This window comes from Bubalus bubalis, chromosome 20 (genome assembly GCF_019923935.1).
Source record: "Bubalus bubalis isolate 160015118507 breed Murrah chromosome 20, NDDB_SH_1, whole genome shotgun sequence".
Classification (NCBI taxonomy): Eukaryota; Metazoa; Chordata; class Mammalia; order Artiodactyla; family Bovidae; genus Bubalus; species Bubalus bubalis.
This window is the reverse complement of record NC_059176.1, coordinates 47469701-47611785: the sequence shown is the minus strand read 5'-3', so window position 1 is coordinate 47611785 and position 142085 is coordinate 47469701. Positions and strand designations below refer to the sequence as shown.

Genomic DNA, 142085 nt, shown 5'->3' with positions numbered 1-142085 from the left:
TCCCTGTCCCCTTCCCAGGGAAGAAATCCAGACCCAGCAAAGGAGAAATCTCTCCATTCTAAGGAGAAAGGCAAAGGAAGTCCATCATAAGGAAAGGATGGAGTTGGCCAGTGCCTTGAAACCATGGGAGGTCTACCCTCACGGCCTCTGGAGGATTTTTAAAGCTCTGAATAAAGGCAGCTGCATTCTGGAGCAGCAGCTTCTCTGGGGGTAGGGCTCTTTGGGTCTGAAGGATGTACTTCCCCAGTGGTATCCATAAATCCAGGCGCACAGAAGTGGAAGCCATGTTTGGGGGCATAAGGTGAATTTGTTTTTGTTTTTTGTTATACAGATACAGGCTGTCAGTGGTTAGAGTTGCAGACTGACAGTTCTGTTGAGCAGATTGGGCTGTTGATAATGAAGGGAGAGCTGTTCTCACTGTGGGGCCAGCTGAAGGGAGTGAGTGTAGTTGGGAGGGGTGGGGACCTGAGATCTCCCAGAGAACTGTGTCCCTAGACCCCTCTGGAGATACTTGTGTTGGAAGGAATGGAGGCAGAGGTGAAAGTTGACTCATACCCACTGGATCTCCGAGGGGCAGCTCTGTGTGATCCTCACCCTGCAGTAGCCTACCCAGCCCCCAGCTGGTTTCAGCTCTCAGCTGTCCTGGGGCAGGAGGGGTGATCAGCGTCATGGGCCTTGTGCTGGTCTGACCCAACTGGGTGCCTCCTGGCTCCTGCTGAATTAACCGCTTTGTTTTCCTTCTCTTCTTGACTCTCCCAGCTGGTTTGCCTTGCGTGGCCTCTTTAACCGTACTTTAACATATTAATGGGTGTTCTCCAAGCCACCTGTCTCTTTCCCAGCCTCTGAGGGGATTTCCAGGAACTGGGGGCTCTTCTCCCCTAAAAGGCCAAGGGTTGAAGCAGGAGCTGCCCCACCCTGCCTTCCCCCTGACCCGCTGGTGTGCTGCAGAGGTGGGGAGATGTGCCAGGCAGCTATGAGTGACACAAGGACCCAGGACACACCTTTCTTAAAGCTCAGCCCCAAGGGGCCTCCCTCCTGCCTAACCATTTCTCTGGACCCTGCTACACTTAACAAGTTCTTGGTTTCAGATACATGGGTGTCCGGTGGTGAGGCCACTTGCTAACTGGAGCTGGCCAAGTAAGACAGCTGGTCCCTTTTAATAGAAAGGCCCTTGGGCCCCAGATGGTGGCCGATTAATACTTTGCCTACTGTTGTTGATTTCACCTCCTTCTCTCTTTGCTTTTTTGGCCTAATGATTCCGTTTGCTGTTTTTGCTTAGCTTATCAAGCAACCGGTTATCTCACCCCAGCTCTGGAAGGTAAACGCACCATTGCATTACATTTCTCTGACTGCTTTTTTTTTCCTTGGGTCTGGGCACTGAGGGGTCTCTGGGTGACTGCTTGTGCACTAATAACCAAGCTGCATGGGGTGAAGGGAGTGGAGAGGGTGGTTGGGGAGGGTGTGAGCGGGCACTCAGTGAGCATGGATCTCACGGGGGCCAGAGATGATGCTTGCATGGACCATTTGAAGGGGGTGCCGGGACCCAGAGATAGGCAGGGGTTCCCAAGATGCCTGCAACTCTATCTCTGTGCCCCTGGGATGGGCACCATGGGACCAGAGCAGAGAGCCTCCAGTCACGTGACCTGTTTCTCCCTCAACCTAGGTTTTCATGGTTTTTGTAACCACATATCTAGGTTTGACAGCTTATTGTCTGTCTTCTAACCATGGCTACTTCCTTAAAAAAAATTTTTTTTCCTCAGTCCCTTAAGTTCTCCTTCTGTTATCTCCTTCTCTGAATTTCCCTCTCCTTTGACTTCTCTCCACCCCTGCAGACTGTGAACTCTGTGAGGTCAGGGCTATCATGTGAATGTCTTTCTGTGTTAACTTGTTCTCTGAATCCGCTTCAGAGACAGAGCAGGGCCCCAGCAGGCCCGCAGTCAGAGTTTGCCTGTTGAACGGCTGTCCTCTTACCTCCTTAACTGGAGACAGCTCTCCACCCCTGGCTGAACTGACAATTGTGATCAAAATGGGAACATTTCCTGGCTACTTTTCACTGTTTGGGCCTCCTCCCAGACTCTGGTAGATCTAGGGAAGAGTTGGCCATAGTTTTCACACAGAGAAAGATTTCTGCATAGCTAACTGGTTTCTGAAAAGCTAATAACGTCTACAGGGATGGTCAGTAGCTACTATGTACGTTTCCTGTGACAGGGGTAGATACTGAAGGGGCAGAAGACAGGGTATCCAGCTCATTCAAAGCAGAGTGTGTTAAGTGTTAAAAGAGAGTTTGGAAGTTTATTTAAAGCAAGGTAAATACCAAACCTATGGGCAGGATTAGGTTCCTTTGAAGATGTTGAAAACCAGTGATGATTCTGGAGTTCTATAGAGACACATGGTTAGGCTGTGATATTCTTATGAATTCATGGAGTTGGAAGGACTTGGAGGTGTCAGGGTAGGACTAGACCACTTCCAGGTGCGTGGACTTCCTGGCTTCCCAGAAGACTGGAAGCAGCAGACTTGGATTCCATCTCACATCTGAGTGGTTTAGAAAATAGGAACAGAAAGCTGGTGACAGGTTATTAGAATATGATAGTATATGCAATGACTCTGTCCCAGCCAAATGCACCCTGGATCCACTTTCTTTTCCATTATAAGAATGTTATAATACAGTTAGGACTTAGTCTGGAAATTTGAAAAGATAAGTATTCTTTCTTATAAAACAAAAATAATGAAATAACTACCTTGTTGTTAAATATCTAGCATGAGCACTTGTCTCTGCAAATTTTCTTGAAGCCTGACTTCCCTGTTTTCCTCACTTACCCAGTTGCTTATTTTCTTAGACTTGTCCAAGCAGCTTCATCCCTAAGAGCCTAGACTGAGTATGAGAGCCAGGTTCACATTCATGAGTAGGTTAGGATTCAAATTAGGTCGGAGAAGGCAATGGCACCCCACTCCAGCACTCTTGCCTGGAAAATCCCATGGACGGAGAAGCCTGGTGGGCTGCGGTCCATGGGGTCGCGAAGAGTCAGACACGACTGAGTGACTTCACTTTCACTTTTCACTTTCCTGCATTGGAGAAGGAAATGGCAATCCACTCCAGTGTTCTTGCCTGGAGAATCCCAGGGACAGGGGAGCCTGGTGGGCTGCCATCTATGGGGTCGCACAGAGTCGGACACGACTGAAGCGACTTAGCAGCAGTAGCAGTAGCAGCAGGGAGGACATAATTAGGGATGTTTTGAATTAGTTGCAAAATCATAGAAGTACAATGACTTTTGGCAGGGCAGTTTCCTCTAGAAACTGCTGGTTGGGAGTTGGTATTCCCTGAAGTCAGGAATTGCTGGTAGTATGAGAGCAGTGAGAAATGTTTTCAGATTGTAACTCCCAAGTGTCAGAGCGTTGACAGTCTAGATCCTGAAGGACCCTCTATTTTCGACTGGATTAAAAGAAAAAGGAAAGGACAGTAGTTTCTTCCAACAGTAAGCTACAAGAAGACAGTTCTTACAACTGTCTAATAAGTTACTTAGGTTCCAGGTGGGAGCGTGGCAGGGAGTGTGATGGCAGCCTTCACCACAGTCCCCAGTTGGGATTCTCTTTCTGGGCAGTCCTTCTGGGCGAGGACTCCTGTCAGCTTCCCAGAGGCCCAAGCATCTGTGATCCTGTGTAGAGACGGTTGGACCCCTCTCAGTCCAGAAGTCTTACTTGATTCCAGGCCTTCCTCCTGGGATGCAAGCTTTCTCCTCAAACTCAAGTCCAGAATGACATCCACAGAGATGGTCAACTGAATGGGGATGCCCTCCCAACAAAGCAGGGCTGTAGCTCCTGTCTGCTTGTGTTCCCACAGACTCTTACCTGCCCCTGTGGAGACGTCACAGGCAGACACACACTGCCCATGGGCAACTGCCTCTTCTTCCGAGGCACAGAGCAAAGCAGCACTGATCTGTCTGCCCCCCAACAGTTCTTCCTGCTCCTCCTCACATCATCCCTCACAGTCCTCCCTGCTGCTCAGCAGAGGGTGTGTGGGTTGGGGGCGGGAAGAGGAGGGCTGGGCACGGCTTGTGCACCGCACAACCTGGCTATGTGGTTACACGTCACGCCTAGGGATGCATTGTGTCTCTGCTGGCCCATGAAGGGTTTGGCATGGTGGTTTGCTGCGTGAGGGCAGGTAGGAGAGGACTGTCAATGCTGAGCAGTGCTGGTGAGTCTGTGATCAACTCAGTGAGCCCACAAATGCCTCTGAGTTCTGGGAGATGGACTTTCACAAGGGAGCCAAAAGCCCTGACTCTCGCACGGGTGGATCTATTTGTGATTGGCAGTCCTGCTGGTAGGTCCTGGAGCTGCCAGTATTCACTTGAGCATGTGGTACCCACTGGAGAGCAAGGGAGCCATGGCTGGCTTTCCACTGGAGGTCCATGGCCCTGTGTAGGGTCAGGATTCATTTGAATCTTTCTTTTCTAATACTCCTAGGAACTAGAAGCTGCCATTGGGTCTAGACCCCTGGCATTGGCCAGCTTGTTCTTGGTCTGCTATGGGTCTATCCTCACAAAGGCAGGGGCTCTTCTTCTGATCCCTAAGCTCCTGGGACCTGTTACCCTTGGGCTTTCCCTCCATGGCATGAATGGAGGCTCTGCTGTGCTGGGACCTCCATCTCTGAAGCTGGGCCTGTCCATGTGTATGTCTCCCCCATGCACGAGCTTACCTGAAGATGAAAGGTGGAGTGTGAAGCAAAGCCCCCCAGTAAGGATGGAATGGGAATGCCAGGACTAGTGGTCTGGCATGCGCAGGAGCCTGGTCCCTGGTCAGAAGGGACCCATTTTAACAGGTCTGGGTCAGGATTCCATTCAGCCCCTGGTCACTTCCCTGCCCCCATCCTGGCCATGAGATCTAGCTCTCTTGAAGAAAGACTTTCCCAGGTGCTGGAGCCATGGCTACAGGATGCTGGATGGTCATGGTAAGATAGAAGCCACCTTGGACCACTCCAGGCCGTGGCATCATGCAGTGGAGATAGGAGAAACGCTGCTCTGAACAGTTCTTTGCCTTTCCTAGGAGCACCTTCTGCTCCATCATTGCTCAGCTAACAGAGGAGACCCAGCCGCTATTTGAGACCACACTCAAGTCCCGGGCTGTGTCCGAGGACAGCGACGTCAGATTCACCTGCATCGTCACAGGTAATGAGGCCGTCTGTATGATCCGTGCCAGAGCTGCTGCACAGGTCAGGGTCCAACGGGTCTGTGGGCACAGGCATGGAGAGGGGTTGGCTGTGCAAGTTGACATTGGTCTTCTTAGCTATCTCTCCAGTTTAACTTCTCTATGTGGGTGGGGGTCCCTTTCTCCTCCCACTCTGAAGCCACACATACACCCTGCTGTTCTTCAAAACCTGTCTTCCATATAGGTTCCTCACACTCAGACATGCATATGCGACTGATGAATCTTATTCCAAGGAAAGAAGCTCTCTATCTGAAAGAGGTTTTCAAGGCCATCTTCTCAAATATTCCCATTTTACAGCTGAGTAGTTTGAGACTTCAGAGTCTCAAGCCTGATAGTAATATATAGTGATTCTGAATGCAGACCTTGGCTGGAGTCAGGCTGCCTGGCTTAGGATGCTGGCTTGTCCCCTTTCCAGTTATATGATATTGAGTACTTCATCTGCAAAGTGGAGACTGTAATGGTAAGAATGCAAAGCATTTGGAATAATACCTGGCATACAGTAAGTACCATATAAGTGTTAGCAATTAGCTATCATTATGTTCATTTCACCAAATTCCATGGTGGAATTTGAAGCAACAGGTTGGCAGAATAGGAAGAGAGAGATACTCCTTGGAAGGGGAGGGTAAAGGGGCGAGGGCTGGGAAGCTGGCTCTGGGCACTGCCCCTCCCCCACACCTCCCAGCACTGGCTCCCATGGCACTAACGCCACCAGGGCTGTAGGACTCACCCACAGGCCCTACCTCTCCCAGCTCTGTAGCCATCAGGTCAAGGTTCTCTCCGAGAGCGCCTCCCCCCTTTTTTTTTCCAGTAAATCAAGAGCATTGATGCCCTTGATGACATGCCAGCAGTGACATGCCCTGATTCTAGGGAGCATGTCTGCCCCAGCCAGCTGAACAGCTTCTCTAGGATTGGGTTCCCTGGGCAGTTTTCACCTTGCCCAGAACCTTCTGAGTTCCCAACTGAGAACACTTCCCAGGGACACAGAGGTGCGCTTGCATCCCTCACCTTTGTACAACACAACACATTTTGCAAAATTTATCTGGTTCCATTGTTGTTGAATTCTTACAAAACCCAGTGAAGTCGGTGCTATTATTAGTCAGATTTTACAGAGAAGGATACTAGAATAGGTTAGGTGACTTGCCAAAGCCCACGAAGTTGGCAAAGAGGAGATGCTGCTGTTGCCCTCTGCAGCATGTGATGCTGCTTGCTTATGCCTGCATCTGCTGCATTACTCTGGCAGTAGCCATTTTCTAGGAAAACTCAGCTCTTTCACGACACCATGCTGTTGCATCTGTTATTTTCTCCATATAGAACGTCCTTAATCCTTTTTAATGAAACTTAATTTTTATTTCATCAAATTAATATATTACAAATAGTTTAAAATTTCAAATTGAACTAAAAATGCAGTTGTCAAAATACAGCCATTCACCCCTCTCATCAATTTGCCTTACCCAGAAGCAACTGTGTTCAGCCTTTAGCACTTTCTTATGGTGTGTACACATTTCTGTAATGCTGGTGTAGTATGTGAACTGCTAACTTTTGAGTCTTCCAGTTTAGATGCTACCCAGTATTCCTGTTATAGTAGAGAGGAAATTAGCTCTTTTTACAGTTATTTTCTCTGCTTCATCTCACTTACCTTCTAAAAATAGTTATATCATAATTTTGTTTAATCAATATTTACTGTTTACTTTATTATGCCTCTGCAATATTAGTCATAACTGAACATTGTAGCATACTATGATTATATTTCTTTCTTCTGTTTTTCATAAGGTTAATCCTTTCTTAATTTTTCTTTTAATTAGCTATTTGGTGTCTATGACTAATTTTTCTTATACTTTCTAAAAGCCTTTTAAAGCAACTTTCCACAAGATTGATACCATCAGTCCTCTGTCAGCTTCTTTCCTTAGAGACATCCCTATTCTATTTGAACTGGTGGCCTTTAGGCCTAATACACAGCTGTTATACTGGGTGTATATGTCATGTTTTATATGTCATATCTCATGTCTTCCTTTTTCTTGGTTTACTCTCTGGCTTTATTGAGCTACATCTAGTGGCTTCTTCAGGTCCCAAAGATGGTACAACAGTGGGAGGCATTATGATGACAAGCTCTCAGCCCTCTCTCTCCTTTGGGTCATCCTGTTCCAGTGTGACTTGGTTGCTCTGTGTGTCTGGTACACAGATGTCATCGTAGAATCTCCCCTCATCATCATCCTGCAGGCTCCCTTTACCTCTCCTGTAATGGACTTCCTGTTTATCTGTATTCTACATTTGTCTCTTTCTTGACTTACATTCTTATTTTGGTAGCTTCCTAGGAGGAGTATATAAATGTTAGACAAATATTAGGTAAATAAATGTTAGACAATTTATGTCTGAAAATGTCTTTATTTTATTTATTTGCTTTACTCTTGATGGAAAGTTTGGCTAGGTATAGAATTCTAAGTTGAAAATAATTTTCCTTCAGAATTTTGAAAACTTTGCTGTAGGTTGCTTTCTTGCTTCCAGTGTTACTACTGTTTAGAGCAAGAGGGCAATTTGATTCCTGATTCCATATAGGAGGCTGGTTTTCCTCTCTGGAATCTTTTAAGAGTGTTTTGATATTTCATAATGGTGTATCTTGATACGAGTGTCTTCATCCAGGGGCATGCTTGGATGCTTTCAGTATGGAAACTTGACAGCCTTTAGTTCTGAGAAATTTGAGATTATTTTGATCTTGATTTCTTCCTCCTGCTTTCTCTGTCCTTTCTTTCTGGAACACCTGTGCATATCTCCTCCCCAGACTCATTTTCTTACCCTTTCATCGCTTTCACCTATTTGTCTTTTTGTTCCTCCTGAGAGATTTCCTCAGTATTATCTTTCAACTCTTTTGTTGGGTTCTTAATTTCTAAGAGTTTTTTAAAAATTGTTTTCTAAAGCATCCTGTTCTTCTCACGAATGTAATATTTTCTCTAAACTCTCTGAGACTAGTAATGGTAGTTTTCTAAAAGTTTCCTATGTAGTTTGTTTCTTCCAGTTTGCTTTCTTTCTATTTAATTGTTTTGGTTCTTCATCTCCTATTTATAGGGTTTCCTCAGATATCTAGAAATCTTTGGTTGTCAGATAATGATTACAAATAGGAGACTAAAAAGCTGATTGGAAGTTCTGAGCAAGTAGGAGAAGCCTGAAACCTTGGGCCTTCACTCTAGGGTGACCTGGCCACCACTAGAGTTGGGAACTGACAAAATGAGTTTCTTTAGTTACTTTCTCTTGGACTAGCTAGATTCCATAATGAGTACTCTTCTTGTGTCTTGCTGAGTTTTCTGGAAGCTCTGCAGATTAGAGGGTTGGCTGGGCTTCCAGGATAGAGTATTTATTTCATAGATACGTCTTTCCATAGAAAATTCATGCCCTCAACAGTGCTGGCTTACTCTCAGGGCAAAGTTTTACTTTCCCAGATACTAAACCTTATCTTTGGACATATTGGGGAAGGAGCAGTTGGTTACCCAGTGGTATGGAGTGGGTGAGGAGATCCAGAGACCTAATTGTTTTCCACACCCTTTTTAACTTCTCCTTATTTCCCTTTATACCCAGTCCCAGAGGTATCTGGTGGCCAGTTCCTGTGCCCTTTGGGGATTTTCTGGTATTCAAAGGATAGTTCTCAGTTTCTCATCTTAGGGTTAAGCTGCCTTGAGTCTGTTAAGTCAGTTTCTACTTGTCCATCTGCTTTCCAGCTTTCAAAATATTGTTGTTCCTGTTGTTTTCATTTCTATTATCCAATTTATTTTGGTGGAGATTATATATATATGTATATATGTATATGTATATGTGTGTGTGTGTGTGTATATATGCATATATATATATATATGCATATATATATATATATATATATGCTTTCCTGGTGGCTCAAATGGTAAAGAGTCTGCCTTCAATGCAGGAGACATGGGTTCAAGTCCCTGGGTTGGGAGGATCCCCTGGAGAAGGGAATGACAACCCACCAAGGATTTTTGCCTGGAGAATTCCATGGACAGAGGAACCTGTCAGGGCTACAATCCATGGGGTTGCAAAGAGTCAGACATGGCTGAGCAACTAACACACATACACACATATATTTTTAATAAAAAACTCATTAATGTGGTTTAGTGGGTTTGGGTGAGAGAGTGAAAGTAGATGGTATGCTGATGCTGCTTTTTACCTAGAAGCCTGGCAAATTTCTTCTCATCTTTCAAGGCCCAGCTCAACCAACTTATCCTCTAGGAGGTCATCTCCAGCATTTCCACAGAGAGCTCTTGCTGTTCCTTTCACAGTGCAGCTTCTTGGTTCCTACTTCTCTCTCCCCATAAGACCGTGAGACAGAGCATACCCCTGACACCTCATGCAGCAGGCACGAAGAAGGAGCTCAATACATGTTTGCGAGTATGACCGCGGTGACCCTGACTCTGCTGACGGCACCTTCCACATTGCCTGTTCACTGCAGCTGCAGCCTCAGCGCCTTGACAACAGCAGCTGCTGCAGGAGCCTCCCTCCTCTCCTGCTTCCATTCTGTCCTTTGTAGCCACGGACTCTGAGGGCAACGTGCTGAAGCTGACCCGCGTCTCACTTACAGAGTCTTAGGGTATTTTACTGAATATCCCCAGTGTCATCATGGAAGTAAGCTTTTCCATGCCTCAAGCCCAACTCAAAGGAACAAGCTTTTCTCCCCTCAGTTGCCATAATCCCCTTGTCTCATGATGACCCACCAGGGCAGTGGGCTTCTGCTCAGGAGCACCTGGCATGATGGGATTTACAGCTGTACCAAGTAAGGCTGTGAGGTTCCCAGGCACTCGCTGTCTCTACCATCCATACCTTAGTCCACTGTTGTACCTAGTTCCTCCTTCCCACTCCTCACCCCCACCTGTGTCAGAGATCTTAGGTTGCCTGAATTTCATGTAGCAGATTAGCAACAAAGACTCTGTGATTACCATAGTGCACTATAAATAAGCCTTTCCCAATTATATTAACAGGGAGAAAAGGTAGACTGTAAGAAAGGGGCCAGGGAAAGGGAAAGGGCTATATAGAAAGATCAGAGAACAAAGAAGACAAGAGCTAGAAAGTGGGTCTCCCCTCCACCCTGCCCCACCCCCATCTGGAGTGGAGAATGGTGGGTGGCTGTAAACCTGACTGGCCTTCACATGAGACTGGCGTGGTGATCCTGGCTTCTTCCATGGAGATAGAGTGACCACATTTGACTCTCTTCCTTCCACCCTGCTGGTAGCATTCCCTAGATAAGTTTGTGATGAGTCAGGCTAAGCAGGGCCCTGCCAGGAGGAGGTGATGCTTTCATGGTGGGTGAAACCCTGGTTCAGGTGAGGAAGAATAGTCTGTGGCAGAACCCTTGCTGGCTGACTCTGCAGAAAGTCCTTTGGGACTTTAAGAAGTGGCATATGACCCTGGAGTTCTTCCCTCTCAGAGTGGGCATATGGGGGATAGTGGGCCTTGGCGGAGCCTTCTGGCTCCTGTCTCCCTCAGGGACCCCCTAGCCAGGGCTACTGTCCTTCTCGAGGTGCCCACCTCTGTCTAGCTTGATGATCCCCTTCCCCTACTCTCCTTACCTCTGTTGTCAGTTCTCTGTTAGCTTGTGCGTGTGTGCGGCCAGCTGGACAGAGGGAGTTAGCCTTTAGACTTAGACAGAATCAAGTTCCTGAAGATATTCTTTTTAGAGAAATAAGTCTAAGATGATGACTGCTGGGGGCAGAAACTTACATATTATCTCCAGAATTCCTAGTGAGAAGAACAGAGGAATAAGGGAAAGGAAGCCAGGGACTTTCTCATGTGCCAGCCATGTGACCCTGTGTAAGTTACTTGATTTCTCTGAGTCTCATGTTCCTTTTGTGTAAGACAGATTCAGAGACCCGTCTTGCCTATTTTGTAGAAGAGGGGGATTTGGATTTTGGTTCTTCCATGTACCAGCTGGACACCTTTGGACAGAAGCCTTAGTTTCCTCTCCTTTAAGTCGAGGATGTATAACAGCACCTTTATCATAGGACTCATGAGAGGAGCAGATGAGGTAATACAGGAAAAATGTCCAGCTCAGTATCTGGCTTATAGTAAGTCTTCAATAAATGTTCACTGTTGTCTTCACAGGGTTATTATGAGGACCAAATAAAATTCTATCTTTGAAAGCTCTTTGAAAACTCTAAATATATACATTCATCAGTATTATTCTCCTGAATCTGAGCTTTTCCAAACTGGGAGTGGTTAGGATGAAGCTGTAAGTCTCCAAGCTAGATTTCTTCTAGACTGAGGCATGCTGGCTGTGGAGCAGAGGTGTCAGGGTAGGAAGGGGAAGAGGGAAGGCCACAGGTCTGTACCACTGTGGGGTTTCCTGGCCAGGCCTGTGTGTGTGTGTGTGTGTGTGTGTATGCCGGCCTGTGGGCATACACATGGGCACATGTGTGTGTGCAGCTGGGAGTAATGGACCTCCCTTGCTTTTGTGTGTTTCAAAATACAGTTCATATTACCCAGGGGACAAAGAAATGTTTTCTGCTCAACTTAAGTTGTTACCAGAACCCATTGTTGCCAGAGAGCCCAAGCTTTCAGGTTGGCCCCCACCTAGTGAAGAGACACCAAAAGGTGGCATAGGGGCTGGAGCCCCCCAGCTTTGTGGCTGTGGGGCCCACTCAGCATCCCCTTCTTGCCCTGTCCCTGCCCTCTCGCTGCAGCCTGACTGGACTCAGATGCCCTGGAGGCTGAGGCCCAACTGGGCAGATCATGGGGCAAGGAGGCTCTGAGCTGGGCTCTTGGAGGGATGAGCTCACTGCTCGAGATGGTGAGGACACGCACGGTGATGTAACCAGGGCCTTTAGCTCACAGTGGAAACATGGGGCTCACCTTACAGTCAGGGCTGCCCGGAGTCTGTTCTGGCTGACGCAGCCACAGCCTCGCCTCCTTTGCTCCCTGTTCTTGTCACGGTTCCCCAGTGTGCCCTCTGCTTTCCACCCCACACCCTGGTGTCGTGGTTCTTCGTCAGCATGCCCTCCCCACCCACCTCTTGTTTGTTCACTCACTTTTCCCCTTACTCACTCATCCAGCAGATTTTTATTAAGTAGCTACTATGTGCCAGGCACTGTCTTAGGTGGTAGAAATACAGAAGTGAAGGAGAGATGATGACGCACATGGGGTATAAGTAGAGGAGAGGAGACAGAAGGGAATGGTTCCAGTATCGGGATTTGTGCTGTGGAAGGGAAGTGAAGACACTGAACCCACATTTTCTGAAGTTTCACCCCCCTCACAGCCATTTCAAATGCCTCTCATGCCATAAAGCCTTCCCTGAATCCTCAGCCGCAGGTGCCTGTTCCCTTCTCTGTACCCTGAGCCCTTAGTGCATTGCTTCATTCATTCACCTATAAATACTTAATGAGTGTTGACCCCATACCAGGCACTATTCTAGGAACTGGGGACATAGCAGTGAATAACACAGACAAGTCATGGAGCTGTTCTTTCCCCAGGGAGTTGGAGTAGATGGGTAGAAACTCATCAGGGTATAATCAGTCAGGTAGCAATGCATTGTTCAGTTGCTGACTCTCTGTGACCCTATGGACAGCAGCATGCCAGGCTTCCCTGTTCTTCACTATCTCCCAGAGTTTGCTCAGACTCTTAAGAGTCTTCTCCAGCACCACAATTCAAAAGCATCAGTTCTTTGGTGCTCAGCCTTCTTTATAGTTCAGCTCTCACACCATAAATGACTACTGGAAAAACCATAGCATTGACTATACGGACCTTTGTTGGCAAAGTGATGTCTCTGCTTTTTAATCTGCTGTTTATGTTTGTCGTAGCTTTTCTTCCAAGGAGCAAGCATCTTCAATTTTGTGGCTGCAGTCACCATCTGCAGTGATTTTGGAGCCCAAGAAAATAAAATCTGTCACTGTTTCCACCTTTCCTCCATCTATTTGCCATGAAGTGATGGGACCGGATGCCATGATCTTAGTTTTTTGAATGTTGAGTTTTAAGCCAACTTTTTCAGTCTCCTCTTTCTCCCTCATCAAGAGGCTCTTTAGTTCCTCTTTGCTTTCTGTCATTAGAGTGGTGTCATCTGCATATCTGAGGTTGTTCATATTTCTCCCTGCAATTCCAGCTTGTGATTCATTCAGCCCAGCATTTCACATGACACACTCTGCATGTAAGTTAAATAAGCAGAGTGGCAATATATAGCCTTGACATCCTTCTTTTCCAACTTTGAACCAGTCCATTGTTCCATGTCTGGTTCTAACTGTTGCTTCATGTCCTGCATACAGATTTCTCAGGAGACAAATAAGGTGGTCTGGTATTCCCATCTCTTTAAGAATTTTCCACTGTTGTGATCTACACAGCAGGCTTTAGTGTAGTCAGTGAAGCAGACATAGGGTTTTTTGGAATTCCCTTGCTTTTTCTATGATTCAGTGGATGTTGGCAATTTGATCTCTGGTTCCTCTGCCTTTTCTAAATCCAGCTTGAACATCTGGAAGTTCTTGGTTCCCATGCTGCTGAAGTCTAGTTTGAAGTATTTTGAGCATTACCTTACTAGCATGTGAAATGAGTGCAATTGTGCGGTAGTCTGAACATTCTTTGGCATTGCCTTTCTTTGGGATTGGAATGAAAACTGGCCTTTTCCAGTCCCGTGGCCACTATTCTATGAAGAATATAAAGAAAAAGAAACAGTAAGAGAGATAAGAATCACCAGAACGAGCGAGTGGTTATTGCATACAGGTGGTAGGGAAGGTCTCTCCATGGAGATCAAGTGCGGACAGAGGCCAGAGGAATCAAGATGTGATGCTCATGTGATGCTTGGGGCCAGCCAGCAGGGGCAAATGACTGGGGTACTGCAAGCAAGGTAGAGAGTGGGAGGAGGTGAGGCCAGTGGGCTGATATGGCCTAGATCATGAGGGCTTTCATGAGATGGGAGCTAGTGGAGTGTTTTGAGCAGAGAAGTGCTATTACCTGACCTTATTTACTTCCTCTGGCTGCTGTGCTGAGAATGGGCTGAAGAAAGGCCAGGCTGGAACTAGTGAGATAAGCAAGGAGGTTTTTGAGAAATTGAGGTGTGAGATGATGCTGATGGAGCAGTTTGGTGGCAAGGAGTGGCAGGAAGTGATCAGATTTTGAATATATTCTGGAGGGAGGGCCTGTGGAATCATCTGATGGAGTGGATGTGAGGAAAATAAAAGAATAAAGTATTACCTCCAGGTTTTTGGCTTGAGCCAAATTAGAAGGATAAAGTTGCCATTTACTGACGTAAGTGGGACTTGGCTTGGTGAGGGGAATAAGGAGCTTGGCTTGGGTAAGTCTGATACCCATGAGACCTCCAAGTGGAGATGTCAGGTTCGCAGTCAGAAATAAGAACCAGGAGTTCAGGGGAGGTCTGGGCTAGAGATACAAATTTGGGAGTTAGGAAGATATAGCTATTTAAAGGCTGCAGGACAGGATTAGATCCCCTAGGTTATATATAGAGAGAATGGAAAATGGTTCTGAGGCCTGAGCCCTGGCCCATCTAACACTTCTAGGTCTAGGTGGTGGGGAGAGGGCAGATGAAGAGATTAGAAAAAGTGGCAAGTAGAGTAGCACAGGCACTCAGAAGGAGGGGCATCCAGGAGCAAGCAAAGAAAAGGTTTCAGGAAGGGAAGGTCAATGCTGAGAGATTTGGTGATATGTGAGTCACGGGTGACCTTGATAGGAGCAATTCCTGTACAGCGGTAGGTTCAAAAGCCTGATCGGAGGAAACAGGGTAAAGACAATGAGTACAGAAAGCTCTTTCAAATAATTTCTCTGTAAAGGAGAAAAGAGAGAAATGGGGGCAGGAGCCAGGGAAGGATGTGAGGTCAAAGAAAAGAAGGAAGACAGTACAGAGGCTTGTATGCTGATGGGAATGATCTAAGAGAGGAAAAGCCTGAAAATGCAGGAAAGGAAGAACAAGCTGGAGAGATGTCCTCGATGAGGCAGGAAGAGATGGGATCCAGTGAGGGTGTCTTAGACAGGCACTTGGGCAGGTTATCGAGGCAGCAGGGAAGGCAGAGCACATGGCTGCCAGTTGCAGTTGCATCCCTGCTTTGTGTGGAGACCCGTCTTTTCTATTGTACAGTAGGTTCCCTGAGAGCAGAACTGTCAAGCTTCTGTATCTTCATAACCCTTGCTTGGCAGTCAGCACACACCTAATATATACATATATTTAAGGGACAAAGACCCTGATGCTGGAAAAGATTAAGGGCAGGAGGAGAAGGGGATGACAGAGGACGAGATGGTTGGATGCCATTACCGACTCAATGGACATGGGTTTGAGCAAGCTCCGGGAGATAATGAAGGACTGGAAAGCCTGGTGTCCTGCAATCTATGGGATTGCAAACAGTTGGACATAACTTAGTGACTGAACAGCAACAATGTTAGGAGTCTCTAATTTCTAGTAACTGTTGCAAATTAATTGAAGTCAGCTTAAGAAATGAAACAGAACTCCTTGGTAAGGCTTAGATGGACTTCTTATGGAATTCACAAGAGTGTGGCTGTGGCCAGGCAAAGAATGGAACCAGTATTTGGAAGGATATCAGGACTACCCTCTCTGTCTCCTTTTTTTCATTCTATCCTGAACATCAACTTCATTTCTATCTCACTGTAGCTTTGTCTGCTTCTCAGTCCATGTGGCAGAATATGGTTGCATCTCTTCCAAGTTATTTCCAGACCAAAGGATAGACTGTCTCTATGTTCCAATTCCCAAATACTAGGTCAAAGGATTGAATTAGATTAAGTGGTTATGTGTCCATTACTGGACCAATCAGCTAGGTGGCCAGGGAGGCAGGGACACGTGGCCCTCACAGCTAGAAGCTCTCTTTGTGAGTAGGGCTGAAAGTTGAGAAAGGATGGGCTGGAAAAATACCTCAGTCAGTTTCACAGCAGTGAATGGGTGAGAAGGTAGGTGTGGATGGGTGGATAGATGGATGACAAATGGATGGGTGGGTGGATGGATGGATGGATGTTTTAGCTGTGTCATCAAATAATACTAATAGCTCAGGAACCTGGAATGAAAGAAGGGTGCTTGGCATTGGTGCTGATGTTGGGTGTTGGGGAGAGACCTCTGAGAGTAGAGCTGTTATTACAGATGAGGATGTACAACAGGCCACTGAAGAGAGGAAGCTTATTACTACCAGCTAAAGCTTTCTGGAAACTCCTTGCTTCCCTTCTAATCAGCAGCCAGGAAATTTCTCCTCTATGTTTGCCTTCCAGTTGCTGAAGGGAAACAGTTTTTGGCCTTGATAGGGCCTAGCTTCTAAATATAAGCTGAGCCATAGGGTAGCCCTCTTCCTCCTGCCAACCCGGGGCACGTGGACCAGTCCAGTCTCTTCAGGTGGTCTGGAGAAGCCACAGGATCCTCTTGTCTCTGCCCACTATTTTGGAACTGGTTTCTCTGCAACCCAATCTGCTGCTTCCTTCTTAGGGTACCCAGAGCCAGAGGTGACCTGGTACAAGGATGACACAGAGCTGGACCGCTACTGTGGCTTGCCCAAATACGAGATCATGCATCAGGGCAACCGTCACACCCTGCAGCTCTACAGGTGAGGAGGCGGGGCCCGTTCTGCTCTGTTGCCCTCCTGCAGGTCCTGTGACCCAAGTCCGGGGTGGGGGCAGGGTTCTGCTGCAGAGTTGAACCACCTGGTGAAGCGTGTCTGGCTGCCAGTGTCTGGGATCTCCTAAGGCCAGGATGGGAGCATTTCTGACAGCCAGAGAGCTGAGCACAGCCAGAGGAGGTCCTGACCCATAGAAACATTTTCCATGAGGTCAGCTGCCAAAAAAAGCTCCCAAGTCATCCTTACCCGACACGGGCTGTGTGGGTCACCTGCTCATGAAGGGAGCCTCCTGGGCCCCAGGTCTAATCCCTCCTAGAACAGCGTGGCCTCAGGCAGCTCCTACCATCTTGCCAGCCTCAGTATCCTCAGCTGTGGTGAGGAGTGGGGGGTGGGGTGCACTTGAGGCAGGGCTGGCAGGGGCAGGACTCTGGCTGTGGGGATGAGGGGCTTTCACCTTCCACTTCATGCTCCTGCCTCTAGGTGTCGAGAGGAAGATGCTGCCATCTATCAGGCCTCTGCCCGGAATGCCAAGGGCATTGTGTCCTGCTCAGGGGTCTTAGAGGTGGGCACCATGACTGAATACAAGATCCACCAGCGCTGGTTTGCCAAGCTGAAGCGCAAGGCTGCAGCAAAGATGCGGGAAATCGAGCAGAGCTGGAAGCACGGGAAAGAGGCTGTGGGCGAGGCTGATGCCCTGCGCAAACTCAGCCCTGACCGCTTCCAGCGAAAGCGGCGGCTGAGCGGGGCTGAGGTGCCTGTCCCCTTGGCCCCTGCCCGGGAAGTCGAGGATGGACCCCTTGTGGCTTGGCAGGAGGGAGAGACCGAGCCTGGTCAGCACCCAGGTTTGGGCCTAATCAACAGTCTTGCTTCTGGAGAGGTGACCACCAATGGGGAGGCTGCCCCTGAGAACGGGGAGGATGGAGAGCGTGGCCTGTTGACCTACATCTGTGAGGCCATGGAGCTGGGGCCTCAGAGAGCTCCCAAAAAGGAGTCTGGGGCCAAGAAGAAGAAGAAAGACGTGGAACCTAAGCAAGGAGTGCGGAAACCAGAGGTGGAGAAGGCAGCTCAAAGCCATCGTGCCTCAGAAAACCGTTTCCCCAGTTCAGACAAGCCTGACTCCCGTGGGACACAGGGGCCCTTGGACGTGGAGCAGGTTCAGACCCGGCCCAGAGGCAGGGCTGCCCGGGGGCCTGGATCCCCTGGAGCAGATGGCACCAGGAAGCCAGCCACTGGTGCAGGTACTCCAGACCAGGCCCAGAAGACCCAGGCCCCGGCCCCTGTCCCAGGCCCAGAGCCGGAAGTGTATTTCTCCTTGAAGGACATGTACCTGGAGAGCACCCGAGCGGACCAGCCCCAGATGGAAGCAGAGGCCCAGACCCCTCGGGGCAGGACACCTGGAGAGAGGCCCTCACGTCGGGAATCCAGCGAAGCTGGAGGTGAGAGGGGGCCTGCTGCCCCCGGCCAGCCTGTGCCTTCAGCTCCCCAGCCAACCAGGCCCCTCAACAGGAAGAGGTTTGCCCCTCCGAAGCTCAAAGGAGAGCCCACTGCCAGCAGCAAGCCTGATTCCTCCCCGAGTCAAGATTCAGAACCTGGGGCTCAGAGCTCGAGGAAGACTCCATCCCAGACTTCTGCCCAAGTGCCCACACCCCCTGCGCGTCGGAGACACAGCACCCGGGACAGCCCCCTGCAGGGACGAGCAGGCCCCAGCGCTCCAGGCAAGGTACGTGTGGGTGTTGGGACCTGGAGGCCGCTTGGGGCACTGACCTCATGGAAACTGTTGCTGTAACAGCTTGGCAGCCAGTGAGCAGTGGGATATTTATAGAAGGGGGTGGGGTGGGGTGCTAGCCAGGAACAGGGACCACAGGCCTGGCCCCTGCCCCAGGCGGTCCCCAGCTACCAGGCATGTGGGCAGCACAGCCTGACTGTGACCATCTCCTCTGATAGCAGGGATGTTCACTGCCAAGCGACGATGTCCAGAACGAGGTGGAGGAGGAAGATGTCCTTTGGGGAGGAAAAGAAGGGGGAGACCGAGGAGTGGTCTGTGGTGGGCAGTGGGTCTTTACCTGGATGCTTATTAGAAGACTTAAAACATATCCAACGTCCAGAAAATTCTGGCTTAATCTGGGTTTTTATCTGAGATTTTGGAGTCAGGTGTTACCTGTGTGCAAATCTGACTATCATCAACGTTTTGTGATCTTCAGCAAGTCATAAAACTGTAATAAAAATAACGCCTACTTCATGGGGCTGTTGTGAGAATCAGAGTGCTTGGCACAGGGCTTGGTGCATATTAAGAACAAGACAAATGGCAATAGGTTTAAGACGTTCCAGTGGTGGGAGGTAGAGGCAAACTGTTTTACCTGAGAACAGGAGTGCTGGTGTTTTCCTGGGGATCTGGTAGCCAATTGAGGAAAGAGGTCTTGTGTGGAGATGGGGAAGGGACATACACTCTACGAAGAAAGAGGCTGGTGGGTGACAGGTTAAGGAGTTTGATAAGGGAGGGGAGGGTGAAGAGGGAGGGGAGGAGCAAGACTGAGGGGATTAACAGAAAAGAAACTGTTTGTCCCGTTTGGTCAGTGTTTCATGTTTCAGAGGGCAGAGGGCAGGCACTCTTTCCCAGGAGTTTGTAGAGAGAAAGGAGTGTTTTATAGAGGGGCAGAAAGAAGACAGTATTTCTTATGAGTGGCAGAAAGCAAAAGTGTTTCAAGACTGGAGATGAGGGACTTTCTCCCTCACCTAGTGGCTAAGACTTCCACTGTGGTCTAGTGGCTAAGACTTCCACTGCAGGGGTGCAGGTTTGGTCCCCAGTCAGGTTGGTTAGGGAACTAAGATCCCACATGCCATGTGGCCAAAAAAAGAAGAAAGAGAATTTCCTAAACTGAATAAAAATGAAAACACAACATATCAACGTGAAAAAAAAGATTGGAGGTGGGTTGTGTAAAATAGATGGAGTACACTTACACTAAGAAATTGTTGGTTGGTTGTCTGAAATTAAATGTAACTGGGCGTCCTATATTTCTCTTTGCTAAATCTGGCAACCCTAAGTAGAGACAGCATTTTGGGGGAGCTAAGATGAAATTGTTTCTTGGGTCACAGGAATCCAGGAGCATGGGTCTGGGGAAATGGGGAGCAGCTGAAAGCAGCATTTCACAGGGGTCGAGGCAGAAGATGGAAGGGTGAAGGGACAGACATGAGGTACACGCTGCTGCAGGACCTCCAAGGGTGCAGTGGGGAAGGTAAGGAGAACTGGGAGGAGCTGCCTCTCCCATTGAAAGGACTTTCAAAGAGGTAGGAGGGAGCGCCAGTTTCTAGGGTGATGAGGGGAGATGTTTTTATTTCAGTGGCTGCTGAGATTAGTCTGTGGGGACAGTAGTTCAGAGGTCTTTGGAGTGGAGTGAACCTCAAACCAGACTCTGGAATCTGTTCATGACTCTCAGACCCTCATGCCTGGTCTCATGAGATCTCAGTAGCTGGAGTGGTGAGCTCCTAGTGGCCAGATGGGGCCACTCCATGTGCCTGACAGCCCAGAGGCTGGACTGCAGGGCATACTGTAGGGATGGCCCTCATGGGCCCCTAGGGAGCACATTTGGGACGAGATCAGGCTGGTGGCCAAGTCTGTGAGTGAGTCTGGCTTCTCCACCCACAGCGGTGGGGAGTACCACAGCCAGACGGCTGCATCCTCCTGGCAAGGCCTTCTCCGAGGTGGGATGAATGGGCTAGGGCAGCACAGGGCAGGAGAGACTGTCTGCAGAGGTTCTGCTGTGGCCGCAAAGAGCTTGTGTGGCTTTTATTTTATTTTAATACTTTAAAAAATTGTGGAATGTATCATCATACATGTGAAAAATGCATATAATGGCCATATGTATTCTGAAGATGTTGCTTTTTAGTAGCTGAATTTGATTGGTTTCTCATATTCTCATTCTACCAAATCACTTTAGTTTTTGATAATGAAAGGAAAACATGGCCATAGTAAAATATGTGGGGGAAATTCTAAAAGGAAAAAGTAAAAACTCATCTATAAGTCTGCCATCCAGATATCTTGCTGTATCTACCAGTCTTTTTGCATATGTGTTTTATTATTTTTTAATTTAATTTACATTATTTTGATTAGTTTTATATTCTGCTTCTTTTACTTCTCATTATTTTATGAGCATTTTCTAATGGTTCCTTAAAGTTATCTGGAAAAGTTCACTTTTTGTGGTTATGTAAGATGCCACAATATACATATTTTAACCATTTCTTCAATAGTGTTTATGATTTTCTTCCTTATTCCAAGGTTAGTTAAGCATATATCTATATTTTTATAATTTTTATTGTTTGAATTCCTTTATTTGACTTTTAAATCAGTCTGGAATTGATTCAGGTATATAGCATAATATCAGTTTCTAGCTCAACAGTAAGTAATTTCCCCTCATATCTATCTTAAATAGTCAACCTTTTCCTATTAGTTTGTGATTCTTTCTTTATAAACTACCCTTATACCCACTAAAGTCTATTTTAGTTCCCATATATACATCTATCATAATCCATTAATCTATTTGTTGATTCTTACAACAGAATGATCTCATTTAATTATTGTAGCTTTAATTTCTGACAGAGCAACCCTCTTATACTTCTTTTAAACATTTTTGAAGTTATTCTCTCTTATTTATTTCTCTAGGAAAACTTAGAATCATTGTTTGAATTTTTCCAAACTCCCAGATATCATTGTTTTTTTTTTACCTTGTATCTTTATATTCACCATTAAAAAAAAAACCCACACATTTTCAAAACAGTGATGAATTATTTTTAACAAGATCAAAAATATATTAAATCCTTTTATGGAAGACTAGTCAGATTTGAATTTTGAATGGTCTTTTAGTAAAATTTGCTAGGCGTATATTTTTAAAGAGCTTGACTGAGGTATGATTTTATGCCAATAACAGTCATCTATTTAAAGTGTACAGGTCAGGGCCGCCCCTGATGGTCCAGTGGTTTGGACCTCCCCTTCCAGTGCAGAGGGTACAGGTTCATTTCCTGGTCAGGGAGTTAAGATCCCACATTCCTCTCGGCCAAAAGACCAAAACACAGAACAGAAACAATAAAGTGTACAGGTCAGTGCACACAATTCAGAGTTGTGCAGACACTCACATAATCCAGTTTTAAAACATTTCATCACCCTAAAAAGATTCTTGTTCCTTTTTGCAGTTAATCCTTGTTCCCACCCTGAAGTCCAGGCAACCACTAATTTGCTTTCTGTCTCTCTACCATTGGTATTCTGATTGAGATTGCATTAAATATAAAAATGAATTTGGAAAAATCAATATCTTAATATTTAGCTTTCTCATCTGGGAGCATGGTATTTCTTTCTGTCATTCAAGCCTTCTTTTTTAATTAAAAAAAATTTTTTTGGTGACCCTTCACAGCTTGTGGGATATTAGTTTCCCTTTTAAAAGTGCCCTAACCTGAGATCTTTTCTGAGCCTGGCTCAGAACTCTGGAGCTGAGGTATAGGAGTGTGGGGATATAGTCAATACCATCCTCTGAGGGGATGGTATTGACATGAGGAGGCTCTGCTGAACGCCTCAAGACCTCACAGTACCTTACGCCCCGCACATCCTGAGGATGATCATCTCAGTATGTGGAAACTCCGCTCCCACCATCAGGGCGCTTTGGTTTTCAGAGCCTACATGAATATACGTATTTTCTGAGAACTGTTGAAGGAAGGAGGGATTGGGGAGAGACATGATCATTGCTTAAGGAATTATCTAATAACTCAAGGGGATTAGACTTGCTCCAAACCATAAGCTCAAAGAGTTTGTGGTGAGTGTTACTACTGTAGGTTTCTAGGGACGAAGCGTGGGGCGGTATGTAGTCACAAGGGAAGGCATCTGGAAAGGGGCCAGACTGGTTGGCAGCATGTATAGGATTCATCACTAGAAATACCATAGTAGAAAAATATCCAATACAATTTTTTAATATAAAATAATGCCCATAATATCCTCAGATAAAAATAAAGTAATGGGTGAAAGAGAGGAAGGAACACATTCTGGGAAGGACACATAGCCTGAAACAAAGGGAAGGTGGTAGGCTAGGCAAGGAACTCACACCTGCTTGTCCTAATCTTAATGCCTTGGTGCATTTAAAGCCTCTCCACACTTTTTCTTTTCTGTGTCTTGTGTTCTGCTTTAGTTTGTTTAGCATTAACTGTAACATCCTTCAGGCTTGGGCGTGAGACAGAAAGGGGAGAGAACTAGCACTTACTGAATATTAGCTTCCAGTAATGCTGGGTTAGATAATTTAGACCAACTCTCCTACTGAGGGCAACTAGTAGAGCAAAATATAAAAATGTCTGCTTGAAGGCACTGGAGAGCTAACAAAGTGAAGAATCGCTTTGCAGGATCTGGGATAAGATGGGAATCCATAATGGTGAGCCCCAGCACTTGGTGTAGCTTTTGTCTTGGGGTTGTTTGTCACTCCAGAAGAGATGAATGAGACACTCAGCAGTGTTGCAGACAGCCTCAAGGGACTTGGGAGACCACAATTGGAGCCCACGGTCTCAAGAGTGGTAGCCCTGGTAAACCCTCTGGTCTTTGGGCGGGGAACCCTGAAGGTTTGTACCATAGGATTAAGGGAACCAGAAGCAAATTACCCTCACAGGGATTGAGGCTTAACTCTGAGTTACCTGGTGACCAAGAAATATCTCGGTCCCTGAAGTTAGGTTAAGGTGATTCAAGATACCTTGCCCCCCAGTGCCTGGGTGTGCATGCAGCACCTGGGAGAAACAAACAGAAATCACCTGGAGGATGATAGCATCATCTTAAGCCTCAAACCATTTCTGAAAAATGTTTCAAATGTAATATTCGGCACCTAAATGATAGACAGGCACACAAAGAGAAAAAAAAAACAAAACATGAAAATGGGGACTTCCCTGGCCAGTCCAATGGTTAGGACTTGGCGCTTTCACTGCCATGGCTCCAGGGGACTAATCCCTGGTCAGGAAACTAAGATCCTGCAAGTTCAGTGGCACAGCCGAAACAAAACCCAGATATAAAGCTTACCGGATCACCAGAGCCGAGGGGCAGATAGATGTTCTGATGGGAACAGCCTTAAGGTGACACAGAAGGAAGCTGGACAGGGCTGGCCAGAGGCCTTGAAGTTGCCTCCTGTGACACTTGAAGGTGTGAGGGGGCAGAAACTCAGCCTGGCTCAGCATTCTCTGGGGTGTGAGCTGCTCATAGTAGGATGCTTATTTACTGGGACGTTAAAGGCCTGCTACCTAGTTTATGTTACCAATTGCCTGTGGTGCCACTGAAATGATAGAAATCTGAAACAATCTCGATATGAATCATATACTTTTGCTTTTTTCCTGATAGTGTGCCAACAAGATACAGTTATCATTTTCCTGAAGAAAATGGCTTGATTTTCCCCTGATTCTTGTTAGGGAGGGCTGGGATGGAACTTCTACATTCCATTTGCCTGGGAGCAGCCAGACCTGGGTTCCCTCCTAGCTCAGGATCCAACACGGACAGGTCTAGAGAAAAGACTCTTCTCATAGAATCACTGAGAGCCAGGCCTGGGGAGGACCCAGCAGTCACCAGGTCCATTGGCCTTTCATGGAACTCTATTTTTGAATGAACTGCTTTGAAGGGGCCTGGAGTCACCTGCCTGGACTCTTGATGTATAAAAGTACTTTATTTTTTGGTTTAAGTAAGGTTAAGCAATGTGCCCAGGACCACATGACAAGGGATAGCAATACTGAATCCAGAACTCAGGGTGCCTGACTCTCAGTTGTGGAGTCCCTGTTCTGCTTCATAATGTCACTGCCTCTCACCTGCCTCCCAGCGGAGGAAAAAGAGCAGCATGAAGAGGCCAGAACCTCTGTGAAAACACAGAATGACAGTAAGGAAGGTACAAGGAACTCCTCCTGTGTCACGTTTGGAGATGAGGTGGTTCCCTCACACTGTCCCCAGCACACCAGGTACCACATTCTCTCTGAAAACTTCCTGGAGCATTTGGCTTACCTAATAGGACTGTGAAGGGTAAAACCCACCATTCAGTTTATCAGTCTGACCTTATAAGTCTTCTCTTCCTGGAAGATTTCCTTTTTTAGCCACTCTTTCCTGGCTAGATATTACTCATCTTTAGGTCTCTGTTCTCATTTCATTTCCTCATTCCCCAATTTGATTGATATTTCCCTGTTATAATTCCTAATTAACCCTTTATTTTCCTTCCTATGCAATTAGCAATTACATAAAAACTATTCAAATTATTTCTTCAATATCCATCTCTCCCATCAACAGTAAGTGCCATGAGGCCAGGACTGTGTCAATCATTGCAAGGTCAAGCACAGAGGTTGGCAAACTATAGCTTGGGGGCCAGATCTGGCTTGCCGCCTGTTTTTGTATGAACCAAGGGCTGAGAATACTTTTTACACTTTTAAATAGTTGGGGAAAATATCAAAAGAAGTATATTTTGTGATGTGAAAATTATATGAACTTCAAATTTCAACGTTCATAAATAAAGCTTTATTGGAACACACACACACACACACAAAGAGCAAACAAACAAACGAAAAAACAACATAAAAAAGAACCAGCAAAAACAGCCACACAATGTATTCCAACTTTTGGAATGATCAGACATGAACTAAAAAACTAAAAACTGTACATCCTATATTCTAAAAGATAAAAAGTTAAGACTGAAAATTTCAGCAGAGAACTAGAAACTATAAAAAGTAGCAAAGACTTTAAAATGATGCAAACTAGAATTCCAGAACTAGAAAATATAATAACTAATGTTAAGTTAGCTATTGTGCTTATGGTAGTTCCAGTTCTGGACGAGACAGAGTGAACACCATCCACCCTGTATCCCCCACTGATTGCAACTAAAAACTTGGGCAAGTCACCTGGTGCAGCTATTTGATGACTTTGATAAACACATAGTAGCAGACAGACTGAGGAAAAAGACCAGGAATACTGGTCAGTACTACTGATCAGTGCTACTGATTTGGCAATGTTGTTGTTCAGTCGCCAAGCCCCGTCCAACTTTTTGTGACTTCATAGACTGCACACACCACACTTCTCTGTCCTTCACTAGCTCTTGGAGTTTGCTCAGATTCATGTCCATTGAGTCAGTGATACTATCAAATCATCTCATCCTCTGCCTCCATCTTCTCCTTTTGCCTTCACTCTTTCCCAGCATCAGGGTTTTTTTTCCAGTTAGTCAACCTCTTCAGATCAGGTGGCCAAAGTATTGGAGCTTCAGCATCAATCCTTCCAATGAATATTCAGTGTTGATTTCCTTTAGGATTGACTGGTTTGATCCCCTTTCTGTCCAAGGGCTCTCAAGAGTCTTCTCCAACACCACAGTTTGAAAGCATCAGTTCTCTGGTGCTCAGCCTTCTTTATGGTCCAGCTCTCACACCCATACATGACTGCTGGAAAAACCATAGCTTTGACTGTGTAGACATTTGTTGGCAAAGTGATTTCTCTGCTTTTTAATACTGTTTCTAGGTTTATCATAGCTTTTCTCCCAAGGAGCAAGCGTTTTTTAATTTCATGGCTGTAGTCATTGTCTACAGTAATTTTGAAGCCCAAGAAGATAAAATCTGTCAAATCTCCTACTATTCCCTGGCCTGGTCTATGCAGTCAGAAACTCAGAAGTAAGCACCAGTATAGAGAGAGATTCAGGAAAAGCCCTTCAAGACAGGCCTGAGAAATAAGAGAGGTAAGAGAATGGTGGAGAATCTTTCTCTCTGTTTGGAGGAGCTGTGGTCCCAAGAGGGTGGGATCAATTTCTGTTGTTTTTTTTTTTCTCTTCTGGATGTCTTCCTTGGTCTAAGACAGGGACTCATGTGTGAAAGTATGTGACAGAGAAGGCTAAGTGAAGCCTAACTATCTGGACAGAGGAATGGAAAAGGTAATCCTAAAGACTCAGGAAGTAAAGGGTAGATCATGGGGAGGAAGTTTTGGGAAAGTGACTTCATAAGCTGTTTATAAATTCCTGGGCTTATTTCCAAGCTATTCATGCATGGATCTGATTCTGAACATTGTATCAAGAAGAACTAAGAGGGACTTTCCTCAAGGTTCAGTGGTTAAGACTTTGTACTTCCAATGGAGGTAACATGGGTTCAATCCCTGTTAGGGGAACTAAGATCCCACTTGCCTCTGGAAGCAACCAAAAAAACCCACTAAGAGACCATCATCCAAGTCCCAGACTGGCCACTGGGTGGCACACACACAGATCTGAATAACACTGTAAAGACTGAAAATGGAACTGAATTGAAACTACAATCACAGAAGGTTGAATGGAACTTGGAGCCTGACTACAACCAAGTAGATTGTCTGCTGAGACAAAAGTATTAACATCCTCTATAGGATTTATTCAAGAAACCAGAATCTCATAATATTCGAAATGTCCAGGATATAATGAATTTTACTTGGCATATGAGAAAATAAGGAAGATCTCAACATGCATGGGAAAAGGCAGTTAAAGGATGACAATGTCAAGATGGCAGATATGTTGGAATTATCTGACTTTAAAGCAATAACAAAAAGTAAGGGTGAGCACTCTGGAAATAAGTTGAAAGATAGAAAGTCTTGGCAAAGAAATACAAGATGTAAAGAACTAAATATTAATTTTAGAACTGAAAAAATAAAATAATTGAAATAAAATGACTTGCTGGTTAGGCACAACAGAAAAATGAGGATGATAAAAAATAATGTACTTTGAAAATAGTTGAAATTATTCAGTTTGAGTGAGAGAGAGAAAAAGACATGAATTTCCTCAGGCATCTGTGGTACAATAGCAAAATGTCTAAAATTCATGTCCTTGGATACCCAGAAAGAGAGAAGAGAGTGTGGTGCAGAAAAAATATATGAAGAAATAATGGCTGAAAACTTCCCAAATTTGGCAAAAAAATAAAAACAAAACCCCACAAACTTACAGATCAAGAAGTTCAGCAAACCCCAAATAAGAAACACCCACATAATTCCATGCCAAGGAACAGCATAGTCAAATTGCTGAGAACTAAGGACAAAAAAACAATAAAATCTTGAATGTAGAAAAAAATTATGCACTGTTTCTAGGGGAACAGTAACTCAAATGACTGCAATTTCTCATCAGAAACAGTGGAGGTTAAAAAGGAAGTGAAATAATATATTTTTTTAATTTTTTAAAATTTAAATTTATTTACTTTAATTGGAGGCTAATTACTTTACAATATTGTATTGGTTCTGCCACACATCAACATGAATCTGCCACGGGTGTACACGTGTTCCCCATCCTGAACCCCCCTCCCTGTACCATCCCTCCGGGTCATCCCAGTGCACCAGCCCCAAGGATCCTGTATCAAACCTGGCCTGGCAATCCATTTCTTATATGATATTATACATGTTTCCATGCCATTCCCCCAAATCATCCCACCCTCTCTCCCACAAAGTCCAAAAGACTGTTCTATACATCTGTGTCTCTTTTGGAAAGTTTCTTCTGGAGACCACATATTGTTGGATACTGTTTTGTTGTTGTTGTTGTTTTAGAAATAATATTTTTTAACTGCTGAAAGAAAAGACTTTTCAATCGATAATTCTATATTCAGCAAACATATCTTTAAGCATTGAAGGTGAAATAAAGACATTCCAAGATAAAGGGAAACTAAGGGACTATGTCACTAGCAGACCTGTTTTTAAAGAATTGCTAAAGTAAAATTTTCAGACAAAAGAGACATATACCGGAAGGAAACTTTTAAATATCTGGGTAAATATAATTATTTTTCTCCTCTTGAACTCTCTAAAATATGTTTGAAGGCAAAAAAAATATAACATTGATGGTTTTTAATGTATGTGAATGTAATATTAATATATAAAGAGGGAGAGGATAAAGGGACCTATGTGGTGGTAAGATTGCTTGATTTCACTTGCCATGGTAAAATGTTTACTTTGAGGAGACTGTGGGAAGTTAAGTGTATGTATTGTAAGCCCTACAGCAATAATTAAAATACTATACAAAGAAATATAGTAAATATCACAACATGTAAATTTAAGTGGAATACTAAGAATTGTCAAATAATCTACAAGAAACCTGGATGGGGAAACAAGAAGAAATAACTGAAGTAACAAATAATAAAATAATTGATATTTAAGTCCAAACATCTAAATAATTATATTAAACTTAAGTGATTTAAATACATGAAGTGAAAGACATAAATTTTGAGACTGGATCAAAAACACATTCCCAACTCTGTTTTTTACAAGAAATTGACTTCAATTCCAATGATACAAATAACAGGGCTTCCCTGGTGGCTCAGTGGTAAAGAATCTGTCATGCCAGTGCAGGGGATGGGTTCAGTCCCTGATCCAGGAAGATCCCACGTGCTGTGGAGCAACTAAGCCTGTGCACCGCAACTATTGTGTCTGCTCTAGAGCCCAGAAGCCACAACTACTGAGCCCATGCACGGCAATGACTAGAGCCTGTGCTCCGCAACAAGAGAAGACACCACGATGAGAAGCCTGCACACTGCAACTAGAGAGTAGCCTAGGGCAGCAGCGAAGACCCAGCATAGCCAAAATAAATAAATAAATAATTTTTTAAAAGTAGAGTAATTGAAAATATATATAATGCTAACACTAAGCAATGGAAATTTAGACTGGTTATGGCTCAGATGGTAAAGAATCTGCCTAAAATGTGGGAGACCCAGCTTGGATCCCTGGGTTGGGAAGATCCTCTGGAAAAGGGCGTGGCTACCCACTTCAGTATTCTTGCCTGGAGAATTCCATGAACAGAGGAGCCCGGTGGGGTACAGTCCATGGGATGGCAAAGAGTCAGACACGACTGAGCAGCTAGCTAGCACATTGACTTTCACATATTAATATCAGACAAAGCATGTGTGTGCCTGCTTGCCTGGAATTCTCCCGGCAAGAATACTAGAGTGGGTTGCCATGCCCTCCTCTAGGGGATCTTCCCAACCCAGGATTGAACCTGCATCTTTTGCCTCTCTTGCATTGGCAGGCAGCTGCTTCTTTACTGCTGTACCACTGGGAAGCCCCCAGACAAAGCCAACTTCAGAGCAAAGAGATTTACCAGGAAAAAATAATGAATTATGTAATGATAAAAGAGTCAATTCAAGAAAATGAAAATGAGTTTGCCCCTACAACAGAGCTTCAAAATACATGAAGAAAAGCTGGCAGAACTAAAGGGAGAAACAGACAAATTGACAGTTAATAGTTGGAGACTATATTTAAAAACTCCTCTCAATAACGAATTGAACTAGCAAACAGTAAGAATAGAAAAGAACCAGGGGACTTCCCTGGTGGTACAGTGGTTAAGAATCTACCCGCCAGTGCAGAGGGCACAGGTTCAATCCCTGGTCCGGGAAGATTTCACATGCCACGGAGCAACTAAGCCCGTCTACCACAACTACTGAAGCCCATGTGCCTAGAGCCTGTACTTCACAAGAGAAGACACCACAGTGAGAAGCCCATGCACCTCAATGAAAAGTAGCCCCCACTCTCCTAAACTAGAGAAAACCCAGGAGCAACAATGAAGACCCAGCAAAACATACATAATTTTTTTTTTTTAAAGAGTAGAGTTGAATAGCCTTATCAACCAACTGGATCTAATAGCCATATAGAATACTCTGTGTAACAACAGCAGAATACTTACTAGTTTCAGGTACATTAAGACCTTCACTATAATAGATCATATGATGGGTCATAAACGTTAACAAACGTAAAATGATTGAAATCATACAAAGCATGTTCTCTGACAAAAATGAAATAAAAGTAGAAATCAGTGATGGAAAGATAATAGGAAAGTCTCCAAACACTTTAAATATCACACTTTTATGGGTCAAATAGGAAGGCCTTTAAATCAATTGGGAAATATTTTGAACTGAATAAAAGTGAAAATACAACATCTCAAAATTTTGCTGCAGCTAAATTAGTGTACTGAGGAACATTTATAGCATTAAATATTTATTTTAGAAACATGAAAGGTCTGAGATCAAAACTCTGAGCTCTTGTATTGAGTAACTAGAAAAGAAAGAACAAAATTAACCCAAAGCAATCAGAAGGGAGGAAATAGTAATGAAAAGAGCAAAAAACAATGAAATTGAAAACTAAAACTATGGAATAATAAACCAGAATCTTATTTGAGAAGATCGATAATATTGATAAACCTCTAACAAGTCTCACAAGGAAAAAAAAAAGAGACAAATTACCTGTATTCAGAATGAAAGAGGAGCTTGATTGTGGTGATCATTTCACAGTATGTAGGTTAAGTCTTTCCCCTGAAATCTTTAGGGCTGCATGGTTTCACTGGAAATTATATCAAAGATTTAAAGATGACGAAGCCTTGATATGAGCCCTGGGTCTGGGTTTCATCAAGAAATAGATTCCAGGTCCTTGACACTGCCCAGCTCCATCCCTGTTAAGCCCTTGGCTTTGAATTCTGCTTCCCAAAACCAGCGCTCCAGGGCCATGCCTTCTCAGAAGGTGACAAGCCATAGTATTTGTCATTCAGTGGTTCATTTCTGTGAACCTCCTATGTGCCTTGGCCTATGAACATTGCAAAGGTAAATCAAACTGGTTCCTTAATCTCTGAGAATTTACAGGGAAGACAGAGAGACAAGATAGCAAATTAAAACTGCTAATGTTCTTCATGATGAAAAAGCTTCCAGAGAACCAGCTAGTTTCACCCCAGCTCACACAAGTTTTATTTTTAAGAAGTACATGGCATTCCTCCTCAGATCTCTACCCAGTTCCAGAGGCAGACACACACACACACACCCCATAGTGTATAGAGACATCAACCTTTATAGTTATCATGCACCAAGTCTAACCCTGGACCTGAGCTGGGCCCTCTTCGGAAGGGAAGAGTTCAAAGATTAGCAGATGAAACGTGTGCATGAAACAAATAACTGCCACAGAGAATGAGGGTACAGTGATGGAATTAGGTACATTTGCCATGGGTACATAGGACAGGAAGCCACTTAAATTTTTAGGGATGGAGAAGGGAGCGCAAGGGCTTCCCTGGTAGCTCAGCTGGTAAAGAATCCACCTACAATGCAGGAGACCCTGGTTTGATTCCTGGGTCAGGAAGGTCCCTGGAGAAGGGATAGGCTACCCTCTCCAGTATTCTTGGGTTTCCCTGGTAGCTCAGATGGTAAGAATCTGCCTGCACTGCGGGAGACCTGGGTTCAATCCCTGGGTTGGAAGATCCCCTGGAGGAGGGCATGGCAACCCACTCCAGTGTTCTTGCCTGGGGAATCCCCATGGACAGAGGAGCCTGGTGGGCTACAGTCCATGGGGTCACAGAGTCAGACACAACTGAGTGACTAAGCGCAGCACAGCACAAGGGAACTCAGAAGTCTTCAGAGAAGAGAAGAAGCTTGAGGGAAGTCTTCAGGGAAAAGGAGTCCTACCGGTGAGCAATGTCCAGCAAAGAAGAAACAAAGTGATTATAAAACAGCACAGTAGTCAGTATGGTGTCAATGCTATAGGATGGAGGAACCCAAGAGATAAGCCTGGAGATACAGACCTGGCGCTCCTGCTGAAAGGCCTCACTGATTACACAAAGGCCTGTTTACTTATTCATTTTCATTCTTCATTAGCTTTTGTGGAATATGTGTCATAGGCGCATGGTATAAAATTCGTAAAGTATGAGAAGTATTTAGAGAATATTAAACCTTCACCCTTTCTCTACTGCCCCCACCCCATTCCTCTTCCTGAAATCAGTTGCTGTAACTGGTATGTTGGGCATCCTTCTAGATCTGTTTTCTGTGCATTTACAAGTATATGTGTCTGTATTTCCCACACGCAGGTGGTGTATGATATTTTCTGTCCCAATACCTTGCTTTTTTATTTGAATATTTATTTTACTTATTTGGGATGTGGATGTACCAGAATTCATTGAGTTAATCCCATATGGAAGTAAGTTAGATCATTTCTTGCTGTTTTTGTAGTTGTTCAGTCGCTGTCATGTCTGACTCTTTTCGACCCCATGGACTGCAGCACGTCAGGCTTCCCTGTCCTTCACAATCTCCTGGAGCTTGCTGAAGCTCATGTCCATTGAATCAGTGATGCCATCCAACCATCTCATCCTCTCTTGTTGCCTTCTCCTCTTCCCTCAATCTTTCCCAGCATCATATCTAGTCTTTTGCTATTGTAAACTATACTGCAACAAATACCCCTGTATGTATGTTCATTTGAACATGGAAGTATTTCTACAAACTCCTAGGAATGGGATTTTGGGGTCAAAGAGTGTGAGTATTTTCAGTTTAAGTAGGTAAAGCCAGATTGCTATCTGTGGAGGCTGTGCTGATGCCTGTTTCCTCACACCCTGGCGGGCAGAGAGTATCCTTCAACTTCTTGCTGTATTAGGTTCGGGCTTTTAGGCTTTAACCTGTAAATGATGATAAGGAGGCTTTTAAGCAGGGGAGTGTCACAATCAGATTTATATTTCAGAAAGATCAGTTGGGCTGCAAATTTGTAGAGGCAAAGACTAGAGTCAGAGACACCGATTAGGAGGCTTAGGCAAGACAGAATTATTGGCAGCTTAGATTAGGCTCTTGGCTGTGGAGACAGAAGGGAATGGATATTGAGACAGTGAAGCTGTAGGTTCTATAGGACTGATCAGTTTAGGGGTGAGGGGGAGTGAAGATAGCTTTAATCAGTAGTTCCATTCATGGGACTTCCCTGGCGGTCCAGGGGTTAAGACACTGCTTCCACTGCAACAGGTGCAGGTTCGATTCCTAGTCCAGAAACTAAGATCTCACATGCTGCAAGGCAAGGCCAAAAAAATTAAAAAGTTCTGTTCACATGAGCCATGTGTGCAATGTCAGCATTTTCTTTGTAAATTTAGAGCTCTCATGTCCATATTAATATTTCATAATCCTAGAATATCAGAAGTAAAAAGATACTAACATTCTTCAGTTGGACTTAATATTTGATGGCTCCTAATATTCTCCAAACTCTGTTTTTTTTTTGTATTCATACTGTTCATTCAGCATCCCATGTGGAAGTGAAAGTGTTAGTTGATCACTTGAAAGTGTCCATCTCTTTGTGACTTCATGGATTGTAGCCTGCCAGGCTCCCCTGTCCATGGGCTTTCCCAGGCAAGAATACTGGAGTGGGTTGCCATTCCCTTCTCCAGGGGATCTTCCCAACCTAAGAATCGAACCCAGGTCTTCTGCATTGCAGACAGATTCTTTACTGTCTGAGCCACCAGGGACAGCATTCCATATGCAGTAAAGTAGCTTTAAATTCTAGACTTGAATATAGTTTATTTATAAAGTCTTTCATTATGTATTCCCTTTGCTCTTGTTTTTAATTGGAGGAATATAACTGCTTTACAATGTTGTGTTAATTTCTGCTATACAACACCGTGAGTCAGCTATAGTTATACATATGTCTCCTCCCTCTTGAGCCTCCCTCCCAACCTCCCCCCATCCCACCCTTCTAGGTCATCACGGAGCACCAAACTGAGCTCCCTGTGCTATATAGCAGGTTCCCTCTAGCTATGGTTTTGTGTGTGGTTCTTCTGATACTTAGAAATATTTGTATGTAATAATGTATAATTTAAATTCTATATAATATGGATGAAACTGGAGCCTATTATACAGAGTGAAGTAAGCCAGAAAGAAAAACACCAATACAGTATACTAACGCATATATATGGAATTTAGAAAGATGGTAACAATAACCCTGTGTACGAGACAGCAAAAGAGACACTGATGTATAGCACAGTCTTATGGACTCTGTGGGAGAGGGAGAGGGTGGGAAGATTTGGGAGAATTGCATTGAAACATGTAAAATATCATGTATGAAATGAGATGCCAGTCCAGGTTCGATGCACGATACTGGATGCTTGGGGCTGGTGCACTGGGACGACCCAGAGGGATGGAATGGGGAGGGAGGAGGGAGGAGGGTTCAGGATGGGGAACACATGTATACCTGTGGCGGATTCATTTTGATATTTGGCAAATCTAATACAGTTATGTAAAGTTTAAAAATAAAATAAAATTTAAAAAAAAAAATAAAAAAAAAATAAATTCTATATAATATGTCTATAATTTTATGTTTAATTAATGTCTTTTACTTTCTAATGAGTGGTGTTTCCACTTCCTCCCTATCTTTTTTCCTTTTCATTTTCTCTCTCCTATTAGCCCAAAGTTGTATTTCTAAGTGGCTATCTTTATATATATAAGTATCCAATATTTCTATTACCTGGGTTTTCAGCTTTGAATCATGCCTCTGATTCCTAGCTTGTATAAGTGATACAGTTAAGGCACCCACACTACTCATCTTCTTGCTCCTTCCCCTTCTATGCTAGTTGTATCATTTCTGCATCGTCAGGGCATAAGCATTGACATTCTGTTCTGCCACTCTAAACTTTTTTGTTTTAGTCTTGATTAACCAGAGGGTTAACTGCATATTCACTGTTCACCATCAGTTGTTTTGCTGTGGTTTCCCAATCATTTTTTGGTTGACCAAAGTTTCTTCTCCAGTAATTTCCTCCAGGGCCCTGGGAACACTTATCCTTAAGCCCTTGCATATTCAAAAACAATTTTCTTAGCAATTTTCAGGAGGTTTCTTCAGGAGTGTGTTTTTTGTTGATGTTTTTTGAGATCTGCCTCCGGTAGGCTGTTCCACTTTTCTTTCCCTGACTCCGTTGGACATCTCCCTCATATGTCTTCTGCTGGATTTCCACCCAGTCTTCCACAATCCTACAGTCTTACAGCCTCCCAGAGTTTCATCTGTCTGCTTTTGGCAGTCCTTACCTCCACATACTTTTTTGAGACTATAGGTTTTATCAACCTCCAGTTCCACTAACAATGGAATTTGCTTTATTTTTTCTTGTTTACTTAGTTAGTTTTGAGCATATCCAAGAGGAAAGAAGCAAATTTTTTTTTTTTTTTGGAAGAAGCAAATTACTGTTTAGGCCACTGTGTTTAAATAGGAGGTCCTTTAATTATATTTAAATGTGTGACATAATAGTATAAAAGCAAAGAACTTGTGATTTGAAGTTAGACACTCCTGGCTTCTAAACCCTACTGTTTACTGTCTGATAATGGACGAACCACATTTCTTCTTTGACCATCAGTGTTCTTATCTCTAAAATAGAGATAATTCTTATAACTATTTCATATTGTTGCGAGGAGTGAGGTAATACCTATATAATAAATGGGGGCCTAGCATAATGTTTTGCAAATAGTGGGTGTTCAGAAGGGTAACATTGTAACATTTCAGGATCTCCTGGCATACCTGTCATTCACAACGACTTTAATCTTCTATGACTGCTGCTGCTGCTGCTAAGTCGCTTCAGTCGTGTCCGACTCTGTGCGACCCCACAGATGGCAGCCCACCAGGCTCCCCTGTCCCTGGGATTCTCCAGGCAAGAACACTGGAGTGGGCTGCCATTTCCTTCTCCAGTGCATGCAAGTGAAAAGTGAAAGGGAAGTCACTCAGTTGTGTCTAACTCTTTGCGACCCCATGGACTGGAGCCCACCAGGCTCCTCCGTCCATGGGATTTTCCAGGCAAGAGTACTGGAGTGAGGTGCCAACGCCTTCTCCAACTAGCATTATGTAATTACTGCTCACTCAGCATTAATGGTGATGTTGCCCCCGAAGCTGTCAAGGAGACCCTTCAGTACTCTCCCACCTCACCCATCGTTCTATCCAGAGCAGTAGTGCCACAGGAGAGGGAAAGGTTAATTGCTCAGAAGCCCTGAGAGAACACACCCCTCCAAATGGTGGGGGTGAGAGGAGAGGTAGTACATGAGCAGAGTCCATCAGGAAAGGCAGGATTTCTTCAGGGAGAGGTGGGAAGGCCCAGAGCTAGACCTGGATTCTGGATATTACTTTATCTGGATTCTGGGTTCAGGGGTTTGGTGGGTGGGCGTGGGACTTTGTCACCCCTAACAGGCCTGAGAAACCAGGTGGCCGGATTCCCATCACGGCAGTTGTGGTTAAGGCCCGAGGAGACTGGGACATCAGATTGGAAAGAGAGCCTAAGGAGCTGTGGTTAAGTTCTTGCTCTTGTCCGTGTGTTCCCAGGTCCAGGAGTCCCAGGCAACCGTAGCTCCTGCACCGGCCGGCAGCAGCTCTGATCCAGTCTCTGCTGGTCACAGCACCTCTAGAAGTCAGGGCATCATTGAGCCCATGGATGCAGAAACCCAGGAGGACAGGAGAATGTCTGTTGACCAGAAAACAGGAGGTGAAAAGAATACAGAGGTGGACAGGAAGATGCAAGTGGACGGGAGGACGCAGGGAGATCAAACAGAAGCCTCCCAGTGGACTCAGGCAGATAGGATGACACAAGTGGATGTTGTGATGCAAGGAAGTAAGAGATCAGAGTCGGACAGGAATTCCCAGGAGGACGTGATGGCACAAGGAAGGGTGGGGACGCAGGCAGAAGAGAGGACCCAGGAAGATGAATGGGTGCAGCAAGATAAGGGGACACAGTCAGAGGGGAGCACTCCCTCAACCACGAAAGGTCATTCAGAGAAGGCGTCCATGACCAGTCTCAGACCACACTCCAGAGCCCCCAAACGCCCACCTTCGGAGGATCCTAGGTCTCCTCAGGTTATTGAAGGCTTTGGACAGAGCCAGGATGAGTTCTCTGTCCCAGACAAACCGGGTTGTATGCTCACATCTGACGAGACACCAGGACCAGCCTCTGGGAACCAGGAGGAAGCTGTGCTGGGTCCCCTGGCGGGGGGCCTCGCTCCCAGGGCACAACTGCCTCCTGAGGTCCGTTCGGAGCCGGTTGGAGGAGAGCGCTCTGGAGGGCTGGAGTGGTCCGCTCCGGGGAGGGACAGACCAAGGGAGGGCCTGTTCCAGGGTCCGAGGGAGGAAGAGCTGGGAAGAGTGCCACCTGCAGCTCTGGGTGGCCGCCCTCCAGGGGGCTTAGGCCCTGAGGAGCGCCCCCTGCCCTCTCCTCCTGAGGCTGGCCTGACTCGTCATTCCCAGGAGGGGCTGCCCAGCACCCCAGCTTCTCAACCCAGGAGTGCAGCTGCCTTCCCGCCCTCTGAGGACAAGACCTTGCTGAGCTCTGCTCCCTCACTGCACCTGGGGCCAGGGACAGCCAGCCAGAGTCACCCTCCAGAAACTGTGGCAGCAAACAGCGAGGGGCCCTGTGCCAAGGTGCCAGAGGCGGATGGGAGGACTTCAGGTCCCCGGACCTGTGACCCTGGCCTCATAGACTCCCTGAAGAACTACTTGCTTCTGCTGCTAAAGCTGTCCAGCTCAGAAGCAAGTGGAGGGGGCCCGGAGTCTCAGGGGGAAGCTGCCGCTGGGGGTCCGGCGCCCCTGCCCACCCTGGCCCCCACCATAGAAGTGGCTGGACTGAGTCCGCGAACGTCACGGCGCATCCTGGAGCGCGTGGAGAACAACCACTTGGTGCAGAGCGCACAGACCCTCCTGCTGAGCCCCAGCACCTCCCGCCGCCTCACCGGCCTCCTGGACCGCGAGGTGGAGGCTGGCCGGCAGGCCTTGGCTGCTGCCCGGCGCCCAGGCCCCAGCCCCCTCTCAGTCCCCGCCATTGTGGTCGGTGAGGCGGAGGGCCCTGGGCTGGCATCAGGAGGATCCAGTGAGGGTGAGGGACAGCTTCCCCTTGAGGGGCCTGGCCTCCTGGAGGTCTCTCGGGAAAGCAGCATGGGTGGGCTGCTTAGGGAGGAGGGTGGTGGGCAGGCAGCCCCTGGGCAGGGCCTGCTGTCAACCGAGAGCAGAGCCCAGGAGCCCTCCCCAGAGGTGGAGGCCCCCGGGGAGGCGCTCCCCGCGGCGACGCCCGAGGAGCTGGCTCTGGGGGCCCGGAGGAAGAGATTTCTCCCAAAGGTAAAAGCTGCGGGAGATGGAGAGGGCACCAAGCCTGAAGAAAGGGAGAGCCCCTCAGTCTCCCCCAGGGGGCCCAGGAAGGCCCTTGCACCTGGGTCTCCAGGGACTCCCGGGCGGGAGAGACGCTCCCCGACTCAAGGCAGAAAGGCAGGCATGCTGGAGGTGCCGCGGGCAGAGGAGGAGTTGGCAGCAGGAGACCCAGCCCCCAGCCCCAAAGCTGGCAGTCTAGACGCTGAGCTGGCCCTGGAGGAAGGCAATCAGGATGCTCTGGCCAAGTCCAGGAAGGCGAAAGACCTGCTGAAAGGTGAGTACTGGGTATGGCCTCCCAGGAGAGGACGCTGCTGGGTCACCTGCCTGCTGGAGACCTGGTGCACTTCTGTAAAGGTATTCCCATGTAATAATCCCACAGGCTGTAGAATCAGAAAGGCTTAGTTTTTGTCCTGGCTCTGTGGCTTGGAGCTGATAATAGGACCAACTTCATAACATTATGAGGTTAAATGGGATAGAATAAATCAAAGGCTCGGCCTGGGGCCCGGCTTCAATAGCATCCTTTAAACATCATCCGCTCTTTGCAGACTCGTCCCACGAGTACAGAGTGGTACAGACAGGACTCAAATGCAGGGTCCTAGGGTTAGGAGCCCAGGCTACAGGCTGAACGTCCTCTCTTGAGTGCTGTCTTTGGCCTCAGCTGTGAGGCTCTGCCTGGCCTGGAGTGGGGGCTCAAGGCTGGGTTCTTTCTAGCAAAGCTGTGTGCTCTGAAGTCAGAGCAAAGGCCTCAGAGACACAGACGAGGCAGGGGCGGGTGAAGTGATGGGTGTGTGAGGAGACTTGAATCCTGTTTTCTCTCAGCCTGTGCACCAATGACACCCAGGGAAGCGGGGGCAAGGCCAGAGAGGGCACAGGACGGCAGGGAGAGGGCTTACTCCTTCCCACTGTGCCCTTGCTCCCAGCTCCACAGGTGATTCGGAAGATTCGGGTGGAGCAGTTTCCTGACGCCTCGGGCAGCCTGAAGCTCTGGTGCCAATTCTTCAACATTCTCAGTGACTCGGTCCTGACGTGGGCCAAGGATCAGCGCCCAGTGGGCGAGGTGGGCAGGAGGTAAGCCAGCTGGGTGCCACCCCCACCTGGCCCCCTAAGACATGGCAGCAGTGATCACGTGGGGGCATCGTCCCAACTTTGGATCCACCTTCAGTTAATCCTCATAGTAACCCTGTAAGGGAGACTCTAGTACTCCCACCGTATAAAGGAGAACATTGAGGCTCAGAGATACTAAGTCATTTGCCCAGAGTCCCACAGCCAGTGAGAGTCAGGATTGCAAACCTGGCCTGTGTGATGCAGGCCTGGCTGCTCCTGGGGAGCTCTGCTCCCCAGAGCTCCTGGAGCCTGTGCCCACAGAAGCCTCTGACAGTGGGGTCTGAGGACCCTCAGGACACAGTCTGGCCTGGGCTGTGCCATGGTGATGGCCTCAGGGGGAGGGTCTCCTCTCTGCAGTGCCGGGGATGAGGGGCCCGCGGCCCTGGCCATCGTGCAGGCGTCCCCCGTGGACTGTGGCGTGTATCGATGCACCATCCACAACGAGCACGGCTCAGCCTCCACCGACTTCTGCCTCAGCCCCGAGGGTGAGTGTGATCCTGCCCCCTCCGCCTGGTCTCTGCTCCAAGGAGGACGGGGATAGTCATCTTTGCAGAGGTAGAACTCTCTGTGGGCATGCCCACCTGAGGACAGCGACTTCCTCTGCTTTTTCTCCACACAGTGCTGTCAGGATTCATCTCCAGAGAAGAAGGTCAAGGTATGGTGCCCCTCAGGGGGAGGAATGGATAGGCCTGTGTCCCTAGGCCTGCCTCTGCAGGGGTTCTTTAAAGACTTGGTGGTGGTGGTGTAGTCGCTCAGTCGTGTCCGACTCTTGGGACCCCATGGACTGTAGCCTCCCAGGCTCCTCTGTTCATGGGATTCTCAAGGCAGGAATACTGGAGTGGGTTGCCTTTTCTTTCTCCAGGGAATCTTCCCAACCCAGGAATCGAACCCGGGTCTCCTGCATTGCAGGCAGATTCTTTACCAACTGAGCTACAAGAAAAGCTTGGAATCTGCTCCAAATGCCACATTCATCTCCACATACAGCCACCCTTTCCTCCTAGTTTAGCATGTGGCTTGTGGAGGAGGTGGAGGGGGACAGCTGTTTCAGAAGTTAAGGGGGGAGGAAGGGCTAGAGGGCCATCCCACAAGGAGTTCACTCAGCCTGTGCCCTCTCCCCTCGTCAGAGCCCTTGATCGAGAGCAGGACTGGCTACCAGGGCACTTCTCCCTGCCGGCTTCCTCCCTGGAGTTTCTCACAGGAGTCTGAATTCCTGCATGAGACCCACATGGGGAGCCTGCTAAAAATGCAGTTACCTGAGCCCTGCTGCAGACACTCTTAATCACAGTCTGGGGAAGGACCTAACATGATTGCATGTCAGTAGACACCCTGGTGATTGTCATACACCCTGAAGTTTGACAAACAGTTTGAAGGCACAAATATTATAGGAAGAGTTTGTGTTGCTCCTGCAAAAGACACATTAAGGATTTAGGACTGCGAAGGCAGCTGGTGATGGAAAGATTTCTAGAGCTTCATGAATTCCTTCATTCATTCACTCCTTTACTCATTCATTCAATTAGTACTTTTTGTTTAGTTATCAAATCAGAGTTAATATCAAATATAACCTTATGCCTAAAAACAAATAATACTTTATTCTCATAAAATCAGATTTTCCTGTCTTGTAAGTGTTGGTTTATTTGAATTAGGAACCATTCAGTGCTTTTGGCTAACATATCTTCTTTTTTTCCCTATTTAATATTTATTTATTTATTTATTTGGCTGTACCAGGTCTTAGTTGTGGCTTGTGGGGTCTAGTTCCCTGACCAGGGATCGAACCTGGGCCCCTTGCACTGGGAGCATGGAGTCTTAGCCACTGGACTGCCAGGGAAGTCCCTGACATATCTCTTAAATCTGTCAAGTGTATAATAGTTCCTCATCCCTCACTTGTTTTCCCTCCTTACCATTTACTTCGTGAAGTCACTTGATGTGTAGAATGTCTTCCATTTTGGATTTTGTTGATTGTATCACCATTTAACATGTTGCTTCATTGATGGACTTCCTCTGAATTGGTGATTAGGTTGAGGTGGTCAGGTGCAAATTTGGGGGAACATTTCACAGGTGAGCTGTGTGTTTCCTTTTGCCTCCAATCTTCAGGCACATGATATCTGTTTGTTTTAGTAAAACTAAGAATGATCACTGAGTTTATTCACATGTTTTCTGCCTGATCTATCCCCTTTAAAGTTAAAAAAAAATAAACAGGAATTCTCTGGCAATCCAGTAGTTAGGACTTGACTCTTTCACTGCCAGGCCTGGCTTGAATCACTGTTAGGGGAACTAAGATTCCCACTTACTGCAAGGCACAGTTTAAAAAAAATTAAAACTGTATCTGATACAACCCCTGTCATTATCGAGGAGTTTTAGCAGTCACTGATTATTACCTCAATCCTTTATCTCCTTAAGGTTTAGAACATGGAGTATTTTAATTCTGTCATTTCTTCTTTATTCACTAGCTAAAATTTTTCAGTAAAGAGGAAATGTTTATTTGATAATCCTGATACATATAGGTCCAACAAAAAAATGAATGGAAATTACTTTCTTTTCCCTCTTGCTAAGCTTTCAGAGTAATGAATTAGAGCTGTAACATCTTCCACAGGTCACCAATAAGGGTTTTTTGTTTTTTTCCAGGAGGAAGGTTTTTTTTGTTTTTTATAATTATGAAAGTATGGATTTTAACACATTTGAATGTTCAATACTTTGCAGTTATTCTTTTTGTTGGTAAAATTGTCTCTCTCTCTTTTTTTTTTGGCCAATGGAATCCCCTTCAGGTTGGCTCTTGTGTTCTTGTGACAAGCAACCAGTTGTTTTTGATACTTCACTTACTTTCTGATCCATAGTTGTTTCTGGTCAATCCAAGACACTTCCTGCCATTTGTTCAGGGAATTCTGGTTCCTTTTAGTGGAAAATAGGCTTCCCTCAAAGTTCAGTTGGTAAAGAATCTGCCTGTAATACAGGAGACCCTGGTTTGATTACTAGGTTGGGAAGATTCCCTTGAGAAGGGAAAGGCTACCCACTTCAGTACTCTGGCTTGGAGAATTCCATATAGTCCATGGGGTTGCAGAGTCCGACACAGCTGAGTGACTTTCACTTTCACTTTAGTGGAAAATGGTATTTAGTGATCACAATTTGAGCACTAGGAGTACTCATTGCTATTGGATTGGTATCAAACTTTTTTTTTCAGTCAAACTTGTTAGTTGAGATGGAATCACTTATTCACTTGATCAAAACACCAAATTCTAAAACAGACTAATTCTGATAGTCTGTATTGATAGCTGCTTTCTCAGAAAACCCCTGCCTTCCACAGACACAGGGTGAGCCCTTATTTTCTCACACACAAGCACTGTTGAATGACCGAGGGTTGCATGACTACAGGGTCTGCCCTCAGGAGCTCACAGTCTACCACGGACCCCACAGTGCACCCCCAAAGAGCAGTAATGGACAGAGTGAGTGTATCAATTCCAGGCTTTTCCTGCCCTGTGGACTCTGCATCAGTCAGGGGGAGCTTCTATAATGTGTATTTATGTATTTGTTTGGCTGCTCCCTGCAGCATGTGGGATCTTAGTTCCCTGACCAGGGATTGAACCCACGTCCCCTGCATTGGAAGCATAATCTTAACCCCTGGACAGCCAGGGATGTCCTGAGGGGGAGTTTATAGTTTTTTCACACTTTTCCTGTTCCCTCCAGTTGGAGAAGAGATTGAGATGACCCCCATGGTGTTTGCTAAGGGTCTGGCTGACTCTGGCTGCTGGGGGGACAAGCTCTTTGGGCGCTTGGTGAGTGAGGAACTTCGAGGGGGTGGACACGGTTGCAGCCTGAGGAAGGCCTCGCAGGCCAAGGTCATCTACGGGCTGGAACCCATCTTCGAGTCAGGCCGTACGTGCATCATCAAGGTGTCCAGCCTGCTTGTGTTCGGGCCCAGCAGCGAGACTTCTCTCCTGGGCAGAAACTATGACGTCACCATCCAGGTACTGTCCCATGCCCCTGCCCCCGCTTCCACCCTCTCATCCCTCCCCTTCCCAGCCTGGTCCTGTTGGGAAGCCCCATATGGAGGCGGATGCCATCTCAGTCTCTGCTTTACCTTGAGGAGAGCCTGAGATGTAGTCCAGGTTACATCGTTGGGACCATAGTCTTCAAACTGTATTTTTCACCAGAAACCTTTTTCACTTCCCTCAACTGTATCTTGCACAGAGAAGCCTTATTTGTGAGGGGACAGGGGGTGACTGTGGGTGGGGCGGGTGCCCCACTTTCTGTAGCGTGGCCCCTGGGGCACAGCTACCTATCACTAGGGCTCTAGCAAACACAGTTTGTAAACCACTTTGAAAACATGTCCAAAGCCTCTTGTTTTACAAATGAGAAAATGGAGGTACAGATGAGGGAGGGGGGTAGGAGTGAACCCCACCTTCCCCAGGGCTGGGATCCTCCCTGCAGCCTCTAGCAGACAGCCTCCCACTTAGAGCGAGGCGTGACTGAGAGCAGGTACGCTTCCGTGCTGACCAAAGTTGGTTCTCTTCAACCCACAGGGGTGCAAGATCCAGAACATGAGCCGGGAGTACTGCAAAATCTTTGCGGCTGAAGCCCGGGCTGCTCCTGGCTTTGGAGAGGTGCCTGAGTAAGTGCACAGGGAGGGGGCCATGCAGTCTGACTTGAGCTCCTGCACAGAGACATGATTCACAGCCTCCTGGGTACCCCCTGAGTAATGGTCATGTGCAAATGGGCCCCCAGCTAGCCCCATGCTCAGCTCAATGGTTCTATAGAATCTAGAAACAAAGACCTCAAGATTCATGGCCCACTTTAGAAAAGCTTCTGTTCTGGTCTCCAGTCTCCTCTCACCCACTTGAATTCCCTACCCCTTCTCCCAGTTTTTGCTGATTGTGGGGTTTAGGCATGGCAGGCTCTGGGCCTCTCTGAAGGTGACAGGGAGGCTAAACCATCCAGGGTCTAGTGGGCGTGGACAGTCTGGCTGAATCCTCTCAGAGGTATTCCTTTCTGTTTGTCACTTATGGGTCCCAGCCCCTCACCCAGGCACAGAGGCCTCCTGAGGTCAGAGCAGGGTTCAGCTCTCATCCCACTGACCTCAGAGGATGGACAGGACCCTGAAGGCAGTGGGGAACTCCTGTTCTTGCTGCCCTTCAGGCTCAGAGCTGAGTTCCCTTTTTGGAAGGGTGTTCCTTTTGTGTGGAGTTGAGGTGGAGGGAGGCGCTCTTGGGGCACGGTCAGTCCTGCTCACCACGGGGTGGCACTGTGCTTAGGATCATCCCACTGTATCTGATCTACCGGCCTGCCAACAACATCCCCTATGCCACCCTGGAGGAGGACCTGGGCCAGCCCCTAGAGTCCTACTGCTCCCGGGACTGGGGCTGTGCTGCGGCTCCTGCAGCGCCTAGCAGCTCTGAGGCCGTGTGGAAATGCCAGACCTTCCAGCACTGGCTGTATCTGTGGACGAATGGCAGCTTCCTTGTCACAGACTTGGCAGGTATGAGGGTGTGAGGTGGGTGTGTGCCTGTGCAGGAGAGCATGCGGAGGGCAGGGCACTGGTGTGCAGCGCACTTCCGCATGTGTTCTCCTCTGCTTTCACAGTAACCTTTTAAAGTGCACTGGACAGAAACCACTTTCTGTGCAACCCTAGTACATACCAGACCCTCATGGAGCCTAGTCTCTTACTGAAATTGTGTTTAAAGGAGTATACTCCAGGCTCCACTTAAAAAATATATTATTTCAAAGACTATTTCATGGGATCTAATTCAAGCTGCATGACCACATTTTCAAAATCACCCTTCTTCCCTGTAGCTCTGCTCTGAACTTTCTTCCTCTCCAACTTCCTAAACTCTCTTCTACCCTTGCACACAGAGCTTTATTGTCTCTTCCTTCTCTGTTCCCCACTCAGTCTTTGGTGAGTGTGAAAGTGAAAGTCACTCAGTCGTATCTTACTCTTTGCAACCCCATGGACTATACAGCCCATGGAATTCTCTAGCCCAGAATACTGGCTTTCCCTTCTCCAGGGGATCTTCCCAACCCAGGGATCAAACCCAGGTCTCCCGCATTGCAGGCGGATTCTTTACCAACTGAGCAGTCTTTGGTAGTTTATTATTAATATTATGTAAGCAAACTTAGTCTCTCATACTTCTCTTTAGTCTATTTTTATTTTTCCCATTATTCAGGTTCTTCCCCAAAAAGGGAGGCCAGTAAGCGTGAATTCTCCTTCCTTCTTTGACGTCTCCTCTCCAGGCCTACACTTTTTAACCAGACCTGGCAAGAGAAAGGAAAAGATACAGTTCTGTCTACACACATTGGGGGGGTGCTGGGGATGTCACACATTATTGCATTTTATCCCTGATATAAATAAGTGAGAAAACCAGGGCCAGAGATAGAAAACTGACTGTAAGTGTGCTTAGCATTGGGGGTAAGCTGTACAATAAATATTTATATATAACTATAGATGTTGAAGGGCGAGCTAGTAACACATTAAACTGTTATTCACTCCATTTGTTAACTCATAAATTTTTCCTTCCCTTCTTCTTTCCTTCCTTTTTTCCATCTAACATTACTAAGTACTGAGAAGATAAAAATGTGAATTAGAAATACCCATTGTCCTCAAGAATTTATGATAAATATACCAATTTCTACAATGGGATAATAACATAATATAGTAGAAGGACTTGGAAATGAAAGAAAGTCAAGCCTTAAAAAAAGAAAAGAAAAAAAAATTCAACCCCAGGCCTCTTCATTTTCTAGCTGGGTCTCTGTTTTACAGAGAAGAAAAGAAGCTCAGACAGATTACGTCTTTCATCCCTCTGAGCTTCCATTTCCTTTCCCTCTCTAGGAATAATAGTATCCTTCCTGCCTCACTCTCAAACTTATTATGAAGATTCCATGAGACTGTATTTGGGAACGCCCTCAGCAAATCAGAGTTCTATGCAAGTGAGGGATCATGAGTATTATCATGCACAATGGAATGTGAAAAATGCTGAAAGAGAAAAGACAAAGAAATGAATATTTATTGCATTACCGCTGTGCTTCAGACACTAAGTTAGGGTCTGACACATACCGTGATCGTCTTAATTCCCTTACAAGATGGGCAGCATGATCACTGGGTTTACTGTCAAGGATTAGAGATAGGAAGTGACTGGCCAAGCACACACGGCTCCAAAGCGACAGAGCGAAAATGGAAGTCCAGATCTGCCTGGTTTCAAGCCCACATCTGTGCTGCTCTGTCATCTACTGGCACTCAGGCCTGTTAGTAAGAGCTTGGCTCCTGGAGGAAGGCAGCTGGACAGAGTGCAAACAGGGAAGGGCGGTCACAGGCCTGACACGCGATGTTAAGGTGCTGGGGTAGCCTGGCCAGGTGGGATGTGTTTCCTCCATCACTGTTTGCCCGACTCTGTCCTTCAAGGCTCTCTTAACCTTGGAGCCTGTCTGGCTGCTTGGAGTGCTTGCTTGCTGCCTTGATGAGTATGTGGAAGCTGGTCTTATCCATGCTACACTTCTGCCAGCCCAGCCCTGTTACACCTTTCCATTTCCACCTCGCTTTCTCTGTCCAGATGGGCTAATCTGTTAAGGAGGAGGCGAAAGTTTTAGCTCAAAGCCAGAGACTTGCCCAGTTTAGTATGACCTACTCTCACCCAGTAGAGACAGAATAGCTTAGTTGGAAGACTTGTGGGTCTAGGAATGATACTTTAATTCACAGTGGTCATTGTACACAGACCGTGCCCAGTTAGTAAATGAATGAATGACTGACTCTGCTGAAGTTACTTAATTTCCTCACCTGTGAAAATGGAACTACTATTAATACTCATAATACAAATATACCCGGGTAACTGGAAACGCAAGATGGCGGAGCTGGGTGAGGTGGGTGAAGCCGAGTTGCAACGCCTGGTGGCGGCCGAACAGCAGAAAGCGCAGTTCACTGCACAGGTGCATCACTTCATGGAGCTATGTTGGGATAAATGTGTGGAGAAGCCAGGGAATCGCTTAGACTCGCGCACTGAAAATTGTCTCTCTAGCTGTGTGGACCGCTTCATCGACACTACTCTTGCTATCACCAGTTGGTTTGCCCAGATTGTACAGAGAGGAGGGCAGTAAGCCACCCCTGGAAGAATGACAGCAGCAGCCAAGGACTGATTAAGTAGCCTGAAGGGCCAGCGGGGGAAGGCAGCCAGTCCTCTGTCGGGTTGGCTTCAGGCAGCTACCAAGCCTGTTGGTGCTAAAAAGGAACAGATCAGATGTTCAAAAAGTGAAATTTATTTATTGGGAATTAAGAAATTCCATCTTGTATCACAACAGTTTATTCAATAAATGTGAATTCTCAAAAAAAAAAAAAAAAAACAAAACAAAAAAAAACAAATATACCCACACTGCCCCTGAGACAGGCCAGGTGATGCCCAGTGAGAGGGAACCTGAAGATGTGCCTAGAGCTTGGCTTGTTCCCATCTAAAATGATACACATCTTGGAGACCTGGGGGCCCTAGAACTGCCCCAGGCTACCACCAATTCCCAATACTCTCTGTCTTTCTCTTTTCAGGGGTTAACTGGAAAATGACTGATGTGCAGATTGCTACCAAACTGCGAGGGTGAGTGCTTCTTTGCGACAGAATGTCCTCTGAGAGGCTGCTTGGGGTGTAAAATGTCAAAGTTCTTCTGGTTCTCCATCCCCAAGGTGCTGGACCTTGTGACTCAGTAGCCCTAGTTGTGCCCAAGGCCATGTCCTAATGTCTCAGGGACCTCTGCTCCCCATCTGCTACGGCCCTGACCCCAGATCTTGACCAGCAGCTCTTGCCACCCACACAGGACCACCTGGCGTTCTGGGGTTGCAGTGAACCCGCTCCTCTGCTTTCTCACAGAGAAACCTTGTGGAGGTTCATCGGGGGGCAGATAAACAGGGCCTGTGAGTGGAGTGGGGACCTGGAGTCTGCAGTAATTTATGTTGATAAAGCAGAGCCTCCTCATACCAAGCGACATCCCACGTGATGAATTCCGTGGGCCAGGGCCAAATGAGGCCTCAGATTAAAAGTGAGGTTTTGGGTGCTGCCAGTTGAGGTGACTCCTCAGCACCCCGAGGTAAGGTAAGAGGTACCTTGGGCATGACACCATACCATGGGCACCCCACGGTCTGCCCCGAGGACTGTCTCTCTGGGTGGGACCCCACTCAGCTCTTGTGTCCTGCCACAGGTACCAAGGCCTCAAGGAGAGCTGTTTCCCCGCCCTGCTGGACCAGTTTGCCTCCTCCCACCAGTGCAACACCTTCTGTGAGATGCTGGGGCTAAAACCCCTCAAGGGCCCAGAGGCCACCCACCCCCAAGCCAAGGCCAAGGGCTCCAAGAGTCCATCTGCTGGCAGGAAGGGCCCCCAGCTGAGTCCTCAGCCCCAGAAGAAAGGCCCCCCGAGTCCCCAGGGCACCCGGAAGAGTGCCTTGGGTTCCAAAGCCACCCCTCAGGCCTCAGAGGTGGTCGCCACCCAGTTATTGGGACAGTCTCCCATCCAAGAGGGAGCCTCCAAGGCCCAGGGTATGCGGTAGCCCCCACAGGAGGCTGGGGGCCTCCATCCAGCAGCAGACCAACAAGGAAGCAGCTCAAACCGCCAGAGATGTTACCAGTACAGAACCAACTGGAGCAGGTGTGCCCCAGGAGGCTCCACCCAGGGCCTTTCCAAGCAGCTGCTCCTCACTCAGCTCCTCATCAGACACTGGGCGTGTGGCACCCAGTCCCGTGGCCTCTCCTGGTGCCATTGTCACCAGGGCTCCCAGGCCCCACCTCCAAGTGCCTGGCAGCCTGGCCATCCTTGAAGTTTACACTGGCCACTGCTGGGGCTGCCCTGAGTCCTCTGCATGGTCTGCAGCCAATGTCCTGCCCAGACCCGTCTGCTAACGTCATGCTCTGGGGCATGTGGGACAGCATCTCCCTTCTCCCTTCACTTGGCTCTGATCTCTCCCTGCCCTCAGGGCTCCAGACTTCCTCTGCTCTGTCTGGCCTGGTGACTCTCAGGGTCTTTTCCTTTAGCCAGTTTGCCTCATTTATCCCAGCTTATCTTGCCACTAACCTGTCCCTGAGCCTAAATGGGTCTCAGGGCCCTTCCAGGGCCTTTCCCCTCCTTGTGCAGTGGTCTTTGGTGATGCGTGTTCATGCTCAGCCTTTCCCTGTTGCTCAGGCACTCACTCCCCTGCCTCCCCTGCCCCCTTGCTCCCCACCCCCCATCCCTGGCTTTGAGCCCGATTGCAGCCTGTGCCTGCCTTTCGCTGACTGTCCCCCTACCCGAGGGCTTCCTAGCTGACCCCCACCCTACCCACCACACCTCGGGAAGGAGCACATCCTCTGGCCTCACAGCCGCCACCCCCAGTACACCTGTCCCCTCCTCCCAGGCCCTCTGCCGTGAGGTGAGGGTTGCATCAGCAGCTGTGGCCAGAGGGAAGGCGTCGACTTTGTGAGACCTTGTGCTCCTTACTGAAAGGAGAGGGAGTCACAGTGAATTCCACACTGCCTCTTGACCGGGGACAAAGGGCTGGACTCTTCTCCAGAGGGAGTACATGTGGGAGTTCTGGGAAGAATGCAGCCCATCCCCATGTGGGGTGGACAAGCGTCTCTGTCTGGGGATTAGGACCCCTGCCTCCAACCTTCAGCTCTCAATCCTGGGCCTCCAGCTCTGGGCCTCAGTATGGAGGAGTTGTCCTCAGCCCAGCACCCTGGGTCCTTCCTGAGAGCCCTTCTTGAGGCCTGGGAGTGGGGAGTCTAGAGCTAGCCCAGTCCCCTTGGAATGCAATAAAGGCAGCCACTGTGCATCCAGCTCACCTCCTCTAGTGTGGTTGTAGGTGTACGGGGTTAGGGTCCCCTCTTCCCCAGGCAGGGTTTTCTGAGGACATCCTCCAGTCCCTGGACCCACTGGAAAGATAGATCCATGATTTGGCTCCTGGATTGACAGTCTCAGCCTTCCATGGCCACAGCCAGACAATCTGTGCTTGTACCGCTGGGAAGATGACTTGGGTCCCTGAGCATGAGGGTGCTTAGGCCTTTGGAACTGCTCCTTCATCTGGAAGAAGAACGCAAAGAAAGGAACCCAGGAAAGAAGAGTAGAGCTGGAGAGACGCTCAGTGTCTCCGACTGCCTCCACTGCAGCAAGACCAGCTGAAGGGATGACCAGTGCCGCCGTCCTCTCAGTTACTCACAGACTGTCTCCGGTTCCCAGCTGCAGAGGTTTCTCAGCCCTGGCCCCACCCGACTGCCCAGGCCTTTCTTTGCCCCATATTTCCCCCCTCCGCTAGACATTTCTGACTTCTCTACCTCCTCTTGTGCTCAGGTGACTCTCCACACTTTCTCCTCTTGCCCCAATGTGCCCCCCACTCTCCCAGCCTGCATATCCAGACTGCCTTGGTGAACTGAGAGCTGAATGTTGTTGATTTGTTTGTTCACCAACCTGTTCATTCAGACATACTGAGCAGACTTCCTTTATGCCAGACCCTGAGCTGACCACCGGTGGGAGGCAGAGATGTATGAGGTGGTCTCAAAAGAGACACTGGCCATTATGTTTCTCAGGTTTTAAGTAACAGAAATGGACGTCTCAAAAGAGACACTGGCCATTATGTTTCTCAGGTTTTAAGTAACAGAAATGGACTTGGACCAATCTAAGCAAGGAGCAGGGACTCATGGGAAGGGTGTGGGGTAGTTCACAGGACCTAGAAAGGCAGGAGCCATAGTAGCTCTGGAGCTTGCCTCCCAGGAGCTGCTGCCGTTGGCTCTAATGGGTCTCCTTCCACTCAAGATTCAAATTCCTGTCCTGGAACTCAGGGCAATGTGGAGTAGGGGAGAGGCAGTTTTCCAAAGAATGGGAATTCTCACCAGAAGAATGGTGGAGGGTAAGATGGGCTTGGTAGGCAATCACTGGAGAAACCCTGACACACAAAAACACACCCTTCTTCCCATATGACATGTTATGACTCTCACATGTGACCAAAAGCAAATTACTTTCTGCTTGGGGAGACCATTCAAGGTCAAAGCCAATGACCAAGTCCAGGGGTAGTGACCAGGGCTGCCATTCTCTGAAGTCCAGTGTCACAAATTGTACTCTTCCCTCTTTTATCATAATCTCATCTTGAAATTCTGCAACCTGTGGAAGGAATATAACCCAGCAAGAAGGGAGGTGTGAGTAAAGGCTACAGCACACTTCCATAACTGGTCATGAGAACTAGTATTTATGACTAGGGATTTTTTTGCCTGTTGGAGTGATCTTCAGTCCCAAAGTCCAGTTCCTTAGTGGTCCTGCCTGTGTGGCAAACATTAGCCACTGGATATGGAGAACCAGGAAGCACTTTAGAAAATGCCCTGCGTCCATCTGTACCCTGCCCCCTTTTAAAGAGCCAAGATCTTATTTTCCCTCGATAGGGTTAATCACCTAGCTACTCCTACATGTAGTCTTTATGTATACTCCTATTCTAGATACACTCCTATCTTAGCTATGTGTTGCTCAGAGGTACAAAAAACCTGAGATAGCCAGATGCCTAGGCTTTTAATTTAATTCACTTGAATCATTACTATGAATTTTTGAAGATGTTTCCTTGGGGACTAAAACCTCTACACCAGTCAAATCATAAACCTCAGGTATGAGAAGAGCTTTGAGATATAGTAATAACACCCCTCTTCACGCTTCAACCTGTGGGAGAAAGCACCATGAACTGGTTGTGGGTTTGGAGCTTATGCTCCATCTTGCAGGCCTTACCCAGTTTCGCAAGGTATTGTTTTCAGCTGGTGCCACACCTCAGTTTTCAGCAAACTATTTCACTGTATTTTCAAGCTAACTGCTTCTAGACTTCTGGGATCCTGACAAGATGAGCAGATGCCATAGGCATCAACCCATCACTTTGCTATGAAGTGCCTTCCCTAGTTGAAGATTTAGAACATTTGATAATCCTGTGGATTTTGATGAGAGAGGTGTCATAGGTCAGGAGAGCAAACCAAATCCACAAGGGCCCATAATGGTCAAGACGGGTTCCCAACTCATTAAAGCCATAGTGTAGGTGTAGACTGAGATGAATTCAGCCATAGGTCAGGAAGGAGGCGTCGTGGGGGTGAGTGAGTGAGCCACACGCCCCGACCCCCTCCCACACACACCTGCTTGCCTGTGCCTTGAGAACCCTATCCTGGCGTGTCTGCCTAGTGATAGTGGCCACACCTGTCTGTGGCTGGGTGGGTCTGACAGCCCCTTTTCCTGAAGGCCAGCATGGCCACCTAGTATGCTGTAGCCAAGCCCTAGACTGCCCCAGAGCCCAGTGACAAGTCAGAGGGCTGTGTCTCAACAGGCTAATAGTTATTTGTTGGCCAGAGTATCTCTCAGTTCCACACTCTGGGTTCTCCTGCCACGTTTTCCAAATCAAGACTTTCCAAAAGCTACATACAGCACTCTGCTCTGCCAAGGCTCCATGCAGCTCCCCAATATGCCACAGATAAATCCCTCAAGCACCTGGGTCTGCCATAGGCGGCCTGGTGGCAGAATCATTTGTGCTAACGGCTTGTCCTGCTCAAGAGCCTTCACTCACTCTGGGCCCAGCCCAAAGCTGGCAGTCTTCTGGGTCAGTCAGTATGTGGGTTGGAGCAAGAAGATGCTCCCACCTGACATTTTTGCCTGAAATTGGGCCTTAGTGGTAAGGAATTCACAATGTAGGGGTTTCTTCTACATTAACAAACTATTCTGACCTCAATGGATCACTTGATTCCCAGGAACTTTATCAGGGGAAAAGTTCACATTTCCACATGCTTTATCTCCCACCTCTGACTCACATATGTCTTAACAAAGTATCTAGGGAAACTGCTGATCTCCAGGCCCTATCAACATGATGGAACATTGAAGTGCTGAGGTCAAGGTCCCCATGAGGCAGGTTGTGGCACGGAGCTGTACAGCTAAGATATTACATATCTTTAATCAGGACAGCAATGGAGTCCTGGGGCCCTGCCACCTGAAGATGGATTGCTTCTGATGTTCTTTGCTCATCAAAATGGAGGGCAAAAAATGATTTTGCTAGATCAAAGAGCTCATACCAAATGTCAAGAGGTGGGTGAATTTCCTTTAGCAAGACGACCATTTCTGGGAGAGCACCTGCCATCAGAGTCACCATGTTTTAAAGTTTATAACGAGCCAAAGACCTGGTGTTTTGCACTGGCCAAGCTGCACTGTGGTAGGAGTCATTATGACTTCACCCGCCAATCTGATAGTAACACTGATATCTATAGTTCCTGTACAAAAATGGTATCACTTTCACCATTTCAGTAGTGAGGGGGTATTCCAATGGCTTGTGCTCATCCTATCCTACCGTAGTCACTCTCATCCCACTTGTCAGGGCCATTGTGGGGGTTATACCTGTTTCAGAGTATATCCATTTCAACTGTACGCTCAAAATAACTAACCCTTCATTGGCTTTGAGTTTCCACTGAGTCTACTATGGCACAAAATTTAGTCTATTGAATATCTCCTTGGATGGGCAGACCACATGCTTTTCTGTTGTCCCCAGACATTGGACTTAGCTTGAAGCCAGTGTTCTATAGAACCCCCTCCCCGGGTCTGAGTATTTTCTTTTCCTTTCCATTCCCAAATAATTGAACAGAGATCCCTTTGGGGGAAGACTGCAAGGAAGGTTCACAATATGCAAAATAAGGCTTTTATTCAAAGACATTTGACATTTGGAAATTAAGTGGGAGATTTTGACTCTACCTTGGCAGTTTGAGACAGGCCTCTTTGCCCGACCAGAAGTCTTTAGTTATGGTCACGACTGGGTGATATCTTAGGCACTGTCTGGTCTTTTTCATTCCTGGGACCCCATGATCGATTGACCATAGCTAGGGGTCTGGTGTCTATGCCCATGTCCATCATGCTGACTCCTCTACTGTGTTCCTTCTATTTATCTATCTCTGCTGCTGAGATCGGGAGTTCATTTTCACAGGACCTCTTCCAACCAGCATTCCAGGCCCAGAGAGGAATGCCAGCAGAGCCTCCCTCGCCAATTTCTCACGACAGAGTGAGACCATCTTGTGGGTCCTGTCAGAGAACAGTGAGAGCGTAGTTGGGCTGGATGCTTGCCAGGGACCCAATAAAGCCCTCTTGTTTCCTGAAATCTGTGAGTTCCTGCCTTTCTTGGCTTTTTGGTCTTCTGTTACAATTTAGCATGGGTCAGCATATCCACCCCACATGGTAAGAACTGTGGCTGTTTGAACTCCAGAATCTCTGGTGAGTGAGAACACATCAGTAAACAAAACCTGAATCAACAAACTATGTTGTACTATCTTGGTCAAACAGCCTTAAAGTTTCCATAAATTTCCCCTCTATTTTTTGACAAGGTATATTAGCTAACTCACAGGGCTTTCCTGGTGACTCAGTGGTAAAGAACCTGCCTGCAATGCAGGAGACGTGTATTCAATCCCTGGATTGGGAAGATTACCTGGAACAGGGCATGGCAACCCATTCCAGTATTCTTGCCAGGAGCATCCCATGGACAGAGGAGCCTAGTGGGCTACAGTCACAAAGAGTATGACACAACTGAAGCAACTCAGGATGCACATTAGCCAGCTCATACAGTTTCTTCTGAGAGTAACTCTTCTGTTTCCTGATCTGATTCTGTCTCTTGTCCCTTGGATTATGTTGAAAGTGGATTCTGGTTACTGGCAGATCAACAGTGTTGCATGGGGCAGAGTCTGGGTCCCAATTTTGTACCTTGATGTTGTCAGTACCCATGAGCTATTCACACTCAGAGAGGCTATCTCATTCTTTAAATTTATTTTTGGCTAAGCTGAGTCGTCATTGCTTTGTGTGATCTTTCTCTAGTTGCAGTGAGCAGGGACTACTCTTCGTTACAGTGCACAGACTTCTCATTGCAGTGGTTTTCCTTGTTGCAGAGCACGGGCTCTAGGGGCTCAGTAACTGTGGCTTCTGGGCTCTAGAGCACGGGTTCAGTAGTTGTGGCACACTGGCTTAGTTGCCCAACAGCATATGGGATCTTCTTGGACCAGGGATCAAACCGGTTTCCTTTGCATTGCAAGGCAGATTCTTAATCGGTAGATCATGAGGGAAGCCCCAAAGTGGAAGGTTTTTAAAGGCAGGAAGTAGGTGGGACAGTAAAGTCAGAGGGAAAAAAGGATTATTTCAGGCAAGGTCACCTTCCTTTGGGAGGAAAGGGGATTATGTCATGCAGGTGACCTCACTGTGCTGACCAGGTAATTCCAGATTGATTGGTTAAAGATTGAGTTCCTGGGAGTGACTGACTCTATAGTAGAGTCTTGGTTTGCTGTCCTAGGGATAATTGATTCCATTTTGGGTCTGATATGTCTTTTTTTTTTTTTTTTAAAGAGACATCCCCTACTGAGGGCTTCCCATGTGGCTCAGTGGTAAAGAATCCACCTGCCAATGCAGGACACCTGGGTTTAATCTCTGGGTTGGGAAGATCCCCGGAGAAGGCAATGGCAACCCACTCCAGTATTCTTGCCTGGGAAATCCCATGGACAGAGGAGTCTGGTGGGCTACAGTCCATGGGGTCTCAAAGAGTTGGACACAACTTAGTGACTAAACAACAATAACTCCTACTGACCTTAGAGGTCCTGGAACCCCTGAGGAACTGTCTTCTGACCTCAGAATTAGTGTGGTTCAGAGATGGCTCTTTCCTATTATTTCCAAAGGGCAGCTCAAGGTAGCTGCTACCACCTACTCAGCCTCGGGGATATACCCCACATGAAGATGAAAGACAGTTACCCTGGGACTTGCAGCACATGCCTACATGGTAGAGTAACAATAGGACATGATTATACAGATACCTGGGCTGTGCTGAGGTCTAGTCGGCTGCTCTGGCTGCTGGCCTTTTAATTATTTGAGTGGTACACCCAGACCCCAAATGGGACACATCCCTTTGGTTTAAACCAGCTGACATTTCTAACCAAATTAAACACCTTTATTTCACTAAACCACTTTGGTTCCACCAAACTCCCTTGAGAATTCTCACTACAGCCAAGTGGTAGACAAACCCAGGGTCCTCTCTGACACTCCTGATCACCTATGGGGAAACAACTCTGCTTGGTCATGGGTTGAGCTAATCCACAGTAGCCTGGGGTGAGGGGTGCCAATAAAACCAGCCAGTAGTGGGTGCCACTGGCACCCTGTGCAGATCCCCTTGCTGTGGGAATCACTTCCTGCTACCATTCCATGAGTCAAATGGAAGCCACCCAACCTGGGATGTGACACCCCCTCCCAAACCCTTTCCCAGTTCTTAGCCCCTGACTGATGGGTCTGGTCCTGCCTCAAAGTGGACTAACCTAGGGACATCCCAGAGTTTCATGGCAAGATCAGACTTTAGCCGAGACCACACCCTCCTTTCTTATCCCTGTCTTATTTTACATCCTGTACTCTGCCCTCACCCCCTTCACCTTGCCCCCCCACCGCCCCCTCATACACAGACACACAAGTAAATCACTAGAACAAGAATCCCCATCTCAGGCTAAGAAATCTGCTTAAGATGCATCAGGTGTCCTGCAGTGTAGACTGTCACTGGCATAGAAATTTTCATTAGGGCTTTTGTTTTCTCACAGAAAAAAAAAGGATATTCCTGGAGCAGTTGGTGTCAAGTGATTCAGGTTATGTGGCTGAGTGCCCAGGAAACCAGCCCCTGCAGAATGTGTGCTGGGTCTCTCTAATACTTCAGGAAGTTGTTTAGAGACACAGTATCCCTGACTTTGGGCCTCCCTGGTGGCTCAGTGGTAAAGAATCTGCTTGCCAAGCAGGAGACCCGGGTTCAATCCCTGGGTCAGGATCATCCCCATGGAAAAGGAAATGGCAACTCACTCCAGTATTCTTGCCTGGGAAATCCTGTGGACAGAGGCGCCTGGTAAAGAGTTGGACACAACTGAGCAACTGAACAACAAGCAACAATCCCTGACTTCATGGAGTCCTATCAGAGAATACAACTCACAGTCATTTGGTCAAAGTGTGAGCCCAGAGTCCATCCTGCTTATTGAGTTGCAGGTGAGGTAGAAACACATGGTGGACGCCTCAAACAACAGGTCAGATCTCCCTGATCCAGACTTGTGGCAGAGTGGCTTGTGGTTCTACCCCAGGCTGCTCAACTTCTCAATAGTCGCTCCGTTTACGGTGCTGGCTCCTCCATCATACCCTCCATGGAGGACAGATGGGAGGAAATGGTGACCAGTACCTACCTCATGGGTTATCTTGGGGGTTCACTGAGACGGAGAAGTGAAAGCTCTTAGCACATCTGGCACAGGCCAACCTCAGCTGGTATCATTGTTGTCATCGTCTCCGGGAATTTTGGGATCCATCTCAGGGCCCACTCACATGCTGCTGTTCTTCTCCAAGCTGGGAGACCCTAGTATTTCTTCCTTCCTTCAGGGTGGGGTGGCTAACAAATCCCTACCCCTACCCCTGAAAACTGTCTTTCCAACTCTCATCCTGTGTCCTGTGGGAAATAGCCAGCACTGCCTCCCGACCCACAACTGGTCAGTGCTTAGCTCCTGGGGCAGGTCAGGTTCTCCACAAACCCCTGTAGTCACAGACCTGAAGGGCATTGGACAAAATCTTTGGGAGAATGACTCTTGCTTTTAAGGCACACTGCAATGGAAAGGGTTTCAAACTGAGTTGTGATGTAGACTTGGCAAGTCCACACAGGAAGAACAGTCAGTGCTAGTTAGAGGAAAGTCAGTGGAGGCTGTGCCTTGCGGTCTATGGCACGATTGATATTATTGCTGGAATTCCACCCGGGTGGAGGGAAGCAAGATACAGGACCTGGAGAGTTTCAGTGTCTGGATGTGACACTCAGAGATGCCCATTTTTGTTCTTCTTAACAACTGTAGTTAACTGAGATGCCCCATCTGTCAGCATCTTCCCCATGACTCTGCTGGCCTTGAGATCTTCCCAGGAGGCCTACAGTCCTCTTCACGGAAACTTTTGTACAAATAGCTGGCTTTGCTGTAAAGCCCAGTGGGTGCCGCATCACGGTACTCCCCTGACAGAGGGAGAAGATGGAACAATCATGGGATGATCTTTGCCTGTACGATTGACCAGCTTATCAGCTGTCACTCAGTGTCACACTCTGGACCAACAAGGCTATGGAGGTCCAAATTAGTGCCCCCCCTCCCTCCATGGCTGGCAGAAAATAATGTGCCTTCCAAAAGAGGATGTAAGCTCTGGTATAAAACCAAAGCCAGGGGTAGCATCCCCAGGTCCAACAGGATAACCTGAATTAACACCCACCTTGGTGGAACACTTTAACCCAGTTCAAACTGAAAAAGGGGACATCTCAACCTCGCATATGAAAAGCTAATATGAGATGGAAAGGCAAGAGGGATAGAAGATAAAACAACAGCAACAGGGTCTTCCCTGGTGGTTCAGTGGATAAGAATCCACCTGCTAATGCAAGGGACACAGGTTCAGTCCCAGGTCCAGGAAGATCCCACATGCCATGGGGCAACTAAGCCCATGTGCCACAGCTACTGAGCCTGGCTCCACAGCAAGAGAAACCACTGCAACGAGAAACTGCACACTGCAACAAAGAGTACCCCCACTCTCCACAACTAGAGAGAAGCCCACGTAGCAATAAAGACCCAGCGCAGCCAAAAATGAATACATAATTTTTAAAAGATCACTATATATACAAACAACAGCAACAAGGGAAATATGCATCACAAAGTAGAAGTCAGTTAAACACTGGGTTGGCCAAGAAATTCATGCGGACTTTTCTATAAGATCTTATGGAAAGATCAAGCAAGGTGTGCTTACTTTACTGGCCCTCTACTGTTGCCGAGAGAGATGGGCCCCAGACCCATTCTTTCACCTTGTAGTGGATAATGGCCGTTTCTGCCCATCTGTTCCCAATGACTCGAAGGGGTCAAGGGGTGGACTATGTCAGGAGATGCTGGGATAGTCATGGCAAGTAAGTTGGGGGCAAGAGACTTTGGCCTTTTGGGTGTTTGGAGTATTTCCTTACCCTGTGAACACCCAGACTTGCTGTAGATGTGCTGAAAGGGCACTCCACCCTCAGTCGTGGGAGGGTCCCCTTCTAGGAAAAGTGGATAAGAGTTACAAGTAGAGGGTATCAACATCTAAGATATTTCTTCAGTTTTGGTATTTTGCTCTGTGTCATCAGAATTCATACATACTTTCTAATTTAGAATATTCCTACTAGGACTATGGGAACCCCAGTTTTCAATGCCCCAAATGAGAAAAGAAACATCACATTCAATGTCCCTTTTGCTAACTTCCCAGAGAGAGAGAGAAAGAGGCAGGTTTAGGAAAGAGGTATGACATGGTTCAGCTTATGAACTTAGCTAAGGAAAAGCCTCTGGTTTTTAGCTACCATTTGGACACATGAATCGATGTGATGAAAGAGACTTCATCGGCCAAGACCCAAGAAGTGTGGGCAAAACTGGAAGAAGAACGTAAGGGGGTTGTTGTACCCCTTCCGAAGACATCTGCATACAGTTCTGAATGTCTCACCCCTTATAAAAATATCCTCTGCATTATATCAGAGCCTGGAGAGGAGAAGGGATTCTCTACTACTTTGACCAAAAAACCCTCTGAAATAGGAGTGGCCCCAGAGAACTGAAGCTAGAAACAGGGAAGGGCTTGCCTCTGATGAAGGAACAGGGATGGGAGAGTCAGCGCAGCCTCATCATTATAAATCTTTCCAAGTGCTTCTGTTTTGTTTTGGTTGGAATAAAGAGCCTCTTGATGAAAGTGAAAGAGAAGAGTGAAAAAGTTGGCTTACAACTGAACATTCAGAAAACTAAGATCATGGCATCTGGTCCCACCACTTCATGGCAAATAGATGGGGAAATAATGGAAACAGTGAGAGACTTTATTTTGGGAGGCTCCAAAATCACTGTAGATGGTGACTGCAGCCATGAAATTAAAAGACACTTGCTCCTTGGAAGAAAAGCTATGACCAACCTAGACAGCATATTAAAAAGCAGAGACATTATTACTTTGCCAACAAAGGTCCATCTAGTTAAAGCTATGGTTTTTCCAGTAGTCATGTATGGATGTGAGAGTTGGACTATAAAGAAAGCTGAGCACCAAAGAATTGATGTTTTTGAACTGTGATGTTGGAGAAGACTCTTGAAAGTCCCTTGGACTGCAAGGAGATCAAACCAATCAATGCTAAAGAAATCAGTCCTGAATATTCACTGGAAGGAGTGAAGCTGAAGCTCCATTACTTTGGCCACCTGACGTGAAGAACTGACTCATTGGAAAAGACCCTGATGCTGGGAAAGATTGAAGGTGGGAAGAGAAGGGGACAACAGAGGATGAGATGGTTGGATGGCATCACCGACTCGATGGACATGAGTTTGAGTAAGCTCCGGGAGTTGGTGATGGACAGGGAGGCCTGGAGTGCTGCAGTCTATGGGGTTGCAAAGAGTCAGACACGACTGAGCGACTAACTGAACTGAACTGATATACACACACACGCACACACACATACACACACACATATATATGCGTGCATGTGTGCTCAGTCACTTCAGTTGTGTCCAATTCTTTGTGACCCTCTGGACCGTAGCCCACCAGGTTCCTCTGTCCCTGGGATTTTCCAGGCAAGAATAATGGAGTGGGCTGCCATGCCCTCCTCCAGGGGATCTTCCTGTCCCAGGGATCAAACTGCATCTCTTTTGCCTCCTGCATTGGCAGGTGGGTTCTTTATTGCTAGAAATACATATTCCTTGCCACCCCCTGCCCTGGACGCAGCACCCCAGCCCTGCTCAGTCGCTGGCCTCACTCTACCTCCCCAGTGAGATCATCTCCTCAGGAAGCAGGCCACAGAAGGTCAAGTGACACACAGAGGTCACACAGCTGGATGGGTGCAGCCAGGACCCAAAGGATCCTCCAGTTCTTGTTCTTTCCCTGGGGACTCATTTTGACCCACCTAGCCTCCCAGCTGCCCCGCCTGGGGCTCTCAGCCAAGTTCTACGTGGAAAGAGAATTGGGCTTCAGGGAGGCCAGGATCACTGTGCTGCCCCTCCTTCAGGGTAGGAGCAGGGGAGCAATACAGGGTCTCCTGGCCTGGAGGAGGAGAGCAGTGTGTCCAGACAGCTCTGAGATGGGACCTGTGGCAGTGACGACACCTGCCAGCTCAATGGTGCCAGCCTGTCTGCCAAACAGCTCACCTGCATCAACTCATTTAATCCCTGTCAATATTTTTTTATGAGAAAGGCATTCTTACCCACTCCCACTGTTTTACAAAAGAGCAAACAAGCTAACTTGCAGAGCCGGGACTGAATCTAGCTCTTTGGGCTCTAAGCTCCTGGTTCGTTAAATATAGGAGCCAGATGCCAGTTCCTTCCTCAGGGGATCTTCCCGACCCAGGGATCGAACCGGGGTCTCCTGCATTGCAGGAGGTCCAGGGAAGCCCCATTTCAAGAGGCACAGCCTATTAAGTCCTTGTTGGAGAAATCAGGCCACACAGAGATGTCAAGGTTCTAGGACACAGTGTAGGGAATGTTTTGAAACAATTTTGGTTACTCCTAGATGTGTCATGTCTCCTGGCTTCTCTCTGGGCACCAAGAGAAACCAAGCAAGGAAGAGAGGGGAGAAGATGAAGGAGGATGTGGGGAGGGGAGAGGTGAGGGGAGGGACAGAGAGGTTAGAAGAGGCAGAGGCAGAGACGCAGGTTCAGTCCAGTTTGCCCTTTGCTGGGGCTTGATGAGCCCCTGCCACCCCACAGGGCAGCTGCAAGCCCATCCCTGTGGAGGCTGCCCAGGGTGCCAACATACTTCAGGATAAACCAGAAGTATGCCACAAGCATTTAGTTTATGATCAAGGCAGCACATGAGCCCCCAACAGAGTGAGCAGCGCGCAGTGTGGATCTCCACCGAAAAGAACAAACTGCAAAAAAAGCTGGTAGAGTACGAGCCTCTTTTGTAAAATGAGTAACATAAAAGAGTATCCACTTGAGAAAAAAATCTGGAGAAAAACTCCATAAGCTCAGTGGTGGTCATCTCTGGAAGGCTCAGATTAGAGGGACTTTTAACTTTCTGCATTCTGTGTTTCTATAATGTTTAAATGTTCAATGATGCATGTGTAACTTTGGTAATCAAAGTGACCAAAAAAAGGTTGTTAAGAGAAGAGGTACCCCTGCCCTTCATCCATCATGGTCCCCAGATTTCTAAAACAACCAGCCTGTGCTGGTAATTTGCTCTCTGTGTTACCAGGAACTGTTTATGCATCACAAAGGATTCTGTCACGTGTGTGTGTGTGTGATTAATTATTAAAAAGGTGTTGTCAGTCCTGTTTAATATTTAGTTCCAGGATTGAAACATTAAAGGGTTTGTCCATTGACTGCATGCTGTTGCTTAGGTATCAGTTAAAAAGCAGTGAAACAAAGAGGCAAACTGTGTGATTTTGTTTTGTTTTCAAGACCTCTTAGACCTGAAACACTTTTACTGTTTGTGGTACTACACTGCTTTCCTTATCTGCAAGCTCAGGAAAATAGGTTGCTGTTATAATTACTGATGCAGTGAGGAAAGGGAGACTGGGAAAAATACAGAATGAAAGATAAAATACATGATCCAGAAAACTGAGAAGCCCTGATGACAGGTGGAAAAGGAAGCCCCAGGAGGGGACATGGGAGAGTGATAGTAATAAAGGTGGGCTTCCTGGAAGAGGTGGGCCTGTTTGGGAGAAGTAAAGAGTGGAGAGGAGGGCGTCATAGATGAGGAAGGCAGATTTAGTCATTAGGCTCCAAGGGCCAGGTCCAGAATGGGGCCCACTTGCCCCATATCCTCTTTTCCCTGAGAGAGGGTCGAGTCCCTGCCCCAGCCGTGGCCCAGGGCTCTGGAGTTGGTGCTGGACAGAGCCAGGTGGGAGGCCCAGCCTCCTTCAACTCTGGACTCTGCCCAGGGATTTCCAGTGAAATGAGAAGACCGGCCAAAGCCCAAGCAGGTTGGATCCACCCCATCCCCGTGGAAACACGCACTTCCGTCTGTCCCCCAGAGAGACTTGTTGACCACAAATATGTGAGTAGGGAGCAGAGCTTGCCCCCCTCTGTGCAGCTGTGTGTCTGTGTTTGCGTGTGTGCGTGGGTGGCTGGGCTTTCCCAGGCTCTGCCTGTGTGTGCACTTCCCTACATGTCCCCGGGGCTCCTGTGCGCACCTGCGTGTGGCCCTGTGTGCTTGCCGCTGGGTATGTGAGATTAGTCAGGCTGGCGATTGGACAGGGTAGGGCACTACCCAAAAGGGAGAAAAAGAGGGCAGGAGTGGAGAGAGATAGGGTGTTAGTTAAGGCTCTTATTTATAGATGAATTTAGGCCTACAAACTGAACTTCAGCATCCCCTAAAAAAAGAAAGAAAGAAAGAAAAAAAGGATTATATTGGCTCTTGTAATTGAAAAGTCCAGGGGGGAGCACTGATTTCAGATACAGTTGGATTCAGGGACTAGAATGATGTCTTCAGGATATTTCTGTCTTTCAGAGATGGGAGCACATGATACAATGAAAATATCACATAATAGCAATGAAAATATCACTTGATAGCAATGAAAATATCACTTGATAGCAATGGTTTTAACCTGTTGTAGGGAGTTATGAAAGCTAGGGCCCGTCTTCAGAAAAATGCCTCTGTATCAGACACATACACATGCTATACAGAATTCCTCCCTTTCCTTCTCTGTGAAGTGGGTGGAATTTGCCCCATTTCTGCCTGACTTCCCAGATTTACAAGGAGTTGCCCCTCACAGGTTCAGGAGAGCAGGAAGGGGCCCTTCCTCTGTCCCTGGGAACCCTGACATAATGAGGGCTGAGCTCTGGGATGGGACAGGCTGTGCCAGGTCCTGCCTGGCCTCTCCTTTCAGCTCTGGGCCCTGACTTTGTCTTTCAGCTGCAAGGTCTGGCACATGGAGGACAACACACCAAGAGGAAGAGAGTCCATCTCTCTCGCCTCAGTGGCCAACGGTTTGGACAACAGAGGGGCTGAGCTGTTGGAAAGTCTGGTCTGTCGCCTCCCCCATCCTGGTTTGCTCCCCACCCCCACTTGGTGGGAGGGTCCTTTGTTCAGTATCTTCCTCCCACCCCTATCTCCTCCTCAGCTCTTTGCTTCAACACTTGGGAACTGCCCCTCCCCAACCCCCCCAGGGTTTTGACCTCCCCTCTCCACCCCCTGCGCAGAGCAGTCTCTATCATCTCTCAGGAAACATCCCTGCACACCCACCGTGAGCCAGTGCCGCCTGTCCTTGTCGGAAAGGTCAGGGAATGGCTCCACCAGGAAGTGACATTTGAGCTGTGATCTAAAACATGAAGAGAAGCCTCACGAAGAGGGCGTGGGGGAATCTCTGGGGAAGCCCCAGCCTCTGAGGAGCCAGCAATCTTGTTCTGGCTCTGGAATGGCCAGGTTGAAGGTCCACCGCCTAGTACTTTGGAGCCTAGCGTGACGCCCTCTTCCTTCCCAACCTCCTGTTGAAAGTGAAAATGTTAATCACTCACTCTTGTCTGACTCTGTGACCCCATGGACTGTAGCCAGCCAGGTTCTTCTGTCCATAGAATCCGCCAGGCAAGAATAGTGGAGTGGGTAGCCATTCCCTTCTCCAGGGGATCTTCCCAATCTAGGGATCGAACCCTAGTCTCTTGCATTGCAGGGAAATTCTTTATCGCCGGAGCCTACCTTCTGTTACCAAGTCCAAGCTTGCTCTGCTCGCTGCACACAGGCTAATGAATCCGAGAGACAAAGGGTTGAGGCACGGGAAAGACTTTATTCAGGGAGCTGAGAAAATGGTGGGCTAGCACCTCAAAATAACCATCTTCTTGGGGTCTGGATGCCAGGTTCTTTTATAGGTCAGAGATGTGAGGAAACCAAGAAAAAAGACATTAATCTTGCAAACATTTCCTAGAATGGCAAGCCTCAGGCAGGGGTGTGTTAATTTCTTCCTTCCTGCCATCTCCAGGTGAACAGGGACCTGAACAAAGGCACTTCAGTTTGCCAGTCAAGCAGAGGGGCAGGCTCCCCTGAGGCGGGCCATTGTATAAGATTATAATAAAAAAAAGCAATGGAAAGCGAGTCAAAGAAATAGTTCCGTCATAGGGTCAGAACTGGCTTCTTCTCTCCCCCCATCCCCCACCCTCCAACACAGACCGTGAGCTCCCTGAGGGCAGAATGAGTCTTGCACAGAGCACGGGACACAGTAGGTACTCCGGGCACACTCTTTGGAATTTACTTACGTTCCCTCTGGTTGTTCCCTGTGCCTAGCCCCCACCCCAGCGCACTCCTGAGGTGCCCTTGGGCATGCTGGTGGCAGCCTGGGTCTCTCCGCACTCCAGGCTTTCTTCCATAGTTCTCCCTTGAGGTGGGAGGCACACTCTGCTCCTTCTCTGGTGGCTTTAGGAGGAAGGCCGAGACCCTGCTGGCAACTCAAGCCCTTCGGAAGTTGGGGACAGCTGGAGCAAGGCTGGCCCGGAGCCCTCCTCGGGATGGTAGGTGGTCTCCAGGAGGGACATGGGCTGGCTGCTTGGGGAGGAGGCCCCTGTGGGGAGCAGAGGTGGGGAATCTGGCCCCCTGATGGGGAGGGGGCTCCCTGAACCTTTGTTGAAGGAAGGAGTAAACGTGTTTTAGAAACAAGTGAGTTCTGCTGGCCTCTGCCTCAGAGGTGAGCCAGGCCAGAGTTTCCCAACCTGCTTTGAAGCAGGTTCCCATTGGGAACCTCAGTTTATACTGGGGTGCTGCTCTGGTTGAAGCTGGATGGGGGCCCTGAACCAACCTGGCCCCCTGTCAACTCCCCAGCTGCCTTCTACCCCATCCGACTCAGGGGCACCTCAGGGAATCCTGAGGCCTAGTTTGAAACCTCCTAGAATGGCCCAGGCCCCTTGTTTCACATGGGGAGGCTGAAGCCCAGGGAGGGAGAGAAACAGGTCCAGGTCACACAGGCAGTAAATGGAGCCTAGGGCTCGGCCTGCTGACACCCAGGCCTACTGCAAGGTCCTCACTGGCCAGATCCTGAGCTGATGAGCACATGATGCCAAAGACACGGCCTCTGTGCACTGGTTCCACATCGAATCTCAGAGACAGCGTTTTGAGTGAAGCAGAAAAGGGGACACAGCGGGCTCATGCCCTCAAAACTATGTCCCCACCCAGGTAGTTTTGGTGAGGAGTTTTATAGCAATGGTTCAAGGGTTGGGTGCTGACAAGATTAGGGTGGGTGCGGGGCTGAGACTCCTTTAATGGAGTCTCAGGTGATCTCTTGATGAACTTCTCTGGTTTCTTTAATCTGGCCTCAGGTGGTCTTTTCTGGAATGAAGATTGCTGACATTTTTCATTTGTTGGGTTTTAGTTAGGTAAAAAGCTCAAAAATATCCTTACATGTGTTCCTTGAGGCTGAACCAGGACCTAACCCAAGGCTGCATTATTGGTTCTTGCCTGCTCCTCCCTTGGCTCTGCCTCCACTCCCTTTCCTGAGTAGCAGCTGCTTGAATCTGCCCTTTGGGACTCAAGGAAGGTCATGGATGCTGGAAGGTTTCTGAGCCCAGGAGTCCCATAGAGCCCTGCCGTTTTCAAGCATGAAACGGGGGCAGAGTCTGTCTGCCTTGGGGTGAGACTGAAGAAAAATGCCTCACTTAGGAGGTGGGGAGATAGTGAAGGACAGGGAAGCCTGGTGTGCTGCAGTCCACGGGGTTGCAAAGAGGCGAACATGACTAAGTAACTGAATAGCAATAGGAGGTGAGAGGTGGGGACAGAGAGAGGAGAGTTTCCTTTAAAAAGTGGTGACTGAATGAGTGTGAGTGAGCATCTCCTATATGCTCAAGCTGGGGGACCTCAGAGGTTATTCAGGTCCCCAGGGACCTATTCAGTCTTTCCTTTGGGGACAGTAAAGTGACCAAGTGACCAGAGAAGAACTGGCATTTGCTCCAGGTGCAGAAGGCAGTGGGGGTGCCAAATGGCTTCGAGTGGGCTGTAGATACCTCCCTCTTTGTGGGAGGAGCTGTTACTCAGAGGATAAGTTTCCACAGGCATAATAAGTGCAGAGCTGGGTGCCTCCGAAGGCTCCTTCTTGCTCCTCAGACAGGTGGAAGTGGGACAGGGCAGGCGAGGCAGCCATCGTGGTTGGTGTGTTTCTATACATGGGTGAGGGTCTTCCTTATTGTCTCAGATCATTCTTTCCCAAGCCCTGGAGCCTGGAGCATCGCTGTGGTAGTTAGTGGTGCTGCTTCAGGCCGAGGAACAGCTGGTACGGACAGACAGAGGCCAGAAGCAGGGAAGGGCTGAGTCATGACCGACTCTGCGACCCCATGGACTGCAGCATGCCAGGCTTCCCTGTCCTTCACCATCTCCCAGAGTTTGTTCAAACTCATGTCCATTGCGTCGGTGATGCCATCCAGCCATCTCATCCTGTCGTCCCCTTCTCCTCCTGCCTTCAATCTTTCCCAGCATCAGGGTCTTTTCCAATGAGTCACTCTTCGAATCAGGTGGCCAAAGTAATGGAGCTTCAGCTTCAGCATCAGTCCTTCCAATGAATATTCAGGATTGATTTCCTTTAGGATTGACTGGTTTGATCTCCTTGCAGTCTAAGTGACTCTCAAGAGTTTTTTCCAGCACCACAATTCGAAAACATCAATTCTGCAGTGCTCAACCTTCATTATGGTCCAATTCTCACATCCATACATGACTATTGGAAAAAACCATAGCTTTGGCTATCTGGACCTTTCTCGGCAAAGTGATGTTTCTGCTTTTTAATACACTATCTAGGTTTGTCATCGGAGAAGGCAATGGCACCCCACTCCAGTACTCTTGCCTGGAAAATCCCATGGACGGAGGAGCCTAATAGGCTGCAGTCCTTGGTGTCGCTGGCTAAGAGTCGGAGACGACTGAGCGACTTCATTTTCACTTTTCACTTTCATGCATTGGAGAAGGAAATGGCAACCCACTCCAGTATTCTTGCCTGGAGAATCCCAGGGACAGAGGAGACTGGTGGGCTGCCGTCTATGGAGTCACACAGAGTCGGACACAACTGAAGTGACTTAGCAGCAGGTTTGTCATAGCTTTTCTTCCAAGGAGCAAGCGTCTTTCAATTTCATGGCTGCAGTCAAGTCATTCTAAGTTCCCTGTGGGCTGGGGTTGACCTTTGGCCCTGTGGGATGTCAAAGCCAGTGTTGCCATTTTACTGGGGATGAAGCTGAGTGGCTTCTGCCTGGAAGTGTTGAGGATTCTGGTGGGGGAGCCTCTCTTAGACCCTGCTGGTCTTCTCCCCAGGAGAAGGAGGCTGCAACCAGCCCTGAGAGTGAGACACTTCTGCAGGGAGCACGCACAGCTGTTCCGATGGATCTGCATAGGCCTGCTCTGTACTGGTGAGCTCTGGGCCCAGCCCCTTCCAAGGAGACAGTCACTGCTGCCTAGCCCCCTGCCCTCACCACCCAGGTTTCAGCCACCTCCAACCCAGCTATCCATGTCTCAGGGCAGGGTAATTCACTTACCCAACAACTTGACAAAGATTTTGAGCACCGACTCAGGGCCAGCTCTTGTTCCAGAAGCTGGGATATATGAATTAAGCCAGACCAAATCTTATTCTCAAGGTAACTCTCTGATCAGTTAGGGAGAGGGGAACATATATTTTCACATAATTCAGAGGGCCATCTGGGAGCACCAGGGAAGGATCATGGGGGTGGTTGGGGGGTCTTCCAGGAGGAGGTAACATTCTGGTCTCATAGGGTGAACAGCAATTAGCCAGGTAAAAGGGGAAGGAAGAGGAGTGAGGAGATAGAGGGACACATGAGAAAAGGTGGAAACCTGCAGCATGTGGGCAGGCAGCTGATAAAGAGTCTAGTGGCTGGAGGATAAACTTCTAGACCAGGAGTGTCAGAGGAGGAGGCTGGAGAGATGAGAAGGGGCCAGGTACTGGGAAGTGGGGTTGGAGAGACTTGGATTTTACTCCCAAGGCCAGAGGGAGCCATCGAAGGATTTAAACAGGGAAGTGGCAAGCTTGGATTCACATTGTGGAAACCCAGAGGAGGCAGGCAGTAAAGAAGGGGAAAGGAGACAACTGAGAGCCACTATACACATGGGAGAAGATGAAGGGGTGGAGGATGGAGGGGGTGGATCTGAGAAATCCTCAGGAAGCCACACCAGTCAGACCTGGGATCTGATCTCCGTGCAGGACGAAGGGGGCCCTGGAATCCAGGAGTTCTGCTTGGGCCACGGGGTGGGCGATGCTGCTCACCAGAGCCAGGGACCACAGGGGGAGGAGGGGGTCTCTGCTGGAAGGGCAATGGCAAGTTGTTTTGGACAATGTGTGGAAGGAACTGCTGCCAGGCCCTCCAGGAGGAGAAGAGGCTTCCCAGTGGTGCTTGGAGAATGAATTGAGAGGTGGCTAATGGATGGAAACGTGGAGACTGGTCACACAGAAGGAGGTAGAGAAGACGAGGGGCCCTGAGACAGCCTGAGAAGGCGTGCAGGTGGGGGCAGCAAGCACGGGACCAGGAGAAAAGGGTTGCTAGAGGGAGGGAAAGATGGCCAGCATCTCTGCAGTGAGGAGACCAGTAGGACAAGGATGGAGCAGTGTCTGTGGACTTTAGGGACAAAGTGACTTAGGGCAGAGGTGCAGTAGCTGGATTGGAGAACAGGAGGAGAGGCAATGTAGACAGTAAGTCTACACAGCTCTTCTGAGAAATTTTTTTATGAGAACTGGGTGGGAATATGCATTTATTTATTTATTCATTTTTGGCTGTGATAGATTTTCATTGCTGCGCATAGGCGTTTTCTAGTTGCAGTGAGTAGGGGCTACTCTTCATTGCCATGCGGGAGCTTCTTATTGTGGTGCCTTCTCTTCTTGTGAAGCACAGGCTTGAGGTGTGTGGGCTTCAGTAGTTGTGGCCCAAGGGCTCATTAGTTCTGGCTCAACTGCCCTAGAGTGAAGGTTCTGTAGTTTCCATGCACAGGATTAGTTGCTCCGCGGCATGTAGAATATTCCCAGATCATTGGCAGGCAGATTCTTGTCCACTGTGCCACCAGGGAAATCCTGGACAGGAATATTAATAGAAGGGTTGGCGGTTTCAAGGAAGAGGGTGTGTTTGTGAAGGGAGACACTTTGACCGGCTTTCTGAACTGAGGCAGGGAGTTTGGGGAAAGAAGGGCAGAAGCGAGGTGGCAGAGGTGACCAGAGGAGCAAGGTTCCCTGGGAACAGGGAAGCAGGTTTCGGGGCCCAGGCAAGGGCACGTCTTCACAGCTGCAGGCTTGCCTCAGCGTGGAAGATGGAAAATAAAAGGGGGAGGTAGTGTGGTTGCCCAGACCTTCGTGGGGGCTACATAGGGGGGAGGACAGGGAGGCATGACAGCAGTGGCCCCAGTCTTTGTAATTAAATCAAAGTGGGGCCCCTGCTGAGATGGGGCTGGTCCGTGGCCCTGGCAGCTTCCTCCTATGGGTGTCAGATGCGGTGAAGGCTTCCTGTGGCAGAAGCTGAGCAGGGCTTTCTGGTTGCCCTTGTGTCCACCTGCACTCAGACTTGGATTTGCTTTCGAAGAAATGGCTGAATTCCATCTAACAGGTCGTGGAAATGACCCTCCCCGTCCTACTTCCCCTTCTGTCTTGGCTGTCAGGAAGGAGCTCCCTTCCTTTCTCCATGTTTGGGCGGTTTCCTCCAGCTCTCTGCTGTCTTTATTGTATCATGTCTTCTATGATAAGGCTCATCATGGACTTTCTGAAGCAGGCACAGTACAAGCTCATGTTCTCAGCACTTGCTTTGATTCCGAGCAGTGGCCTCCTCGCCTCAGGCGGGCTTTCTCCACAGATGCCAAGATAACATTGGCGGCTGACTGACATGGAGGGCTTTGGTGTCCCGGGTCTCAGAAGAGTGTGCCTGTTGCCCGTATTTCTGTAGGTCTATGATGGGCATACCTCAGGTCATGTGCTCCTCCCTGGGTCCTCCTCCTGTGAAGAAGGTCAGGCTCTGCTGGACCACATGGGTAAAGAGTGTGTAGGGGTGCCCAAAAGGAACAAAGTCCTGTCACCAGAGATTACAGGGATCTTAGAAGGATGAAAATACTTCTTAAGACGCTTTTCTGCCCTGTCCTGCCTGGAGGACCTGTCTACACAGCCCCGTCTCCTACATGCTGTGCCAGTCCCTGCTGGCCGCAGACAGACCTGGATTGGTATCCCAGCCTGATTTCCTCCCTGCGTGAATCAGTTTGCTTCTCATCTCTGGACAGGGATCACATAGTACCGACCCGGGGCTTGGTTGTGAGGAGTAATCCTGGCAGTGGTATAGAGTGCCTAGCTTGGTGCCTCTCTCCCGCCAGCTCCCCCTCCTCTGACCTCCCACAGCCCTGCGCCTGCATCCCTCCCCTGCCCTGCAGAGCCTTACCTGTGTGCTTCTAGCTGACACCCATACAGGTGTCCCTGTCTTTCTGTGTGAGAGAAAGGTAACTTCATTTTCCATAACTCAACTTATTTTCTATTTCAATTTCCTTGTTCCAAGTGAGGGGAGGAACTGAATTATCTGTCAGTTTGAAACATCCTTTATCCCTTTCCGCAGGAGTCCCCACTGGGTACTTGGGTGTGTGCTGAGTTGCTCAGTTGTGTCCAACTCTTTGCAACTCCATGGACCGCAGCCTGCCAGGCTCCTCTGTCCATGGGATTCTCCAGGCAAGAATGCTGGAGTGGGTTGCCATTTCCTCCTCCAGGGGATCTTCCTGACTCAGGGATCGAACCCATGTCTCCTGCGTCTCCTGCATTGGCAGGCAGATTCTTTACCACTGGGCCATCTGGGGGTGCTTATCTACTATCAGTTTTCAAGTATCCACTAGCCTGTCCATTTCCCCAACTGGTCCTCCATTCTCTGCCGCTGCAGGTAGCCATGGAGACCCTCCCAGGAAGTGGGCCTTCCTCTCTGAGCCTCTCATAGAGATGACTTCTGTGCCCGCTTCCATGCCTGCTGAGGTGTGCATACCCTCAGAAGCCTTCTCTGGCTCTGCACATCCACACTCCCATGGCATTCCTCTCTTTGAAATGTTGCTGCCTCCCTGGGGCAGGGCTCTTTTACTCGCAATGCCACAAACACATCCAGGCCTTTGCTACCTCCCCAGGCTCAGAGCCCATTTCTCTGGGACCCAGCAGTATCATCTAACTAGTCTAGCAGCAGAGTATGTAGGGATGACACTCAAAATTTTTTATCTGCTGGAAAGGCTATAAGTCTTTTCTGTTCTTCAAGGGCCCTGATTCTGTTTTTTTAATCACTAGGTCTTTATTTTATTTTTATTAATTAATTTTGATTACAATATAGCTGCTTCACAATGTTGCTACGCTTCTTGTGCATGAGTGCTATGTTTGCTTCAGTTGTGTCTGATTCTTTGTGATGCTACGGACTGTGTAGCCTGCCAGGCTCCTCTGTCCATGGGATTCTCCAGGCAAGAATACTGGAGTGGGTTGCCATGCCCTTTGACCCAGGGATCAAACCCACATCTCCTACAGCTCCTGCATTGCAAGCAGATTACTTACTGCTGAGGCACCGGGGAAGCCCTGCTACGCTTCTACTGCATAGCAAAATGAATCACCCATACCTGTACCTATATTCCCTCCCCTTTGAATTTCCCTCCCATTCAGGTCACCAGTGCATTCAGTAGAGTTTCCTGTGCCGTACAGTATGTTCCCACTGGTTGTCTATTTTATACACATTATCAATACTGCATATGTGTCAACCCCAATCTCCCAATTCCATCCCACCTCTTTCCCCTCAAGGGCCCTGGCTCTTGAAATCCATAAGCCAGGGGAAGATATTTCTCCTCTGCTCTCCACTATCATATTCCTTTCTTGAAGCAGAGCACAGATGAGCCTAGCTGCTCAAATGCGGAGAAGGGCAAAGGGGGAAAAGGAAATTCCAGGAAGAAAAATGATCATTGATTAACATTTAGAACGGGATCCTGGCACATAGAATTCAATGCCTTTCTGGAGTAGATGACTTATCTGTCTGTCCTCCTCGGAACCTACCAAGGCTCTAGAATATGGCAGGCATTCCATTGATTCTCAGAGATTCATGCTGTCTTGTGTGCGTGTGTGAGCGCGCATGCTGTCGCCCACTCGTGTCCAACTCTTTGTGACCCTAGCCCACCAGGATCCTCTGTCCATGTGATTATCCCAGCAAGAATACTGGAGTGGGTTGCCATTTCCTACTCCAGGGGATCTTCCTGACCCAGGGATCAAACCCAAGTCTCCTGCATCTCCTGCACTGGCAGGTAGAATTCTTTACCACAGAGCCACCTGGGAAGCCTCATGCTCTCTTACCTTCTCCTTAAACACCTCCCTCACATTTGGTCAGCACTTGAGAGTTGGCAAAGCCTTTTCACACACATTCTAAGCCGAAACAATTGTGCTCATTACCAGAGAAGAAACTAAGGCTCTGGGAGCTCTGGCTGGAGTAGGCGGAGCTGGGGCTAGGGCAGCAGGGTCCCGTAGAGGCCAGTGTCATTATCCACAATCCCTTCTCTGTTTCATCCTCCACCTACTCCCAGCATACACTGCCTTCCTGCTGGCCGCCTGCATCCTGAATTTCCAGAGGGCCCTGGCACTGTTCGTCCTCACCTGTGTGGTCCTCGTCTTCCTGGCCCACAGCCTGCTCAAGAGGCTGCTGGGGCCAAAGCTGCTGAGGTGTGTCAAACCTCTAGGGCATCCCTGCCTGAAACTCTGGTTTAAGAGGTAAGTGAGTCCCCAGTGGGTATGGGGGTGGGTGGGCACATGGGCGGAGGGCCTCTGAGTCAGCTCCTGTGTCACGGCCAGGGCTGGGTGAGGAGGACTTTGGTCTTTGTCCCAACTGAGGCTCCTGGGTTGTGGGGAGCCCACACACTTGCTTTTGCTTGCCTCTTGGGAGCCCTGGGGCAGGTCTTGCTGGGTAGCTTCAGAGGCAGCTTTGTGGTGTCTTTGTGGTATTTTGCCACTTCCCATCTGATTCTCTGCTCCAGTTACAGTAGGTGGCTCTCACACCTGAGGACAGGAATCAACAGTTTCCTAAATTCAGAGATCCCAGCCCATTCAAGCTGGGAGGGCCCATATCAGCGCTATGATCAGATCACCCGGAGCCTTAGTGAGACATCCAGCTGCTGGGGACCACCCCTGGAGTCTGATTCAGCAATCTGAATTGGAGTTCAGAAGTCAATATATTTTTTTCAACTTTTTTTTTTTTTTCAACTTTTTATATTATATTGGAGTATAGTTGATAAACAATGTTGTGATAGTTTCGAGTGTACAGCAAAGTGATTCAGTTTTATATAAGTGAAAGTGAAAGTGGCAGTCACTCAGTCTGACTCTTGGCAGCTCCATGGACTGTAGCCCGTCAGGCAAGAATACTGGAGTGGGTTGCCATTTCCTTCTCCAGGGGATCTTCCCAACCTAGGGATCGAACCCAGGTCTCCTGTATTGTAGGCAAATTCTTTACCATTTCAATATGTATCTATTCTTTTTCAAATTCTTGTCCTATTAGTTAATATTTTTAGTTAGCCACAAGTGATTCTGATGCAGCCAGCCACTTTCCTGAGCAACAGTTTGAGATCCTTTTGTTCTTTGTTTTGTTTTAAATATTTATTTATTTAGGCTGTGCCCGGTCCTAGTTATGACATGTGGGATCTAGTTCCTTGATCAGGAATTGAACCTGGGGCCCCTGCATTGGGAGAAAGGAGCTTTAGTCACTGGACCACCAGGGCAAGCCCTTGGGTTACCGAAAGGTGTGGGGTCTGGCTGTTCGCTGCCCCAAAGCCAGTAAATAGGCCAGGTTGGTGAAAAGGAAAGTTTGCTTTATTTCAAATGCCAGCAACTTGAGGGCAGGACAAGGTGTTCAGGGACATCTGTCCAAAGGCCGACTTCCCCCCATGACAAGCAGTGGGTGAGAGCTTTTATAGGCCGAGGGAGGGGGCTACATGCTGAAACAGCACAGTCATCTTGGACAGTCATCTTCAAATTGGTCATTGGTGGTCTGACCAGCGTCATCTTGTTTTAGGTATAGTTAATATTCAGTTCCAGGGTCGGTTTGCTTCCATCTGAAGCCAGTTCTCAGAACTGTGGCAGCTTATGTCATATAGTCTCGTCATCATGTAGTTAACTTCTTCCACCTGATGGGGGCGTAGTTTCAGTATCTGTAAGATACAGTTCACAGGAGATGGTTCAGAATATTATCTGTAGCCCTTGAGAAGGAGCTAAAGGTCCTTGACTCTGCTTAATGACTACATTATTGTTATTTGGTCTCCTTTGACTGTTTTCCTTTGTTTCTGCATTTCTCATTTCTCTGATTATTCTTTGACTAAAGTTTTACACAGACAAAAGGCAGGCAAAGGACCTGGGGGTCGGGGATTAAGGGCCATAGGGTCCCACTCTGTCTTACCAGGATCCCCTGGTTTTTAAACTGGGTTCCTTAGAGCTCTGGAAACTGTGGAGGTGCCAGAGGGCAGGTGAGGGAGATTGGAGAGGGGAACATCAGACACCCCTCCTCCCAATTTCCATTTCCACCAGGCAACTATTTTATAAACAGGCTTGCATAAAACATTTTAGCTGGGGAAAAAAATGTTTCTATGGTTTAAAAGAGGTACTCTTTTTGTTGATGAAGAAAACTGATGCCCAAAGATACCCAGTGACTAAGCCAGGCAGGTACAAAGCACAAGGGTGTTTCCCAAAGTAAGATCTACATGCCACAGCCAAATGCTTTAAGTCAGCCTGTACACAAATGTTTCATTTTCTTTATAAATAGATTTGTTTTTACATTTGCCTTCTATTTATTAAATAGATTTATAAGAGGATTTATTTTTATAGTCATCTTCTGTTTATGACAAATCACTGATACTGGTTTTCCACTTAAGGTATTGTTATCAAGTTTCCTTAAAAAAAAACAAACATGCAGATAAGGCAGTTCCCTGGTGGTTAGGATCTGATGCTTTTCTTGTAATGGCTGTGGGCTCAATCTCTGGTCAGGGAACTAAGATCCTACAGGCCATACAGCATAGCCAAAAAAAAAAAGCAATCACAAGATACCATTTCCCATCTATTAGGATGGCTATAATGAAATAAGAGAGATTATAGCAAGTGATGACAAAGATGTGGAGAAATTTGAGACCCTCATATACTCCTGATAGAAATATAATATGATACGATGCAACTGCAATAGAAAACAATTAGTCAGTTCCTCAAAATATTATCCATAGAGTTGCCATACCCATCAATTCTACTTCTAGGTTATATCTGAGAGAAATTAAAACATATACCCAGACTTCCCTGGTGGTACAGTGGATAAGAAATTCCAAATTTGATGAAAATTATAAACCCAAGCATCAAGAAACTCTACAAACCAACAGCATAAGAAACAAGAAAACCACACCAAAGCATATCGTAATCAAATTGCTTAAAAACATCAATAAAGAGAAAAATCTTAAAAACAGCTAGAGGAAAAAAAACATATGTTCAGAGGAACAAGATATGGATGATGCCAGAGTTCTTCTCAAAAACAATACAAATGAGAAAACAGTGAAACTGCAAAAAACAGAAATGAAAACAAAAGTATGTCAATCAGAATTCTTCACCAGTGAAATATCCTTCAAGAAACAAGTAGGACTTTGACAGACATACAAAAGCTGAAATAATCAGACATTAAAAACCAGAGATGCACTACAAGAAATGTTAAAGAACAGTCTTCAAACAGAAGGAAAATGATGCCAGATGAAAAGTTAGATCTAGACGAGGGAATCAAGAGTGTGGGAAGGGTAACTATGTGGGTGGATAAAATGACTTATTTTTCTTATTATTTAAATCTCTCTAAAATCAACGTATAAAGCAAGAATAGAACAATGTATGATGGAGTTTATATTATATGTAGAAGTAAACAACTGTCGGAGAAGGCAATGGCAACCCACTCCAGTACTCTTGCCTGGAAAATCCCATGGACAGAGGGGCCTGGTGGGCTGCAGTCCATGGTGTTGCTAGGAGTTGGACACGACTGGGCGACTTCACTTTCACTTTTCACTTTCATGCATTGGAGAAGGAAATGGCAACCCACTCCAGTGTTCTTGCCTGGAGAATCCCGGGGACGGGGGAGCCTGGTGGGCTGCCGTCTATGGGGTCGCACGGAGTCGGACACGACTGAAGTGACTTAGCAGCAGCAGCAGCAAACAACCGTATCACAAAGGCTAGGAGAAAAGAAATGAAATTAGACTTCTGTAAGATTTTTATACTGCATTTAAAGTGATATAATATCACTTCAAAGTAGATTGTGATAAACTAAAGATATATACTATAAATGCTAAAGCTCCCACTAAAATAACACAACAAAGAATTATAGCTAACAAGTAAAAAAAGAGATAAAGAATAATTTTTAAACAGTTAATCTGAAAGAAGATAGAGCAATAGGAAAAGAGGAACAAAGAACAAAGATGGGACAAATAGAAAGTAAATAGCAAGATGGTAGATCTAACCCTTTCGCATACCAATACTCACATTAAAGGTGCAGACCAATAACCCTCATGAGCAAAGATGTAAAAATTATTTTAAAAATTTTAGAAAACCAAATACAATAATACACAAAGGGATAATATGTCATTAACAAGAAGGATTTATCCCAAAGGGATAATATGTCATTAACAAGAAGGATTTATCCCAGGAGTCCAAAGTTGGGTTTACATTAAAAAAATCAATGTCATTGTATTAACAGACTATAAGAAGAAAAACAATATGATGATGCCTATAGATAAGAGAAAGCTTTGACAAAATTCAATATCCATTTCTGAAAAACAATTCTGAGCCAACTAGGAATAGAAGGGAACTTCCTCAATCTGATAAAGACCACCTACCAAAAATCTATGGTTAATCTCATACTTAATTGTGAAAGACTGAGTACTTATCCACTGAAATCAAGAACAATATAGGAATGTTCACTCTCACCATCTTTTCTTTCTTTCTTTTTTAATTTAGCTGTGCTGGGTCTTAGTTTTGGCACATGGAATCTTTAGTTGCAGTATGAGAGATTTAGTTCCCCAACCAGGGATTGAACCCTGGGCCCCTGCAGTGGGAGCATGAAGTCTTAGCCACTGGACCACCAGGGAAACCCCTATTCTCACTAATTTTTTTGAACATTGTACTGGAGTTTCTAGCTTGTGCAATTGGGTAAGAAAAAGAAATAAAAGGCATGGAGATTAGAAAGGAAGTAAAGAAGGTTTTTTTCACAGACAAGATTATCTACATAGAAAATCCTATGTGCTTACGTGCTAAGTCACATTAGTTGTGTCTCACTCTTTGCAAGGCCATGGACTGTAGCCCACAAGGCTCCTCTGTCCATGAGATTCTCCAGGCAAGAATCCTGGAGTGGGTTGCCATGCCCTCCTCCAGGGGATCTTTGCAACCCAGGGATTGAACCCTCATCTCTTTTCCGGTATTGGCAGGCAGGTTCTTTACCACTAGCACCACCTGGGAAGCTTGAAAATTCTATGTTATCTACAAAAAGCTAGTATAACCATTAAGTGAGTTTAGCAAGATTGAAGGGTACAAGCTTAACATGCAAAATGCAATAGTATTTCCATATACTAACAATAAACAATCATAAATTAAAATCATAAATGTCATTTAGAATAGCATAAAACATATGAAATACTTAAGGATAAATCTGACAAAAGACCTCCAAATCTGTACATGGAAAACTAGGAAACAGTGCTGAGAGATATATGTGATAAGACTTAAATAAACGGAGCAACATATCAAGTTCATGGATTAAGTGAATCAATATTATTAATATATCAATTCTCCTCAAGTTAATCTATAGATTCTAATAGTATCTCAATCAAAATTCTAGCAGACTTTTGGGGTAGAAATAATAAGATGATCCTAGAATTCATATGCAAATGCCAAGAGCCTAGAATAGCCTAGACAATTTTGAAAAAGATGAACAAAGCTGATGCATTTCACTAAGTGTCCTTAAGACTTATTATAAAGATCCAGTAATTAAGACAATGTGTTGTTGCCATCAAGACAGACAAATAGATCAATGAACAGAACAGAGTACAGAAATAGACCTACATATATAAAACCAGTTGATTTTTTTGACAAGAGTGCTAAGGCAATTCAGTGAAGAAATAATAATCAGCTTAACAAATTCTGCCAGAACAATGGGATATCCATATGTAGAAGAAAGAAGAGGAGGAGGAGAGAGAAACAAAGGAACTCGATCCATGCCTCACATTATATTAAAAAATTAACTGAAAATAGATGATAAACCTAAATGTAAAGCCTGAAACTATATAACTACTATAAGAAAACATAGCATAAAAGTCTTTGTGACCTTCAGACTTAGAGAATGAACTTAGGATTGCCAGGGGGAAGAGATAGTTAGGGAGTTTGGGATGGACATGTACACATTGCTATATTTAAAATGGATAACCACCAATACAATATTGTAAAGTAATTAGCCTCCAATTAAAGTAAATAAATTTATATTAAAAAAATAAAATGGATAACCAACAAAGAACTAGTGTACAGCACAGAGAATGCTGCTCAATGTTACATGTCAGCCTGGGTGGGAGGAGTCTGGGGGAGAATGGATGCGTGTATGTATATGTATACATTGCTGAGTTGCTCCACTATGCTCCTGAAACTATCATAACATTGTTAACCAGCTATATTCCTACATAAAATAAAAAGTTTTTTTTTTTAAATGTTTAAAAATAAGAAACATCCAATTAAAATCTACAGTTGTAAGAATAAAAGAAAAAACCTTCCCCCCTCCAAAAAAAATAAACCTCCAAACATGCATTTAAGTTTTTATAATACCAGTTAACCTCAAGGATAGCAGTAAGTAAAGAGGCATACAGGTGGCTCAGAGACAAGGCAGAAATTAGGCCAATGGAACTGGCATAATAGGAGTTTGGAAAACACACCAGAAATAAACAGTGAACTCTGGGGTGAGCTTGCCTGAGTTCCAGTCCTGGATCCTTCTCTTACCGGTTGGTGACTATGCATAGAACTAGTTAAGAGAACAGACTTGCTGTTGGAGTGCCTGGCTTGAATCTCAGCTTTGCTGCTTTCTAGACGGGTGGCCATGGGCGATTTAATTTTTACATCTCTAGGATGAGGACACAGAGAAGGCAATGGCACCCCACTCCAGTACTCTTGCCTGGAAAATACCATGGGCGGAGGAGCCTGGTAGGCTGCAGTCCATGGGGTCACAAAGAGTCAGATACAACTGAGCGACTTCCCTTTCACTTTTCACTTTCATGCATTGGAGAAGGAAATGGCAACCCACTCCAGTGTTCTTGCCTGGAGAATCTCAGGGACAGGGGAGCCTGATGGGCTGCCGTCTATGGAGTCACACACAGTCGAACACGACTGAAGCGACTTAGCAGCAGCAGGATGAGGACAATAGTGTCTCTCAGCACTCAGCATGGTTCCTGGCACATAGTAGGAGCTCAGTGAACTTCAGCTGTGATTAGTGGTACCCAGGGAGTTGAAGACTGGGTCAGGGTTAGACCCTGAACCTGGGCTCTTAAATTGTTAGGCTGCCTCCTGGACATTCAGGGCTTCCCTGGTGGCTCAGATGGTAAAGAATCCACCTGTAATGTGGGAGACCCAGGTTCTATCACTGGGTCGGGAAGACTCCCTGGAGAAGGGAATAGGTACCCAGTCCAATATTCTTGCCTGGAGAATCCCATGGACAGAGGAGCCTGGTGGGCTATAGTTCATAGGATTGCAAAGAGTTGGACATGACTGAGCTACTAATACAGGATGACAGACATAATTGCTGGACAAGCAGATCCCAGCCCCAGGGAGGGAGACATGGCTATAAAAGTCACTTTCGGTCATTGGTCTCAGGTACTCAGCTCTGTATCCCTGATTGACACCACCACTTCTGGGCTTTAGGGGAGCAGAGCCTATGGCCCATGGTGCTGAGTTCCAGCCCACACAGACCCCACCTCACCCTGCAAAGCCAGAGGCTGGCTGGGCTGAGCATCACTGCAGCTATGAGAATTCCTGCTGTGTGCTTGGCACCATGCTAAACTGAGTACCCACATCCTCTGATGTACTTCTCTCAGCAATCTTGAGAATTGGGGGTGGGAGGGGGTCTTTGGCTTCATTTACTCGATGAGGAAACTAGACTCAGAGAGGCTAGGTGGTCTGCCCGAGGTCACACAGCCGTCTCCCCCTTCTCCTCCACCAGCCCTGAGTACCCTTTCCTGGGGCCCCGGGTGCTATTGTGTGGGGTGGGGAGAGGCTGACAGTAATGGCTCTCCGCCCCTCCCCTGCAGGGGTCTAGCCCTTGCTGCTTTCCTGGGCCTGGTTTTGTGGCTGGCTCTGGACACCTCTCAGCGGCCTGAGCAGCTGGTGTCCTTTGGCGGAATCTGCGTGTTCGTTGGCTTCCTCTTTGCCGTCTCGAAGCATCACCGCGCAGTGAGTGCTTAGTTGTCAGGCCAAGAGGAGGCTGCAGCCCCTTCTCTCTCCAGCGTCAGGTTCCCTCCCTGTTTTCACAGTGGTTAACCCCTCCCCCCAGACTCCAGAGCCACACCTGGGCAAAGGGATCACTGCTAAGAAGTCATTCAATGCCGAGAGGTTATCCAGCATTAGGTGTCCAGCTCCCTTCTGCTGGGGAGGAGGAAGTGCTTGGAGGGAGTGGGGTCAGAGTGGCTGGGAGCCCTGACTATGTGGAAGAGATGGGGAAGGCCCAGACCGACAAAGGTTATGCTGAGGCCAGGCTCTGAGGCCAGGGTTCCGCCCACCCAGCCAATGCCCCAGGACCAAGTGCCATGGCTCCCGGCTGGTCCTCGGTTAGATCTGGCCCTGCCCCTGCGCACTGCACAGGCCCATTGCTGCCTTGTGGCCTGTTCTGCACTCCATGGGGGATGTAACCATCAGCAACAGGCCCATAGCTCCGGCTGGGTCCAGGCCTCATCCTACAGGCTGACCGAAGCTCCCAGAGCCCCTCAGCAGTGCTGTGCCCTTTGCCCTCACCCACGTGCTCCCTGTAGACCTCCCCAGGTGCCGAGCTCACCTGGACCTTTCTCTCGGGTGGCAGGTGTCCTGGCGGGCTGTGTTCTGGGGTCTTGGACTGCAATTTGTACTCGGACTCGTCGTCATCAGAACAGAACCGGGGTTTATTGCATTTCAGTGGCTGGGCGACCAGATCCAGGTGTGTACATGGGGTGTAGCTGCCCGGGCGTCTTGGGTTGCCAGAGATGGAAGATAAGCCTCTGCACTGGAGGGAGGTGGCCTGGACTGTGACCAGGTGGTGGGTGTGTGTGGGGCCCCAGACCCCTGGGCAGTGGGAGGCTGGGCAGCACAGCCACTGCTTCCCTCAGGCCTGGTCCCACCTGCCCAAACAAGCAGTCCTTTCGGAGGGTGGCCTGATGTGGAAGAGAATCTCAAAACAGGAAGGTTCCTAGGATACCTGGGCCCAAGGCTTGTTGCCTTCGGTCCTCATCAGGGAAGGAATTTACAATAGTTAAAAGTGCTTTAAAAATTGAAAGTGATTTAGTTTATATATGTGTTGTTGTTCAGTTACTCAGTCATGTTCGACTCTTTGCAACCCATGGACTGCAGAACACCAGACTTCCTTGTCCTTCACTATCTCCCAGAGTTTGCTCAAACTCATATCCATTGAGTCCGTGGTGCCTTCCAACCATCTCATCCTCTGGCGCCCCCTTCTCTTCCTTCACTCATCTTTCCCAGCATTGGGGTCTTTTCCAACGAGTCAGCTCTTTGCATCAGGTGGCCAAAATATTGGTGTGTATGTGTGTTTAAAAATAATATTCAGTTTATTGAAGTTACACTTTTTAAATTTCATTTATTTGATGAAATCACATAACACAAAATTTATCATTTTAACCTTGTTTTTTTTTTTCATTTTAACCATTTTTGAGTATCATTAAGTTCCTTCTCATCATTGGGCAGTCATGATTTACTTCTTAAAATGTAAGTTATGGAGGATGCAAGGTTGATCCTATACTCATCCTTCTCTCACTATCTCGAATTTCCATGCGCTCTCTATAGGGAGGGCTTCTGGTGGGCCAGGGAGGACCCACACGTCCAGGCTCTGCCCATGCCCTCCCGCTGGCCACACCAAGGATACTGCATGGGTGTCGTGATGGAAAAAGACACTTGCTGCTCTGGGCGTGCATGCTCAGTTACTTAGTCGTGTCCAACTCTTTGCAACCCAGTGGACTGTAGCCCTCCAGGCTCCTCTGTCCATGGGGATTCTCCAGGCAAGAATACTGGAGTGGGTTTCCATGCCCTCCTCCAGGGGATCTTCCCTACCTTGGATAGAACTGACATCTCTCTGGCTCCTGCATTGACACGTGGGTTCTTTACCACTAGCGGCACAATTGCTGCTTTGGGCACACCCCTCATTTTATAAACAGGAGCATTGAGGCCCAGGCAACAGAAGTGACTTGGCCTGCGGTCACAGTGCATGTTCTGGTCCTAAATACAGGGGCTCTTATAGAAGTGTGGCCAGATTGCAACACCAAGGCCAGGAGCCTGGGGTGGGACAGGCTGGGGCTGTGCCCTCGGTGAGGAGGCACAGGGGCACCACCTTTGACTGCCTTCTCCAGGCAGTTCACTGTTTGCTTCCTCCTCTGTCTCTTCTTCATTGTTCTTGTCCCAACAACTCTCATCTCAGAATATTTCTTTACAATTTGGTGTCTCTTCTGGAAGATGTACTCAGAAGGAGCAAGTGTGGCTTTAACGACACACATGGTGCCCCCGCTGTAAGGCCACAGCCTGGGGGCTCATCCTGCAGCCTCCAAGTCCTTCTCTTCTCCTGGGCTGCTGGGAAGGCATGAGGAGCAGGTGAGGCCTCCCCAGGTCGCCCCAACCTGGTTCCCTTGCTGCTGCTTCCTCCTCCCGCCCTTCTTGGCCTCACTCCCGGGTTTGGTTTTGTTTGTTTTCTCCTTTCAGATCTTCCTGAGCTACACTGAGTCCGGCTCCAGCTTCGTGTTTGGGGAGGCTCTGGTCAAGGATGTCTTTGCCTTTCAGGTCAGATTGACTCTTGGCTCACAAAGCATTTAGCAGCCTTTGCCGGGTGCCTCCAGCTAGTGGGGCGTCCAAGCCCGGCCCAGTGGAGGGGGAGGGCTCCTGCTGGTGGAGCCTAGCTACTGGAAGCTAATGAGGCTTAAACCTTGGGGTCCGGGGAGGCGCCTGGCAATGTGCTCACATGGGGGTATGTTTTCAGTATATTTTTGGAAAACTTGCAAAAGTAAGATATATCTGTATTATTTTCATAAAAAATGAATCCCCCAATAGTAGAATTGCTGGGAGGTTGAGGATGAGAAAAGTAGGTGGAAACATGTAGATGGCATCTGCTGTGACCTTAGCCCCTGACATGCTACAGGGACATACGATCCTCTCACGTGCTCCTTCTTCAAGGCCCCTCCCTTCAAGCCACCTCTGCCAGGAAACCTGCCCTGATAAGTTGCAAGCTCTAAGTCCTTCCTCTGGATTCCCCTAGACCTACAGTCCCTCCCTCCCTCCTTTCAGCAAATGTGTATTATGTGCCTTCTGCAGTGCAAAATATGTTTTTAAAAAATTTTTACTAGAGTATAGTTGCTTTACAGTATTATGTTAGTTTCTACTGTATAGCAAAGTGCATCAGCTATATGTATACATATATCCCCTCTTCTGTGTATTTCCTTCCCATTTAGGCCACAACAGAGCGCTCAGTAGAGTTCCCTGTGTTATACAGTATGTTCTCATTAGTTATCTAGTTCATCCATAGTAGTGTATACGTGGCAATCCCAATCTCCCCAATCACCCCCACCCCTCCTTTGCCTCCTCGGTATCCATACATTTGTTTTTCTCTATGTCTCCATCTCTCTTTCTACCTTGCAAATAGTTTCATCTGTACCATTTTTCTAGATTCCACATATATGCATTAATATGTGATACTTGTTTTTCTCTTTCTGACTTACTACAATGCAAAATATTATAGAGGAAATTGAGATAAAGACTCAAAGACTATTGTGTAATTGTAGAGCTCCAACCCTATTAATTTATTTTTGGTCACGCTGGGTCTTTCTTGCTGTGTGAGGGCTTCAGTAGCTGCAGCATGTGGGTTCAGTAGTTGTGGCTCCCAGGCTCTAGAACTCAGGCTCAGTAGCCGTGGCACACCAACTTAGTTGTCCATGGCATGTGGAATCTTCCCAAACCAGGGATCAAACCCATGTTCCCTGCATTGGCAGGTGTGTTCTTAACCACTGGACCACCAGGATGTTCCCAGCCCTAATTTAAAACAGGGAAGCCTGTGCTGAGCATTCGATGGTGGGACTGCGTCACTGTTTCTGGGTGGAACTGTGGTTATATTTCTTCTTTGTCCAGTTGACTGCCCAGGCACCTACGTGTCTCTAGTAGGATCTCAAGTGTAGCTTCTCCACCTGCCTCACACCCAAATTGTCTCAGGACCCTGAGGCTGCTTCAGGCTTGAGTTTGACTTCCAAATGCCAGGTGGAGAGAGAGAGAGAGCCCTGGGCCCCACTTCCCCACTAGCTGGCCCCAGTTTCTGCCCTGTTTCCATAGCAGCACAGATGGGAATTGGTGCCGCCCACTCCAGCATGTCCTGGACCACTGTCACCGTGGGGCTACCATGCAGGATCAGTTCCAGGGATTTTTGCTTTTTGCCATCACTCAGCCGTTGTTCCCAGAGCCTCCCCATCCTGCTGGGGGTGTTGGGTCTCAGAAGCTTCCAGCCCAAGTCACGGACTTGGCATAGACTTCTGAGCTGGTGTCAAGCCAGTTTGTGAGTCCAGACACCTCCAGCCCGCCCCCAGCCCTGACTCAGGGTGAGGTCCTCTGGGAGCTTTGGTGTCTGTTGGCCCCAGCAGCTCTCTGGGAAACGTCCACTCCATCCAAGGGTTCTAGTAATGTCATCCTTGGGAGGAAAGCAAGAGGGACCAGGTTCCTGTCCTCTCAGGACAAATTTGTCCATCATGTTTTTCTGAGATCACTTCTGTGCAGGGAGATGATCGGGGGGTCAGCCTCTGTCAGCCCCTCCAAAGGTCCCCTAACACCATCCTCCTAGGGCTGAGGCTGGGAGGGACAGCTCCCTTCACATCTGCATCTCCAAGTAGGGGTCACTCAAGGTTTCAGGGAGGAGCAGTGAAGTCCTGCTCCGGGGTGACTTGTCACGTCCACCGGACAGAGAATGGCAGCTGGTGGCTTCTCACACTTTCCAAGGCAAACATACAACACTGCAATTCGACCTCCCCAGGCAGTCAGGTTCAAGTGCAACTGCCACAGAGGAAAGTGCCTGGGCAGTCCATTTAGGGAGAGAGTTTTAAAAATAAGGACAGTGAGAATGCCTCCTGAAGGAGGTGATATTTGAATTGGAGCCTCAGGGCAGGAAAAATATTGGACACACAGAGATAAGCGGGAAGAAGCAATGCCTGGGCAATGGCATGGAGGTGAGGAAGTGCTGGGCCATGTAATGTAACAGGACATAATTCAGTTCAGTGGGTGTGTAAGCTATTTGAAGGAAAGGATTGATTAGGGGATAAACTGCAAGTGTGGTGGGGCCGTGTCTTTTTAAATTTTTATTTATTTGTCTATTGGTTGTGCTGGGTCTTCACTGCCACAAGCAGGCTTTCTCTGCCGGAGAGTGAGAGCTTCTCTCTTGTTGCAGTGCACAAGCTTCTCATTGAGGTGGCTTCTCTGGTTGCAGAGGATGGGCTCTAGGCACACGGGCTTCAGCAGTTGCAGCATGCGGGCTCGGTAGTTGCGATGCACAGGATTAGTTGCTCTGCTGCGTGTAGAACCTTCCCAGGCTGGGGATCGAACCTGTGTCCCATGCATTGGCAGGCAGATTCTCATCCATTTGGCTGAGGCACCTGGATTTTGTCCCCCAGGAGATGAGGAGTTACTGAAGATTTTTGAGCATGGAAGGACTTGACTAGAGCTTTGGGATGGTTGTGATTTCAATAGTAGGGAGGAAGGGTTGTAGCTGGGATGCTTGGAATAGGGGACCAGCGAGGAGGCTGCCTCACAACCAAGTGACGACTCAGGGACCACAGACTGCCACCGTCCAGAAGAGAGGTCACCGTGGGGAACAGAGGCGGGCGGGCCGGGGGGAGGATACGGCTGAGAGACCAGCTGTATGAAGCTCATCACTTAAGCTCCACATGCTGCAGCTGTGTTTGCTCTTGTCTGCTTAGTCACTCAGTCATATCCAACTCTTTGTAACCCCATGGACTGTAGCCCAACAGGCTCCTCTGTCCATGGGATTTTTCAGACAAGAATACTGGAGTGGGTTGCCATTTCCTTCTCCAGGGGATCTTCCTGACCCAGGGATCAAACCCATGTCTCTTGCATCTCCTGCATTGTCACTCAGATTCTTCACCAATAGTGCCACCTGTGCTCTACATTTAGCTATTTGAGGACAAAGCCTGCTTCTTACCCTTGTTGTTGTTCTGTCACTAAGTCTTATCTGACTCTTTGCAACCCCATGGAGTGCAGCACACTAGGCTTCCCTGTCCTTCACTATCTCCTGGAGTTTGCTCAGACTCAAGTCCATTGAGCTTGGGGATGCCATCCAACCATCTCATCCTCTGTTGCCCCCTTCTCCTGCCCTCCATCTTTTCCAGCATCAGGGTCTTCACCAAGGAGTCAGTTCTTTGCCTTCAGCTGGCCGAAGTACTGGAGCTTCAGCTTCAGCATCAGTCCTTCCAATGAATACTCAGGGTTGATTTCCTTTAAGATTGACTGGTTTGATCTCCGTGCTGTTCAAGAGACTCTCAAGAGTCTTTCTCCAGCACCACAAATCAAAAGCATCAATTCTTTGACTCTCAGCCTGGTTCTTATGCTAGTGTTGGTTAACTCACCTCAAGCCCTGAAAAAACCCTGCCCAGTGCCTGGGACACTGCTTTTTGCTGAATGATGAGATGAATAAATGATGATTCTTCTGTGCACGTGGGAAGTCTCTCTGCCTGGTAGGAATGACTGGCTCTGTGAGCCCTTGGCGAAGAGTTGGGCTCCCACACAGCCAGTCTTCCTCTGGCTTGGCCACCATTCCCATGATTGTGTGTTCCTGAGCAGCATGTCCTTTGGCCCAAGACCAGGGCTGAGCTCTTCTTTCCTCAAACCTCCCCAGCAGAGGCCAGAGCTTCCCAAATCCCTGGAACTAATAACTACACACAGGCTTTGCAGCAAGCTCCAGGGCCCCTAGAAATCCGAGATGTACTACTCTGACCTGAGATTCTGGTGGAACAGAGGAGAAAAGCTTAGGGAAAGGAAGTCATAAGAACAGCTACTAGTTATGGAGTAAGCACTACGTGTCAGGCACTCACTTCAAAACAGCTGAAGAAGATTCTTGAGAATCCCTTAGATTGCAAGGAGATCAAACCAGTCAACCCTAAAGGAAATCAACCTTGAATATTCTTTGGAAGTAATACTTTGGCCACTTGATGTGAAGAGCCGACTCATTGGAAAAGACCCTGATGCTGGGAAAGATTGAGGGCAGGAGGAAAAGGGGGCAACAGTGGATGAGATGGTTGGATGGCATCATCAACTCAATGGACATGAGTCTGAGCAAACTCCAAGAGATAGTGATGGACAGGGAAGCCCAGTATGCTGCAGTCCATGGGGTCGAAAAGAGTTGGACCTGACTTAGTGACTGAACAGCAACAATGGGGGAAATAATATCATTATCCTTTTTTTACAGATGATGATACTGAGGTTCAGAGAGGTTTTTGCTTGTGCAAGTTCATAAAGCTAGTGAGTATTGGAATCAAGATTGGAACAGGTGTGATGCTCTTGCTTATTAGCTCCTGTGCCTTGATATCAGGGCCCTTTCTTTGATAGACAGTGGAAATGAAGGGGCCCCACATCTTGGGTCTTTGTTTTTTCCTTGGTTTAGAAGAAAACAGTATTTCTCAGGCCTATTTTGTTGCAAGTGGCAGAAACTCACTTGAAATTTGCTTTAAATGGAGGAGAAAGCGAAGACTGTTTCTTGGCTCACTAACTGGAGCAAGATAGAGCTGGTGCCAGCTGAAACCAGGGCCCTGGAGTGGCCAGGCTCACAGCCCTCAGCTTCCAATCTCTGCTCATCCTGGAGTGTCAGCTTCTCTCTTTCATACCAGATCTCCTCCTGGCTCCCAGCAACACCAGATACTCATGCTTATAGCATGTCACCCAGAACTAGGCCAGTTCTTCTCTGCCTGCTCTAGTTAAAAAATTGCAGGGTAGGTTTCAGACTGATCTGCCTTGGGTCATGTGACTGTTTTGGGCCCAATCACTAAGGCCAGGGCATGGGAAACTGGAATTGGAAGGGCAGGAATCTCCTGTTCCCACCCAAAGCTGGGGAGTCTGGTGCTCTGACTGAGTGAAAGCCACCCTCCAAAACTCATCATTTGAAGGATTATTGCCTAGGACAAGCAGGGACTATTAACTTCCTCCTTGTAGAAACAAGGCAGATAGCTTCCTGTAGGACCTGCAGCAGTTCCATTTACAGGGTGCCCTTATATTCCAAGTGTGTGTCTCTTCTCTAGGATAGAAGGGTGCAGATGGCAGATACCATACTTGCCTGGGAGGAACAGCAAAGACACGGACCCTTTGATCTGTAGTCCCTCCCAGCTGTAAGGTGGGGCCACATTTGGGAGTCTAGGCCGTACTTCCTGAGTGGGATGCTCAGGTCCTGATTGTATCAGTTGTAAATAACAGAAATACAACTCAAATCAATTGATTAAACAAAGCAAAAACAAACAACAAAAAAGCAAGGTTAATTCTGATAATTGAGAAGTCCAGAGACTTCATGTCCTGTTGGATCCAAGTATCCAACATCATCTGGGATTTGCCTTGCTTATATCCTGGTTCTGTGTTCGTCTTTTCTTTTTTTTTTAATAGAAAATCTCTCTCTCTCTCTTTTTTAATTATTCATTTATTTTTGAAACTGCGCTGGGTCTTTGTTGCTGTGCATGGGCTTTGTCTAGTTGCAGAGAGCAGTACTCTTTGTTGAGGTTCACCGAATTAGAGAGGCGCAGGCTATAGGCTCTCAGGCTTCAGTAGTTGCAACTCCTGCTCTGGAGCACAGGCTCAATAGTTGTGGGGCTTCCCTCATAGCTCAGTGGGTAAAGAGTCTGCTTGCAGTGCAGGAGAGCTGGGTTCAATTCCTGGGTCGGGAAGATCCCCTGGAGAAGGAAATGGCAACCTACTCCAGTATTCTTGCCTGGAGAATTCCATGGACTGTGGAGCCTGGCAGGCAACAGTCCATGGGGTTGCAAGAAGTCAGACAAAGCAGAGTGAGTAAGCACAGCACAGCACGGGCTTAGTTGCTCTTGGGCATGTGGGATCTTCCTGTACTAGAAATCGAATCCATGTCCCCTGACTTGCAGGCGGGTTCTTAACCACTGGACTGCCAGAGAAGTCCCCAGGTTCTATGTTCTTAGCACTGGCTTTAGATTTAGTCTTGGAGAAGCACTCTTGAGATTGCAGCAAAGAGATACCAGGCTTATATCCAACCAGCTTAGCAACCTTAGCAGAGAGAGAGCGAGCTTGTTTTCCATTAGCCCAGCAGGAAATCTAAGAGTGGGATCTTTTTAGGCTGGCTTGCAGGTGTATGCCATCCTTGAACTGTAGCCAGGGAAGATACCTGTCTGATGTGACAAACCTGGAAACGGGGCTGACAGTGGAGTCAGAGTGGTTTACCAAAGGAAAGTAACTTTGTTGCCAAAAGAAGTGAGGGAGGAGGCCTTGGGTTATCAGAGCAGCAGCTGTCCTCCAGAGCCCCCACCCTAGTTCTCTCCCATTCAGCACTGAAGGTGTCATCTTTCCAGTCTTCTGCTGCATCCAACCCCTCCCCAGGGTTCAGTTCAGTTCAGCTCAGTCTCTCAGTCGTGTCCGACTCTTTGCGACCCCATGAATCGCAGCACGCCAGGCCTCCCTGTCCATCACCAACTCCCAGAGTTTACCCATACTCATGTCCATCGTGTCGGTGATGCCATCCAGCCATCTCATCCTCTGTCGTCCCCTTCTCCTCCTGCCCCCAATCCCTCCTAGCATCAGGGTCATTTCCAATGAGTCAAGTCCTTACATCAGGTGGCCAAAGTATTGGAGTTTCAGCTTCAGCATCATACCTTCCAATGAACAAATAGGACTGATCTCCTTTAGGAAGGACTGGTTGGATGTCCTTGCAGTCCAAGGGACTCTCAAGAGTCTTCTCCAACACCACAGTTCAAAAGCATCAGTTCTTTGATGCTCATTTTTCTTCACAGTCCAACTCTCACATCCGTACATGACCACAGGAAAAACCATAGCCTTGACTAGACGGACCTTTGTTGGCAAAGTAATGTCTCTGGTTTTAAATATGCTGTAAAAGTTGGTCATAACTTTCCTTCCAAAGAGCAAGAGTCTTTTAATTTCATGGCTGCAGTCACCATCAGCAGTGATTTTGGAGCCCAAAAAAATCAAGTTTGACAGTTTCTACTGTTCCCCATCTATTTCCCATGAAGTGATGGGACCAGATGCCATGATCTTAGTTTTCTGAATGTTGAGCTGTAAGCCAACTTTTTCACTCTCCTCTTTCACTTTCATCAAGAGGCATTTGAGTTCCTCTTCACTTTCTGCCATAAGGGTGGTGTCATCTGCATGTCTGAGGTTATTGATATTTCTCCCGGCAATCTTGATTACAGCTTGTGCTTCTTCCAGCCCAGCGTTTCTCATGATGTACTCTGCATATAAGTTAAATAAGCAAGGTGACAATATACAGCCTTGACGTACTCCTTTTCCTATTTGGAACCAGTCTGTTGTTCCATGTCCAGTACTAACTGTTGCTTCCTGACCTGCATGTAGGTTTCTCAAGAGGCAGGTCAGGTGGTCTGGTATGCCCATCTCTTTCAGAATTTTCCAGTTTCTTGTGATCCACACAGTCAAAGGCTTTGGCATAGTCAATAAAGCAGAAATAGATGTTTTTCTGGAACTCACTTGCTTTTTCCATGATCCAGCAGATGTTGGCAGTTTGATCTCTGGTTCCTCTGCCTTTTCTAAAACCACCTTGAACATCTGGAAGTTCACGGTTCACGTATTGCTGAAGCCTGGCTTGGAGAATTTTGAGCATTACTTTACTAGCGTGTGAGATGAGTGCAATTGTGTGGTAGTTTGAGCATTCTTTGGCATTGCCTTTCTTTGGGATTGGAATGAAAACTGACCTTTTCCAGTCCTGTGGCCACTGCTGAGTTTTCCAAATTTGCTGTCATATTGACTGCAGCACTTTCACAGCATCATCTTTCAGGATTTGAAATAGCTCCACTGGAATTCCATCACCTCCACTAGCTTTGTTCGTAGTGATGCTTTCTAAGGCCTCCTTGATTTCACATTCCAGGATGTCTGGCTCTAGGTCAGAGATCACACCATTGTGATTATCCAGGTTGTGAAGATCTTTTTTGTACAGTTCTGTGTATTCTTGCCACCTCTTCTTAATATCTTCTGCTTGTCTTTCCTCCCTTTCTGGGGCTTCCCTGGTGGCTCAGATGGTAAAGAATTCACCTGCAATGCAGGAAACTTGGGTTTGATCCCTGGGTTGGGAAGATCCCCTGGAGAAGGGAATGGCAACCCACTCCAGTAGTTTTGCCTGGAGAATCTCATGGACAGAGAAGCCTAACAGGTTACAGTTCATGGGATCGCAAAGAGCCAGACAGGACTGAGTGACTAACACTTTGACTGTTACTTTCCTCCCTTTCTAGAAGAATTTGCACATACCTGCTACTTGCATCTCTCCCTGAATTACACTTTAGAATCAGGGGTTCATAGACCACTGGGCTAAGAGGGAGTGCTGTGGACTTCAGGCCTCCCTTTTATATCACAGATGGTCAGACCACACTACAGAGAAGGGCAGTGACCTGGGCACAACTACCTCGTGGGTTAAGAGGGAGACCCGGCTAGAACCGGGTGGTGGATTTCTAATTAAGTGCTGTTTTCTTCCTCACACTAAGTAAAAGTCAGTGACATCAGGTCTCCCTTTTAAATACAAAAAGCATCCTTAACAACAAGAGTGATAAAGTTAAAAACCTATTCACAGTTGCTAAAGACTTTGAGATTGGATGTTCAGTCAAGAGAGAGAAAACAAATAGGTGGGTTTATCATTAACAAGGCTCAGCACTCGCTCGTCAAACACTAACTGTTCCCTGGCCCCCAGGGTGCCCTGTCCTCCGTCCAAACTCCTGGCCAGTGTATTAGCCAGTGGCCTCCTTAGTGAATTCAAGGGACGAATTCAGACAGATGCTTCATGGCCACAGGACTCCCTTTCTCAACCAGATTTCCTAATCACAGAATCTCACTCACACCCTGTACTCCTGCATCTCTCTCTCTCTCTCTCTCTCTCTCTCTCTCTCACACACACACACACACACACTTGCTGAGTATGGGGCTTGTTCTCCAGCTGGGAGGTGGCTTTGTTAGTGCTGAGTCGAATGGAAGACTCAAGAGCTTTCTTTCCATTCTTCCCATGAATCATGTGGCCCTAGTCCAGGGCTATTGGCCCGTGTCAGCCTGGGGAAGTCTCCAAGCTAACTCAGATTTTCAGACTCCAAGCTGCTTCCTGCTGGGCTGGGGTTCAGCTTGTCACTTCTCCAGGAAGCCGGGTCTGCCCGGGACTCCTTCAACCCTCCATCTCCCCTGGCCCAGTTGACGTGGCAGCCACCTCCTGGCAGTAGCATCTTGATTAGTCATTCCTCCTTGGCTCCATCTCCCTTCCAGTAACTTTCCACACACATGATCACCTCTCCCCGCCAGACTCCCTCACCCTTCCTGGGCCTGGCTGGTCAGGAGCACTCGCTCACTCCTTCCTTTACCGTCACTCCAGCCTCTGGAACATGCGCACACTCACTAAGCTCAGCGGTGCTGCTGAAATGTTCTCCCCGAGGAACCCCTGGGGAGAAAGAAAACATTTTCATCTCCCCAGGGTTTTGGGGTGTCTGCCTGATGCAGCCTCTGAAGTCCCCAGTAGTCATCAATACCAAATCTGACCCAAAAAGTCAAGTAAGATAAGACCTGGGCTACCCTGGTGGCTCAAACGGTAAAGAATCTGCCTACAATGCAAGAGTTCTGGGTTTGATCCCTGGAGAAGGAGATGGCAGCCCACTCCAGTATTCTTGCCTGGAGAATCCTATGGAGAGAGGAGCCTCACGGGCTATAGTCCATAGGGTCTCAAAGAGTCGGACATGACTAAGACACACACACACACACACACATGAACTGAAACGTGCCGATGGATTGAGTCATTAAAGGTCCACTGGTAACCATAGTGAGCACGATTTCCAGAGGAGGGAATGGAAAGGAAGTGTGGTGGTGGTGGTGTCTGCGTGAGCAGGAAATCAGGAGGCCTGCCCTGATTTTCTGGCCTTGGAGCAGGTCCCTTGTGCCTTTCTGTAATGTTGGTGGTGAGGTGGACATACCAGCAGTCTCCCCAGAGGAATTTTCAAGCTTTGGGCTTTTGTGGTTTGTCATGGCCTGGGGCTGGTGACTGGGCTCTGTCCATAGGCTTAGGCTTTGGGGGCTGGGTGTGGGGGGGCTGTGGGGACAGCCTCAGGAAGTCGGAAGCCTTGGCTCAGCTCCTTTCAGGGAGAGAAAGCAGCAGGGCCAGGTCCCCAGTGGGGTTAGTCCTGCCTTCAGAGCCTGTTTCCAGGGAAGGAGGTGGCATCTGCTTAGAGGGTCTAGTCTAGACTCTAGAGCAGTGGTTCTTAGACTGTGGCATCCAGACCAGCAGCATCTGGAAAGGCCAGACTCTCAGGGCCACCCCAGACTGACTGACTCTGAAACTCTGGGGCTGGGGCTCAAAAATCTGCATTTCTGACAAATTCTCAGCTGATGATGCTGGTCCCTGGACCACACCTTGGGAACCACTGGCTTGGAGATGCTGTAACTTCCTTCTCCCTTGAGTAAGGGTGAGCGTTGGTACTAGTGGGCCCACGAAGCAGTGATCAGGACTGACTCGAGGCCACTACAGACTTGGGCTCTCCCTTGGAGAGAATGCCACTCCTTAAGACACAGAAATGAGGCTCCAGGACTGGCCCCAGGGAATAGCTCCTTAGGATCCTGGGAAGGTCCTTGGTAATCTGTTTAGTGGCCAGGAGGTACCTGTCTCTCTGCAGCTATGTAACCTTGGATAGGTAACCAATACCTCACAGCCTCACTGTCTCCGCTGTGAAGTGAATTTATGTCAAACTTAGTTGTTTTGGGGTTTCCCTGGTGGCTCAGATGGTTCAGAATCTGCCTGTTATGCAGGAGACACAGGTTCGATCCCTGGGTTGGGAAGATCCCCCAGAGAAGGGAATGGCAACCCACTCCAGTATTCTTGGCTGGAGAATCCCATGGACAGAGGAGCCTGACAGGTGATGGTCCATGGGATCACAAAGACTCAGACACAACACAGAGACTAAGCTTTCACTTTTCAGTTGCTTTGAGGATCGAGTCACCACACCTTGGGGACATGGCTCATGGCAGGACTGCACAGTTCACGAGTAGCAGGGCTTCAAGGCACTTTCCTCCTCCTTCACACAGCAGCCCTGCCCAGCTGCCTGCACTGTCTTCAGCGATCTCACATACTACAGGGCCCAGGTCTATTTCCTGGACTGGGCGATTATATTGGACTCAGGGACCTTATTAATTATTAGCTTATTTTTGGCTGCACTGGGTGTTTGTTGCTGCATGCTGTCTTTCTCTAGTTGCAGTAAGCAGGGGCTACTCTCTAGTTGCAGTGCTCAGGCTTCTCACTGCAGTGGCTTCTCTTGTTGGGGAGCACGTGTTCTAGAGCACGGGTTCAGTAGCTGTGGCTCACGGGCTTAGTTGCCCCTTGGCATGAGGGATCTTAGTTCTCTGTCCAGGGATTGAACGTGTATTCCACTGCATTGGAAGGCAGATTCTTAACCACTGGACCACAAGGGAAGTCCCCAGGGACCTTATTTAGTATTGAATGTCCCACCTTAGAAATCATCTCTCTCCTTCACACATCGTCCCTCCCCAGCCAGTCACAGCTGCCTTTCCACCAAAAAGCCCCATATCAGAGAGAGAAAATGTCTCTAGGTCGATGCCTGGAGAAATCTCAGTTCTGCAGTTGGGTCCCACTGCACCCGGGGGCCTCTTCTTCCTGACCTGGGCCATCCACACAAACCCGCCAGGCTGCCTAGCGGTCGCTCGCATGATGTATTGCAGTGGTGGCCCTAGACAGTACGTGATCCTCCCTGCGTTTCACTCCAGGGGAGAGGAGAACGCCGTCACCGCCCTTGGTGTTAGGGGCGTGTCCAGCAGCAGGCGGCCAGGGGAGTCACGGGGCAGGAAGAGGGTTTCGCCACCCAGTGCCTGCGTCTCCTGTCAGGTGACATCTCCCAGGCAGCGAGCTGGTGACAGAGATGTGAGGGGAGCAGGTCCAGATAAAACCCGTGGCATTCATTTGGGAAGGGAGAGGGAAAACTGCCTTGGCCAGGCTTGTTTCTCTTCTCCAGGAGAGCTGCTGGGGCAAAGGCTCTGCTCTCATCAGAGACCGTGCTGTAGTCCCAGTTCATTTTGAACTGGAGCTTGAACTTGATTGCTCAACATTCTCCCTTCTGAAAAATGAAAATGATTCTTCCTCCACTCCTCACCCCTTTCTACAGCCCTCTGTAAAAAAAAAAAAAAAAAAAGTTATTTATTTATTTGGCCATCCGGGTCTTAGTTTTGATGCATGGAATCTTCTCTCTTCACTGCAGCATGCTGCATGCATGATCTTCAGCTGTGGCATGTGAACCCTTGGTTGCAGCATGTGGGATCTAGTTCCCCGACCAGGGATTCACCCCACACCTCCTGCACTGGGGGTGCGGAGGCTTAGCCACTGGACCACCAGGGAAGTCTGCTCAGCCCTTCTTCCTTCCCTCATAGTTAAGCTTCTCAAAAGAGTTGCTTGTCCCGTGGTCTCTACCTCCTCGTGGTCTCTACCTCCTCGTGTCCTCCTCCCGCCTGGGCTCACTGATACCCAGCTTCTGTGCCCATCCCCCTGACACTGCTCTCACCTAAGTCACCAGGGACCCTGGAATCGCCAGGTGCCAAGCGTCCTTCCCAGTCCTTACCTTTTCCAGAGTTCTCAGATGCATGCGTCTGGCACTGCTGATGGACTGTCTCTTCTAGGAAAGCTGCCCTCAATTTCCATCGCACCCTGTCTTGGAAGTCCTCGGACCTCTCTGTTTCTTCTCTGTCTCCACCACGCACCCCTCCTTCTCCCCTCACCCTCCAGGGACGCTGACCCCAGGCCCCTGTCCTCGGTCACTATTCTTGTCATCCAGGGAAGTTTCCTCAGTGAATTCCATCTGCCCCGTGGCCTCAACATGCACTCAGCCAAGGCCTGGCCTGGACCCTTCTCTGAGCTCCTGGCCCTTGCACCCCTCCTTCCACTTGCATATTCCCCAGGGATCTGGAACCCAGTGAGTGCAAATGGACCTCCCCCAAAGCCCTCCTCTGCCTGTGCTGCCCTCCAGAAAGGAGGGTCTGCCTCTTATCAGAAATTATAGGAGCAGGTGAGAAACTGGAAATGGAGAAAGAAGAAAACAAAATGTCCACAGTCCTAGCACATGGGAGCAACTACTTTGACTATTTGGGTGTGTGCCTCCCAGCCTTCTTTCTATGCTTTTATTTTTTAAAATTATTTTAAAATATTTGTTTATTATTTTTGGCTGTGCTGGGTCTTAGTTGCGGCGCGTGGGATCTTTCGTCTTGGCACCCCCCCTCGTCATTGCAGCACTAGGGCTTCTCTCTAGTTGTAGCTTGGGTTCCAGAGTGCATGGGCTCAGTAGTTGCAACTTGCTAGCTTAGTTGCCCCGAGGTAGGTGGGATCTAAGTTCCCCAGCCAGGGATCGAACCCCCATCCTCTGCATTGGAAGGTGGATTCTTAACCACTGGACCACCAGTACTTTTAATTTTCCACTTTCCCCACTTTACATTTTAGCTTACCACATTATTGGCTTTCCCTGTTGGCTCAGATGGTAAAGAATCTGCATGCAATGCGGGAGACACAGGTTCGATCCCTGGGTTGGGAAGATCCCTTGGAGAAGGAAATGGCAACCCACTCCAGATTCTTGCCTGAAGAATTCCATGGACAGATGAACCTAGTGGGCTACTAGTTCTGTATAACATTATTTTAAAGCTGTTTGGAACAAATAGCACATTCCAACTGTACAAACGGGGATTTGGTAAAAAGTAAGTCTCCCTCCCAGGTGTCCCCAGTGACCCAGTAGTAAAGGATCCACCTGTCAATGCAGGATAGTCAGGAGGTTTGATCCCTGGGTTGGGAAGATCCCCTGGAGGAGGTAATGGCAACTCACTCCAGTATTCTTGACTGGGAAATCCCATGGACAGAGGAGCCCAGCTGGCTACAGTCCATGGGGTCACAAAGAGTCAGACACGACTGAAGTGACTGAGCATGCACGGAAGTATCCCTCCCACCCTGATCCCCAAGTCACCCACTTCCATCCCCAAGGTAGCTGCCATTCCTGATCATTTGCATATTCATCTAATGATATCTGTGCTTACAAGAGCACCCGCCATGCCACCCCCAATTTCTTACTCATAAAGTAGCATACCATGCTTCCTGTTTTACACCTCCCCTTTTTTCCTTTCACAACCTATCTTGAAAATCATCCCATGCTGCTCAGATTGGGCTTCCTCCTTCTCAATTCCTGACGAGTGCATGGCCACACCATAGGTCATCACACTTCTCTTCACTGAAGGATGTTTGCATTGTTGCCAGTCCTTGCTGTTGTCAGTCAGTCTGCAGTGAGGAAGCACTGGGGTGGGGAACACATGGCTCTGGGGAGGAGGGGATGGATGTGAGGAAGCTTTGAAGGGAGAACTGTAGAGGCTTGGAGTCAGTGAAGAGCAGCGGCAAGCCTGGAAATAGGAAATGGGGTGACAGGAGGAAATGCGGGTGTCTGGTCCACAATAAGAGTCATCTGGAGCTCGCCGGCACCAGGCAGAAGTAGAACACTAGAGAGAGGAGGGCCTCTGGAGCCCGAAGCACAGGAAGAGGTTAAGGCCAGTGTCACGGGCCAGGGATTGAACCCTGGGTGGAGGACAGACCCTGTGTAAAGTGCTGGGCCCTGAGCCGGCTCCTTAAATCCTTACAACAACCTGCGAGGTCGTCACTTCTTCCCCATCATTTTACAGATGAAGAAGCAGGTGATAAAAAGTGGTGGGCTTGGAAATTCCCTGGTGGTCCAGTGGCTAAGACTCCCTACTCCCAATGCAGGGGGCCTGGGTTCCATCCCTGGTCAGGGCACTAGATCCCACGTGCCACAGCTGAAGACTCTGCATGCCACAACTAAGACTCAGCACAGTCAAATAAATAAATCTATATATATCTTAAAAAGTGGTGAACTCAAGTCCTCCCCCTTTACCACAGAGACAGCTGCATAGATGGCTAATGTTCAGAGAGGAGCAGAGAGGACAGCTGCCTCCAGAGTGGTCCCATATGGAATTCCATGCACTGGATTCAGAGCTGCTCCCCTGACCCTGTCCGTTCTCTGAGTGGCAGGCTCTTGGAGGAAGCAGGCTGACTGTGGTCTCCGACTGGGGTCCTGTGTGGTATCCTGCCGCCTGTCTGCTTTAACCCGGAGATCTGTGCTCTTTCCTGGCAGGTTTTGCCCATCATTGTTTTCTTCAGCTGTGCCATGTCAGTTCTCTACTACGTGGGTCTCATGCAGTGGGTGATCATGAAGGTGAGTTCCCAAGGTCCTGGTCCAGGCCCACACTCTCCCAGAATGCCTTGCTTTCCCAAGCCCAAACTCTCCCCAGACCCCCTGCTCTGAGAGACTGGACCTCCCGGCATCCCCTGCTCCTAGGGTCAACACCCTCTCAGAGTTTGCTGCTGCTGCTGCTGCTAAGTTGCTTCTGCTACTGCTAAGTCGCTTCAGTCGTGTCCAACTCTGTGCGACCCCAGAGACAGCAGCCCACAAGGCTCCCCCATCCCTGGGATTCTCCAGGCAAGAACAGTGGAGTGGGTTGCCATTTCCTTCTCCAATTCATGAAAGTGAAAAGTGAAAGTGAAGTCACGCAGTCGTGTCCGACTGCACGACCCCACGGACTGCAGTCTACCAGGCTCCTCCGTCCATGGGATTTTCTAGGCAAGAGTACTGGAGTGGGGTGCCATCGCCTTCTCCTCTCAGAGTCTACTACTAACCAATCACAGAGTCTCTTGTCATGCTATTAAGGAGACTTGGTGCCACAATCCAATGGGGTCTTTGGAGGAGCTAGTTTATAGAGTTGAGGCTGCATTAGAAGAGTTAGGGGAGCCTGGCAGGCTACAGTCTATAGGGTCGTAAGGAGTTAGACATGACTGGAATGACTTAGCATGCCCGCATGCGGGGGAAAAAATAATTTATACCAAAAAGATCTTGAGAGCAGTGGGCCACATGGGCCAGACTCAGCTGATATAAATGTCAGATCCTGTGCATATGTTCATAAAATCTGCCACACGAAACCAGGATGCAGGAGACAGCATTGGACAGCATTGGACCTGGCAAGAGATGCTGAGGGTTTTAGCTGATTGAGCTCAGAATAAACCAGTACATTAGGCAGCTGCCAGAAATGGAGCCTGGGATTATGTTATGAGTGCATGGCAAGCATGAGGGTGGCATGTGTGCTAAATTGTTTCAATTGTGTCCAACTTTTTGCGACCCTTTGGATCATAGCCCACCAGGCTCCTCTATTTATGGGATTATCCAAGCAAGAATACTGGAGTGGGTTGCCGTGCCCTCCTCCAGAAAATCTTCCTGACCCAGGGATTGAACCTGCATTTCTTACATCTCCTACATTGTCAGGCAGGTTCTTTACCACTAGCCCACCTGGGAAGCCCATGAGGGTGGCAGTTACCCCCAAATCTGGAGAATGTGTTCAACCAAGGGGCTCTGACAAACTCGGTGTGAGAGAGAGCCTGAGATCACACCTTCCATAGAATGGCTGAAGGAAGTGGGGATGAAGGGTCAGAAAGAGAAGGCCAGGGTGAAGGAGGTTAGGGGTAGGATTCTAAACACTTACAGATGAAAGATTAGGGAAAAGTGAGCCTGAGAGGTACTTGCAGTGGAGAGAAATTTCAGGGAAGCAGACTTGATGTTGATTAAAAGAAAGGACTTTTTTTTTTCTTTTGGCATACTACACAGCATGCAGGATCTCAGTTCCCCAACCAGGGATTGAACCTGGGCCCTCAGCAGTGAGAACAGAGTCCTAACCACTGGACCCTATGGCCCTATATTTGACCAGGGAATTCCCAAGAAAGAACTTTTTAATAGTGTTTCCCAAAGCCTTTCTACAAAAACTCTAGTTTCACAGCTGATTAGTAAATGCTACTAGGTAAAGGGATCCCATAGTCAAATAATTAATTTTTAAAAACATTTTTGGCCACACTGCATGGCATGTGGGCTCTTAGTTCCCTGACCAGGAATCAAACCCATATCCCCTGAAGTGGAAGAGCAGAGCTTTAACAACTGGACCACCAGGGAAGTCCCATGGTCAAATAATTTTGTCAAGCTAATCTAGACTCTGGACTAAAAAAATTTAAACAAGTTTCATGCAGGAGTTCTCAGAGCCTTTGCTAAGCTAACAAGTGTTGGCCATCTCCAAGGCATGTGTGTGTACAGCAGTTCTCAAATATATTTGACCAATGTGTGTGTTTAGTCACTGAGTTGTGTCCGACTCTTTGTGACCCCATGGACTGTAGCCCTCCAGGATCCTCCATCCATGGGATTCTCCAGGCAAGAATACTGGAGTGGACTGCCATTCCCTTCTCCAGGGGGTCTTCCTGACCCAGGGATGGAACCTGAATCCCCTGCGTTGCGGGTAGATTCTTTACTGTATGAACCACCAGGGAAGCCCTATATTTGACCAGGGAATCCTTTTTTCACGGACGGTAAGCCCTCATCAATGGATGTATGGAAGGAGAAGATGAATGGATCTTTGGGGAAATGTAGATGAGGAGGTCCTAACGGGGTTAGAAGGAAGGCTTTTATGGCACTTCCACCCCGACTGTCTCTGCCTCTGAGGCTTGCTGATGCCAATCCACAAAAAGCACCCTGCTTCCTTCCAGATCTCCTGGCTGATGCAGATCACCATGGGCACCACGGCCACAGAGACCCTGAGTGTGGCTGGGAACATCTTTGTGAGCCAGGTGGGTACTGCAGCCTCCTGTCCCCAAGGCGGGGGCCCTGCATCCCCAGAGCCCTGCTTCCATCAGAAGAGCCGATCAAACCTCCTGCCAGGGTCACCAGGGTCCTGGAGACGCTCCTTTGGGAAATACACTCTGTGCCTGGGTCAAGCCAAAGAGGATGATGTCTGCCTGGTACCTCCCACCACCTTTTATCCTAGGTGAAGGCTGTCTTCAGCTTAGAGGCTCACGAATCCTATAGATGGAGCCCAAAGTTCTCCTTTTATACATGCGGAAGCTGGGGTCCAGGGGTGAGGATGCCTTGCCAAGATCCCACAATATAAGCCAGGACTTAGAATCCACGTGTTCTTCCTGGTTGGGGTTCCTTCCACATCATCAGTTTGTCCCTTTTCCCCCTGTCTCTTTCTGAAAGGATATTTTCCAATATAACTTTGACTCTGAAGGGACTATCAGTCCTGAGTCCCTTTCAGAAGGCCTGGCCTTCCTAGGGGTGTGACATGGTGACCATTGTAGAATCCTGGCCTACCTGCCCAATATGTAAGTCACCAAAAAGACATACTTGCCAAAGTATGGCAACTATGGGCAGTTTAGGAAACTTCGGAGAATATCTACAATTTTTTTTTTTGCTTCGATCCAAGTGTATTGATTTGAAGGGTTTTTTGTGTTTTTTTCTTTAAAAGGCAGATGTGCTCTTGGATAAATTGTCCAATGTCCCTTAGATGTTCAAAATGAGGCAAAGAGGAAAATGTACTTCAGTATTTTATATGAGATTTTATTTTATATGAGATGTTGCAAATGTAATCAGTGGTTTTTGTTGAGAAATACAAATTTTAGATTGTAAAGAGTTCCGAAGGTGAATTAACTTGGGTGGGGGTAGGGAGCCTTCAAGAATTAGCAGTATCATTTCAAGCTCAGTGTTGATGGGCCTGGGCCCTCTTCTCTGTCTGCTCATGTCCCTAGAGGATTCCCGCCCCTCCACCCATGGCTTAAATACTTCTTCTCCCTTAACTCCAGTCTGGTATACATCCCACTGCTCCCTTCACCTTCCACTTGGATATCCTTAGATAATTCACTAGAGCTTAGTTGCTAAGTCATGTACGAATCTGTGCCACACTGTGGACTGTAGCCCACCAGGCTCCTCTGTCCACTGGATTCTCCAGGCAAGAATACTGGAGTGGGTTGCCATTTCCTTCTCCAAGGGATCTTCCCGACCCAGGGATTGAACCTGTGTCCCCTGCATTACAGGTGGATTCTTTACCGATGAGCCACCTGGGAAGCCCAGATAATTCACTAGGTTAAGGCTAAACAAGAGGAACCCTTGAGTTCCTCTCTCAACACGTGTGTGTGTGTGTGTCTTTCAAACAAAAATCTGGGCGCCATCCTTCCTCCCTCTGCTTCCCTTTCTCCCAGCTGCTCCCAGTCCATCAGCAAGTCCTGCCAGCTCTGTCCCACACCACATCCAGACCTGCCCCGCTGCCCTTCTCCTCTGCTACGAGCCACCCTTGTCTCTCACCTGGATACTGCAGTCGCCTCCTCTCTGCTCTTCCTGCCATGACCACTGCCCCTACTGTCCATCCTTTACACACACATTGGAGTGGCCCTTTAAAAACACAAGTCAGGACTTCCCTGGTGGTCCAGTGGTTAAGACTCTGCACTTCCAATGCAGGGGGTGCAGGTTTGATCCCTGGTCAGGGAACTAAGATTCCACATGCTGTGGTATGTAGCAAAAAGAAAAAAAAAAAAACAAAACTCACAAGTCAGATCATGCCACTCCTTACTGAGGTCCACTGCTTACCCCAGCTTGTCCACCTGCCCTCCTCCTCCCCTCATCTCTCTCCCTCTTCCATAGCACAGTCTAGAACACAGTGTGTGCTGGAATTATTTATTGAATGAGTAAATGAATGGCTCTGGGCTTCCCCATGTGCTCTTTCTTTCTGGCAACCCCCTCATCTTTATTGGAAGTTCAGGCTTGGAGTTAAATCTGCTTCTGGTCTTTTGCATGAACAGAGGCAATTCTTTGAACCTCTCTGATCTTCTGCTCTCCGGGAACATGGGGATGACCATTTCCTTCTCAGAAGGGTGGAAGTGATGAGTGTCAGGTGCTTAGCTGAGTGCCCGTACGTGGGAGGCACTGGACGCAGGGGAGCATTATCAGGTCAGAAGGAAGGACTGGGGGTCCTTTGACAGAGCTTGGCTTTTGCCAAGGTTCTGAGAACTTCAGCCAAGTACAGATGCTGGTCCTTACCCCTCCCTGCTGTCTCTTCCCCTGGGGTCCCCCAGTCATCACTGTGACCCACTCACTCCCAGGGGGTGAGGACATCTCTACTGCCCCCGTGCTAGCCTGGCCAGCTCTGCTTGTCTGACGTCCTTCCCTTTTGCAGACCGAGGCTCCTCTACTCATCCGACCCTACTTGGCAGACATGACACTCTCTGAAATCCACGTTGTCATGACTGGAGGCTACGCCACCATTGCCGGCAGCCTGCTGGGTGCTTATATCTCCTTTGGGGTACGTACAGCCCCCTTCTGCTTGCTGAAAACCAAGAACCTGAAACCTACCTTTGTGGGAGCCCCACACAGCTCCTGGCCAGAGCGTTCTGGGGTCTTCTCTCATGGGCTGCCTCCTGAACCAGGGCTGCTGTGATGGTGGGGGTAGAGGCTTCACCTGAGTAAGGCGGGCCAGGTGGGCTGGGCCATTTGGGCTCCTCACATGGCCAAAGCATCCCAGTGTTCTGTTTACTGAGCACCAACTGCATGCTAGGCAAAGTGCGAGGTGTTTAGTATCCTGATTTTACAGATGAGGAAATTGAGACTCGGAGAATAAGTGAGGTGTCCAAAGCCAGGATTTGAGCCCAGATCTGTCTGACTCCAAAACACAGACACACTGTCCTCCACCTAGGCCATCCCTGGAGATTTGTCCTACTTTTCTTGCACCCCTGCCTCCTCTTCACCACATTCTCTCTTGGCACATGTCCTTCCTCTACTCCTAAATTATTACTTGTGCAGCTTTCTGAGCACAATGCATTTCTAGGTCAAATTCCAATGGTGTGAATCTGGCCTTTAAACCCATCCCAGCACTACTGCATGGCAACGTAGGTGAATCTTGTGTGTCCCAACAAAGTGCCTGCTAATAATGTGTCATGTGTGTGCGCGCGTGCTAAGTCGCTTCAGTTGTGTCTGGCTCTTTGTGACTGTAGCCCGCCAGGCTCCTCTGTCCATGGGATTTCCCAGGCAAGAATACTGGAGTGGGTTGCCATTTCCTTCTCAAGGATTGTATTTGGATAAAACACTATACTTGTCTTTGCTTTTACATGCAAGTCTTTAAAAATCTCATTTTCCCCCTTAACTATCAAAGAAATTCTTGCTTCTTAAAGAAGTGAATAAAGTAAAAAAACAAACTCCCTTACTGCCACGTCCCATGGATAATTCCCTTTACTGGATCAGAACAGCAGTGCTCAGTGTTGTTCATGGGCTAGCAGCACTAGATTCGCTTGGGAACTTGTCAGAAACACAAGTTCTTAGGTCCCTCCCCAGACCTGCTGAATCAGAAACACTGTGGATCGGGCCCAGTATCCTGTGTTGGAACAAGCCTTCCAGGTGATTCTGATACTCGCTCAGTTTGAGAACCACTGACTTAAAATATGTCATTCCAGCTTGTGCTGTTTAGTTGCTCAATCATGTCTGACTCTGCAACTCCATGGACTGTAGCCCACCAGGCTCCTCTGTCCATGGGATTTTCCAGGCAAGATTACTGGAGTGGGTTGCCATTTCATTCTCCAGGGGCTCTTCCTGACCCAGGGATTAAACCCACATCTCCTGCATTGGCAGGCAAATTCTTTACAGCTGAGCCACCGAGGAAGTCCTTCATCCCAGATATTTCTGTGTAAATAGTCATTTAAGAATATATACCTGAATACACATATGCTTTCTTTCTTTTAAAAAAAATTATTTATTTATTTATTTGGCTGCGTTGAGCCTTAGTTGCAGCACTCTGATGTTCACTGCATTAAGCAGATCTTTCATCGCAGCTCACAGACTTTCTAGTTGTGAAGTGTGGACTTAGTTGCTCCATGGCATGTGGGATCTCAGTTCCCCAACCAGGGTTGGAACCCAAATCCCCTGCATTGGAGGTGGACTCTTAACCACTGGACCATCAAGGAAGTGCCTCATATACTCTTTGAAAATGAAAGTGTTAGTCGCTCAGTCAAGTCCAACTCTTTTTGAGCCCATGGACTGTAGCCCACCAGGTTCCTCTGTCCATGGAATTCTCCAGGCAAGAATACTGGAGTGGGTAGCCATTCCCTTCTCCAAGGGATCTTCCTGACCCAGGGATCAAACCTGGGTCTCCTGCATTGCAGGAAGATTCTTTACCATCTGAGTCACCAGGGAAGCCCAAATCTTAGGCGTGATGAAATCCACAGCCAACTTAGTTTTCCTCCAGAACAACCTGTGGCCATTTCTTGTTTATCACTGCTGCTGCCATCATGCTGACCTCAGGGAGTGCCAGGCCCCCTTCTATGCTCTGGTGCAAATGTGGCAGTACTCAGCCATCCCCTCAAATAAAACATTCCCTGGCAGAGTCCTGCAAATCTCCCCCTCAGCCACCAAGGCCTGCTCACCGGGCTGCTAGGGGTGGATGTAGTGTAGAGAACAACTGTTCCTGGGGTCCCCATTTGAGGCAGTGGACTCTACAGCAACCTCAGATGGGGCTGTGCTGACCCGCTGAGCTCTCAGATGTTTTCACTGTTGCTCACATTAAATGAACTCTCTTGGTAAGGCTAACACTCTAAGCTTATCATAGCTTCTACCAGCTGTTGCAGAGGCCACAAAGCTACAGTAATCAAAACAGTGTGGTACTGGTATCTGGGTAGACGTGTGAAAGTGAAAGTTGCTCAGTCCAGACGAGCTCTTTGCGACCCCGTGGACTGTATAATCCATGAAATTCTCCAGGCCAGAATACTGGAGTGGGTAACCTTTCCCTCCCTTCTCCAGGAGATCTTCCCAACCTAGGGATCAAACCTAGGTCTCCGCATTGCGGGCTGCTTCTTTACCAGCTGAGTCACAAGGGAAGCCCAAGAATACTGAAGTGCGTAGCCTATCCCTTCTCCAGGGGATCTACCTGACCCAGGAAACGAACCAGAGTCTCCTGTACTGCAGGCGGATTCTTTACCATCTGAGCTATGCTGCTGCTGCTGCTGCTAAGTCGCTTCAGTCGTGTCCGACTCTGTGCGACCCCATAGACGGCAGCCCACCAGGCTCCCCTGTCCCTGGGATTCTCCAGGCAAGAACAGTGGAGTGGGTTGCCATTTCCTTCTCCAATGCGTGAAAGTGAAAAGTGAAAGTGAAGTCGCTCAGTCGTATCCGACTCCTAGCAACCCCATGGACTGCATCCTACCAGGCTCCTCCGTCCATGGGATTTTCCAGGCAAGAGTACTGGAGTGGGGTGCCATTGCCTTCTCCGATCTGAGCTATGAGGGAAGCCCATGTGAGGGATAGACATGTAGACCAATCAAATAGAATTGAGAGTCCGCTCTGGGCTCGCAAGAATGCGGGTTGGAATCTCCTCAGCGAAGTCCGGAGCTCTCTGTCCGAGGACGGGAGGGAGCCGGCAGAGCTGCCACCGCCTCAACCCCAGGCCTCCTGCGCCGAGGCTGCTGCCGCCCGCCGACAGAGAGGCTCGGGGAAGGGTGGGCGCCGAGCTCCAGCGGCCCCTGCAGTCCCGGCGGCGGGCAAGGCTGAGCGCAGGGCTCCTCTACCCAGACCAGCAGCCCTCGTAGTCCTCCGGCACCTAGCGGCTCCTGCGGCTAGGAAAGGAAGGAGTGCGGGGTTGGAAGCAGCCAGGGCTGTGCTGGGGTCCAGAGGCTAGAATCTCTCCCTTCTCAGCGTCTGGTAGGGAGATCGAGGTGTGGGCCGGGGGGTCGGGAGGCGGGGGACTGAGCAAGGAGGCTTCTGGAGCCTCTTCCAGAGGGAAACCCATATACTCTTTCAGTTCAGTTCAGTTCAGTCGCTTAGTCGTGTCCGACTCTTTGCGACCCCATGAATTGCAGCACGCCAGGCCTCCCTGTCCATCACCAACTCCCGGAGTCCACCCAAACTCACGTCCATCAAGTCGGTGATGCCATCCAGCCATCTCATCCTCTGTCGTCCCCTTCTCCTCCTGCCCCCAATCCCTCCCAGCATCAGAGTCTTTTCCAATGAGTCAACTCTTCGCATGAGGTGGCCAAAGTATTGGAGTTTCAGCTTTAGCATCATTCCTTCCAAAGAACACCCAGGACTGATCTCCTTCAGAATGGACTGGTTGAATCTCCTAGCAGTCCAAGGGACTCTCAAGAGTCTTCTCCAACACCACAGTTCAAAAAACATTCTTTGACACTCAGCCTTCTTCACAGTCCAACTCTCACATCCATACATGACTACTGGAAAAACCGTAGCCTTGACTAGATGGACCTTTGTTGGCAAAGTAATAATGTCTCTGCTTTTTAATATGCTGTTTAGGTTGGTCCGGAGAAGGCAATGGCACCCCACTCCAGTACTCTTGCCTGGAAAATCCCATGGATGGAGGAGCCTGGTAGGATGCAGTCCATGGGGTCGCTAAGAGTTGGACATGACTGAGTGACTTCACTTTCACTTTTTTACTTTCATGCATTGGAGAAGGAAATGGCAACCCACTCCAGTGTTCTTGCCTGGAGAATCCCAGGGATGGGGGAGCCTGGTGGGCTGCCGTCTAGGGGTCACACAGAGTCGGACACGACTGAAGTGACTTAGCATAGTATAGCATAGCATAGGTTGGTCATAACTTTCCTTCCAAGGAGTAAGCGTCTTTTAATTTCATGGCTGCAGTCACAATCTGCAGTGATTTTGGAGTCCAAAAAAATAATGTCTGACACTGTTTCCACTGTTTCCCCATCTATTTCCCATGAAGTGATGGGATGGGAGTATAATTTGCTCTAACCTTTTTGGAGAACACTTATCCGTCAGTTTAAAAATACTCCTTCCCGTTGATCCAGTTAGCAATATTATGATACAGAAACAAGTGGTCAAAAGATGCGAAATCCCAGCATCATTTGAAATAGCAAAAACCATCAACGTGTTACAGGATGGGAATGAGCTGGGTAAGTTCATCCATGCAGTGCGCTGTTGCTCAGTCCCTAGGGTGAGGTGAGCCTCCATGTTGCTGATTTGGAGAAGAGCAGTCTGCCTTGTGTTGGGCAAGAAGTAACAGTCAGAACTGGACATGGAAAAGGGACTGGTTCAAAATCAGGAAAGGAGGCTGTATATTTTATATTGTCAACCGTGCTGGAGAAGACAGACTCTTGAGAGTCCTTTGGACTGCAAGGAGATCCAACCAGTCCATTCTAAAGGAGATCAGTCCTGGGTGTTCATTGGTAGGACTGATGTTGAAGCTGAAACTCCAATACTTTGGCCACCTGATTCGAAGAGTGACTCATTGGAAAAGACCCTGATGCTGGGAAAGATTGAAGGCAGGAAGAGAAGGGGACGACAGAAGATGAGATGGTTGGATGGCATCACTGACTCGATGGACATGAGTTTGAACAAACTCTGGGAGATAGTGAAGGACAGGGAGGCTTGGTGTGCTGCAGTTCATGGGGTCACAAAGAGTAGGACACGACTGAGTGACCGAACAACAACAACAACAACAGCTTACCTTTCCCAGCACCCAGGCTCTCCTGATGCCGTGCCTGAGTGGGTCAGGGGTGACAGAATGACCTGCACTGTCCCCTTCTCTGGTCCCAGATTCCACTTGTCTTTCTGTCCTGTGTCCTTCAGGATGGGGAAACCCGCTCCTTGGTGCTCCCTTCCCTCAGAACACCTAGGCCACACTGGGAGGCTCAGCAACACATACTCACAGAGCTGTCCGGGCAGGATGGCTGCTGCCACGTGATTTTCAAGAAGGCCCCTTGCACTCTGGGGCTTTGTCTTCTCCCAGCAAATCCCATGTAGAATGTTAGCATCTGGTTTACAGCTTGTCTCACCTGGGCCTAGGAAAGGCCCATGAGAGCTGCCCGCTCCTCCCCTAAAACTCACCATCAATTGATTTTGGAAGGAATTCGATATTTCAGAAATGAAAACTAAAGACTTTGGTCCCAAAACTCTTCATGGTGGCTATTGAGGGAAGGGCTGCTCTATTATCTTTAGGACTTAAAGACTTTCTAATTTTTTAAAAAATAATCTATTTATTTTTGGCTGTGCAGGGTCTTTGTTGCTGGGAACTGGCTTTCTCCAGTTGTGGCTAGCGGGGGCCTGGGGGCTCCTCTTCATTTCGGTGTGGGGGCTTCTCATTGCAGTGGATTCTCTTGCTGTGGAGCACAGGCTTTAAGGTGCATGGGCTTCAGCAGTTGTGGCACATGGGCTCAGTTGCCACGTGGCATGTGGAATTTTCCTGAACCAGGAATCAAACTTGGGTCCCCTGCATTGGTAGGGGAGACTCTAAACCACTGAACCCCCAGGGCAGTTCAAAACTTAGAGCCTTTAAATGTCTTAACTGTCCTGGGTCCCACAGGCAGTTGAAAGAATGGTGTTCTTTTCTACCACACGAGCATGAGCGTTGCTGCTATTACTTAAGACTGAAGTACTGGAAAAACTCTTATCCCTTTCCCACATTCGTCTTACAACTCAGCCTCTTTTCTTTCCCTTGCTTGGGCCAGAGTCCAGGCCCAGCCCCAGGCAGGCAGGCCTCCCTAATGAAGAGGCCCGGGGCCCCACTCCCCTTTAGCTCCACAGAAGGTGCAGAGGCCGACCGGATCAGGCATGTGGCTGCGGGTCTCTATCCACAGCCTCTGGTCTGGAAGCCCCAGACTAGCTGGCCTGCTGAAAGGCCGCATCCCTTTCCTCCTCCCCTCAGACCTCTGGATCTGCCTCCAGTCTGGCCACAGAAAGCTCTCTTCTGCCCCCACCTGGCTCTTGGCTGCCACTGCAGCAACCGGGAAGTGGGGGCGGGGTGGGTGGCGGCGGAGGGTGGTGGGGGTGGGCGGAGGGTTGGGAGTCGCTTCCTCCCGCAGCCCTGCTATCCCACCCTCTCCCGTCTCTCCTATTACTCTCCCCCAGGCAGTTCCTCATGGAGTCTTTGCCTCTGCCCTTAGCCCCTGAATTCCAGAGAGATCTCGCCTCTCTCTCTTCCTTTCTCTTTGATGCTCAACTTCTGGCTCCCTCTTCCTGCACCTTCCTATTGCTAAAAGCTGGATATTTCTAGACCTGCACTGTCAGACATCGTCAGTAGCCACTAACTACACATGGCTGTTGAACCTTGAACTGTGGCCAGTCTGAAACGAGGTCTGCTGTGAGACTTGGTGTGAAAAAATCAATTAATATGTTTTATTGATAAGTTCTAGGGCTTCCCTAGTGGCTCAGAAGGTAAAGAATCTGCCTGCAATGCAGGAGACCCGGGTTTGATCCCTGGGTTGGGAAGATCCCCTGGAGAAGGGAATGGCAGCCCACTCCAGTATTCTTGCCTGGAGACTCTCATGGACAGAGGAGCCTGGTGGGCTATAGTCCATGGGGTTGCAAAGAGTTGGATACAACTGAAGGACTAATACTCCACTTAACTTCATTGATAAGTCTTTTTTTCTTTTTTATTTTTATACCTTTTTTTTTTTTACTTCATTGGTAAGTTTTACATTGACTACATGGGTAAATGATAATATATTAGATATATTGGGTTAAGTTAAATACATCATCAAAATTAATTTCATCTATTTCTTTTTACCTTTAAAAAAAGATTTATTTATTTTTATGTATTTATTTTTGACTGTGCTGGATCTTTGTTGCTGAGCAAGGGCTTTCTCTAGTTGTAGCGAGCAGGGGCTACTCTTTGTTGCAGTGTGGGGGCTTTTCTTGTTTCAGATCACGGGCTCTAAAGCACAGACTCAATAGCTGTGGTGCTCTGGCTTAGTTGCCCTGAATCATGTGGGATCTTCCATGACTGGGGATCGAACCCTGGCATTGACAGGTGGATTCTTAACCACTTGACCACTTGCTAGAAAACTTAAATCACAGGTGTGGTTTCCATTATATTTCTATCAAATGACACTGGTCTAGAGTTGGTCTGAAGTCCCAAGGGACCTCAATGAATCCTTTCATTGTGACCCTTTTTAGCATGTTTGCCCAAAAAAACTCTAAAGCAGCTGTGAGCTCTCTCTCTAGCCCCAGAAACTGGTCTCCTTACCTACTCCTCTGGTTCAGGACCACTCTGAGAGGAGATCCAGATATGTACCTCAGGCTGTGAACACATTATGGGTTGAGGGGGTGGCCACTGATGTTCCTCGATCAATTGTACAAGAATAAGAGCTCCTGGGACAGAGTCTGGGGCTTCTGAACGGGGCCAAGTAAGAGTCAGCCACATCCTGAGTCTCCCCATGTGTAAAATGGGCAGAATTCCTGCCCACCTCATGGCAGTCTAAGAATCAAATGCAATAATAGCCAGAAAACACCGGCACAGTGTTGAAGAAGTGATCGTCCTTTCTCTGACATGTTAGGGTCAGAAGTCAGTCCTTCTGAAACTGATCTCTTTTATGCTCTGGGCATGCTCTGTCGATCAGTTGTGTCCGACTCTTTATGATACCATGGACTGTAGCCTGCCAGGTTCCTCTATCCATGAGATTTTCCCGGCAAGAATACTGGAATGGATTGCCACGCCCCCTCCTGGGGATCTTCCCGACCCAGGGATTGAACCTGTGTCTCTTGCACCACCTCCTGCGTTGCAGACAGATTCTCTACTGCTGAGCCACAGGGGAAGCCCTTATGCTCTGTAGTGTCTGGATTTACTTCCTTTCTCAGTAAAGATCTTTTTGAAAGTTCAGATGGAGGGTTCCTACCCTCTCTCCCTCTTCACATAGGAGAGCTTTGGGTAGAGAAGGGCAGGCCTTGGAGAGGAGTGGGCCGCAGGATGCTGGGGCACAGAAGGCATTCCTGAGCCAGGGTCTGAAAGCAGGGCTGGGATATGTCATGGCCCTGAGAAGTAGCTGACAGGGAGGAGTGTGTGGGCTGGCCCAGTGCTCCAGAGAGCCCTGCTGGTGCAGGACTTAGCCCTTTCCAAGATGAGCAGGAAATGACGGCCTAGGGCATTTGAGGCAGTGGCCACAACCGACCCACTCACAGGGCAGCGTCCAGGAGTGTGACACCTGCGGGGTGTGCTCTCCGCTGAGACTCGACCTGGCACACCAGAAGCAGCCTCCAAGCTGGAGGAAAGGGGAGGGTCCTGGCGGCTGGAGGTAAAATCCCAAGATTCTGGTGGTGGCATTGTGCCCGCTAGAGCTGGGCAGCCCAGGAGGAGGAGGCCAGCCAAGTCCCAAAGGTCAGCCTGTAAAGTCCAGAGAGGACACCTGCCTGAGGCTGTCTATTCCCACAGCATCAGCACGGTGGCACATCCAGTGCCTGTGATGGGTGTTTGGGGGGTGGGTGCTGGAGCCAGTACACTACCTTACCACCGAAAGGAAACAAGGGGCTTTAGAAGAAGAAGGAGGATATTACAGGGGTTTCAGAGCCTCAGTGGGTCTCCCAGGGCTGGTTCCCTGTCAGCAGTTCCTGGTACTTCCATGGGCTTCTTCTTTTTAAAAACTATTTATTTATTTAATTTACTTATTTGGCTGAGCCGGTTCTTAGTTGCGGCACACGGGCTCTTTGATCTTCACCGTGGCACGCAGGATCTTTATTTAGTTGTGGCATTCGAACTCTTAGTTGCAGCATGTGGGATCCAGATCCCTGACCAGGGATTGAACCTGAGCCCCCTGCATTGGGAAGCCATTGGACCTTAGCCACTGGACCACCAGGAAGGTCCCCCATGGGCCTCTTTGGCCTTCTGCTTTTGTTAACCTAAGCACGTAGCTTAAACTTACCTCCTGTTTTTTTGTTCCTCTTTATTTGAAATTTAAGAACTGCAGTTGATTTATTATCAACTTTAAGGAGAAGTCTATTTTATTTTTCTGTCTATAAAAGCAAGATATATCATTGTGGACATTTAGGAAATATGCAAAAAAGCTGAAAAACAAGAAAATTGTTCTGGCCCTACTAGCCAGGGACAGATAATTGGTTGGCATTTTGGTGTATTTCTTTCCGATCTTCTTTTTATGCAGAGTTGTGGAGTTTGTTTTTGCCCCCATCATTGTGGTTACGCTCTATATGCAAGTTTGTGGGCGTTTCTCCATGTTATTGTGAAGCCTTGGTAACCGTTGTTTTTGATGGCAGCTTGACAATGCTTAGCTATTCCCCCATTGTTACATGTTTGCATGCTCTGTGCTCAGTCCTGTCCTACTTTTCATGACCCCACGGACTATAGCCCTCCAGAGTCCTTTGTTCATGAGATTTCTCAGGCAAGAATACTGGAGTGGGTTGTCATTTCCTGGGTTGAAGATCCAGGGGATCTTCCCAACCCAGGGATGAAGCCTCCTGTGTCTCTTTCATTGGCAGGTGAATTCTTTACCACCGAGCCCCCTGGGAATCCCTTATTATGTGTTTGGTTGGTTCTAACTTTCCCACTTGGTAAATAACACAGTGGTGAAAAAGTGTCCCATCTCTGTGAAGAGAAGAAGGAAGCAAAGGGTTTGAGACCACAGTAAGGATACAATTCAGGAAGGAACAGAGTCCCAGGGGCTCTGGTTGCTCCATCATCTTGCTGCAAAACGCTTCTATAGCCTGGCTCCAGGAGACAAGAAATGGGGCCAAAAGGGTGGCTATTGTAGGAGATTTCCTTAGAAACAGTTCTCTGACCACAGGAGTGGAGATAATGAGTTGTTTAGAAGTGATGAGTTACCCGTCACAATAAGTGACAGGAGGGGTCCTGTAGAGGGAAGACATCCCTTTACTCTGAGGTCACATTAGGTCACATCTTGGATAAATTCCAACTCTTGGGCTCTGTGAGCTTTGTCTGAAATCATCACAAGCCCCTCAGCCAGTGATGAAGCAGCCCTCAGATCAGTGGTCAAAGAGAGACAGCCTAGAAGGGAAGGAAGAACCTTGAACTTGGAGCCAAAAGACACAATAGGTCTAATTCCTTCTCTTCCTGTATTATGGGAAAGCCATATTTAACCCTGTGGGGGCCTCAGTTTTCCTGTCTCTCAAGTGGGATAACAATACACACCCTGCCTAACTTCCCAAAGCTCTAACTTCCTGAAGTCCTGCCTGTAAGGGTCTGTGCGTGCAGACTGTGACCCCCTACACATGAAGTGAATTAATACTGTCAGCATCAACGGCAGCAGGGCAGCGATGGTGACGCACCAGTGGGGTGGACCCGTGCTCCCCTGCTTCCCTGGGGCCGCACTTCCCGGGCTCCATGTTTCCTCTGGCATCTCTCTATAACCCTGTCTGTGCTCCCTCTTGCAGATCGATGCTGCCTCCCTAATTGCGGCCTCCGTGATGGCTGCTCCTTGTGCTTTAGCCCTCTCCAAGCTGGTCTACCCAGAGGTGGAGGAGTCCAAGTTCAGAAGTGAGGAAGGCGTGAAACTGACCTACGGGTGAGCGCAGCAAGAGGGCCTGCACAGAAGGAAGCCGGGGGGTGGGCAGGGACAGGAGGAGAGTCAGGGCCACAGCAGGTCCTGTGTGCTCTGCCGCCCACTGTCTTTCACCAAGCCCAGCCCATCTCCCCTCTCAGCCACTGCCGTACCTGTGGTTTACCTTGAGAAAATGCAGGATCCAGGTCTCGAATCTTATCTTTCAGTCTCTGACCAGCGGGATGTGCCTGGTGTGTGTGTGTGTGTGTGTGTGTGTGTGTGTGTGTGTGTGCACACGCGCGCGTGCTGAGGAGGGCATGAAAACCACGCCACCTCTCTACATGACCCCAGCATCAATCATTGACATAGTGAGCACTGTCCTTGACTTCACTCACCTCCTAATATCTCTTCATCACTGTCTTAGCAACCTTTGTGTAACATTTAATTCTAAAAAAATATATATATATATATTTTTTTTTTTGAAAGACAACACTTTGGACAAATGTACTTACGGATAAAATGGGCGGCCCCAACCTCATAACTGCCTGAAGGTCTGGGGCAGCAGTGCCCTAGAGGAATATAACATGAGTCACATGTATAATTAACATTTCCTAGCGATCATCTTTAAAAAGTAAAGTGGTGATTTTTTAATAAGATGATTTTAGTAAGATGTTTTGACTCAATATATCCAAAATATTTTCATTTTAATGTGTATTTGATATAAAAATTATTACTATTTCAGGGACTTCCCTGGTGATCCAGTGGTTAAGACTCCATGCTCCCAATGCAGGGGGTGTGGCTTTGATCCCTGGTCAGGGAAATAGGGTCTTCCCAGGTGGCTTAGTGGTAAAGAATCTGCCTGCCAATGCAGAAGACATGGGTTCGATCCCTAGGTTGGGAAGATCCCCTTGAGAAGGAAATAGCAACCCACTCTAGTATTCTTGACTGGAGAATTCCCTGGACAGAGGAGCCTGATGGGCTATGGTGCATGGGGTCACAAAGAGTTGGACATGACTGAGTGATGGAGCATGCATGCATGGAGGGAACTAGGCCCCTCATGATGCAACTAAAGATCCCAAATGCTGCAACAAAGATCCTGTGTGTCGCAACTAAGACTCGGTATAGCCGAATATATTAAAAAACTTTTTTTTAAATTTTAGAGGTATTTCATATTTTCTGGTACTAAATCTCTGAAACCTGGTGTGTATATTTGTAACACATCTCTATTCAGATCTGCCTCCTTCCAAGTGCTTGTTAAGTTGCGTGCAGGTCGTGGTTTGTCTTAGATGATGTCTGTACTAGGAGTCTGGGTCTTATCCTAGTGCTTGGACCAGCATCTTTCTGGTCTCAAGGGTAAATAAGGACCCCTGGCTCTGACATGCTCTGTCTGAGTTTGAGCCTGTAGGACAGGGAGCCCTGAACTTGTGGAGACAGGCCAATAATGACATCTCTTTGTCCCATTGACAGAGATGCTCAAAACCTCGTAGAAGCAGCTAGCAGTGGGGCTGCCTTGTCCGTGAAGGTCGTGACCAACATCGCAGCCAACCTGATTGCCTTTCTGGCTGTGCTGGACTTCATCAATGCTGCCCTCTCCTGGCTGGGAAACATGGTGGATATCCAGGGGCTCAGCTTCCAGGTACAGTCCCTCTCGACCTGTGGAGGGGGTGGTCCTGGCCAGTGGTGACTGTGGGTGGACACCCACAGAGCCCAGGTCAACCCCAGTCCCAGCGGCTCCTCTTGCCTTGCGCCTCAGCTCATCTGCTCCTACATCCTGCGGCCAGTGGCCTTCCTGATGGGCGTGGCCTGGGAGGACTGCCCGGTGGTGGCGGAGCTGCTGGGGATGAAGCTGTTTCTGAACGAGTTCGTGGCCTATCAAGGGCTCTCCGAGTACAAGCAGCGCCGCCTTGCGGGCACTGAGGAGTGGGTCGGCTCCAAAAAGCAGTGGATCTCCGTGAGTGTCCCCCTCCCCTTGCTGGGGCAGGGCATGATGCAACTGTCCCTCTGCAGGCTGGCTGAGACACACGGAGGTGGTCCTCAACCTCCCACATCCCGTTGCCCTGGGCAACAAGACAGCCTTAGGCTTCACTGCCATCTTTCTCAGGGTCTCTCTCTCTTGGCTTCCCTTGTGGCTCAGTTGGTAAAGAATCCACCTGCAGTGCAGAAGACCTGGGTTCTATCCCTGGGTTGGGAAGCTCCCCTGGAGAAGGGAAAGGCTACCCACTCTAGTATTCTGGCCTGGAGAATTCCATGGACTGTATAGTCCACGAGGTCACAAAGACTCAGACATGAGTGAGCGACTTTCACTTCACTTCACTTCTCTATCTTTTGAAGATATCTGAACTCCAGCTGTAGATAGTCTACCATCCCGTGGCCTTGGGCCAGCTGCTGCACCTTGCCTTTTCTGTTGGAAAACCAGTGTCATACCTGCCACCCCTGCCCCAAAGGAATGGGTGTGAGACTCTAGTGAGGAGCTAAGAGAGTAAAACAGAAAGACCTCACCACATTAATCTCCAATATACGGGATTCAGCTCAGGGGTTGGTTTGTTCAGTTAAGACTTAAAAAAAAAACCCAAAACTATAAAAGCTTTCTAAGATGAAACTCTCTAAAAGAATAACAACCAATGTAACATGATTAAGAATAAAAAAAATTAAAAAAAAAGAATAAAAAAATTACCCATCATATCGTCATCCCCAAATGACAGCTATTATAATATATAATCAATTATATCTAATTATATGATAATAAATATAAACATAACAATATAATATTTAATTCCACTGTTTGGCTCTTATACCCAATGCTGAAACGAGTAGCTTTTGCACTAAACTTTTCCCTCTTCTCTGATGATTTCCTTGGGAGCTTTTCCACATGTGGGATGACTGAATCATATGGCATGAATCCTGTGTGGGTGCTGCCAGTAACTTTTGCAAAGGGTTATAGCAACTGAAACCATCCCAGCTGTGCCTGTGAGCATTGATTTCACCACACACTAAACAGGGCAGAGCAGCCTCTTAAAAAAAGAAGTCTTGCTACTTTAATGGGCAAATAATAGCTTATTGTTTTAATGTGTGTTTCCTGGGTTACTAGGAACTTTTAACATAAAATATTTTTTCTTGTCTTTGAAATTATTTTTTTTAATGATAAAGAAATGTACTCTTTAGCTTTTTTTTTTTTTTTTAAGAAGGTTTATATGGAGTAAAAAGCTCAGGTTTCCCCTCACTCCTAATTTTCGGCTCCAGCATCACTGCCTTCTCTAGACACAGTGGCGGTATGTACCTTTGGGCTTCCCTGGGGGTTCAGAGGTAAAGAATCCACCTGCAATGCAGGAGACACAGGCTTGATCCCTGGATTGGAAAGATCCCCTGGAGGAAGAAATGGCAACCCACTTCAGTATTCTTGCCTGGGAAATCCCATGGACAGAGAAGCCTGACAGGCTACAGTCCATGGGGTCTCAGAGTCAGACGTGACTAAAGCGACTGAGCACACACCCACACATGTGCCTTCAGGGCCTTTTTCAGTGAGCTTCATTCCTTCAGCAAGTATTTGTTGAGATCTCTGAGGTGTCAGGCCCTCTGCTGGGTACCAGGGATAAAAAGGGGAATTAGACAGACATGGTACCTGGTGACATGGAACTTATATCTAGTCAAAGACACAAGAAAGCAAAGGAATAAAAAATTTTAAACCACAATCTGCGGTAAGTTCTATGATGGAAACAACAAAAGGAATCAGGGAGGGCGTCTTTCCTTGACTAGACAGGACTGACTGGACAGGGAAGGCCTCCCTAGGGACTTCCCTGGTGGTTCAGTGGTTAAGACTCTTTGCTTCCACTGAAGGGGGCTCAGGTTCTACCCATGGACAGGGAACTAAGATTCCATGTGCCACACATTGTGGCCAAAAATAAGGCCCCCTTGAGATGGGTACTTAGACCAAGACTTGGAGGGAGGAGCAAAGGCCAGAAGAAATGGGGACTAGCATTCCAGGCAAAGAAAGAGGTACATGCAAAGGCTCTGAGGTTGCCCAAAGCACTGGCTTGGAGAAGTGAGAGATGTCTACTTAGAACAAGTGGTAACTGTGACAGAGTGACCCAGGCCAAAGAGCAGTTGGAAGTTACTGAACATTTGACTTCTGACATTTTAGCATTACTTGGGCTGCTGTTTGGAGGGTGATTGTAGGTGAGTAAGCAGAATGCAAGTACCTTAATATTTTTAAATTGATTTATAAAAACTCTGTATGTTATAAAGATATTAACTCTTTTCCATCTTCTATTTAAAATTTTTTTTGGCCACGCCACACATCATGTAGGATCTTAGCCCCCCAATCAGGCATCAAACTTGGACTGCTTGCATTGGAAGCATGGAGTCTTAACCACTGGACCACCAGGGAAGTCCCACATTTTCTACATATATTTTTCCTGGTCTTTTTTATTTTCCTTTTCCTTCATCCCGTATTCAGGAATTTTTTTAAAATACAAATTTATACCAAATCTTTGCATTTCTTATATTATTTCTAAATTTAGAGACTTACCTCCATTCCAGAAACCTGGTAAGGGTTAAGTTCCTGAAACAGTATGATGAAGTAGTTGAAATGGTGCGCTCTTGGGAGTCAGACAAAACTGAGTTCAAATTGTGACACAGCTGCCTTTTTGCTGTGTGAACTTCAGTCACTTCTAGGAGCCTCAGTTTGCTCCTCTCCAGGATGAGAGCAATAAGGCTATTCTGTAACAATAATATTATTATCCTATATTTTCTAATATTTAATGTTTAAAATGTTAATATTTACCTGCTTTAATGATCTAGAATTAAATTTTTTATATGGTGTGTGGTATGGGTCTAAGCCTATCTTTTTTTTTCCCCCAAATTGTTCCATTTTGGCCATTAGTACTTCTAGGAAATTACACAACTGTTCAGAGCAAAAGGAAAAGAGAGTTACATTGCTTAAATACCTACTCTAGGGACTTCCCTGGTGATGCAGCAGTTAAGACTCCATACTTCCAATGCAGGGGCACGGGTTCAATCCCCGGTTGGGGAGCTAAGATCACACAAGCTGTGTGGCCTGGCCAAAAAGTTAAAATTTAAATAAAATATGAAATTAATATAGAAAAAGAAATAAATATCTACTCTATGCCTATTTCTTCCTATACATGATATGATCTCTATGACAGGCCTCCCAGTCAAATAGTGTTATTCCCACATTCCTGATGGAGAAGCTGAAATTTAGGTTCCACCCTGGGTCAGGAAGATCCCCTGGAGGAGGGCATGGCAACCCACTCAAATATTCTTGCCTGGAAGATTCCATGAACAGAGGATCCTGGGGGGCCACAGTCCACAGGTCACAAAGAGTCAGATAGGTATGACTGAAGCGACTCAGCATGCCTGGGGTGGTTTGAGCACATCCCTGTGGGAAGCCCATCACCTCTCATCTTCTGCCTTCTCAGGTCAGAGCAGAAATCCTCACAACGTTTGCCCTCTGTGGATTCTCCAACTTCAGCTCCATTGGGATCATGCTGGGAGGCCTGAGTGAGTCCTAGAGGGGCCTCCCTGGCCTCCTATAAAGGGCGGGGGTTGAGGGGTGTTGGTCTCCAGTTCTGGCTCTCAGATACCTACAACTTCCTAGGGATCTGTACGCCTCAGTTCTCCTCTTGGTCTAAGGCAGAGTCTGAACAAGGAGGTCATGGAACTTCCTCCCAGCCCTGGAATTTCATGACTTCTCTGCTGCTCAGCTGGCCCAGGGGGTCAGCACCTTCGCCTCGTAGGGCAAGCCTGGCTCAGGGCCCTAGGGAGGGTCGGAAGGTATGGTGTTGGCTGACCAGCTGAAGCTTTGACCTGCCAGTTCCCATACCCACAGTGGATAGACATGCCCAGTGGGGCCTGGGGAGGAAGGCTCTATAGAACTATCAGCTTTTTACAAAAAACCTTTCCACCCTTCACAGTCCCCTGCTTGGTGGTGCAACCATCCCGTTTTATTGAAAAGGATACAGTCTTGCAAAAGTGAAATGTGACCCGAGTCACTCAGCTATTAAGTGGCTGTTAACTGTCACTGTGTTAGTCATGCAGTCGTGTCCGACTCTTTGCAACCCCATGGACTGCAATCCATCAGGCTCCTCTGTCCATGGAGTTCTCCTGGCAAGAATACTGGAGTGGGGTGCCATTCCCTTCTCCAGGGGATCTTCCCGACCCAGGAATACAACCTGGGTCTCCTGCATTGCTTGGAGAAGGCAATGGCACCCCACTCCAGTACTCTTGCCTGGAAAATCCCATGGACGGAGGAGCCTGGTAGGCTGCAGGCCATGGGGTCGCGAAGAGTCGGACACGACTGAGCGACTTCACTTTCACTTTTCCCTTTCATGCATTGGAGAAGGAAATGGCAACCCACTCCAGTGTTCTTGCCTGGAGAATCCCAGGGACAGGGGAGCCTGGTGGGCCACCGTCTATGGGGTCGCACAGAGTTGGACACGACTGAAGCGACTTAGCAGCAGCAGTTCCTGCATTGCAGGCAGGAGATTTCTTTACCATCTGAGCCACCAGGGCAGCCTAATAAATGGCTAACCTGTATTTAATCCTGGGTCTGCCTGATTCCAAACTTAATGTTCTTTCCCTACTGATGGCATGTGGGGAGATGTGGAATGCTATTTAGTCAGGCCAAGGAGGTCTCTCAGACCCAACAAGCATCAGAAGGACAGCGTCTGTTCCTCTGGCCCCCCAGAAGAGGAAGGGGGTTGGTCAGCAGATGCAGCCAGAAGCGCAGAGAGGAGGCAGAGGGGCCTGCAGAGTTCTGGCCCTGAGCCCTCCTGTCCTCCTGCAGCCTCCATGGCTCCCCAGAGGAAGAGTGACTTCTCCCAGATCGTGCTCCGGGCGCTCTGCACGGGGGCCTGTGTGTCTCTGGTGAACGCCTGTGTGGCCGGTGAGTGCAGGCCTGGTGGGCTCAGGACTCAGTCCAGGGCCAGGCACTGGGGCCCCGGGCTCTCTGGCAGTCCTTGGGTGGCGTAGCGGGGGATAGTAAGGGGCTGGAGCCTGCCCACTCGCTGCTTGCTCTGCACAGGGATCCTCTACATGCCCAGGGGCCCTGCGGTGGACTGTGTGTCCCTCCTGAACACCACCCTCAACAGCAGCAGCTTTGAGGTGTACCAGTGCTGCCAGCAGGCCTTCCAGAGGTGAGTGCCTGGGCCGGGGGCTAGGGGCCGGGGGCCGGGGTGCCGACAGTGATGGGGCGCAGAAGCCCGAGTACCTGGGGTGGGGGAGGCCTTTGGTACCAGAGCAAGGGGGTAGAAATGTTATGGCTGTGGCTGATGTAACCAAGGGAAGAGGAAGCGGGGCTTGAGGACCAAACTTAGAAGTTTGGACCAGAGACATGGAGCAACTTCCCTGAAGTTGCTCAGCCTTTAGTGATCAGCAGAGCCCAGGCCTGGAGTGCAGACTACAGCTTCTGCTTCTTTTCAGCACCAGCCCGGAGTTCAGCCTAGAGGCCCTGGACACCTGCTGTCGGTTCTATAATCACACGATCTGTGCGTAGCGGGGACAGAACGTCTCTGTGTCTTCCGGGCGTTATTCTCTCCCGAGAAGCAGAGCTGCCACCCTTCTCTCTCCAGGGCCCCCTATCCTGGGGGAAGCCACAGGGCTTAGACCACCTCAGGCACAAATTGGGAAAGGTGATCAGGGAGTGGGCGGATTGATGGGTGCCCCCACCCTTCACCCCCTTTCTGCTCTCGCATTTCCTCCCTCCTCAAATGTGAACGCTCAGGGTCGCCTCTGCCTCCTCTCTCTTCTCTGTCCCCCCTGCCTTGGGTCTCCCCTGTTTGCACTCCCCTTCTGCTCCGGGGCCCTCAGCCCTGGCATTTCAGCGGCCTCCTTCCCTTCCCTTCTCTCTGGACATGGGAATCTTGCTGTGGCTTAACCCCTGCCACATGGCTTCTCCTGGAGATGCTTTCCTCCACTTTCATAGACGCCTCTACTGCCCTCCCACACAGCATTTTCCAGACTGGTGGCCTGTATAGCACTGTCCCCCAAGGTATGCAGAGGTTTCCATGATCCACTAGGTTTGGGAAATACTGGGCTAAATAAAGTTAGGGTTTTTTTTGTTTGTTTGTTTTGTTTGTTTTTCTCACTGTGGACTTGTCAGAGCTTGATGTGGATGTGATAGGAGATGTTTTCCAAATTTGGCTGTAAGAATCTTTTCTATGGGAGTATCTTTTAGTTGAGGATCCCATGGGAAACAGTTTGGGAAATACTGGTTGACGTTCAGACTGCTTTACTCTACATAACTGTAGCCTTTGTAGATGTTTACCTGGCGCTACATGCCAGTGTGCAGTTCTCAGTGCTTCATACTTTGTAGCTCAATCCTTACCACAACTCTTTGAGGCACGTACTATTGTCATTCCTAGCTGAGGACCAGAGTTCAGAGACGTTAAGTAACTTGCCTGAAGGGGCACAGCTGGGAAGAGGAAGAGGCAGGACTTGATCCCCAGCCATCCAGTTCCACCAGCTGTGGTGTCTGGTCTCTCCGCTAGGCTGCTAAGAGCTCGGTCATGTGACTCTCCCTACGCCCTCTGCTTGCCTCTTCTCCCCAGCCCCGTCCCTCTGCTCCAGCAGGTCAGGCATCTGATGTGTCTTCTGTGCCTCTGAGCTTTTGCTTCCGGAGTTCCTGTCGCCCAGCATGCCCTGCCCTATGCTCCTTGCACTCTCTCCTCATTTCCCTAGCAGCTTTGGCTTTGAGGCCTGCAGGGTGCCTGTCCCCCTCACTGGCCATGGGGCACGTGTCCCCTCACCCACCTCTGTTGGATAAGTCTCCCCAGCTGGGGCCTGAGGCAGAGGCCCAGCTGGTCAGCAGTTACCCTGCTCTGTCAAGGATCTGGGCTCTACTGGGCACTGGTCTTGCTCCTTGTGACCCCCATGGGCCCTGGGTCCCTTCTGCAGGGCCCATGTCATTGCCCTTAACTCTGCACAACAGAGTCAGTGGCCTGACTCCCATGCTCCAGGGCAAGGCTCTTCCTTGCTCCCTGCAGCCCCGACTCCCCTTGAGCTGTCAAAGGAGGCCTGGACGTCACAGCTGTCTCTTTTAGTATTTGGGCGCCACTCCCTCCCCAGCCTCCTTTCCTGGACCACCCATGCACACAGCACCTGGCCAGTCACATTTCCGGGAGGACTGTTGGCCCCTCAGAGACAGGACTTGGATGTTTCTGGGTCCTCATGGTGCTCAACACAATGCTGGGCCTGTGAAAAGTGGGAGTTTCCCAGGTGGCACTGGTGGTAAAGAACCCGCCTACCAACGCAGGAGACTTAAAGATATGCAAGTTCGATCCCTGGGTCGGGAAAATCTCCCTGGAGGAGGGCATGGCAACCCACTCCAGTATTCTTGCCTGGAGAATCCCATGGACAGAGGATCCTGGCGGGCTACAGTCCATGGGGTTGCCAAGAGTTGGACACGATTGAACCAACTTGGCATGTATTGAGCACATATTGTGAAAGGTGTTAAATGAGTCTTTAAGGAATGGAATTCACCCTCTGTCAGAGGTACCAGCATGCATCCCATGCTATACCTGTATGGACGGCTTCCAGTTCAAGAGCTGTTCTGATCCAGGGGACTCCTTGGTCATCCGAGCGGTGGTATCTCACCTTCTCCTCCACCCACTATGCTCCTTCTTTCTCTTCTTGCACCTGCAGAAGCTGGGAGTCCCTTGAGGCTCCCAAAAATAATACCGCAAAAATACACTGCTTAGAGAGGCACCTGCGCTGGTACCAGCTGCCTGAGCCTCAGTTCAGTTCAGTTCAGTCGCTCCTTCATGTCTGACTCTTTGCGACCCCGTGGACTGCAGCATGCCAGGCCTCCCTGTCCATCACCAACTCCCAGAGCTTATTCAAACTCATGTCCATTGAGTTGGTGATGCCAACTATCCAGCTATCTCATCCTCTGTCGTCCCCTTCTCCTCCTGCCTTCGATCTTTCCCAACACCAAGGTCTTTTCAGATGAGTCAGTTCTTTGCATCAGGTTGCCAGAGTATTGGAGTTTTAGCATTAACATCAGTCCTTCCAGTGAATATTCAGGACTGATTTCCTTTAGGATGGACTGGTTGGATCTCCTTGCAGTCCAAGGGTACTCAAGAGTCTTCTCCAACACCACAGTTCAAAAGCATCAATTCTTCGGCACTCAGCTTTCTTTATAGTCCAACTCTCAAATCCATACATGACTACTGGAAAAACCATAGCCTTGACTAGACGGACCTTTGTTGGCAAAGTAACGTCTCTACTTTTTAGTGCCTGTGCCTAACTGCACCCTAAGCAGCAGCTTCTGGGTCAGGATTGGCTCGGATGCCTCCAGTTAACACCACCCACAGTCACGACAGGCATTGCTAATCAATCACAGCGTTCTTCGCACTGAATCCAAAAGGGCTTCAGAATCCAGACCAGCTCAGTACTGGATGAGCCCACCACCAACTGATTCAAGGTGCCTTTACCAGACCCTAAGGATCCAAACTGATTTTGTGTCACTGGCCTGGAAAAGTCTCAGGTTTTGTGAAACACTAGAAATCAACAAGGACAAGGTTGCCAAGTGGTTAAGGCCGAGGGGTTAAGCTGCTAGTCCATTGTGCTCTACACGCATGAGTTCAAATACCACCTTCGTCAGATGTGTGCTTTGGGGCTTCCCTGGTGACTCGGATGGTAAAGAATCTGCCTGCAATTCAGGAGACCTGGGTTCAATCCCTGGGTCAGGAAGATCCCCTGGAAGAGGGAATAGAACCCACTCCAGTATTCTTGCCTTGGAAATCCCACAGACAGAGGCTACAGTCCATGGGGTTGAAAAGAGTTGGAAATGGCTGAGTAACTAACACTTTCACTAGAAAATCAAAGGGAGTTGAAGCATAGAGGGATCCTTGCAAAGAATAAATCCTGTGAAAGTACTTTGTCCACTCCAGGATTGTATCAGTTCAGTTCAGTCGCTCAGTCGTGTCCGACTCTTTGCGACCCCATGAATCGCAGCACGCCAGGCCTCCCTGTCCATCACCAACTCCCGGAGTTCACCCAGACTCTCGTCCATCGAGTCAGTGATGCCATCCAGCCATCTCATTCTCTGTCGTCCCCTTCTCCTCCTGCCCCCAATCCCTCCCAGCATCAGAGTCTTTTCCAATGAGTCAACTCTTTGCATGAGGTGGCCAAAGTACTGGAGTTTCAGCTTTAGCATCATTCCTTCCAAAGAAATCCCAGGGCTGATCTCCTTCAGAATGGACTGGTTGGATCTCCTTGCAGTCCAAGGGACTCTCAAGAGTCTTCTCCAACACCACAGTTCAAAAGCATCAATTCTTGGGCGCTCAGCCTTCTTCACAGTCCAACTCTCACATCCATACATGACCACAGGAAAAACCATAGCCTTGACTAGACAGACCTTTGTTGGCAAAGTAATGTCTCTGCTTTTGAATATGCTATCTAGGTTGGTCATAACTTCCCTTCCAAGGAGTAAGCGTCTTTTAATTTCATGGCTGCAATCACCATCTGCAGTGATTTTGGAGCCCCAAAAAATAAAGTCTGACACTGTTTCCACTGTTGCCCCATCTATTTCCCATGAAGTGATGGGACCAGATGCCATGATCTTTGTTTTCTGAATGTTGAGCTTTAAGCCAACTTTTTCACTCTCTACTTTCACTTTCATCAAGAGGCTTTTTAGTTCCTCTTTACTTTCTGCCATAAGGGTGGTGTCACCAGGATTGTATATTGCTTGTTTATTCAATCAAGGAATGTGTATGAGTACCTGAGATCTTACTCAGCTTGATTGGGTTGCCATAACAAAGTACTGCAGACGGCACAGCTTAAACAACAGAAATTCATTTTGTCACAGTTTTGGAGGCGAGAAGCCCAAGGTTAGGGTGCCTGCATGGTTCGCTTCTTTTCCTGATTTATAGACACCACCCTCTAGCTGTGTCCTCGTACAGCAAAGAGAGACAGCAGCTCCCCGGTGTCTTAATAAAGGCCCTAATCTTGCCCATCATGAGAGCACAGCTCTCATGACTTCATCTAACCTGGCTTACTTGCAAAGGTCCCCATCTCCAAATACTGTCACACTGGGGGTTAGGGCTCCAACATAGGAATCTAGAGGCACACAGTTCAGTCTGTAACACCTACTATGTGCTGGACTGTGAGCTAGGTAGGGGGACAGCAGTGAACCAGACTGTAATGAGCTACAGAGCTGGAAACTTCCTGCGAGAAGAGGATCCACTGGGAAGGGAAGCAGAGACTGGGCGGAGATGGCTTCTGGGGAGGAGTCCTTGAGAGGAGGGAAGGGGAAAGTGACTCCAGTGGGGCTGGTGGGGTGGGTACCCCTACGTGGCCTGGCCAATGGCATTTTTTAAGGTTCGTAGTATATTATAAAGTGAAAATAATGCCAGAATAGGATTATACAAATTGCCACTTAAATTTTTATATATTTTAACACAATGCACTGTAGTATCAGGTTATCTACAAGATAACTACAGGATTCTTTTTTTTTCCCAACTAAAGCCCAAGTCAATAATTTAAACAACCATTTCTATTTATACCAAATATTTGAAAGCACTGAATCCTAGTCACTAGATCACCAGGGGTGTATCAAATATTTGAATGTGCTTGTGTGTTTTTACATAAATTAGGTTTCTTAAAATATGCAGATTCTGTGTTCTTCTATACTTGGTGTGATATCAATCCACACACAATAAATATTTATATATTTTTAAAAATTTATTTTATTGCAGTATAATTGATTTGCAACATGTTAGTTTCCCATGTTTCGGAGAAGGCAATGGTATCCCACTCCAGTACTCTTGCCTGGAAAATCCCATGGACGGAGGAGCCTGGTAGACTGCAGTCCATGGGGTCGCTAGGAGTGGGACACGGTCGTATAACTTTCAAGTAGACAACCTGAGCGACTTCACTTTCACTTTTCACTTTCATGCATTGGAGAAGGAAATGGCAAGCCACTCCAGTGTTCTTGCCTGGAGAATTCCAGGGACGGGGGAGCCTGGTGGGCTGCCGTCTATGGGGTCGCACAGAGTTGGACACGACTCAGGTGTTTCCCATGTTTAGCAAAGTGATTCAGTTTATATATATATATATATATATGTATATATATAGTTTGCATCTGCTAATCCCAGGCTCCCAATCCATCCCTTCCCTATTACACTCCCCCTTGGCAACCACCAGTGCTCTCTATGTCTGTGAGTCTGTTTCTGTTTCATAGATAAGTTCATTTGTGTCATATTTGAGATTCCATACATAAGTGATATCATGTGGTATTTGTCTTTCTCTTTCTGACTTACTTTGCTGAGTATGATAATCTCTAGGTCCATCCACGTTGCTGCAAATGGCATTATTTGTTTTTTATGGCTGAGCAGTATTCTATCATATATATATATACATACTGAACTGATATATATATATATATATATATATGTGCACCACATTTTCTTTATCCACTAAACTGTTGTAAATTTAGGTTGTTTCCATGTCTTGGCTATTGTCAATAGTGCTGCTATTACCTAGGTGGTTCAGACAGTAAAGAATCCATCTGCAATGCAGGAGATACAGGTTCAATCCCTAGGTTAGGAAGATCCCCTGGAAAAGGGAATGGCTACCCACTCCAGTATTCTTGCCTGGAGAATTCCGTGGACAGAGGAACCTGGTGGGCTACAGTCCATGGGGCTGCAAAGAGTCAGACACAACTGAGCGACTAATGCTTGCATGAGCATGGCGGGTACGTGTATCTTTTCGATTATAGTTTTGTCTGGATATACACCCAGGAGTAGAATTGCAGGGTCATATGGTAGCTCTATTTTTAGCGTTTTGTTTTTTTGTTTAAGTTCTTTTGAGAGACCGCCATAGTGTTTTCCACAGCAGTTGCACCAATTTATATCCCCACCAACAATGTAAGAGGGCTCCCTTTTCTCCAGACCCTCTCCAGAATTTGCCGTCTGTAGGCTTTTTAATGATGGCCATTCTGACTGGTTCGTGGTGGTACTTCATTGTAGTTTTGATTTGCGTTTCTCTTAACAGTTAGTGATAGTGGGCGTCTTTTCACTTGCCTGTGGGCCATCTGTATTTATCATTTTAAGTGCAGCTCTGGTGGGGTGGCCTGGTCAGGGAAACTCCTCTTAGTCACATGACTGTGAATGGCTGCATTTGGAGAGCGCAGTAAGAGTGACATCGGAAGCCCTTTCAGGATCCGAGGCTCATGCCCCCCTCCTGCTGCTCCCTGCATGTGCCTGACCACGAGTGAAGAATTGAAAGGGCTTTGCTCATGGAAAGGTCTGGATGCCCAGGGCACGGTGAGAGCAGGCCTTTCCCAGGCGTGGCTGGCTGTGGCTGCCCGTGGAGCCGACTGCAGATAGGAGTTGACCACAGCCAGGCTCGGAGCAGTAGAGTGCTGCCCATGGGGGCACCACAGAGGGACTGTCTTGCTTTTGGAGGGGGCAGTGACAACAGCATGTCCTGTAGGGAGGGTCACTGCCACGAGGTTGGGGGGTGGGGCCCAGACAGCTGCCCATTGTGGGGGTGTGCAGGCCTCACATCTGGGATCAAGGGGCAAATGCAGGGTGGGTAAAAAGAAGGGGGCAGCCTGGAACACCAGAGGCTGTGTGAGGCCACGCTCAGTGGGGTCCACTCTGTGCTGGAGACCATTTTCTGCCGCCCCCCCCCCCCATTTCGTCCTGGACCAATCCTTGTATAAAGGACAATATAAGTGAATTACTGGGAAAATAATAGTAATAATGGCATCCTTATTATTTGATTTAATGAACATAAGATTACTCTGTCAACTTGCTATGCAGTTTCTGAACATCACTTTCAACATCTATATGTATGTTACTGCAGACCGTGAAGCATATGTGGACCACAACAGTCCGTGCTGTGAATAACTCCGTCCTATAGCATTTTCTGTTCTTAATGAAGACTCTTCAGAGCACTGTCTCCTCAGATGATTTGTCCTGCATTTTAGACTCACTAAGGGGAACTGGGGAAAGACCACGGGACTCTGGTTGGAATCCATGAAATCTGCCTTTCCTATGATAGCGTGCATGTGAAATTGTAAGGACAATAGAATAATTCCAAACGATGTATGCAACCACTCAAGTAGTAAAGCGTTGCTCCCCACCTCTTAAGTGTGGACTATGCTTAGAGGTGTTCTTCCAAAGGGTACAGTATGGAAGCAGGGGAACAGGAAAGAAACTTGGCCACAGAGAAGCCTGGTAAACACTTCCTTAGCCAGGTCGTCACAGTTAACCTCTTCAGTGGTTAAGTTCAGTTGAGAACATGTACCTTTGATACGTTGTGTCAAGAAGGGCAATTCACCTCTGTGGTACTCCTCCCCAAAGCTCATAACCTCAGTCGCTAAGTGGTGTCCAATGCTTTGTGACCCCATGAACTGCAGCACGCCAGGCTTCCCTGTCCTTCACTATCATTCTGAGTTTGCCCAAATTCATGTCCATTGAGTTGGTGATGCCATCCAACCATCTCATCCTTTGTCGCCCCCTTCTGCTTTTGCTTTCAATCTTTCCCAGCATCAGGGTCTTTTCCAATGAGTCAGTCTTTGCATCAGGTGGCCAAATATTAGAGCTTTAGCTTTACCATCATTCCTTCCAATGAATATTCAGGGTTGATTTCCTTTAGGATTGACTGGTTTGATCTTGCTGTCCAAGGGACTCTCAAGAGACTTCTCTAGGACCACAATTTGAAAGCATCAATTCTTCAGCACTCAGCCTTCTTTATGGTCAAGCTTTCATGGTCCAACCCCAGTCTAACCATAAGAAAAACATCAGACAAACTCAAATTGAGACACAGTCTACAGAATATTGATCAATCATCCTCAAGAGGGGGGTCAATTAGAAGCAGGGAAGCTCTGAGAAACTGTCACAACCCCAAGAAGCCAAAGCAGACAAGATGACTCAATGTGTATCACAGTGGATTGAATTTTGTCCCCCCCCCCCCAAAAGCTATGTTCAAATGCCAGCCCTCACTACCTGTGAATCTGACCTTCATTGGAAGTAGGATTTTACAGATGTAATTAGGTTAAGGACCTCAAGATGAGATTATCCTGGATTTACAGTGAGCCCTAAATTCAGTGACTGGGTGTCTTTATAAGAGAAAGGACAGGGGAGTTTGAAGCACACAGGCCCAGAGATGCACAAAGAAGGTGGTAGAAAGATGGCCACAGAGATCAGCATTGAGCTCCAAGATATAGCCCACCCCAAGCCAAGGAGCACCTGGGGCCACTGGAAGCTGGAAGAGGCAGGAAGGGTTCTCCCCTAGAGGATCCGGGGGAGGGTACCCTGCACACTTAGGACTGCTAGCCTCCGGAACTCCAGAGAATACATTTCTGTTGTTTTCAGCCACTAAATTTGTGGTGATTTGTTCCAGAAACCCTAAGAAACTGATCCAGTATCTTGCATGGGATACTGGGATGGAAAAATTATATTAGGGAAAAACTCATGAAATCCAAATAAAGTGTGGAGTATAAGTTAAAAACATATTAATATTTATCAGTTGTGATAATAGATCATAGTAAGTGGGAGAGGAAACTGGGCGGGGGGATCTATAGGATTCATGGGAACTCTATTATTTATACAGCCTTTCTGTAAATCTAAAACTATTTTAAAATTAAAAAATTTTTAAACTGCATGGGATGGGCTTCCCTGGTGGCTCAGTGGTAAAGAATCCACCTACCAGTGCAAGGAACACGAGTTCGATCCCTGGTCTGGGAAGACACCACATGCCACAGAGCAACTAAGCCCATGTGCCACAAATACCAAGCCAGAACTCTAGAGCCTGGAAGCCGCAGCTACTGAAGCCCCCTCATCCTAGACCCCGTGCTCTGCAATAAGAGCAGCCCCCACAATGAGAAACCCTCACAACTAGGGAGTAGCCCCCTCTTGCTGCAACTAGAGAAAAGGGCACGGAGCAATGAAGACCCAGCACAGCCAAATAAATAATTGCATGGGAAAAACCCTGTTTGGACACAGAGTTTTTGTAACTTGGAATTCAGCCCAGGGGTAGCTCTGTCCTAGACAATGCTTGTTCCAGCCGGCAGCGCACCAAGGTCTGTGAGTCAATCAATCAGCCCCATTTACTCTTTTTCCATTGATTCATTCTGCTCTCACTTCATGGTCTTGCTCTCACCTCTGTTGAACCCTCACTTTAATTCAAGCGTGTGCCTTAGGCTGAATATGCATTAGTCCTGGCCTCTTTACAACCACATGGAGAACATCATCTGCTTGAAATTACTAATGACTCAGAATTGGTGAGCCCTGAGTTTGGACAGGATTGTTTGTATCATTTTGAGGCTGTCTGCCCCTCCCAACTTTTCTGAGAATTTTTATACCCACAGCGTGGATGGTCTCTGTCATCAGAGAGATTTTACGTTTGAATCACGAGACTCCACCCCCATGACCATTGTAGATTGAATCAGGACTGAACACCTGACTCAAGAGAAGCAAGCCTACGGTCAGGTCAGTGGTCTCTCAGATTTTCAGGAAAGATCAAACTAAAGAAAAAAAAAAAAAAAAGAAAATAAAAAGAAACAGAGCTCAGAGCTGAGTCATCACAGTGGACCTGGCTTGGAGCTGATTTCATCTCCACCCTTCCTGCAGCCTCGTTGCTCAATTTTTCCTTGGATTCAATGAGAGCTGAATTCTTTCCCAAATCTCCTCTAACCTGAGCTAACCAAGAAGGTTCCGTTTACTTTTCAATCAAGAGGATGCCGCCTCCGAGTACCACATTGTTCAGCTCCTCATTCCGCTTGAAATCAAGTGTTCATTGTCATCTTCTTGCATACCATCCAAACAAGAATCTCACTACTTCTCCAGGCAATTCGTCTCATATTGGACAACTCCACTTCTTTGAAGGTTCCTTTTGATTCTGCATCAAAAAGTTTTGCCATTCTGGGCTACTCTAAGTAGCCCAGAATGAACAAGTCCAATCATGTGTGTCTTTATTGTTCTTCCCCCCACCCAAAACCAAAGTAATACTTGCTCATTGGTTTTAAAAAATCACATTTTATAGAAACCTTATGTAAATGTTCTACTCTCCACAAAATAGCCCTCCAGCTGTTCAAAGATGGCAACCATCCAGTCTTCTGTTCTGAACTGGGAACCTTGAGTTCTTTCAGTTGTTACTCACATAGGAATATAATAGTTTCAGAAGTTGCCCCAGACTTGATTCACAGTTGCTCTTCCCTAATGTACAGACAGTTCATGAGTCATGAGCAAGTTCAAGACTGAAGCCAGAAAACAGGGTGGTAAATAAGATCTCACGGGTGTAACCAAGATGATGTGTTGGGGCAAAAGAGTGAATTTAGCCTTGGGAGGGTGTTTGAAAGAGGCAGACCTCTTAGGATGGAGGAGTGTTAAGAAGCTACATGCCTGCTTCAGAAATCCTCAAAGCTGGAAGCTTGTGTGTTGAGAGTAAAACGCCAGGAGGAATTGTCATGGAGGGAGAGAATGGAAGGAAGTCCTGACCCAAATCACAAAGGGGACCAGAGCTAGGATATAAGTGGAGTGGATGGGACCTTCTCCACTGGGACATCTATTAGGATTCCTACCTACCCTCCATCCAGGGTACAAGTTCCTAACTTGCTTGGGGAGTGATTTCCATTCCAGAGGGGGAAGGGAGTTGCTGTTTTGGACCAAGTTCTGACAAAGACATGGAATGGTAACGTGGGAGTAACTGCCCACAGAGACTTTGTGAGTCGAAGCGAAGGAGAAACTGGCATAGCCAGGCACTGATTCCACACTTGAAAATACAGCCATTCAGGAAGAAGTCAAAATGGAACTCTGGTTCTGCTATGGTAAAATATCCCAATGAGAAAAGGAAGGCAGAGAGGACAAAAGAAATCAGCATGGTTATAAATGAATATTTGGGCAAACTGCGGGAGATGGTGACGGACAGGGAGGCCTGGCATGCTGCAGTCCATGGGGTCGCAAAGAGTCAGGCAATACTTGGGGACTGAACAACAACAGCAAATGAATATCAGGAACCTGGCTTACAAGAATTTCAAAATAATGGTCACCAAAATCTGACCCAGTGTAGGAAAGATGGCCTACCTGCAGTCTGTAGCTTACTGACCACTGCCTTAGATAAAGGGACATATCTTCCATGTCCCTGAAACATTTCACAATGTTGCTCCAAGCCTGCTGGAACACAGATTCGAAGGTGAGCCCCCTTAGGTAGTGGAGACAAAAGCAACAAGCCACGGATGGGGCAGCCACAAGTTAGAAGGAACCTGAGCTCCAGAGGTCTTTGTAAAGCAAGATTGCCATTACAGTGCAAACTTTATGTGAGTGAAGAAGAATATGTATCTTGTACATGTCTTATTTGGGATCTGTCATACACACCCTGCCACTGGACAAGAAGAGGAAGATAGAATGAAAGAGCAGCTTTGCCTTTTCCCTGTGGGATTCTTGATGAACAAATGGGAAACAAGACCAAATGGGAGGAACTTCCCTGGTGGTCCAATGGGCTTCCACTGGGGGAAAAAGTTCAATCCCTGGTCTGGGAACTAAGATCCTGCATGAAAAAGTAAAAAAAAAAAAAACTGGGAAACAAATGAGAATCAGCCTCACCCCTTGATAGCGGGTTCTCTGACAGCCTGGGGCTGGTGGAGTCCACTGGAGCCTGAAAAATGACCACTCCATCTGATAAAGTCCAAGTCTGAAATATGCCACTCATTGGCCACCAAGGTCTAAAAGAAGAAAGTCGGAGTCTTGAAACTCATGGGAGAGGAAGTGGAGAGAGAGCCACGGGGCCAAACTGCAAAGGTTTCCAATTCAGCTTTTTGACAGGAGACCACCAGAGAGAAAGGAATGAAGAAGGGTCATGGCAGGGTTGTACCACCTCCATGCCTTAGGCTCGGGAAAGCAGGCAGAGCGAAAGAGGCCGATCAGCTGTGTGGAGCCGGTGAACCTACAGTGACCCGGCCCACTAGTGAACGTGGCCTGATCCATAAAGCAGACTCAAGCCTATGGGGCCTGTGTTTTTCCTCGTGGAGAGCAGCAGGATGGAGCTGGAAGAGCATTCCTCCCCCCAGCTCCCCTCCTGCCCACCAAGTGTCTCACATTGTGTATAGAGCTTAAAGGCCTTCCCAGATGGCGCTAGTGGTAAAGAACCCACCTGCCAATGCAGGAGACAGAAGAGACATGGGTTCAATCTCTGATTCGGGAAGATCCCCTGGAGGAGGGCATGGCAACCCACTCCGATATTCTTGCCTGGAGAATCCCATAGACAGAGAAGCCCGGTGGGCTACAGCCCATGGGGTCACAAAGAATCAGACATGACTGAAGCAACTTGACACACATAGAGTTTAAAAGAACAAGGAAGGGACTTCTCTGGTGGTCCAGTGGTTAAGAAGTTCACCTTCCACTACAGGAGGTGCTAGTTCCATCCCTGTTCAGGGAACTAAGATCTTACAGGCTGCCCAGTGCAGCCAAAAAAAAAAAATTTTTTTTAATAAAAATGAAAGAAAAAGGAAAAGGTAACCTCATGAGGACTGTTTGGAACAGATTTCAAATTCTCCTGTAAGTTTATGTGCTATTTGACTTCTCTCCAAACAGTCACTTTCCATATCTTTTCAAGATGGGGCTCATTTTTCTTTTCCTCTTTTTTTTTTTTTTTTTTTTTCTTTTCAGCTTGCAGGATCTTCGTTCCCCAACCAGGGATCAGACCTGGCCTGGCAGTGAAAGCACCAAGTCCTAACCACTGGTTCACCAAGGAATTCCCAAAATGGGACTCATTTTTCACATAGGTGAAGTAAGATATGCAATTGGAGAAGGAGATGGCAACCCACTCCAATATTCTTGCCTGGGAAATCCCATGGACAGAGGAGCCTCGTGGGTTACAGTCCATGGAGCTACAGAGGGTTGTATATGACTGAGTGATGGAGCAGACACAAGATAGGCAATAAACAGATCTTATGTGTCCAATTCTTTGTGACCCCATGGACTGTAGCCCGCCCAGCTCCTCTGTCCATGGGATTTCCCAGGCAAGAATACCGGAGTGGGTAGCCATCCCCTTCTCCAGGGGATCTTCCCCACCCAGAGATGGAGTCTTGGTCACCTGCTTTGCAGGTGGATTCTTTACCATCTGAGCTGCCAGGGAAGGCTTTTTAAGCCACTACTAACAGTCCACCTACTACATGTGGGCTGTTTCTGCTATTCAATGCCAGGTGTCAAAGGACAAATTTTGCTTTCCCAAGCAAAATTTTTGCTTTCCTTTCCAAGAAAAAAAAGATAAATTATTTAGGTATGAGATGGGAAACTTGCCTTGTGAACTAAAGATTGCTTTTATCTCCTGAAACTTGGTTTCTCAGTAAGACTCTTTTCTACTTTTAGAGGCGTTGCTTGTTTATATTCTAACCAATCTATTTTTTTCAAAGTCAATGCCTCCATTAGAGGAGAAATGAACTGTATCAAAGTACACAACTTTCAAAGGATCTTTTCTTCCACAGTGACCCAGGGATAAGTATCTCTAATCTCCTTTGTTGGGACCTGGGGCAAGCTGGGTTTTGCAGCGTCAGCTGTTCTGAGCCAGAATATGGCCAAATACTGGAGGCTGGGTCCAGGGTCATCTTGGTAAGAACAGAACCCCAGGTGAGAAAATTTGGTGCCTGGTAGGGGAAAGGAAGTGATATCTGAAACGTTTCATCATTCAATGAATCCATGTAATCTACGTAAGCTGGAATGAATTCTACGAAGCTCAAGTCAGCAGCTTTCAACAGCCAGTGGGTTTTATCCCTTACGAGATGTGTCACGGTCATTTACTGTTGCTCAGTCGCTGAGTCGTGTCTGATGCTTTGCAACCCCGTGGACTGCAGCATACCAGGTTTCCTTGTCCTTCACTATCTCCCAGAGTTTGTTTGAACTCACGTCCATTGAGTCGATGATGCCATCCAATGATCTCATCCTCTGCCGCCCCCTTCTCCTCCTGCCCTCAGTCTTTCCCAGCATCAGGGTGTTTTCCGATGAGTTGGCTCTTTGTATCGGGTAACCAAAGTATTGGAGCTTCAGTTTCAGCATCAGTCCTTCCAATGAATATTCAGGCTTGATTTCCTTTAGGATTGATTGATTTGATCTCCTTGCCATCCAAAGGACTCTCAAAGAGTCTTCTCCAGACTAGTCATTTATTGGTTTTCTTATAATAGTGAAAGTACTGGAGTTTATGAACAATTTACTTTTTAATAAAAAAAAATATAAGTCAGAGCAGTATTTTGCTCAGAGTTCATTTGATTGCAAGCCACAGAAAACAAACAGTTCCAGAGAAAAGGGGAGGATGGACTCTCTCACCAGATAGTTGCAGGAGGACAGCCCCAGGCAGCGGGACCCAGGGATGGTCCAGGACTCTCCGTGCCTCTCGGCCCCTGCTTTTCATTGTGCTTGTGTCTTCCCACGTACATGGTGACTTCCTGCTGTAGAACTGGCTTTCTCCTTAAGACTGAGATCCTGGCCATCGGAAAATCATGAATTCACATGGAAGCTTACTTCCCCACCCCACCCCCTGCCCCCCCCACCCCCCGACAGCTCGTTGGGGAAATAAAAAGAGGGCAAATCTCCAAGAGTGTGATTGATCCTCTGGGGTCATGTGCCTTCCTCCAGGCCAGTCAGTAAGGGCTGGAAGGTGGGATGTGATCATTGGTCCGGTCTGGCGCTCTTCCCTACTCCCCAGTCTGTCACTGTGACCAGAAGGCAGAAGACGGCAGCTCCTGCTCGGACAGCATGGTTGCAGGCAGGGGCTTGAACAATTCCCCCCAAAGAATGAGGGGTGTTGTCCCCTGAAGAAAGGCAGCTATTCTTTCCACATATCTGTAAAGACGTGCAATGCTAGCACATCTTTAAAAAGTCTGAGAGGACTTCCCTGGTGGCCCAGTGGTGAAGAATCTGCTGCCAGTGCAGGGGGCATGGGTTTGATCCTGGCTCCAGGAAGTTCCTACATGCCAAGGGGCAACTAAGCCTGCATGCCACAACTATGAGCCCACGTGCCCTAGATCCCACAATGAGAAGCCGGCCCACCACAACTAGAGAGTGGCCCCTGCCTGCTGCAACTAGAGAAAGCCTCATGCAGCAATGAAGACCCAGTGCAGCCATAGATCACTAAATGAAACATTTAAAAATGTCTGAGATAATAGAACTAATGGCAATTTTGAAATAACTTGGATAAAGGGGATTATCCTTTTCTGAATGTTTATTATGGGACAAATTATTTGCATATGCCATCCTGTATAGTCCTAAAAACAAAAACCCCTAAAACTCTGTGAAGCAGATATTGTTTACCCTCATTTTACTAGCGAGGAAACTGAGCCCAGAGGAGTGGCTTGCTCCAAGACACACTGCTCCACGGCTGAGCCAGTCTTTGAACTCAGTTCTGTTTGATTTTAACCCCAGACTCTTAACCATCATAATACTGTGGCTTCCTCATGAATCTACCCAATGAACCGATACATGTGTAAAAACATTAATATCTTATTCTTGTTCTGATTAATAGTATTGGACTTCTGTGGCAGTTTAAAAACGTGGCTGCGAACTCCTTTTGAGAAGCCAGTCCATGTCCCCCTGCCTTGGTCACAAGGCAGGCTTGTGACCACTTTGATCAGTAGAGTCGGGGGGAGACGATGCTATAGGACTTCTGAGGCTGGAGTAGGAATCAAAGATGCCTGGTCTCAGAGTGTGTGAAATAAGGGGAAGATGAAATTGAGGACTGCTGCTGCTAAGTCACTTCAGTCGTGTCCGACTCTGTGCGACCCCATAGACGGCAGCCCACCAGGCTCCCCCGTCCCTGGGATTCTCCAAGCAAGAACACTGGAGTGCCCGGAACAAACCAAGTAGCAAAGTAGTGGTTTTTCCCAATAGGGAAACTGTTGCAAAAATCCTTGGCTCCAGGCTGCATCTCTCTTCCTCCACCAGGTGGCGTAGATGCATCGGCCGCTCCCTCCTCGGCCGGTCCCCACAGCATGGTGAAAGAACCGGTGGGTTCTGCGATACTGTGGATGACTCCTCCCGCGCCTGGATCCTTGGTTCCAAAAATGCAGAGAGCAGAACCCCAGGAGGACCTGGGTAAGGCCGCTGCTGGGAATGGGAGAAGGCAGAGCGGCTTCCCTGGTGGCTCAGACAGTAAAGCGTCTTCCCGCAATGCGGGAAACCCGGATTCGATCCCTGATTTGGGAAGATATCCTGGAGAAGGAAATGGCAACCCATTCCAGTACTCTTGCCTGGAAAATTCCATGGACGGAGGAGCTTGGTAGGCTACAGTCCATGGGGTCATAAAGAGTCGGATACGACTGAGCGACTTCACTTTCAGAGCCTCCCAAAGAAGGTAGACATGAAAACAAAATTTTCCTGGCAGGATCCACCATCCCACTACAGGAGAGATCAGTCTCCTCACTGGGAGCCCCTTCAAATGGCTCAGTTTCCCCTGTTAATAGGATTTCATCAAGGGACATCGTCCCCAGCCCTCCTGATGAAAAGCCAGAGAACTCTGGCTTTCCTGCGTCCTTTCCTCACTTCTTTTCATTCCATCCAAACCAGAGTACCCCATACACATGATCTAACAAGTCTAACAGTACCAGAAAAAGAGTATACCTCCTGCCTGATGGGTCAGTTATTTTCTTGTCTTTCTGATTATGGTGGAGAATGCAAACACAGGAGATAAAGTTTTTCTGAGGCATTGCATATCTGAAAAATGTCTCTATTCTATCATTACATTAGGTTACTAGTTGACAGGGCATAGATTTAAGTTTGGGAATCGTTTTCTCTTAGAGCTTTGAAGACTTTATCCAGCTGTGTTCTGGCTGAGAAAGCTGATCCCATTTGTTCTCATTTTTGATCACTTGTATATGAATGGCTTTTTCTTTTCTAGAAGCTTTTAGAATAATTTCCTTATCCATGGTATTCTAGCATCATAATGGATCTTTTTCCATTCTTTGTGCTGGGAACTAGGTGGGTCTTTTTTTTTAATTGATATATGATTGACTTTTAACATTATATAAGTTACAGTGTATAATATAGTGATTCACAATTTTTAAAGGCTATACTCTATGCTCCATTTATAATTATTATAAAATGTTATATTTACTATGCTATACAATATATCCTTGTAGCTTATTTTATTTTTGGTTATGCTGGGTCTTAATTGCTGAGCAGGTTCTTCTCTAGTTGTGTCAAGTGGGGGCTACTTTTTAACTGCAGTGCATAGACTTCTCATTGCGGTGGCTTCTCTTATTGCTGAGCACAGACTCTAGGGCATGGGCTCAGTAGTTGTGGGGCATGGGATTAGTTGCTCCAAGGCATGTGGGATCTTCCAGATCAGGGATGGAATCTGTGTCTCCTGCATTGGCAGGCGGACTCTTTATCGCTGGAAGCCCCTTATAGCTTATTTTATACCTAGTATTTCTATTTCTTATTCCCCTTTCCTCTCTCCACTGGTAACCACTAGTTTGTTCTGTGTATCTGTTAGTCTGCTTTTTTGTTGTTGTTGTTATATTCACTAGTTTGCTTTGTTTTTTAGATTCCACATATAAGTGAAATCATATAATATTTGTCATTCTCTGACTTATTTCACTCAGCATAATGCCCTCCAAGTCCGTCCATTTTGCTGCAAATGGAAAAATCGCATTCTTGTTGATGGCCGAGTAGTATTCCACTGTATACATACATATACCACCTTTTCTCTATCCATTCATCTATTGATATGGTCGTTTCCATATATTGGCAGTTGTAAATAATGCTGCTGTGAACATTGAGGGTGCATGTAGCTTTCCAGGGTGGCCTTTTCAGTCTGTGAATTTGTGTCACTGAACTCTGGGAAGTTTTTTTAATCATAGAATTCTCTAGGCAAGAATACTGGAGTGGGTAGCCATTCCCTTATCCAGGGATTCCTTTCATTATGATTCCTCTATTATTTCTTTTTGGAACTATTATTTGACTGTTGGACTTTCTGGATT

At 47.8% G+C, this 142085-nt stretch overlaps 3 protein-coding genes and 1 non-coding gene across 8 annotated transcripts in view; all 4 read left to right on the top strand.

Moving 5' to 3' along the window:
- ALPK3 (alpha kinase 3) overlaps positions 1-51044 on the top strand; it is a 59365-nt gene extending 8321 nt beyond the window's left edge. For 2 of the 4 annotated variants that reach the window (XM_044932896.1, XM_044932895.1), the window contains 12 exons: positions 5041-5162; positions 16613-16730; positions 17223-18462; positions 36772-38854; positions 39501-39648; positions 40042-40169; positions 40304-40339; positions 43363-43643; positions 44199-44287; positions 44928-45151; positions 48197-48245; positions 48844-51044. In XM_044932896.1, the coding sequence (XP_044788831.1) occupies positions 16693-16730; positions 17223-18462; positions 36772-38854; positions 39501-39648; positions 40042-40169; positions 40304-40339; positions 43363-43643; positions 44199-44287; positions 44928-45151; positions 48197-48245; positions 48844-49189 (4662 nt within the window). In that variant the 5' untranslated portion in view covers positions 5041-5162; positions 16613-16692 and the 3' untranslated portion in view covers positions 49190-51044. Of the gene's footprint in view, positions 1-1279; positions 1319-5040; positions 5163-16612; positions 16731-17222; positions 18463-36771; positions 38855-39500; positions 39649-40041; positions 40170-40303; positions 40340-43362; positions 43644-44198; positions 44288-44927; positions 45152-48196; positions 48246-48843 lie in introns of all 4 variants that reach the window. The other 2 variants (XM_006058299.3, XM_044932897.1) reach the window with 2 other exon arrangements.
- On the top strand, positions 45158-48190 carry LOC102402584 (mitochondrial import inner membrane translocase subunit Tim8 B). The gene has a single exon (XM_044932898.1). The coding sequence runs from the start codon at positions 47449-47451 to the stop codon at positions 47755-47757; it is 309 nt and encodes a 102-aa protein (XP_044788833.1). The 5' UTR covers positions 45158-47448; the 3' UTR covers positions 47758-48190.
- A 10185-nt stretch (positions 51045-61229) lies between the features above and the next one.
- On the top strand, positions 61230-124223 carry SLC28A1 (solute carrier family 28 member 1). 2 transcript variants are annotated; one of them, XM_006058295.4, is made up of 18 exons: positions 61230-63653; positions 64512-64623; positions 66009-66097; positions 68868-68962; positions 74115-74298; positions 81867-82008; positions 82631-82744; positions 84511-84588; positions 100191-100271; positions 102635-102715; positions 105094-105219; positions 116046-116176; positions 117620-117788; positions 117906-118103; positions 121588-121669; positions 122955-123053; positions 123192-123303; positions 123590-124223. In XM_006058295.4, exons 2-18 carry the CDS (start codon positions 64528-64530, stop codon positions 123660-123662), a joined length of 1950 nt encoding a protein of 649 aa, XP_006058357.1. In that variant the 5' UTR covers positions 61230-63653; positions 64512-64527; the 3' UTR covers positions 123663-124223. The 2 variants fall into 2 exon arrangements, 1 of the variants encoding a protein (XP_006058357.1); XR_003105377.3 differs by lacking the exon at positions 121588-121669 and having other exon boundaries at positions 123590-123619.
- Positions 104336-104408, top strand: TRNAG-UCC. The gene has a single exon. It is a non-coding gene; the product is annotated as a tRNA-Gly (tRNA).
- Positions 124224-142085: the final 17862 nt, after the last annotated feature.

What these genes read in the sequence shown, in the direction of transcription:
- SLC28A1 (XM_006058295.4), top strand. Translation starts at nt 64,528, where the DNA reads ATGGAGGACAACACACCAAGAGGAAGAGAGTCCATCTCTCTCGCCTCA. An exon ending in CTGAAACTCTGGTTTAAGAG is followed by an intron (nt 74,299 to 81,866) that starts GTAAGTGAGTCC and finishes CCTCCCCTGCAG; the next exon opens with GGGTCTAGCCCTTGCTGCTT. An exon ending in GGCGTGAAACTGACCTACGG is followed by an intron (nt 116,177 to 117,619) that starts GTGAGCGCAGCA and finishes TCCCATTGACAG; the next exon opens with AGATGCTCAAAACCTCGTAG.
- LOC102402584 (XM_044932898.1), top strand. Translation starts at nt 47,449, where the DNA reads ATGGAACTACTATTAATACTCATAATACAAATATACCCGGGTAACTGG.